This window comes from Ochotona princeps, chromosome 23 (assembly GCF_030435755.1).
Source record: "Ochotona princeps isolate mOchPri1 chromosome 23, mOchPri1.hap1, whole genome shotgun sequence".
NCBI lineage: Eukaryota > Metazoa > Chordata > Mammalia > Lagomorpha > Ochotonidae > Ochotona > Ochotona princeps.
Genome location: NC_080854.1, coordinates 18,958,664 through 19,102,842, shown reverse-complemented (window position 1 = coordinate 19,102,842; position 144,179 = coordinate 18,958,664). Strand labels below are relative to the sequence as shown.

The window sequence follows — 144,179 nt, the reverse complement described above, 5'->3', positions numbered from 1 at the left end:
AAAATCTAGAGTAATTAACTAGTTTCAAAGAGTCATATAGGTTTTCCACAGAAAAATAGTATTTACCCCCCCATATGACACATTTAAAAATACTCCAGGATGATTTAAAATTATCTTCTATGAAAAAGGAATATTTAACTGCATATCCACTATATTCACAAATTCTTTCTAAATACATAAAAGGATTGCAATATTAGCACACTATTAAGGGGAGAGGGGGAGTATCGCTCCAAAAGGAGCCTAGCACATCTCACAAAAGCAAGATCAATCCTATTTAAGACTGCAGATGGAAACAGTAGTTGCAAAACGCAAAGAGATGATCAACGAGAAGACACAGCAATTACATCAGCCAGCACAAGGAGAAGAGGAGAAATCACCCATCCCTTTCCCTTTCCCTTTTATAGAGTTTTCCTTCTCCAGATGAAATTTGTTGGCTTTCTAATGACCCCAACTCCTCAACAAGCTTCCTTGAAAATGTACTGAGGCATGCTGATACCTGAAAGCTTTCCCATAATTTTCAGAAGATGAGGAGATGAAAGCTGCCCCTTAAATCTAGCTTGCAAAGATAACAAATGCCAAATTACAAAGAAAAATATTTCAGCATACCCTGGGCTTAAAGGTCAGCAGGCTGGGCTTCATGGGGCTAATAAGATGCGCACGCGCACACACACACACACACACACACACACACACGAGAATCACATCCTGAAAATAACAGATGAGGCTGGAGTAACACCATCTCAGAACATGTGACATGTAACAGAACCCTTTCGCCTCTTGGAAGACAGGGAAGAGGAACTGCAGAAAGGCAGGGGTGGTAATCAGCCAAGTGTTTATCCTTGGACACACTTGGATCTTGTACAAGAATGTAAAGAGGACGATCTCTAGACAACAAGTGAAGCACACCCACACACTAAGCACTTTATAAGATAGTTGCTTCTCATTCCCAATCATGTTGAAACACTGTTTCCAACAAGTCTTGTCTTTGATTGGTGAGCAGAGTGATGAAGCAAGTGTTCTAAAGTTTCTTCCTTGGGTGAGATTATAAACCTGGTAAAGCACACCTTAACAGACCTTGCGGTTCTCCTTCAGTTCCAGATGACTAACATGCATGTGTCCCTCCCCAGGATATTACCAGACTGAGAAGAATCCAAATATTTCCAAACTCTGAATATTTTCCTATCTTTTCCCTTCCAGACAAAATGTATTTGTTGTCTTCTATTTCCCAAGATGCAGTCCTCATCCAAAGTCACAATCAATTAGTTATAAAAGCAAATTAGCTAGTTCTTATGCTATATCCCTTACTAAGAAAAATGTCACTTAGTTTAATTGATTGCACCAAATGACTTTCTGTCCCAACCTAATATTAAAAAAATTTTTATGAGTAACTCTGATTACAAAAATTGAAGCATTGGACAAAGCTGACTGATAAATTCATGTTGTGTGACCCTTGAAATTACATCATCTGTGTAATTGTTGCTGAATATAAACACATCGTATCTGTTACTTGGCCTTCAATCAAAAGGCATGGTGGTGGATAAGACAGATTGAGACACTTGCATTCCATGTCAGAGTGCCTAGGTTACAGTTCCAGTTCTGCTCCGGATGCTAGCTAGCTTCTTGCTGGAGCACAGTCTGGCAGGCAGGAGCTATTGACTCAGATAGTTGGGTTCCTGCCATAGAAGAGACTTGGTTAGAGTTCCCAATCCTTAGCTTCAGTTTGGCTAAGCCCTGCCTGCTGCAGACATCCATGGTATAAACCACCAGATGGAAACTCATTCTCTTTCTCTTTCTCCTCCCCCTCCTTTCTCTTTCTCTCTCTCTCTCTCTCTCTCTCTCTCTCTCTCTCTCTGCATATATATATATATATATACACACACACACATACATATTTCTATCTCTTTGTCTCTATTTCCCTCACATTTTTCTCTTTCAAATAAAAATAGATTTAAATGTTCTATCTCCCAAAAAAAAGAATTCTTTTTAAAGATTTATTTATTATTTTTGTTGGAAAGGCAGATCTACAGAGAGAAGGAGAAAAACAGAAAGATCTTCCCTCTGCTGATTCACTCCCCAACAGCTGAGTCAAGTCGAGCCAAAGTTACTAGCCAGGTTTTTCTTATGGGTCTCCCATGCAGGTGTAGGGTCCCAAGGTCTTGGGTCATCCTATACTGCTTTCCCAGGCCACAAGCAGGGAGCTAGTTGGGAAATGGAGCACTCAGGACACGAACCAGCAGCCATATGGAATCCCAGCCCATGAAAAGCAAGGATTTAACCACCAGACTACTGCAACGAGCCCTCCAACAAAGAAATCAATGGTGATTTTTGCCATTATTGAGTACTTACTGCCTACCTTACTGTATAGTCTATGGCCTTCATGAATGACACAAATCCTTTGTCATTTCCCCCACCAACGAGATTATTTTCTTTACAACTCAAAATCAGACTGCTCTGGTGAATTCCTTCAATCAGCAGAAAGTGAGGAAAGTGGCACTTTTCCAGTTCTGGCATATGCTTAAGAGCTGCTTCTGGTTTATCACCTTCAGAAAACTAAGCCACTCTCTAAAATAAATATGATCCCCCTTCTCTGTTGTAGAGACTTGTGTTATAGAGACTGCTATAGAGAGAGAGAGAATGCCTGGATATCCTCCAGCTGTTTTCAGGACATCTCAGTTGAGATTCTACACAGATGAGGAAAGCCAAGCTTTATTTCCAGGGATAGCACACCTCCAGATAACTGCAGCCATGTAAGTAACCCCAGGCAAGAACGGAAGAACCACCCAGGACAGCGCAGAGAGATCCCAGAGAGGGGTGTTATTAGTTCAAGCAGTTACTTTTCATAGTGGTTTGCTGCATGACAATTGATAACTAAAGGACATTTCTTAAGTCTGGTCTAATATGTTCTTTAAACAAAGCAATGAGGAAGAAAATCAAGAAACTTTTAAATTAAATTTCTAATTTAATGTCATGCTCATTGCATTCCCCAGTACGCTCTTGGTCGTTCCTGTACACAGAGCACTGTCCATAAACTCAAACAACACCTTCTCAGCTGTCCACATGACCCTAATATCTGCTGCTGCCATTTAGCATGTCATAAGAATTAAGCTCTTTCTTGTTGAACCAAAACTCCAATAGGTCTCTGATACAGGCTTTTTATCACAAATAAATTCAGCCAATGCTTTCAGCAATGATTAGGCTGCTGCCTCTAAGTTTTGATGGCTCTCTGAACTGAGAAGCCCAGAAGTGGAACCTATGGGAGAAATTTTTACCTTCCTCCCATCAGGGAGTGAGTCTTTACTCTCCCCAATATGGAATCCTCTGGTGTTGTTTCTACAGTTTGTAGAAGGTAATTAAAGTGATGCTTTACCAGTTTTGACCTGGACTTACGAGGCATGAAAGTCTTTGCTTTTATCCTATTTAGAATCTAAGCCACTAAAAATTTTGAAGCCTCAGTCATCCACTTGACTTAGAAGAGTACTGAAATGATCAGCCCTTCTCTGGATTCTTTTTGGAGTACAAAAGGGGTTAATTTATTTTTAGAGAACATCCAGTAATCAGTTTCAAGAAGGAGTTATTCACGTTTTTATTTACTTTTTACAAATAATGGAGCCAGGAGGAGAGCACAGTTTCCTAAAGAAACTGCTTTCTTAAGAGGTCAACATTGTGGCTCAAGAGGTAAAACCGATTGCCTGCAACACAGACATCCTTTAAGGATGCCAGTTCACATTCTGGCTGCTCTACTTCCAATCCAGCTCCTTGCTAATATGCCTAGAGAAGCAACAAAAGATGGCCAAAGCCCTTGGGCCCATGCATCACATGGAAAATCCAGTGATGCTTCTTAACCCTGGCTTCAGCTTGTCCTAGCCCTGATCATTGAAGTTATTTGGGGAGTGGACCAGCGGAAGGAAGATGGCTCTACCTCTCTCTCTAAGTTTGTCTTCCAAATAAATAAATAAATCTTGTAAAATAAGGAAACGAAAGAGCTTTCTTGAGAAGCAGTTTACTAGGACTTTTATAGTAAGGGTCAGGGGAGTGTCCAGAATTTGCCTCTTCCAAACCTGCCCTACAAATGATACTTCAACATGTTCTCTTGACAGAGAAGAGGAATAGCACCTACCAAAACCAAACGCAAATGGGAAGAACATCCCAGTAAAATGACAACAGAAGATTAAACCAATGAACAACCCATTCCTAAAATGACAGGACCAAAGTACCACCCATACATATTAAACTCTGAATGGCTTAAGCTCAATCAAACATCACAGATTAGTAGACTGGATTAAAAAACAAAATCCATCTGTTTATTGTCTGGAGGAGACACACTTCACCAATAAAGATCAGTGGAAACTATATTGCATGGGTTCTGTTGTTTTGTCTTAGTTTCATCTCTTCAAAACACTTTCTTCTGATTAAATCATTCAATGACTCTTAGATCATACAGTAGCATCACTTTCTGCAAGAAGGTTCTTAATTTTCATTCCTTCAGCTACGTGTTAGTCATTTAGTAGCATGTTATTTAACTTCATGGTGTTGTAAATTTCTTTTTTCTTCCTGATGTTGATTCTGTTTTGTGGTGTTTAACTTAAGGAGATGTATAGTAGCTGTGTAATGGAGACTGTCATACCTAGTAACATGTTCTTTAACTTCATGGCATTGTAAATCTCTACTTTCTATTTTTGATTTTGCATTCTGACTTTTCATTTGAGGGGATGTACAGTAGCTGTGAAATGGAGACTAACATATCTAGATGTGAGAATACAAGATAGTATGCATTTCTACTTCCAAAGATGGACTTACAATGAAACTGTTTACTCTATCTTGCCAATAGGATGCTGGACTCTGCCATTGTCCAGGCCCGCTATTAGGGACACATGACTGTGTATGAAGAACTATACTTTAGTAATTATATAAAGGAACCAGGTGGTGGTGGTGGTGGGGGGAAATTGGGGCTGGGATAAGGGAAATACCAGGAGCCTATGGAACTGTATCATAAAATGATAATAACAAAAAAATATATTTAAAAAAATTTTTAAATAAAAAGAATGAAATTTTACTACTTGCAACCAAATGGTCCCAACTAGAGACCATTACACTCAGTGAAATAAGTCAATCCCAAAAGGAAAAAATATCATATGTTCTCTCTGATATATGGCAACCTTCCTGCTAAATATAAGATATATATATATATGTATATTAGGTAAACATGCATGTCCCTACAGGCATTTAGAGGAACTGTATAATAGAGACTATCATATCAAGAAGAGAAGAAACAATACAGTATGCATCTCTACTTTCAAATTAAAGATGGATTCCTAGTGACACTGTTAAATATATCTTGACAATAGGATGCTGGACTTTCTGCCATTGTTTATACCTATAATGTCAAGCTACACTTAAATAGCAGAATGATGACTTCAGACTGTTGTTAAAGGACTATACTATTTTATTACAATATAGGGGAAATCATTAAAGGGAGAGGAAACGGAGTGGAGGGGAAATTCCCTATCATTATATATCATAAAATTTTTTAAATAGTTTAAAAATAAACCAAGAAAAAATTTCTCACAAAAGTAGCTAGTGACTTATCTGTAATTTGACAGTATTTGACAATCATAACTTAGTACCCTGAGTTGAAGCAAATAATCAAGGCTTTGCACAAAATCCTAATGTGTCAAAGATAGTGGTGGTCAAATTTCCCATGAGTTTACCCATATTTCACAGTTTGTGCCCTACATTACTAATATTCTAGCCAAAAGACCCTACTTGGAAATAACATGTCACCTTTGACTGGAGTAGGTGAAAGTCAGTGTAACTCTCATCTCTTACTTTCCATTCCAGAAAATTTCAGAGGCCATAACTTCCAGATTTCACAGCTGCAAGGTAGAACACGAAATAAGGGGAAAAAGAAATGTGTACTGCATTAAGCTTTAAGTCTGGCAAGTCACAACAGACCATAAAATAGTGACTAATCAGCAGTTGAACATGGAGGCAACAAACTGTCAGAGTAGTTTAAGCATCACTGTCGCCACATGAATCACCTGCAACCTCCGTGTATACACCTTAGCCTGGTATGCATGGTCTGAGAGGCAATAAGGAAAATGATACAGCTTAAGCTCTTACAATGCTCAGAATGTTGTCCCTAATAAGGTTCTAGACCCTTCTTCTACTAACCAGGGTGTTACTGATGCACTTGGCAAATGTTGCTTTAAAAAGTTACATAATTACATGGTTAAGATGATGATCATATGACTCAACATAAAAAGAAATGAGGTTTAACTCATGTCATGAATTTCAAATCCTATTACAGTAAGAATTTTCATAAATTTAGTTCCTAGTGACCCTCCTGACTACACCCTTGATAGGAAAATCAAGAAAGAAAAAGCTGATTAAATAAATTCTAATTAAAACCTTAGGCTGGAAATTAGATGATGGTTAGATTAATGGATATATTAGCCAATGGAACATCCTCAGAAACATTCTGAAGGAACAAAGAACTTTCTTTTCTCAATAATTTTTCCCATTTTTCAATAATGGGAAAACCTGAGGCTTTTGGGATCACTAAGTTTCTTCGAGGGCCTCAATCTTCATGTTCTTCGTCCTTGTAGATGTCACTTCCCAGTTCTTGCTAAAGCAAAATACGACTTGGGATTTTTCTTGGTTGTTTTGCATCCTTTGCTTTCATGATATCTACCTGTTACCTTTAAATTGTTGGGAAACCAAGAGCACCATTTAATTCTCTTGTGATTCCTCTGTGAACCTCCCACAGTATCAGTATTTGAAAGAAGAGAGAGGCAGAGAATTTATTCAAGAATTTTTCTTCTGTAATAGCCAATGAAATCACACTAACAAAATGTGACACAGGAACCTGTCAAGGATATGATGTGATAGGTTTGTATTAGAACAATTCCATCCTACTGGAATCTTTACTCAAAATAACTTTGTTTAAATTATCCATTGATTCATCCAGTTACCATTGCAAGCACTTCAGTTGCTTCCTTTCAGCATCTCAGGGCAGAAAATAAAAACTTGGTTAAATAGCATTATGTTCAGAAGAAGAAAAAACAAGACAAAAACAAGAATACTGAGAACAACTGACCTTAGGTCAGTTTTATTTGTATCATGAGTTTGTTAATTTAAAGGACAGTATCACATTGCAATGAGTTTCATCAAGTGGTCATGTTTTGACAAATGTCATATCTGGATATGTAAAGTCTGCCTCTGAAAAAGATTCAGTTCTTTCATCATTTTCATGAAGTACTATGGTACTAGGAGTCTCACACTGAATGCAAAGGCATTTCTCCATTTCCTTTACTCTATTCCAGGAATAAACATGCACTACAGTACACAGGTAGCTTATTTAGCTGGATGTTTTGGTCATATAATCAGAAAGTAATTTAATTCCGACCACGGAGCTGCAGTGAATTACATTTACATAGATGGCAAAGAAAATGAAATGAGCATTGTGGCACCACATTCTGAACTTCACTTAGTGCCTTAGTTAGCTGTCACCTGAGGCTGTCATTTAATCACTCTATAGTCTCCAATCTCATCTATAAAATGACAGTATTTTTCTCCATACTTTATTTGGATTGACAAAAGCTAGTTGTCAAGGTGCATGCTATTGATCACGATTTAGGGATGTTTTTCATCTCTAACATCCATCTTTCCATTATTCATCAAATAATCAATGATTATGGGAGCAGGGGTGGCACACAGTTAAGATACTGCTGATGATGCCCATATTGAGTCTGACTCCACTTTTGATTGCATTTCCCAGCTAATGCACATTGAGAGGCAGCAGCTGACAGAACAAGAACATAGCTACCTATACCCATGCTAACTTCTCAGCTCCTAACTTCAACCTTACCCAGCCCCAACTTATGGGTGCTTGGGAAGTTAACCAGTGACTAAATCCTCACCTTGCAAGCACTGGGATGACATATGGGTGCCAGTTCATATCCTGGCTGCTCTACTTCCCATCCAGCTCCCTGCTTGTGGCCTGGAAAAGCAGTAGAAGATGGTCCAAAGCCTAGCGACCTTGCATCCACATGGAGTGCCAGAAGAGGCCCCTGGCTCCCTGCTTTAGATTGGCTAAGCTCCAGCCATTGTGGCCATTTGGAGTGAACCAGCAGAAAGAAGATCTTTGTCTGTATATCTCTTTATCTTTGTAAATATACTTTTCCATCAAAAATTAATAAATTTTTATAAAAAAGAATTTATTTTTGCAAAAATTTTTAAAAGGAAGGAAAGAAGGAGGATTGAGAAAGGGAGAAGGGAGAGAAATATGGTTCTTACAACTGTACCTAAAAATTACATGAAATCTATTTTCTTTATATTAGTAAAATTTTTAAATTAAAAACATTAGTTTATAACTCACTTTATTTGAAAGGCAGAAAGAAAGAGATTGGTCTTTTATCTGCTTCTTCCCAAACTGCCCACAACTGTCAGGGTTGGATCAGGTTATATTCATGAGTCAGGAACTCCACCCAACTCTCCCACAATGGATGGCATGGACAATATAAGTGGACCATCTTCAGCTGCCTTCCCAGGCACATTAACATGGAACTGGATCAGATGTGGAACAGCTGGGACTTGAGCTAGTACTCTTGACATGGGATGCCAGCTTAATCCTGCTGTACCACAAAGCCAGTCTTATGTGCTACTTTCCTTTCTTATGAACAAGTAAAAGATAAATATGTGTTTAAAAACTCTTCTTTCAAAAGTCGGCATATGCCTGGGATGATAGCTTCATCTTGCTTAGATATCCAACTCTCATGTAAGGAATTCTACCCAAATAATTAAACTTTGATTTTTCCTTGAGGTCATTTTTCACTGTATGAAAACTGTGATGTGGTGGTTTAAATATCCACATCAGCACACCAAGCAGAGTGTGCATTATACAGTAATACAACCAGAGTTGAACCCTCCAGTAAGCCTCTACTGGCACTTAAGCCACGTCACATAACTTATCACATCAACAACTGTGGTAGGATCTTTGGTGAGTTATCAATTAGTATGGAAATAGAGTAAAGAGAATAGAGTAAAATTTTGAAGACATGCTCACTAGAATCCTTCAGGAGGATCAGATAAAATAGAAATTATTTCTTTTATATTAAAATAAATCTTAAAGGCTAACAGAGTTCGTTGGAGAAGCAATTCTGATGAAGGTCTGTAAGAGAATACAGTACCTCAGGAAGTAATTTATTTACATGTCTTAGGAACTTGAAAATATATAATGAAGAGCTCATAAAACACTTGAAAACAGAACGAATAAAAATTAAACAGTCGGATTTTTAGACACAACTATACTTTTTAAAAACCTACAGTAGAAAGCCTGGCAGTAAATATATCCCAAAATTCTCGGTAATGACCATCTATTGAAATAAGTTGACTAGCATTTTACATTAGTTTACTTCTTAATATTTTCCATATTTTCCTTAATAAGACTCAGGAGAAGAATTGTGTACTGTGCACAAGGATGTGTTTCCATGTGACATTACTCAGAGATCCACAAAAGCTAGAAACCAACATAAGCCACCACAAAACCCAAAAGGATGTTTACAAACTGGAGTTAAAAGAGATGCAGTGACATCAAACAGGAAAGTTAAGTTCTCAGAATTTCTGGATAATAAAATGATAGATGTGCAGAAAAAAGGAATTTAATCTGCATGATAGATGTTTGCAGAGTATCTGTGCTGAGGAACCTGAAATCTAAACAGAGGACCAATTAAATCAATCCAACACATCTCTATCGAGTACCTACTGTATGCCAGGTACCTATAATGTACCCATGATATAAAGATAAATAAAACATGGTCCAGGCTGTCAGGAAACTTATCGGACCTTTATAACATAAGATTTCCTCTTTAAACACTGCCTAAAAATAAAATATTTTTAAATACTTTTTTGTACAGTGGAAAAGAGGGAAGATGAAATTCCAATGAACTGACTGACGAAATAGATTGAAATGTGGAGTTAGAAAGTCAAGCTAAAAGTTCAGTAATTCATACTGATGTGCCACAGCTGTTAATGACAAATAGGTCAGAGGAAGAAAGTCAGTTTACCAGAAGTGAGCCTGATTTTGACCATAACCGTTTTTCAGTGCCCACTACAGCCACAAGTGGTATAACACTCACAGTGAAAGGGGTCAGGGAAAATGGAGTATTTAATCTTTTTCATAAGAAGCTTGCACATTGACTTTGAAAACAAATAAAACACATATAAGAGAAATCTTCTATAACTTGTACTCTCTAATAGATCCTCCTCCCAAATACAAGGACACTGAATGAAGCTGTTAAATACTCGACAATATAATACTAGATTTTCTACCATTGTCAATACCTACATTGCCATGATACACTTAAATAGCAGAATATTGGACCCATGACTGTTGTTGAAGAACTACACTATTTTACTAATACAGGGAGAATTTTAATAGTTGGGGAGGGAGGCAAGGGGAGGCAGGAAGGAGAAGTAGAGGGGGGAATCCCTATACCTATAAAACAGTACCACAGAAAATAATATTTAAAAGTCCACAGGAATGAAGTCCTATTTAGTTGGTGTGCACAGATCTCAGGCATTGCTATCTTTACAATTCTCCCAACTGACAGTGCTATTTAGCTAGTACTGTAGTACTGAGGCCTCCTAGCAAAAGAAACATATGACTGAAGGTGAGGTATTTGACACAGAAAAACCAACATTCAACAGCATCAGGAGTACCGCCATGGTATAGCACATTAAGTGGGCAACACCTGCTAAACTAGCAGAGAAAGCAGTAGAACATGGCACAAGTGCTTGGTCCTTGCACCCATGCAGGCAATCCATTCGGAGTTTCAGGCTGCTGGCTTTAGCTTAGCTCAGCCCAATCACTGATGCCATTTGAGGAGTGAACTAGCAGATAGAACATTTTTATGTCTTTTCCTCTCTCTCTCTCTTTCAAATTGATACTAACAAACGTAAAAGAAGCTTTAAATGCCTCAATCACCTGACTTTTTAAACTGAAATCCTAGGGAGTAGGGAAGCACCCTTTGATTCATCTCTTTATGGATATAAATTAACTTGTTTGGATGAATGAATGGTTAAATAAATGAATGAAATTGGTTAAGTTAGAAAAATCACCATAGGAGCTTCAGCCAATAGACAAGATAATGTCAATGTTTAAAAAAAAGTTATTTTTCTTTCTAACAGATGGGTGAGAAAAAACAGGCAATGGTGAACATCTATTGAGTGCTCCCTAACTGCAGCTTTGGTTCACAGCTACAACAAGCCTATCAAGCAGATATTACTATCTTATTTTTTTTAAAGATTTTATTATTACTGGAAAGCCGGATATACAGAGAGGAGGAGAGACAGAGAGGAAGATCTTCCGTCCGATGATTCACTCCCCACGTGAGCCGCAATGGGCCAGTGCGCGCCGATCCAAAGACAGGAACCAGGAACCTCTTCCAGGTCTCCCACGCGGGTGCAGGGCCCCAAAGCTTTGGGCCATCCTCGACTGCTTTCCCAGGCCACAAGCAGGGAGCTGGATGGGAAGTGGAGCTGCCAGGATTAGAACCAGCACCTATATGGGATCCCGGGGCGTTCAAGGCGAGTACTTTAGCCACTAGGCTACGATGCCGGGCCCTAATCTTGTCATATTAAATATCTTAATTAAATGACATGCTATTTCTGCATCATTAGAGTATGTCCAGAGCTGGAGGTCTGTGCTGAAATTTAAGCATATGTTGCTTCGCATGATGTTTAACTGTATACCTACAGGCATTTGCCACAAAGAACCATCGTATCATTTTTACACATCCGGGTTCCTGGCCTTCCTGTTTATCAACACGGACTGATCCTGTTGCACAATTCTCTTGTTCAAGATAGTAATATCAGGCCTGGCGGCGTGGCCTAGCGGCTAAAGTCCTCACCTTGAAAGCCCCGGGATCCCATATGGGCACCGGTTCTAATCCCAGCAGCTCCACTTCCCATCCAGCTCCCTGCTTGTGATCTGGGAAAGCAGTCGAGGACGGCCCAAAGCCTTGAGACCCTGCACCTGAGTGGCAGACCTGGAAGGGGTTCCTGGCTCCTGGCTTAGGATCAACGCAGCACCGGCCATTGTGGTCACTTGGGGAGTGAATCATCAGACAGAAGATCTTCCTCTCTGTCTCTCCTCCTCTCTGTATACCTGACTTTCCAATAAAAATAAGTAAATCTTTTTAAAAATAATAAACTATGACCAGATTTGAACGAGCACTTAATAGTCAATAGACAGGTGGGTCAATATCTTGAGTTTCTAGAAAATAATTTCTATTGCATTGTCTCTTCTCACATAGGATTTTATTACAAATGTAACAAAAAAACATGCTCCATTGCACTTTGTTTTGAAATAGGAAATATAAATGCTTTAACATTTAGGGGAAATTTTTCACTATCATTTTTCTGTTTACATTAAGGAATTTTTTTTCTTTCATCCTTCTACTAACTGAAAAGAAATGTCTTGGGTTTGGCATCATGGTGTCAAGCCTCCACCTGCAGTGACAACATCCTATCTGGGCATTGGTTTGAGTACTGGCTGCTCCACTTCTGATCCACTCCCTACTTGGGAAGGCAGTGGGAAAGCAGCCACATAAGGGACTCAGAAGAAGCTTTTGGCTCCTGGCTTAGGAACAGCCCAGATCCGGCCATTGTGGCCGTTCGGGCAGTGAAGCAGCAGATGAAGATCACTCTGTGTGTCTCTCCTCTCTCTGTAACCCTGTCCTTCAAATGAAAAATAAATAAATATTTTTTAAAAGAAATTCACCACTCTAAATGAGGCCAAGTATTATCTAGAATAGCAAGATTGCGCACTAGTGGAAGTCAGAAAAAGATATGTTGAAAAAGGTTTTTCATATGCCTGTTTCAAAGATTGTGACTGACTGTAAAAGATGCTCCAGATGACTTCATACTGAGAACTACAAAATAATTAGGAACACCAAGTGACCAATTATACAAAAAGTAAAGAGACTATTTTAGGTAACAGTAAGCTCCACTCAAGGATAAGCAGAAGTATTCTATTAAGAAAATCAGAGCCCCACCTCTCTACACAGAGACATACACACACCAAGAAGAAACATGAGAAACCACCCTACCAGCCTTGAGCCAAACTGGCACAAGCAAAAGGAGCACATGAGCTGCTTTGTGATTCTTCGGGAAGCCAGAAACTGGATCTTTTCAGAGGCTCTGTGCTTGTGTATAACCAAGGCAATTTACCCAAATAACAATTTACAATGCATTGCCAACTAGAAACACAGCTGGATCCTTCTATTCTTAAAACATTTCAACCACAGAAACACGCCACTTTTATACATTTTCAATATTGCCCCTTCTCTGTTGAAGATTTATGATTTGAAAACTTCACATTTCCTGTTAGAATTTTAGCAAGTACTGTCACTGAAATACTCATTCATTAGCTGAATGAGGTTTGTCTATATATTTTTCTAATATTTTTATTGCATTTTTGACTTAATTTATACATTAATTACATTGTATTACGTGACAGTTTCATAGGTACTGGGATTTTCCCCACCCCTCCCCAAACCCTCCCCCCATGGTGGATTCCTCCACCCCATTGCATAACCACAGCTCAAGTTCATTTGGGATTCCCTCATTGCCAGCATATACAAACATATAGTCCACCGTCCCACTGTCCAGTCAAGTTCAACACCTTCTCAGGGAGACCTCCTCTGGTCTGAAGGCAGAGCCAGCAGAGTATCATCCCGCTCCGTCAAAAGCTCCAACATACCATCAGCAGCAGTCCAGGTACAATGAGGCAGGTGCAGAGTCCACTGTTTGACATAGTTCATCATAGAGTCTCCCCTTGCCCAGTGTTTTGCTGTCAACATATAGCTGAGGTGGTTGGTTGATCTACTCCATCTTCCATCTTTTCTTGGTTAATGGTCTGTTTATATTTTTTAAACATCAAATATTTGGGCCCGGCGGCATGGCCTAGCGGCTAAAGTCCTCGCCTTGAACGCCCCGGGATCCCATATGGGCACCGGTTCTAATCCCGGCTGCTCCACTTCCCATCCAGCTCCCTGCTTGTGGCCTGGGAAAGCAGTCGAGGATGGCCCAAAGCTTTGGGGCCCTGCACCCGTGTGGAAGACCTGGAAGAGGTTCCTGGTTCCTGGTATCGGATCGGCGCGCACTGGCCCATTGCGGCTCACTTGGGGATTGAAACATCGGATGGAAGATCTTCCTCTCTGTCTCTCCTCCTCTCTGTAGATCCAGCTTTCCAATAATAATAAAATCTTTAAAAAAAAAACATCAAATATTTACTGTGCTCTTTCTGGTCTAGTTCTCATCCACCACATTCACCAGCGACACTGGGACAAATCATATCATTTATTTGGGACATCCAAGCTCCAACGTTCTAGACGAGGTCTTTGCATTTGACTTGGGTATGCTGGTGACATAGCTGCTGTCTATTGTGAAAGTGAGAAAGCAGCACTATCTGGAAATATCTTGAGCTGTCATTGGAACAGCTTACTTTCCCCTGGAAGGGAAACTCTTACCCTTTGAATCTTCTAGATTTCCTGGAAGGGTAATTTGAGGTTTAAATGATCTTTTCTAACGTACTGTTTGCAAGTTTGGGCTACGTCATAGATCAGTCTAGAAGAACTTCTCTGAAAAACAGAAAGGCTTTCCTTGAAAAAAAAATACACAAGTATCTTCCCCACTGAGGGGGAATAACTGCAAACTCCATTATTCCTCATTTTTGTTTCCTGTGTCTCTCTTTTCCATAAGCTCATGTCTTACTCTTCATCTCAAAATAGAAAGTGGACAGTGATAAAATAATAAAAGATTATATAATCAAAGGCAGAACTAAAGCCATAAAGCAAGTTGCTACAATGAACCAGTAAACCTCAAGTAAATAAAAATATTATCAAGACAGGCAAAGTACCCTTCGGAACTTTGGTTTGCCAAAAGGAAAATATTTTTGGAAGGGAGACCAGAAGACAATCTCCAACAAGTGTCTTAGTGGCATACCCTCTGAACATTCAGATACTGACACATGGCTAAAACTTCCATTAGCTTTACATGATACCCAAAGTCCTTGCCCAACATTCAGCTCTGATTTCCTTTCCTAATTGGTTCTGCATGCACTCAAAATACACTTTTTCTTTTTCTATCCTTTAACAGCTACTTTGCAAAGATACTCTGCTATTATTTTTCTGCCATGCAACACAATGCTTAACAATAAGTGCTAAGAATGCTTGTTGAATTAAAGGCTAATTGTAGACTGTGCTGTTAACACAGGTCCTTCAATTGCAAACAAACTCACCAATGGGACCAGGATTGTAGCATAACAGGTTAAGCTGCTGCCTGCAACACCCACACCCCTCCTGTATGGGCACACGTTTGCTCCACTTATACAGTAAAGGATGGCCCAGTGTTTGGGCCCCAGTTACTCATGTGGAAGACCCAGGTGAAACTCCTGCTCCTGACTTTGTCCTGGCCTATCACCAGTCAGGACAGCACATGGAAGATTTTTGTGTATATTATCCTCTTGCTTTATAACTTTGCCTTTCAAATATTTTTAATTTAAAAAAATGGGAAGATCTATACAAACACAACATATTTCTAGATTTTTAATTATTTGCTTATTTATCCTGTATGCTTATTTACTCGCCAAATGTCCCTGTTTGCTAGAAGGCTGAAGCCTAGAGGTAGAAACTCCATCTGGGTCTCCAGGTGTGAAGCAGGGACAGCAGCGAGCCCCCAGTGTCACCTCCATGCAGTATCAGGAAGCTAGAGTCAGGAGTAGTTTCTTAAATATATGTTTTGGTGAGTTCTCACCTCTTATGCATACATCTAATTAAAATAATTCTTTCAAGAAGGGAATTTGGCTTAGTGGCTAAAAACGCTACTTGAAATACATCACATACTAGAGTGCTGGGCTCCAGTCCTACCTCCAGTTCTAATTTCAGCTGCCTGCTAACGCACACCCTGAGAGGCAGAAGGTGATCACTCAAGTGCTTGTGTAACTGCCAGCCACATGGCTGAGCTCCAGGCTTCTGGCTTTGGCATGCTCCAGTCACAGCTGTTGCAGGCAATTGGAGAGTGAACCACAGAATGAACATTTCTCTCCCTCCCTCCCTCTCTCTTTATCTCTCTGCTTTCCAAATAAATAAGTGCATGCAGCTTTTTAAACAAGCTTTTAGAAGGGGGGTGTGTGTGTTTGAATCAAATTTGATATCCTTTCAGGGAGATGTTCTGACACAAACAATTCTTTCATCTCTCTTACATTTCCAGTAATGTTCAGCTTCCTGGCACACTGGCTTGTTCCGGAATGGCCCAACTATCCCTGCTCCCAATCCTCTAAACCTAGGTCTAGCTATAACAGACAAACATTGCCTGTAGCACAGAGATTGGAGTTTCAGTTCTAGGAGTGTCACACAACCTCAGACATACTACGTAGACCTACCAGGCTCCATCTTCCTCATCTAGAGATAGAAACAGCTCTCTGCTTTCTGGTTACTCATGCTCTTTCTAACTGCAGGAGCCTATGTCTTCAGTGACTAGTTTTCAGATCTGCCCTAAGTGATGGAGGTTATTAGAAATGAGATGAACTTGACCACACTCTCCTTCTAGCCATAAAAACGAAAAACTACTACGATTTGCTTTGTTTGTTAAGCTCATGGAAGGTTTCACTTCAATAAAGAATTCTCTAAATTAAAATAAATAAATAAAAATATTATAGGCAAGTGATTCACTTAAAATGTTTGTTGAGCAGCCTGTACATGCAAGAGGTTCATCCAGATATTGTAGTTTTCCTTGTGAACAACACAAAGAAAGCACCAGAAATGGAGGACATTAGAGTGACTATTTAGATCAGAGGAATTTGTAAACTTGAAAAAGCACTACACTGGGTAACATGTTTACTTGGATTAAGTGGATATAATTTAATAATAAATCATCTTTATTTCCATCAAAGTATTTATATCAGAGCCATTATTAGTATGATCAATGAGAAGAATACAATCAAAAACATCCATATAATAAACTGGAAAAGAAAAAAATACTCTGTAAGGAGAACTGAATTTTTGTGAAATATGCCTCAACAAATGAGGTTAACAAAGGTATTACAACATTTCCTTTCAAATAAGGAAGTGCTGATAATTTTGAGATGAAAATTCATGAGAATGGAGGCTGCATAAAACTAAGAAAATAAAAGTATTGATTGACCTAACACTTAATAGTCATCTCTTTTCACAACACTGGAAATCCTTCAGGGCAGGTATCAATAGCTGTTACATGTCTACTTCCCTTACAATGCCTACAATAAACTTTATTATACATTTATTTAATCAATGAAATGTGCCAAGCATTCAATTGTGGGAAATAATGCTCCACAGCCACCACCATGGTGGTGGTTAAGATTAGATGACATTTGTTTACCCACACTTATCCAAGTTAAGTTAGCAGTAGAGTAATTATTAATTATTAATAAGGCCCCTTTTCATTCTCCTAAGTGCCATGAGTTGCAAAAATAAATCACATGCTTGCCCTTAATCTAAGCCCCATTCATATTCATCTTGCATTTCCACCATTTTTGAATTAAGAAATTCCAGAACATTCTGGCCTGAATTTCTGATTTTATTTTACCCCATGAGTAGGAACCCAAGAAATACAATTCTTCTGCTCTCTCATCACAAGGTCTGTATAGAACTACAGTTGCTGAGGAGGAAAGAATGAGGGGCTAAGTCACAGGCACACCTTGCTGTATGAAGATAATCCCAGGAATCCTAACTAGGTGTCAGGTGGATAAAACCTGCGGGCTTCCACATCCAGGGATTGGGGGGATTAATTAGATCACATCTGTTAATTACCTTAAGTTCCATCAACCCAGATGCCAGAGAAATTCCTCTCATTGTTAGAGAAATGTTGCAAAGGCCAGCTGCTAGAACAGTTTTTCAACTGTTATAACTTCAGGAAAATTATACAAATCTAGACTCTGCTTCCATTGGACATATATAACAATACTATAGCTGTCACTTTGAATTTTACTCATCTACCCTCTCACAACAACCCTGGGAAGATGGATGGGGAGGTAAATCCTGGGAGAAATGGTGCACTTAGCACTTATATGAGGGAAATACCAGCATGAAATAGCAAAGTTTTTAACACAAAAAAAATGTCTCTTCAGAGAAATAACAGAAATCTACATCATTTTGTGTATATAAATAAAAGTGCAGACCAGGACACTGGAGCCATGGTCTTTTCTCTTCCAATCTTCCTTTTGGACCTGGCAATGGGGTAGGCAATCCCAACAATGTGCCAGATGCCCTAAAAAGAAGGTTCCAGAAAAGGAACCACTGCCTCCCTTTTTCCCAAGGTAAATTAAACCCTGCATAATTCTAGAAGACCAAAATTAGGTCAGAAGATTACTAGGGTATCAACCTGACCCTGGAGAAAGGTAGATGGCCACATAACACAGTCTCAGCAACAGGGTTATGCCACTTTGGAATTTAAAAGACAGGACATCTTACCCCAACCTAATTCTGGCAATGGATCCTCTTTCTTTCACATTTCTATGCTATCCTACTTTTTTACACAAAATGACATCATTTGTGCTCTCTTCATTTCAGTATTCTCACTGGCAAAATCAGTATGATAGCTAGGAGGACTTCAGGGATTCACTTAGCTAACAATAATTCTAGAGTATTAAGGAAACCTGTGTGTGCGTGGTAGTGAGACAGGCCGAGTGAAAGAGAAGGGGGTCAAAGGCGTTGGTACCATCCCAAACAACCTGAAAAAGTGGTGTGGGGAGAGGGGTATAGTGGAAGGAACCTGAGATCCCAACATCAAAGGCAAACTAACTGTTGCTACAACAAAGGATGATTATGGTGTAATCACAGCACACAAGTTTCCATAAAACACTTCATTTACTCCTAATAAAACATCTCATTTCCTTTCTGAGCCTTTCCTCCCTGTCTTAACCTTGAAATTATGGGGATCAAATCTGTCACATCTACAGAAAGAACACAGAGTTAAAGGTTGGGAGTCTGAGGTCTATTACCCACCCAAGTGTAACCATCGGTGTGATTCTGGCACAATCATTTAATCTTCGGACTGATTTCATACACCTAAATAATGAAAAGTTTACCACCCTCATATTTTGATGTCCTCATTGGCACTTCTCTCCTCTTAGTCCTCCCATTCATTCATTTCATATGTACTTCCTGTGCTCAAAATATACAGTCTAGCATTTCTGCTTTTGAGAGCTTCTTCCATCTTATATCTGTAATTATTTATGCGTGTATTTAAGACTTATTTGTTCAAAAGGCAGAGTGACAGAGAGAGAAAAAAACACACAGGAAGAGAAAGATGGAGAAAGGACTGAGCCAGGCTAAAGACAGAAGCTAGGATCTCCCTCCAGGTCTTTCTTCTGGATAGCAGAGGCCTGAGTACTTGGGCCATCATCTGTTGCCTTCTTAGGTACATAAGCCAGAAGCTGAATCAAAGCAGAGCAGCCAGAACTCAACTAGCACTCTATGAGGTTCCCATGTTGCAAGTGGTACTGTAACCCTCTGTGCCATAACACAGGCTCTCATGCCTGTGTTTCTGCTCCCCTGGCTCCCACTAAAGGCCTCATGACTGGGTAACTACAGTCGTCCCTTAACTGGCAGCCTTATCTCCATTCTCAATCAACTCTAAGAAGCCCTGCCCATAGACCAAACATCACAAAGTACTACCTTATTCAAGTTTATTACTACTCCAAAAAAACAAAACAAAGAATAGGACCTGACATCAACTTTTACATGAGCATAAGAGCAGTTTTCAGAGTCTTCCAAGACACACCCTGCCTACCCACCGCTGTTATGCATGAAGGAGGGAGAACCCTCTTTCCCTCCAAACTTATGTCCTCCAATCATATAAGACTCACTCCAGGCTCTAAGACAGGGTCCACTGTAATTAACTAAACTGTAAACACAATAGCCCTGCTGGGCCCATCCATAGAGATTTCTGGAGAGAACCACAACCATCAACATTTTTGTTTTGGTTTCAAGCTCACTAGGTGATTACATGTGCAATAAAGTTTAAGAATTACTGCTCTGTCTGTCTAGTGTTTCCCTGTGTAGCAGGCCCATTCTCCATTCCTACCCTGCTCTATCTCCTCTATCTTTGTAGATTCAGCAACTCCAACTGTCCCTGTCTATTCCTGAAGACCAAGGCTCCACCTTTCTCAAGAATCTTAGGGTATATGTGGTTTGGCAACAGAACAGCTTCACCAAGTCGACATTCTAGAATTCAAGACCTCTAGTATTTTATGGAATAACAAAACTAATGTACACCAGTCTTAGAAAGTAACAACCATTTATAAATTATATCAATGGAAAGAGAAACCTGTGCTTACTGAAGAACCTAATGGCCATTAGGAAAATGTATCCAGATTTCTTAGGTGTTCCATCAGGCACAGCACTCTGTTAGTACTTAGTGCCCTTGTCACATTATAGCAACAAGGAATTTCATTTCCCCCAACATCAGACATGCCAGCAAACATAGAACATGTTTTTCAAGGCTCTGTTGTTGATTCCCAGATCCTGATGGACCTACTGCCACTTTGCAATATACATAGCACATGTGTTGCCTAAATGTGCTAATCCCCATCCCACCCCCACAACATGGAATGCAGTACTTTGAACAAACTGATTTCCCTGATAACTTATGTCCATGTCTTAGAATACACAGTGTTTGTGTCTTAACCATTTTATTACACTTCACACATTATTACTAAATGTAATTAATGGACTGAAATTATTTCTTGACCACTTACTCCAGACCATGGCCATAAGCCAAAAGCGTTACTATATAACAAATCCTTGACTGGATTTTGAAACAATCTAAGCTTTTCCCCCATACCTTTCAACTTATCTCAATCATAAACACTGAGCATGAGTAAGTAAATCTTGCTATCCATATTCCATGTATTCAGGATGAAGGCTTCAGGCTGACTCCTCTTTTGACCTCCAACAGTACACTTAAATTCAGTGACACTTATTTTTCTGACTGCTTAGAGGAAATTTTTTCCACTTGGGTCAGTAATCCAAAGGTGACCAAAAGCCTGAAATAAAAGGAATATGCAGGAGGCATCTTTTTTGGATAGCAGCCTTCTTGCATTACTTACACAAACAATCCTAGCCTTTGGTAGAAAATCAGAAAAGGCCACGGACCAAAAGCTAACATTAAAGTTTGTGACCCCAATTCCTAACTGAAAAATTAAACATAAAACGCTAAGAATTCTTTGTATGGCACTGAACATCCATTAGGAATATAGAGGACCTCAGATTTCCCTAAGTACTTTCTTAAGTCCAAGTTAGTCTGGGTTCTTGAAGATATCCATCATCCAAAGATAAATAAGTTTCACAGTCCCCTGGTTATACAACTTTATACACAATCTTCTGGATCTTTGCCAAAATATCCATCACATTCCACACTAAGATGTGCTCAGACAAAGGTCAAAGCAAATACCCATTTCTAATAGTGAAACTGTGAGATTTATTTGCTGTAATTGATAATTTTCTGATCACTGAACTTCTGAAAAGTATTCTAATGTATATATTTTCTTCCTGTTTATAAGTATTGGTCCTTTTTTTTGGAAGAAAAGTAAAATCCCAATAGTGTAAATTTCTACATTTACATTACCAAAATGGTGTGTTTCTATCTGCAAGTGTATATTTGTACTTTCGGTTATGTGCCCCTCTTTCTCTTTCTTTCTCATTTGCCCCTACATTTCTGAGTTGTTGCAAACTTAAAATAAAAATGAATCAGCAACATGAACTGCTGCACGTAAGTCAATTTATGAGTTGGTTTATAATTTATATATTGGGTCCTGAAGGAGCTTAAGTACTTAACTTATATTTTATGGTAGAAGTATGCATAACTGCATCTCTCATTTGTGCCTGATTCAACTTGCTCATTTCATCTAAACCTAACATTCGTATAATAAGTAATTTAACCTCTAAATGCAGACCTTCAGTAAAATATTTGTGTTTATACAAAATATTTTATTTCTAGTTTGAAGATAAACCATAGGATAATATCTTTAATATTCTCGTAAAACAGTATTGTTCTACTTTATGGTAAAGAGCATTGGTCATAGAAATTATTCCTCAGTAAATGGTGAGGGAAGAGAAGAAAACGGAGAACAGAGTGTTACACAAAGATACAATTTTTAAATCTACCACTCCCATAAACATTAAATTTTCTAAAGGCCATTTTATTCACATCTTTCCTATCGTTACACCAAATCCCAATTTCCCTATTTGGTTTTTGAAATCTGTCACTATCTTGCCCAACTAACCATATTTTCCTCTTCTCATAGAATTAAGTATCTGCCCCCACTGGATCCCATGCAACACCTACCTACTTCTTTCTATGTAACTGTGAAACTTGATTAGCTAAGAGGTGTGTGTGTGATGGAGCCCAACCTAGGAAATCGGAATAACCTTATGTTATATTATGTTATGTTATGTTATGTTATGTTATGTTATGTTATGTTATTTACCACCTCCAACTTTCAGCTTCTTCATTTGTAACTAAAAGGGTTAGCCAGACACTATCATTTCTCAGCACATTCTGTACATCTATATTACTCAATATCCATTTAACTTCATAGCCTTTATTACCATTTTATATCATTGGTATTTTATTTATCTAATATTTCTTATCTCTATTATAATGCAAGCTCTGTGTGGACAAAGATTTTTCCCCACTGCTACATCACCAAAACCAAGAAAAGATCAATACACTGGAGTCAACAAATATCTACTAAATCAAATAATGTATAAAATAATTATATTTGTTATTCTTCCTTAAAGATTCTCTGCTGGTTGAATATCCCCCACCACACTCTGTGAACTAATCCAAACCCACATTTCTCCTTTTTGGGGGCTTTAAACAGTTATGGTTTAGTTTCACTCCATTGTGCTTTTAAGATTTCTCTGAACAGTTATGATAACCAGTACTAACACATCTTTTGCTAAAAGAATACATTTTTTTAAAGTTAAGGAATATGCCTTATGCCTAGCTTGCCATATATTTGCCATATATCTGGCTGAATTTCATAAAATTGCATACATGTATTAGGCAACTAACTCAGGTTCCAGTCATCCACACATCTTATCAGCTAATCCCAGAGTCTGTTCTCCGGCCAGGACTTAGAGGTGATGAAATCACCAATTGTAAGTCTTGTAGGAGAAGAATCAACATTTTCGTTGCTAGTCACTGCAAATGACAGCTCATTTGATAATGAAGAGACTGTAATGGGGCCAGAAGTTGTTTTATTTTTTTCATCATAGGGGAGGATGACAAAAAAAGGGATTTTTAAATAGATGAAAGAAAAAGTAGAGGACTTACCTTCAAACAAAATCATAGAAATTTTTCTTAATAAAGTATTTTATACATTGTCTTTCCTCTCTTATCCTATCTTTGAATGAGTTGAATGCTTAAAGATTAATGAAATAATTTTGCCTAAATGTATATACGTTGTTACTGCAAATATGATGAAACAGTGTTCTTTGATTTGTAGCTATGATGAAAAAAGCTTTCTAAAATATATTAGCACAGATATAAAATACAATGGGACATTTTACTTCAAAGTATGACTGAGTTAATTTAATCTGGCTTTGGTATTTTAGAGATATGCTGCTAGTCATCATTTATAACCATACAGAAGATGTGAAAGTTAGAAGCTAGAACTGAATTGGATGAGGTCCTGACAATAGATTAGGAAATAGTTTGCCAACAACTTTTCTTTAGATTTGCTTCATTCTCTTAAAAGTCAAATGCAAAAAAAAAATAGAATATTAAATTTCAAATCAAAAATAAGCTCATTTCCAGTTGTAATTTTGCAACCATATAAGAGAGGATTCTATATATAAATTGATTTATTGTTGCATAAACTCTGATTCTGCCCTCATAATAAGGTGTGACTGCTGCTTTTCCTGACTGTGCTTCCACCACCACGGCAGACTCATAGCATATTGTGGTAGAGCAGCGCTTAAAAGAATATTTTGCCCAATTCACTTCATGTTGGAACTTAGACCTAAAGAGATTAGATGATAAGCCTGAATGCACACAGCCAGGCAGTGCTGGGACCTCTAACAGTAGCCCTGCAATGAACTTGTCTCTGAAAGTGTCCTCTCTACTACAGGGGCACCCATCCCGATTCCCTGCAATCACACAGATCTGTCTGTGAGAAGCTAATCCTAACTGCTGGAGGTTGATCCTGGTTGATCCTAGAAAGGCTACCCAGCAATCTCTCCTGACCATCTGCCAAGTCCAAGCCCACTGCTTTCTGTTAAGCAACTTTCAGCATTGAGGCCACACCTATGGAATTCTGGAAAAAGCTTGTTCTGCCCTCATCAAATAACAGAGTGATTTCTTTTCAGGGAACTGCAATGAATACAGTCTGGACTTCATTTTGTGCAGCTCATTTTATGTAAGGTCTGAGTGAGTCATGTTTTCTTAAGGATGGCATTGTTGTCTAGGTGGTACACCCACTCAGATTTAGCTCAGGAAACACTTTTAAAAGTGAAACATTATCAATGAAATAGCTTTTGTTTGTTTAAGTCAGTAGCATCACAAAGTACAGAAGGCCTAAGGAGGTGGTTGGTATCCACAATTTGCTTCAATAAATGGATAAGAATATTTGAAAAATCACACATTTTACAGTATGTACAATATATCAATGTATCAAGGCACTTCTCTAACAGCTTTCCCTGAGTAACTCATTTCAATTTGAGAAAACTACCAGGAGGTAGATACTAATAGCCACCCATTTTGTGCATGAAAAACTGAAGCCTGGACAAATGAGGAAATATGCACTATGTTTACGGCTAAGTGTAAGGAGCTGTGAACTCAGAAGTTCATGTTTTTACCACTTACGCTTTACCTAATAATTAATTAAATACTAGGTAATTAAGAAAAAATTAAAGCAATATTTCACCTTTGATTATCTAAATATTTCAGGTTAAAATATTTGGGGGTCAAAGAAAAGTATCTGATTATTAATTAAATATGTAAAGATAAACCATGCAATCATCTGGTAATTTTCACAACTCAACAGACAGCTTTGGTTTTACAAAATTAGTCAAATGTATGAGAAAGTCTCTGTGCTGCCTAGCCTTGTTAACGTAGAATAATCCTGACTTTGGTATGGCTCATCTCAACTGTATTTTGCTGATGGAGACAGGACTTGAACATAGGAAAAATGCAACTCAGGCAGCGTGTAGCACATGTCATCTTAGACTGAGTAAATGTGAAAAACATTCTGGTGTAAACTACTGAGCATTCAGCATTTCAAATATTAAAGAATGGAAAGATCTCATGCAATATCTAAAAACTTTTTAATTGGGAAGGTTTCTATATTGTCTACTATAATTGTAATGATAAAAAATTATTATTATACTACTTTTCAAGTTTTAGTGTAATCAAATACACATTTTGCTAGATATTTACTCTGATTGAGGCACTTTCATTATGCTTTCTCAAAGATTGTGAATTGGATACCAAGCAAGTAATTCCTTTGTTACTAAATAATAACTTTCATTAAAGCTTCGGTATGTTTCGTGTCTATAGTTTTGTTCTATGTCTGTTTTTTTTTTCACAAATTAAGATAGAGGAAGTTTGTCTCTTTGGCTATAATTGCAGAAAGCTTTCAAAATAAATCACCCGAACAGCAGCAATGGCAAGCATTCTTAGGAAGCTCATTTCCCTCCACTACAAGCCTATAGTTCCATTGTTTATACTCTGGTCATCAACTACACCACATAAATTTGCTTACATCTCAAGTTGATCTTACGTTCTAATTTATTCTGTACAGTATGTTGGAAATCATGTTATTTTTCAATAAACGATCATTAGTTGTTTTTGTGTAAAGCTTACAGTCATTTTCATTGCAATTTGAAAGAATAATTTAAAGAATAATTTTTTAAATATCTGTAGGCATTTACTTCTTACAACTTCCAAGATCCCACATCTGAGTGGCTGTTTTGAAACCCAGCTACTCTAATTCTGATTTAGGGTCCTGCACCTGCACTCCCCAGGAGGCAGCAGACGGCCCCAGCACTTGAGTTCTGGGGTAACCCAGACGGAGCTCCAGCATCCTGGCTTCAGTTCAACCTGACCCATCTTCGGCTGCTATGGAAATTAGAGGAGTGATCTCAGCCAGAGGGAAGTGGGTGTGTGTGGCGGGGGGGGGAGGGGTGGTGGTGTATTTGTGCCTTTCTCTGTGTGATTTTCAAATAAACTGAAAATAAATGATTCCTAACAATAATGCACTCACTATTAAGGACTGAGTTGTGTCCTACCTTGTTTTTTTTTTTAAGATTTTTTTTTTTTTGGAAAGGCAGATATACAGAGAGGAGGAGAAACAGAGAGGAAGATCTTCCGTCCAATGGTTCACTCCCCAAGCAGCCGCAACAGCTGGACCTGAGCCAATCCGAAGCCAGGAGCCAGGAGCTCCTCCAGGTCTACCACACAGGTGCAGGATCCCAAGGCTTTGGGCCGTCCTCGACTGCCTTCCCAGGCCACAAGCAGGGAGCTGGATGGGAAGTGGGGCCGCTGCGATTAGAACCAGCTCCCATATGAGATCCTGGTGTGGTCAAGGCGAGGACTTTAGCCACCATGCTATTGCACCGGGCCCCCTACCGTCTCTTAAAGTTTCTGAAGGCCTATTGTCAGATTGCAACTGCACTGGAAGATAAGACCTTTACAGAAGTGATCCCATCTGTTCAGCAGATCTGGATGCAAAGAAAGATCCCAGGGGCGCAAAAGCGCAAAGGGAAGATCACTAGAAGTGGCAACAAGAGAGTGACCCTCTGTAAGGCAAAGAAAAAGATGTCAGGCTGATACCTTGATCACAGACATCCAATCTCCACAACTGTGAGAACATGAGCTTCTGTGAAGACACCCAGCTCGTGGATTTGGGTCTGGGCAGCCCCAGCACACTAACACGGCTCGTGGATTTGGGTCTGGGCAGCCCCAGCACACTAACACGGCTCGTGGATTTGGGTCTGGGCAGCCCCAGCACACTAACACGGCCCGTGGATTTGGGTCTGGGCAGCCCCAGCACACTAACACGGCCAGTGGATTTCGGTCTGGGCAGCCCCAGCACACTAACACGGCCCGTGGATTTCGGTCTGGGCAGCCCCAGCACACTAACACGGCCCGTGGATTTGGGTCTGGGCAGCCCCAGCACACTAACACGGCTCGTGGATTTGGGTCTGGGCAGCCCCAGCACACTAACACGGCTCGTGGATTTGGGTCTGGGCAGCCCCAGCACACTAACACAGCCACGGAGAGACTTGCTTTCCTCTCCCACCAAGCCCATTTCCTAGAAGCAGAGCTTCAAGCATTCTGGTGTCCCAGGTCTCTCATTTTCTGCCTTTCTTCTCTCTACTTAATCAGGTTGAACACAGGAATACATGCCACGGTCAGTGAGAACAGTTCTGAAATACACCGAGACACTTGAACAACTATTTTTATTTTTAGGACTGTTACCTCTCAGGATCAGTATACCTCTCCAAAATTATAAACATTTGAAAGCCAGTGCCTTTGTTTTGTCCATTTGATTACATACGTAATGGATACTACTTATTTTTAAATCAAATAATACATATATAAAATTATAAAATGAAAACTGTATCTACCCACTAAACATTCACAAAATCCTCCTCCATATTTGTAGTGTAAAATCTTTTCTTTTTTTTTTAAAGATTTATTCATTTTTTATTACAGCCAGAAATACACAGAGGAGGAGAGACAGAGAGGAAGATCTTCCATCCGATGATTCACTCCCCAAGTGAGCCACAATGGGCCGATGCGCGCCGATCCGAAGCCGGGAACCTGGAACCTCTTCCAGGTCTGCCACTCAGGTGCAGTGTCCCATTGCATTGGGCCGTCCTCAACTGCTTTCCCAGGCCACAAGCAGGGAGCTGGATGGGAAGTGGAGCTGCCGGGATTAGAACCGGCGCCCATATGGGATCCCGGGGCTTTCCAGGCGAGGACTTTAGCCGCTAGGCCACGCCGCCGGGCCCAAAATCTTTTCTTTAATTGAAGAATCTTAGAAACACAAAGTTATTAATTGTGGAATTATAGAGCAGAAGTTTTTGGTTAAGCAAGGTAAATAATCCTAGAGATATATAGTAAATGGCCCTGACAGCTATTAAGACTGTATACCTAAAACATGTGCTAACAGAGTAGATTTTATGTTGAATGTTTTTTTGCACAAATAATAATTGCAAATAAAGAGGGTGGGAAGAAACTTTTGCAGGTGAATCTATGACATAGATTGTAGTGATGCTTGTATGGTGTATATTTTTCTCCAAGTTTATCCAGTTGTATTCTTTAAACATGTGCAGGGTTTTGTATTGTCATTCATATTCTGAACCTGTGTTTAAAGAGACAAACCTGTTTGAAAACACAGTTATAACAATCTATGGGCTGCTTCAGTGTTCTCAGAGTGATGACCCAGCAGATGTATCCTACCCTGCTTCTGGAGTTGGAGATTCAGTCTGGTTTAGAATCTTGGTACCTGCCAGCCATGGCAGAGTGGCAGGCTTTAGCAGACAGCCTTCCATAAAGTCATAAAAAGAAAAAGAAGCCCAGAACTGCTTAAACACTAGATAAGTAACTGTTCAGATTTATTGTTCTTGACACAATATGCCTACCCTTGCAGTTGAAAATTAAACTGTAATACACTTCCCTTTCTGCTTCACAAAGCAATAGCCTGTTTTTCTAGAGGATAATCAGAGGCCAAGGGTGGGTAACTTATCACAAAAGAGAAAGGGCAGTACTGCCAAGAGCAACAAAGGGGCAGTGATATCACCACTCCTGCTGTATGGCACTGGTTTAGTTAAGGTAAAGCTAATAAACTTTACCCATGATTCCCAACAATGTGAGGTCAAGTTCAGTCTTCTTTAAGCCAAGGTGGCCAGATCACAGAAAACATGTAGGAAGTAATAGATATCAGACTAATCTCCTTTCCTATGGCCAAGAACTGTGTTCTTAGGAATCAAAAGACTATTGTGATATAATCTGGTTGGTTTCTTTAAGGATCTGTGATACTTTATGCCTACAGTCATGATAATTAATGTAGATCATTTACCAGCAACTAAAGGAAGGCATAGCAGGCCTTAAAAAAAAGATTAAAAAAAATCATTAAGGCAATAAAGTTCTAGCTTTTTCTAACAGGAAACAATAACTAATAGGTTTTATTTCATGAGAATTGTGCCTATGCACATATGTGTTATATGTGAAATCTATATCTAAATATATGAGAAAATATATCTATATATGGGAAATAATATCTAAGCTTATCTAATGATTTATTGGAAATGACACAGAGGAAATGAGAAGCAGTATTGAGAAATATAGGAGTAAACACTAATTTTGTCATTGCTAAATTTTGCAGGTTCTAATTTAGATCTCTCAAAATGGTGGCAGTGACTATACAGGTAAAATGAAAGAAGACTTCAAAGTCAGAAGGCATGTATTACATGCTTCATGTATGTCAGAAAAGACACATTTTACAGAATGTAGCAGTTTATTATTTAAACTAGTAACAGATAATATCCCATGCATGTTCAGTATGTCCCAGGCATTACTGAGTTCTTTACCCATATTAACTCATCCAGTGTCCTCACAGCCTTGAAGGGTGGGTTCTGGTACTGTCCATGTTTTACTGATGAGGAAACAAAGATGGTCAGGTTAAGGGGGACCCTTTGAAAAGCTTGAACGAATATACCAGGTAGGTTTCAAAGATGCTGATGTGAAACTGTGTGTTCTAAGCTAGACACTTCCTGTTCTTACACAAACTATATGCCCCAGGCCAAATGCTACAAGTATAAATTTACAGTAAGAAAATCTAGAAAGATAGAAAGCATCAAACACATACTACTTTGATTGCATTATTTGCAAAATAAAAGTCATGATATGCAGGAATTTTCTTGGGTAGTAACTATAATTACAAAAGTTTTCAAGAAGAAACACTTTTCTTGGGCCCGACGCAATAGCACGGTGGTTAAAGATCTCGCCTTGACTGCACCAGGATCTCATATGGGCGCTGGTTCTAATCCCAGCTAAAGTCCTCACTTCACATGTGCCAGGATCCCATATGGGTGCTGGTTCTAATCCCCGCAGCTACACTTCCCATCCAGCTCCCTGCTTGTGGCCTGGGAAAGCAGTAGAAAACAGCCCAAAGCTTTTGGACCCTGCACCCGTAGAGGAGACCCCAAAGATGCTCCTGGCTCCTGGCTTCAAATCAGCACAGTTCCAGCCATTGCGATCACTTAGGGAGTGAATCATTGGATGAAAGATTTTCTCTCTGTCTCTTCTCCTCTCTGTATATCTGACTTTCCAATAAAAATAAAATAAATCTTTAAAAAAATAAAAGAACTAACAACACAAGGAAGGAGATCTTCAGGTACTGAATTTTTCTCAACTCATATAGCTACAGTTGGCTAATGACTAACATCCCATTCATGGTGTTATTCCACCTCCATGCAATTGATTGGTTAGGAAATCAGTACCAGTCACCTTCCACTGTCATACTAAAGCTTCTCAAAGGTTTTGTTAACTTCTCTGTAAGATGGGAAAACAATGCTACCCTAAACCCCTCATAGACTTACATCATAGATTTGCCTCTAATTTATGTATTCAGGGCTCAGTGACTTCCTGGCATTTAACCTGCATTCATTAGATTTTTTCCGTATTATTTACATAACTCCATTTTATCATGTACATAGGCTCAACCTAAGCCGGAAAGTTGATTTTGGCTGTGTGTGAACAGAACAATCTAGAGCTTCACAAGGAAGTGAGTCAATCACTTCAACATCATAGAAGCTGTTATCTATGCCCCCTGACAGCTGCAGAAGTGGTAAAACACAATCACATAAAATGGAAAATTAAAATAAGTGGCTATAAAAGCAAATCAGCACTATTGTGAAGAATTTCTGCTGTCAGGGATACAGGGATGGGCAATGGGTGACCAGATTGAATACATTATTATGACATGATAACTTTCACCTTGTTGAAACACTTGTTCAACAGCACTTAAGAGTTCTGGGACTTGGGTTAAACTATTTCACTTCTTCCTCATTTGCAGAAGAGGGAAAATAACTCATTGAAAGAACTCTGCACATTGGTTGGTATTTGACAAGTGTTTAAGAAATGTGCGCTATTGAAGTTGCTGATAAAACAGTGAGAAATGAAGGCAAGAAGGGAGAGACAGAGACACAAGGAAGAAAGGCCAGGAGGGAGGCTCTGCTGGGACAAGTCCTGCAAATCGTTTTGAACGGGTATCTTTTTTTTTCCCAGAAGGAGTGGCTTAAATTTTACTGTTAATTTTGGAGGGTTGTTTCTATCTGCTAGTGCTTTTTTTTTTATGTTTTTCTTTTCTTTTTTTTTTTACATTTTTCCTTTTTTTTTCTTTTATTATTCCATGATAAAGTTCCATAAGCTCTGGAATTTACCTTCCCCCCTACCCAAATCCCTGTCCCCACCCCCACTGAATTCCCCCATATTATTACAATAGTTACAGTCTTTCACAATCAGTCATAAGTCCATCATTCTGCTATTTAAGTGTATGTTAACATTGTCGCACGGACAATGGCAGAGGTCCCAGAACCCTATTATCAAGATACGGTCAACAGTTTCATTGGGAGTCCATCTTTGATTTGTACGTAGAGATGCACAGTGCATTGTATCTTCACATCTGTCTGATAGTCTCTGCTACACAGTTACATCTCTTTAAATGAAAAGTCATAAAACAAAACCAGAAACAGAAAAACAGAAAATTAACAACAAATGAAGTTAAATAACATGCTATTGTATGACCAATGTGTCCATGAAGAAATGAAAAAGAAGGGCCCGGCATGGTAGCATAGCAGCTAAAGTCCTTGCCTTTAACTAGCCTGGAATCCATATGGGCACTGGTTCTAATCCTGGTGGCCCCACTTCCCATCTAGCTTCTTTCCTGTGGCCTGGGAAAGCAGTTCAGGATGGCCCAAAGCTTTGGGACCCTGCAGCCTCATGGGAGACCTCCAGGAAGCTCCTGGCTCCTGGCTTCAGATCAGCTCAGCACCAGCCATTGCGGTCATTAGGGGAGTGAACCATCAGATGGAAGATCTTCCTCTCTGTTTCTCCTCCTCCTCTCTGTATATCTGCCTTATAAATTCTATATAAACTCCCCTGAGATGCACCAAAAACAATATCAAAAGGACTACTGATTTTGTATTTTGGATGAAGGGCGCCATATATCAGAGAGAACATGTGATATTTGTCCTTTTAGGATTGACTTGTTTCACTGAGCATAACAGTCTCTAGTTGGGATCATTTAATTCCAAAGAGTAGAATTTCATTCATTTTAATGGCTGAGTAGTATTCCGTGCAGTAAATGTACCACAGTTTGTTTAAACACTGCTCTCTGGATGAGCATCTAGGTTGTTTCCATGTCTTTGCTATTGTAGATTGTGCTGCTATAAATATAGGTTTACAGTTCCCTTTCTCTTTTCAGATTTCATTTGCTTTGGATATATTTCTAGGAGTGGAATAGCTGAGTCATTTGGCAGGTTTATTTTCAGTTCTCTAAGCACTCTCCATATCTACTTCCATAGTGGTTACACTAGCCTGCACTCCCACCAGCAGTGAAGGAGGGGACCTTTCTTTTCACATTTACACCAGCAGGTGCTGTTGGTAGAGTTCTGAATGTAGGCTGATAAATGGCCATCAAAGCAGTCTGGCACTGGTACAGAAACAGAAGAAGAAGATCAATGCAACAGAATTGAAACCCCAGAACGGAGCCCAGGCATACATAGCCAACTAATCTTTGACAAGAAAACTGAAAACAATCCAGGGGAAAAGCCTGGTTTCACAACAAATGCCATTGGAATAAACGCCATTGGGACAACTGGATAGCAGCCTACAGAAGTAAGAAGCAAGAGCCCACCTGTCACCTGATACAAAAATCAACTCTAAATGGATTAAGGACCTAAATCTGCACCCAGATACCATCAGACTATTAGATGAAAACATAGGAAGCGCTCTCCAGACACAGGAATGGGGAAAGACTTCTAGGAAAAGACGCCAAAAGCACAAAATGAACAAATGGGTCTACATCAAACTAAAAAGTTTCAGTACAGCAAAGGAAATGATCAACAAAGTGAAGAAGCAACCAATGGAATGGGAGACAATCTCTGTACACCACACAAGTGATAGGGGACTAATATCCAGGATTTACAAAGAGTTTCAGAAACTCAATGACAGCAAAACAAACAACCCTGTGAAGAAATGGGCAAAGGAAATGAACCAATACTTTTCAAAAGAACAAATTCAAATGGCTAATGGACATATGAAAAAATGCTCAGGCTCCCTAGCCATCACGAAAACACAACAGAGCAGGTGTCTTTTTACACATGCCTAGCCCTCCAGATTCCCAGGACTGCTGAGTAGTGTTCAACACGCAGCTGCAGTTTCAAGCAGCACCATTGTTGCTCAGAGGCTTCTTAGAGGGGGAGGCTGTGTGCAAAGGAAGCTCCCCACCATAACAATTTAAAGAGAGAGGAGGAGAGGGGCGGGAGGGGTAGGGAGGGGAGGGGAGAGGAGAAGGAAGGATAAGGAGGATGGGGTGAGAAAAGCAGGCGGGAAGGTGGTGAGATACGAAGAATCACCATGACCCTAAATCTGTACCATGAAATACATGACACTTGTTCACCTTCGACAAACAGAATATTTTTTAACAAATTAAAAAAAAGGGAAACTTCCAAGAATGACCTTTAGGTTGAATTCCAGGAAAATGTTTTTATCGTTATGAAGAATAAAAGGGGGAAACGGGATATTAGTGTCCCCAGCTTAAAATTTTCCTACAGTTAACACAGTGGCTCAGGGATCATAGGGTAATATTGGCTCTACAAAGGGATATGATCCTCCCAGGTGCCTAAAATTAAAGTGTGCCTCCCTCCCCACTACCCTCCTGACAGTAATCCTGAGACTACCTGTACAAACATGAACACTCTATGGCAAGCAGAGGTTTTTTGGTCTGGTTGTAGAAGTCTTTGATGTTCTCTTTAGTGAAAGGGTTCTGGTAAATATGTACACGACAGATCCATCCTCTAGGCTGCTTGCACAATTATCTCAAAAAAACAACTGTGAGGGTAGCGGGTGGGAAACTTTCAAAATGCCAAGGAAAAACCTTTAAAGATGATATCACTGAATATTTGAAAGGTCATTGTTAAATTGTTCCTCTTTTTTAAAAAGACATCTACTTATTTTTTTTTTTTTGAAAGAGTTAAAGTGAGAGTGCGGGGAGAGAGAGAGCTTCCAGGATGCTGGTTCACTCCACAGATGGCTACAATGGCCTGCACTGGGCTAATCTGAAGCCAGGAGCTAGGAGATTCCTCGAGGTTTCCCACAGGGGCGCAGATGTCTAAGAACTTGGGTCATTTCCCGCTGTTCTCCCAAGCTATTAGCAGGGAGATGGGCCAGAAGTTGAGGAGACAGATCTCAAACCAGCACCCAGATGATGTCAGTTTTACTCCTTCTACCAGAACACCAGCCACTAAGTCTTTCATCTCTTAAGATCAGCCTTTCGCAAAGGTCGAATGACTTGACTTGCTGAATGGTCTATCCAGGCCAAAAGGAAACACTCCTGGACCTTGACAAACAAAGACTAATGAGCACTTCATGAAATGGGCATTTCTAGCACTGTGCCACAAAAGCAGGTGACTGTACAAGTGACAGTCACAAAGACACTGTGAATAGTTTACTGAAGTTAGTGAAGCCAGATAACATAGCATCTAGAGTAGATCCTCTTCAAGTGGAAAGTAAGACTTTATTTCTGTTCTTTTGGGGGTATTCATTTTAAATGTTTAATTTTGGAACAAAATTAAAATCTAAGGGCCTGTGGCGCTAGCATCCCATATGGACACCAGCCTAGGTCTGCCTTACTTCCAATTGAGCTTCCAGTTTACAGCCTGGGAAGGCAGCAAAGGCTGGCCAAGTCCTTGGGTCCCTGCACCCATGCAGGATACCTGGAAGAAGCTCCTGATTCGTGGTTTCAGAGAGGCCCAGCTCCAGTTACTGTGGCCATCTGAGGAGGATCTCTTTGTGTCTATCCTCTCTGTGTAACTGCCTTTCCAATAAAAATAAATAAATCTTTAAACAACTAGACCACAAGCCAGAAAAAGAAAAAACTAAGTGATATATTCTCACTTTATGATCTATTATGCTTTTTTAAAATTTTTTAATCCATAAGTGAAATAATTATATAATAACTAACTGTTGTCAAAGTTTGAACTGAAGAGAATTCAATTAGTTTCAGAGGAAATTACATTTTAGACAATGAACTGGCAGCACCTTTTCAAATCCCTGTCACACTGATGGATGCAATCAGAGATGAAGATGGAGCATTAAGACAGACGGTTTTGAGAAGTGTATGCCCTGTTTTGGGTACTGAACTTTCACAGTTGTTTATATTCTTAACAACTGACTCTTATACACTAAGAATTGGGAAGGGAAATAAACCATATTCAGCCCCCAAACTAGGTATCGCCAAAATACACTTGCTTTCATTGTGTTCAATTTAATGAATGAATCTTTATGCAGAACAGCTTCTCGCAGTCATTTGGCTAATATGTAACTGACACTTTTATAGAAAAACACACATTCAAAATAATCTGTCATCAGAAACTCTTTTTTTGGTTCAGGCTGCTCCACTTCTGACCCAGCTCCCTATTAACGTAAAAACACAGCAGCAGCTGGCCCAGTTCCCGGGGATTCTGCCATCCACTTGGGAGACCTGACAGGAATCCAGGAGTGAGCCAGCAGACAGAGTCAGATCTGCCTCTCCTTTTCTCTGAAACTCTGCCTTCCAAGAAAATAAATACATCTTTAAACAGAAAAAGCTTACATTAACAAAAATCAATACTTGAGTGAGATATCAATTGTCATTTCTTGTTAGATCAAGTACTGTGGTTACTTGTTTTTTAACAATAAGATTTCCTGTAAACAAACAGGCCGCCTCATCAGTCTATTCTGAAGGAGTTGACCTTCCTCACATCTTCATGCTTTCAACTCTTCTTAACCTACAGCAGTTATAGTGCTAGTTTCCTTTCTGATCAACACCCATTAAGGCAAGGAGCAGGCCCAGCTTAAGTTTCAAAAAGATGGAAAACCTGGCACTATCTTCAGTAAGCCATCATACTTCACTCCTTTCTCCCTTACCCAGATAAGAGCTTTGAACTTCAGTTGCATAGATGGGCTGAGAGCCACATTAAGTGACAGATTTTCGGGCCTGGCGGCATGGCCTAGCGACTTAAGTCCTCGCCTTGAACGCCCCGGGAACCCATATGGGCACCGGTTCTAATCCCGGCAGCTCCACTTCCCATCCAGCTCCCTGCTTGTGGCCTGGGAAAGCAGTCGAGGACGGCCCAATGCAATGGGACCCTGCACCCATGTGGGAGACCTGGAAGAGGTTCCTGGCTCCCAGCTTCGGATCGGCGCAGCACCGGCCGTTGCGGCTCACTTGGGGAGTGAATCGGATGGAAGATCTTCCTCTCTGTCTCTCCTCTCTGTATATCCGGCTTTCCAATAAAAATGAATAAATCTTTAAAAAAAAAAGTGACAGATTTTCTCAAGTCACAGTGTGCTCTTTTCAAACTGCTACCTTCTCGTTTTCCATTGCTCCTCATTCATGTGTATTCATTTCCTAGTTTCTACATTTCTCAGAAATCTTGGACTACAGAAGGGATGGGCTTACCGATGGGCTGGGGCCAGCACCTTGCACACTTGCCTATTGTATATAGCTGTTGGAAGGCAAGAGACTGCTGTGACACCAGAAGCCAGTTAGAACTGGAATGGATCACAGAGTTCAAGGACTTAACATCTTGAAAGCCCATGCTACTTCGGGTGTGTCAGGCATTGGTCTAGCACACTATTAGTTTTTGTAGGATAGAATCTCAGCTATGTGCCATAGGACTCCTGAGAGGGAACGGCATCAGTAGCTACAGGATCTGGGAAACTGAGTCCTCATGGCTCTCAGAGAACAGTTTCTTTCCTAAACATATCTTGTTGAATATTTGATCTTCCTCTTTCCATTTCTGACTAGGAAAGTACTCCAGGGCAGAAGACTGGCACGGTAGTTAAGTCACTGATTGCTTGCATCTCCTAATGGAGTTCCTGGTACCTTCATTACAGGTGAGAATTACATGGCAGATGCATATAGCCTGTTGCACTGTGCCTCACACAGACTAAGCACTGGACACATTTACTCATTCCTGTGACCTGGAGCTCCTCAGAAGGCTTCTCTGAGCTCACATTCTCAATCCTTGGAATGAGACGTTGCTGATCCCTCTATATCAATCAGCAAACTGCTGAAAGATGGAGTCCCTCAAACCTCAGAGGATTATTTCTTGCTCATTTCAGAGTCCAGTGAAGATTACTGGGGCTGGACGATGTCCCATCTCCCTGCAGTCGTTCAGGGTGCAATTCCTTTCTAGCTAGTGATTTGGCCATACTGAAGTATATATTGTTTTCAGAAGAGGAAAGAGAGCATGCAGCATCAGGGTATTAAAGGAATCACACATAAGGGTGGTACACATCACTTATTTCCGTTTCATGGGCTGGAATTCAGTCACGTGGACTGATCTTAGCCACCAAAAGGCACAATTTGGACTTGGTGAAGAGGCATGGCAATCTCCATCAAGACTAGGTAACATCCTCAGTAAGTTCTAACAAGACTGCATCAGAACGCAAGTGTGAAAATACAATGTGGTAGAACGTAATAAATTAACACAAGTACGGACAGAGCCAGGGTTGGTGATTAAACTAGTGAGTTTCTGTGTATCTTTGGAAGTGTTAAAAGTTACAGCAAGGGCTGTGAGAGCAATCTGAATTATAATCAGAAGGTACCTTCCCTCCTGTAAGAGATTCTAAAACTATTAAAGCTTCTCTACTCCTCCTGCATCTTGAAAAATGGGCAAGAGTAGCTAAATAATCTTGCTCTTTTCATTGGTACGATCCAAAATGGGCAATGAGACTATGTAGAGAAAAAAGTAAGGCAAAAAAAAAAAGTAAACATATTAAGGTTTCAGTTTCAGGAGTGTTAACTCTCAGATCAGAGGGCAGCCTGAAGTAACAAAGTTAAAAATTCACTTGGTGATGATGAGCCTCCACAGCAATAATTTATCAACATGAAAAGCCAAGCATGGTACTGACATGGGTAACAACTCCTGGCACTAGACTCCACATACAATACATGCTTAGGAAATGAGGACAATTAAGACTCTACACTTTGGAAACACACCCGACTGCAAAGGCAGTCCTGTCATTTACCTCTACCACCACAGCGCTGGGCCTCTTTTCAAGCCTAGGGTCAGGTCCATGTCATCTTTGTAGTCTATTGGGTAAACTGGATGGATGAGCAGAAGACAAGTGTGTCCAAAGGCACTGTGTTATTCGCACCAGATAGATGCCTTTTGCACTCTGTTTTGAGTGTCTGCATAGCTGGTCATGAAAGATAAGAGCAAACACAGTTTGCACAGGCTTTCCTCCATGAATGTTAGTGCTTCAGGAATCCAGGAAGATCCCGTCAGCTGAAGCTCAGTGAAAGCAACCAAGTCAAAACTTTGATTCATGCTGCTGCCTTCCTCCCAGGAATCATCACCCTTCTTTCTTAGCCCATTTCCACCAGGTGAACACAGTTTCTGGCTGGCTCATGCATCCTTTAATTCAAAAAAGAGTCAACCTAGACAACGTGATTGTGCCAAGGAGTCCCCCCTCCCTGCCTCCGCCCCAGCAGCCTGTGCTGTTTACCCACTCCAAGACGTTTATTAAAAAAAAAAAAAGCCAAATAATTAGCCAAAACAGTCAAACTGATTTCAGCCAGTTCTAAAACTTGAATTGGGCCCTCCAGTGCACAGAAGTAGGAATTAAGGAATAAATGATGAGGGAAACTAAAAATCAGTGATAAAAATGAAAATCTCTTCACACAACAGCAAGAACTGCCCATGTAATTATGACAGTTTTTCCTTTCCCTTTGTAATGTGGATTTCTGGTAGGGTGAGAGGAAAATTGAACTCTACTGTGCCAGTATTCAATCTAGAGAATTAAAATAATTGTTTCCCAAATTCTCTTTTTTTATTTGAAAGGCAGATTTATTACACAGAGAGAAGGAGAGACAGAGAGAGGTCTTCCATCCCCTGGTTCACTTCACAAATGGCCACAATGACCCAGAGCTGAGCTAATGAAGCTGGGAGCCAGGAGTCAAGAGAATCTTTCCAGGTGTCCAATGCAGGTACCGGGGCCTAAGCCCTCGAGCCATCCTCTGCTTCTGCAGGTACCTTAGCAGGGGCTGGATCAGAAGTGTAGCAGCTGGAACAGGAACCAGAGCCTACCGGGTATGCTGGCACCACAGGTCAGAAGATCAGTCTGACACACAACCACACCTGTCCCCGTTTCCCAAAATTTCAAAGTTAACTTCTATTTCTGAAGGCTGAAAATAAGCTTAAAGAATATCATGCACCAAGAGGAAGTATAGAGAAATCTCATTTACATTTTTTCTAGTATATTAAATTCTTATTTCCATTTTCCTGAACCCTATTGTGGAAAGAACTTAAAGGATGAGTAAGAAAAATAGCTTGGCTGATAAGCTGAGTTTATCAATGACAAGCTAAAACCTGTAATAGTGACTAACTGCCCGAGCAGGGTGCCTCCATTTCGTATTTAATGTATTCTTCATTGTGGGGGGAATAAAATGCCAATCCTACTTGTTCCATTTGAAGAGCTTCAAAAGGAAAGAAAACTTAAAAAAAAAAAAAAGTATGATTTTACGAGCAGAAAGTGAATTCTCAGATCACTTCCCACCCCTGTCATGTGTTTACCAAGAAGCAACTGTCATAGGTGATAGCACAGCCCTGTGGTTGGTGAGGGATGGAAACAGAACTGCAGCTTCCTTTTCTCTGCTGCTGCTTTGTCCTCTGTGCTAACACAGCCCTCCAGGCTGCCACACCAGAGAAGCACCATGGTCAGAGGGAGACTCTGCAAATGGCCAATCGCCACTGCTTCTTTCTCTATCAGCTAGAAAATGTGTTTGCTTTTCCTTCTGATAGTCATGAGTAAATACTTCATGCAACAGGAAAGACACTAGGTCAGGACACTCATATGGGGTCTTACACAAATAAATGTGATTTTTAGGCATTTTAGGAGCTATTACTTACTAGTTGAATTCTGGTATTTCCTTTTCTTTCTCTTACTCCTCATGTGTTGGTGAAACTAACTGGAGAACAAGATAAATTCCCAAAGATGTGTTCATGCAGCATCTTTTAAGACAGGAGTGTCTGCTTACCATACAAAATAATTCAGCTATTAACCTCTGGGGAGAATTACTATGTTAAAATGCATCTGTTTACAGCAGATGGAAAATATTTTTCTTGGAATTGAAATGGTGCAAAGATCCATACAATCTCACCTCATGGTTTAGAAAAAAAGTGAAATTTTGATTACAGCAGTAAGTTTTACATCTTTTTTGCGTGTGTTCAGTTTCGATGAATACGCACACAAGCACACACCTTGTTCCCCACCAGACAAGAAGCTACACAACGTACAAATCACAGTAAATGGCAAAGCGAGGAAACTTCTCCCAAGCATGGAGTTGACAACTGAAAACTGGGTTGATCTGCGCCTCGGTGCTCTCACTCCAGGAGCCTTTCAAAGGATTTGTGCTGGTAAATGTCCAACCCGATTGGGACATGGCCCAAGGCACGAAACCGGCACAAATTTCCCACACAACGAGAAAGATCTCGGTGGACGCATGGCCCTTCCTTCACACCCGTCGGGCTGAGCCACCTGCGCCGGGAGACGCTGCAATTCCCTTTGCTCTCGCTTTGCCTAAGGTACCCGATCGGGCACCATCCACAGCCCGGTCACAGCCAACCAACTCCTTTTATGGCGAGAGGATGGATCTTGGTTGTCTCCCCGCCCAAACGTGATATCTACACACCCGTCCAGCCACCACGTCCGCTGCGCGTACTCAAGTCTGGCCCCTGGCCCCGAGCCCGTGCGCGCACACACCGGCTCCTCCTCTCCCTATGTCGGCTTCAAGGTGAAGTCATAAAGCAGTGGTCCTCCCTGCCCAGAACTCAGTTATCGCGGCCACAGGGGTAGAAGGAGCGACAGACAGCTCACTGGGAGCCGCAGGCAGTCAGGGAGGAGGGACCTCTCTACTCCACTACAGGCTTCTTTCTAGGGTGCCCGGGAAAGCACCGGGGCTTCCCGGGGTCTCTGCCAGCGGCACCTTTGCATAGCTTCCAGGCCGGAAAAGCCCGGGGAGCCACCATCCCATCCCGTCCCCCCTCCCCCTACCCCACCCTCCAGTCACCCGACCGAACCGGCGCAACACCGAGCCCGCCCTGGCCGGGCCCTGGTTCCGCCCAGCAGCGCTTCCCGGTTGCGCGGAGGTGGAACGCGTTCCGCCCCCTTCCAGTCCCGCCAATAAGCACACGGGCCGCTAGCCATCCGTCTCCGCCTCTGTCAGGGAAACTTGAACAAGCAGAAAAGTTTGTACAGAGGCTGGAAGGGTGAGAGCGGAGCTCGAAACCCAGCAGCCCCAGAGGAAGATGAACAGCCCCAGATCAGAGGCGCAGACCCTGTGGACCCCGAGCCACCCCCAGGACTCCAGGAGTGGCCCCAGCGGCAGCCGCCCACTCCGGTAGCCGTCGGTGCTGCCCGCGGCTCCGGAGGGCAGCGGCCGGAGACAGGGTCCGAGCTCCGTGCCACCTGCGCCCCTGGCCGCTCACCTGAACGCTGCCCTCCCGCGGACTGGACCTGCATGGCTTTACAAAACTGGGACTGATCTCTACAGAAAGGAGAAATAAAACTGAACCAGAAATTGAAAACTCCTCGATACTGACCCACTAGTTGCCCGGCTGGCTCTCCACGCTTTTGAAAGCCGGCCACTCAGATCCCAGTTCCGGAAAAGTGGACGCTAGCCGCGACCGGATTCTGAGAAGTCGGACGGAGCGAGTCTAGGCTGAAGCAGGTTGCAGGCGGGTCTAGGACATCTGGGGACCTGGGGACTCCCGGCGCTGCCACCACTCAGGCCTTTCCAGGTAACGCTGGGAACAGAGGAATCGGGTTGCGAGCGCGGGGAGAGGGAGGCAACGAGGGTAGACTGTCCCCCGTGGCTCGTTTTCATTGGGAATTTTCTTGCCGTGGAGTCTGAGGGTTATAAAAATTAGCAAGTCACTTTCCCCTTGAGAAAGGTCTTGTTCATCTTGGCAATGGAAGGAGAGGAGGGGAAGAGGCAGGGAGGGCATGATTGGCTTATCAATACTTTTGTCAGTAGAGTGGTGCTGCTGGTGGGGCACACTGGGAGCCCGGGGACGTGGGCAGCTACAGATGGCTCTGGCTGCCCTCCAGCTAGTAAGACGGAGCTGCTCCCCGGGTCTCAGCACCTCCTCCTGGCAGGTGGTCCTTTCTGCTCACTGTGCCTTTGCCTATCTCCCTTATCCCTAGACCCAGTCTTACACTCCAAGGCTGCTCAGTGCAGGACATCATCATGTCCACTCCTGTGGCCAACGTGTCCGGCTCTTCGATGGCCGAGCGGCTGAACAGCCCTGTCACCATCCCGGCGGTGATGTTCATCTTCGGGGTGGTGGGCAACCTGGTGGCCATCGTGGTGCTGTGCAAGTCTCGAAAGGAGCAGAAGGAGACCACTTTCTACACGCTGGTGTGCGGTCTGGCTGTCACCGACTTGCTCGGCACGTTGCTGGTGAGCCCTGTGACCATCGCCACCTACATGAAGGGCCAGTGGCCCGGGGGCCAGGCGCTATGTGACTACAGCACCTTCATCCTGCTTTTCTTCGGACTGTCTGGCCTCAGCATCATCTGTGCCATGAGCATCGAGCGCTACCTGGCCATCAACCACGCCTACTTCTACAGCCACTACGTGGACAAGCGGCTGGCCGGCCTCACGCTTTTCGCGGTCTATGCGTCCAACGTGCTCTTTTGCGCTCTGCCCAACATGGGCATGGGCAGCTCGCGGCTGCAGTTCCCGGACACCTGGTGCTTCATCGACTGGCGCACCAACGTGACAGCCCACGCTGCCTTTTCCTACATGTACGCGGGCTTCAGCTCTTTTCTCATCCTCGCCACGGTGCTCTGCAACGTGTTGGTGTGCGGCGCGCTGCTCCGCATGCACCGCCAGTTCATGCGCCGCACCTCCTTGGGCACGGAGCAGCACAGCGCGGCGGCCGCCGCCGTGGCCTCGGCCGCCTGCCGGGGCCACCCCTCCGCCTCCCCAGCTGTGCCGCGCCTCAGCGACTTTCGCCGCCGCCGGAGCTTCCGCCGCATCGCGGGCGCTGAGATCCAAATGGTCATCTTGCTCATTGCCACCTCCCTGGTGGTGCTCATCTGCTCCATCCCGCTCGTGGTGAGTGGCTGGGGCTGCGGCTCCGCTCCTGGATTTTCCCCCGTCTCCCTTTGATTCCAGGGCAGCTTATATTATGTTCACCATTTCAGCGCTAGGATCCTCCTATATCGCTACCAGGAACAAGCCCCAGGACATTCTAAGTCTGTAACCAGGGTTAGCAGGTGTTTCTCAAATCCATTCCCAGGGCCACTTTCTCCTAAAACCTGTGTATGTTCCCTTGGGATAGCCCCCACCCTTGCTGCGTGACTTTGGCCTCCAGAGTCTTCCGGGAACACTCCCCTTCTTGCTCACATGTCGGGAGGAACCCTGTGATATGACTTAGCATGGTTGTCTACCCGTCGAAAGGCAGAGCCTTAAATGTTGTCAACCATTCCACACAGGCAGTGGTGGTATTTTAACAGGTTGTGCGGTCTCTCTCTCTATCTCTATCTCCTTTCCATCAGTGCTGAGGTTTTTGTCTGAATCATCTAAAGGTTTAGAGCTGGAAGAGATGTGGGCTGCTCTATAGTCTACAGTCTAAGCCCTTCACTCAATTCACAGTGTCGTGCCTAGAGGAGTCCTGCAGAGCCCATGCAGTCATGGCAGATTCCTGACCCATGCAGACCACACTCAGGGCATGTCCCAGACTTGGGTCCCTTCATGTGCTCTGAAGGGCACAGAAGCCATTTCCATGGCCAGGTATGGCCAGGCTGATGTGCATGCGGTGTTAAGTTAGAACTGTCAACAACCGTGAGAAACTGAGAGTCAGAGAAGCAGGTTTAGAGATAATTGTCTATTTTATTGCCAGGCTACAGCCCCACGGCTTCTAATAGACCATCTGATTCCAACCCTGCTCATATTACATCTTCTCCCTTCTAGAACATTGCTAATTTTGGTCTTTGTGCAGCATGCATTAGAGTTTTGATAACATCCATTTGTAGGACATCTCCTTTTAACATTTCAGAATACTATAAACAGAATGCTACCCAGTTCTCTGTTTTGCCTGTCATTAAAACGAAATGCATTAGAAGCAGATGGGCAGAGGAACTTAAATACTTGATCTGTAGTTGATCTCGAATGCAACTAATTCTGAGTTCTGCATCTCTCAAACCATTACATTGCTGGCAATTCCAAATGGCCAGCTCAGAAAGTAATGACTGCTGTTCCTCGTGCTTATTGGAGCAAAAGAAAATAAATGTAATGGGCTCTTATTTTTCCTTTCCCAGGGATCTTTGATGTAAAAACATTATATCTCTGATAAAAATGACTGTAAATGGAAGGAACTTAGAGGTGGCTGAGAGCCAGCATACAGTAGCTTCTTGCCAACTTGTATAAACAGAAGTAAATATAATTGACTAGAATAGCCTTTAAGCTATCCCAGGATCTAATATAATTAACGGAGTTAAGTCACACTTGAGTCACATAAATATGTCTGTAATGGCAACTCCTAGTGAAGCAAGATTTTAAAAGAAACTGCTCTGCTGCTTCTGGGCCTGCAGGGTCCTGGACTCTGCCTCCTGTTTCACAGAATTGTAAATGACAGTGTGATGGCTATTGTTTAGAGAACATCCACTTTTAGGAACTGAGAAGTTACAGTGGGAAGAGTAGCAATGTGTATGCACTTCTGGCAGGTAGATTTGTGGAGCTATCAATTCCTGCAGCCACAGGTGAAATGTTGTTGTTGTTGTTTTTCCTCCACAATCGACCGAGGCATCCAAACCTTAATTACGTCTCTTGGACTGAAGTGAGGGACCTGCCCTTAACATCCAAGACCATTTATCACAAAGCATTTGAAATTACTTGAGCATCTAGAGAGGCAGGAAATTAGAATAACAATAGACATGATTCACAAATTAACCATACTTGAAAATATATACTGTCCTGAATACTGTCAATAATGTATAGCATGTATTAAGTAAATTTACTTGAAAACTGAAACTGGCTCGTTAATAGGCAATCATTATTAGTCAAGAATTCATATGGCTTTGTGAGAAATAAGGATCTGTACAAATGCTAGTAGCTTCAGAGTTGAGCTTTTAGTTTTGGCTGCTAAAATTTAATTCCAAAATCCACGTAATTGTAAATTCGTGCTAAGTGCTGGAGTCATTCATTTAGAAGTATGAAAAGAATCAGCAGGGAACTTGTCCACAATTCCAGTCACCCTTGGCTTACTTTCATCATGGTCTTTCATCACATTCTTATGTTGAGATTATAATTTCACATGAAAGTTTCGGACATTAAAGTAGTAGGGCCAATCTTCTGTTCCAAGGAGAGTAAGGAAGCACCTATTTTTAGCTTTTAAAAATAAAATTGGTTGTTAAACCCTTTGAATCATGCAGAATGCTTGTGAAAAACTAGCAAAGCAAACGCAGTTCCATCTGGAGTTTTAGCAAGCTTGACATAGTACACAGAGATCGCAAGCAGCCACTGAAAAGCAGCCAAGTTGTTGTCTTGTGGACACTGGGGAGGGAAGCTACTATAACTCTTACAGCGTGGTTGACGGCTCAGAAGGAAAAGACAATTTTGTTTTCCGAGATAGAGGTATGTGTATGTGTCATAAATGGAGCTGGGCTTGGAATAAAAGCTTGGAAAAGGTTGGTAAATGAGTCACAGGGATATGTGCTGAACCTCCAAGGTGGGTTGCAGTCAGGGACCCAAGAGAGTTTAAATACAATCCACAGGGGTTTAGTAGGAAGGTGGCTCTGGTCCTCCTGTCCCTTCTTCTCTTTATCATCTGCTTCCTCTTTTTTTTTTGTTTTTTTTGACACAGAAGGAGCAGAACAAATGAAAGTCGCAGCTTAAGATTCCAAAAGTGAGGGGTATTGTATTCTTTAGAAATAAGCAAGCAAGACAATCTCCTAAAGTTCCCATGTTCTGTGTTATTGCTAGAACAATTTCTATCGCCCAGTTTTGTAGGTTCAGTGCTAACCTTTAGATTTAAAATTATAACTAAGTCATTTGCCTTAGTGCCAAACAGTTGTACGAGAGGGTTTAAAGATATTCTCCCATGCACAACCAAGCAGGTCAAGACTATACTTATTGTTTTTTTCTTTGCCTTCTTCCTGTTCTGAGGTAAGACGCATTCATCTCTGATAGTAGTACAGCTAGTCTGATTAATCTTCTGCTTCACTCAGGTAAAACTTCGGCTCCTTGTGAGGATTTATTTGGTTGCTCATTATATACAACTTGTTTCTAGAGGCTTCCCCAGCATCTCATCAGCAGAAGTTTATGAAAACAGAAGAAAACCATGTAAATAGATAGACTTTTATTTACAAGAGGAAAACTGGAAGTGGGGTCATGAAATAACTGCTGAGTCAAAGTGACATCAACAGGTACAAGACTACTGCCATATGCATGAGACAATTGTAGACTAATCTAAAGAATTTGTTATATTTCAAGTTAATTTGGCTAAATTGCAAAAATACATAAATAAGCAGCAATTCCTAGAAACAAGCTTTTGGAAATAACAGGAAATTGCTGATGCAGGGGCCATACCTTCAAGCCTGCAGAGGAACACATAAAAACAAGGTATTTCCACATCCAGCAGCTGTCTCACTTGAATCTTGAATAGCTCTTAGAAGAAAACAGGCCAGCCCAGAACATTCACCACCACCAGCAGCAGGGAGGAATAATTTACATGATTCTACAACTTGAGGGCTGGCTACAGCTGAGTTCTCATCTAATGATCTTTTCACCATGCTTTACTGACCTGTCAAACCTTGGTTTTATTAAACATCTACTAACAAAATTCTTTTCCTTCAGAGTTCAAGTGATTCTTGCATTCTCCTGTTAGGACATTAGAGTTTAAACTTTAATACGGAGACTGACCAATAGAGACATTAAGTAACTTGCCCACACTAAGTGGAGCTCTTTCATGCCCCCATACCGTCAACAACTCTACATCTAAAAAGAAAAAGAGTGGTAAGCATTTCTACTGACAGCCGTGTCTAGTCTGGACTTTTCACAAGGTGCTAACTGGACACACAGATAACATCCATCCGTGCACTTAGAACAGGAGCATGTGTTCACAGATGCAGTTATACATCGTATCACTTATGGAAAGGCTTACTGTTCGGACACTCGATTATTAAATCTGCTTCATCAAGATTTCAACATTCTTTCAAAACGTTCCCTGCAAACAGATTATTCTTTTAAGTTGGAAGTACATGTTGCTTAGACCACATCATTAACTAGAGTTACCCTACCTGAAGTGTTCAACTATAGTCCACTGTGGCCAAACTTTAACCTGTGGGTTATAAGAAAAATAACAAGCGCTGACTATGCTATGCTGTGCACCGCAGTGAGAGTTTTAATAATCTGTAGTTCAATAAATAAAAAAGCAGAGGCAGGATGGGAACAATTGGATTGCAAAGCTTTTCACCAACAGCTTCCCTCACAGTTGCCCTGCCATCCCATCCTCTTTTGCAATTATCACACCTTCTCCACATTAAGCTCCCACAGTCCTACACCCTAACCATGCGTCCTCCAGAAGTTGCAAATACCAGCTGTCGATATTAATGATCACATGCACATAGCTGCAGCTGCCAAGAAAAAAATGCCTAACTTGCAAAATTGGAAAAGTGGAAAGCAAATAGGATATTTATAGTCACTTAATTTTGTGCAAGGTTTCCCTGCCCTGACTCAAAGGTTCTGTTGATCAGCAGCAGAAGCCTCCAACATTGAGAGCCACCTGGACATGTTTATTTGTATAAAATATAGGGCCTATTGGACAAGATTTCCAGAAAATTCTCTCACCTTCCTATGACACTGAAGTCTTGCTGTGGATATTCCCATCTTAAACTGCATTTTTCTCCTTTTAGGAAGACAAAAACAGCAGCCTTTCAAGTGAAGCAGAGGTTGTTGCTATATTTATTCAATCATTAAACAACAGTATGGAGATTTATTCATTTTTGTCCTTTTCTTTTTTTTTTTCACTTGAAGCAGATCTCCATGGAGCAAGTGGCAGAAACTGAAAGTCATTCAAACTGATTTCTTTTCATATTATTTAACAAATTCTAAGCAATTTTTCTAACTTGACTTTGGAATTTTCCTCTTTTCACTCTGGCTACCTTGTGAAATCCCCTTTACAGAAAAGGTCTAATCAACTGACCAGGTTCGTGGCTTGTCCCAGCCTGGAAGCTTTCTCCCCCTGGAACTCTAAAACACAGCATGCCTTTCCTTACAGCTTCCTCTCATTCTCTTCTTTTAGCAGTCAAAATGAATCACTACCACAGAGGCAGTCAGACAGAGGTCTTCCCTTTCCTCTGGTCACCTTTGATTATGAAAACTCATTATTATTTTTTATAACTGACTTTGACAAAAGGTCACAGAAATTTAAAAATAAGATGCTAATCTCTAGTACATTCCTTAAATAGCTACTGACTCCATTCCATTTTAATTGTTCGAAAATTACCTTTCTTTCAGTAGTAACTATGGTTTCTTTGAGACTGCAATGGGGAAGTGATCAGCAAAAAAAGCATTTCAATATTTAAATTCTCAGAAATGTAAGGATCCGATTTAACTGAGATTCTGCTCTGGAAGGGTTTTGGAGATGCCTGGCAAAATGCTTAAGCAGACTGTGGTACCAAAACCCCGGAGGAGCAACACTGCCACCTAGAGGCTGGACGTTCCAAGTTCACAAAAACGCTATCAGGACACTTGGAACTTGACACTGATAGGCAAAAATTCATTATATCTGTTACCTTCAGAAACACGTCATGTGAGGGGAGCAAACTATAAACCTCATGCATCTCCTGAAGTTATAAGTCAACCCGAAAGCCAGCTTCATAACACAGGAAAAGCTCCCAGGAGGTCATCTGGCACCCAAGGCCTCAGACGGCCTCCAGCAGGACCAGGGACCTGTTACAGGCTTCAGAATGCCCAGGTCTAAGGAGCAAACTCATCAGCAAAGTCTCTAGTCTGAGACCAAGCATCACTGGGGACCTCAATAAACTCACAGAAGAAACTACGATTGCCTGTCTTATGTATTTTTGTGAAGATTTAGAAAAAATTAATCTTGCTTTGTCTTGATATTGGCATTTGTTCCAGTACAATTTCTAAAAGCTTTCTAAGGGAAGACACCCTAAACAAAAAGATACGAAGGAAGGGTAGTTTGAAGGGAGAGGGAGAGGGGTGAAGTATGATTATTTTCTTGGATTTGTACCTATAAAATCTGTTCTCCTTATATTAATAAAAAAAATCACATTCCTAGAAGATTGAAAAAAAAAAGATAAATTTAGGAGAAGGCAAATAACCCACGTGGCATGTCAGAGTGTCCGGCTGTGGGTCTCGCTCTGCCTGCTGCTCACATCCTGGGAGGCAGCATGAACAACCTGCTTCTACCCAGCACCCTGCTGCGGTCTGTCCGAGAGCAAACCAATGGACGGGAAATCTGTGTGCTTCTATTACTACCTCTCTGCCTCTCAAGTAATATTTTAAATAAGTGATTAAAAAATTTAAATATTAATTTTGTGCAGATAATTTTTGAAATGTACAATACGGCTTATCATATCATACATTTTTCATGAACTTTTTCAAGTTCACATAAACGTCAAGTATGCATGGATTTCAAAGATAGTTTGCACCAACATCAACTTCGGCTCTAGTTCCATATTCCATGATTTTTTGAAAGTCCCTAATACTGCTGTGCACCCTAGTTAATTCTTCAGTTGGCTGTCTCCTGGAGATCCAATTATTAATTTCATCTCAGAGCCATTTGATTATTTTAGTCACTGATATTTATAGGACCATAATCCCTCACCAAAACATTCAGGGTTGGATGTTTTTCAGGATTTCTTGGCTTTTAGAAAAAATAACCATATACTATGTAATATGTTTTTTTTCTATCAGAAACCATAACAGTAATCCCTGAGGGGAAACAAAGGAATATTTAAGTGAAACAAAATAAAACCATCATTTGTTCAGTTCAGGTATTGCGGCCAAAATAGATTTAGGTCAGATTTTTCAGTTAATTAAGTTCCTCATAAAGAGCAAACAAATAAAAATAAAAACTGCTCTGAAGCTAAGGCCTGGAATCCAGTGAAGGAAGACGCAGTGATACAATTGTAACATCTATCCAGCTTCACACAACAATGCTGAAGATGGATTCTGCAGCCATGCTTGAAACTCTGCTCTTATCCTAACTGCTGCATATCTTTCTAAGCCACCCCTTCCCTGTTGTGGTGATTCATACAGCATGAGCCATTCATCATTACACTCTGGCAATCGAGCAATGTTCTCAATGCTCCAGGTTAACTGATACAGGCGTTAGTTCAGTGAGTCATTTTCTTCCTTTTAAGGTTTTTAATGGAGCTTATCAGGGATTCTGAACTCTTTTCCTAAGCTAAAAGAATTACTACAAGTGGGACCAGCACAGTGGCCTAACAGGCTAATCCTCCACTTGAAGCACCAGCATCCCATATGGGGTTCCTGGCTGCTCCACTTCTCGTCCATCTTCCTGCTTACAACCAGGGAAGGCAGTGGAGGATGACCCAAGTCCTTGGGACCCTGCAGCCACATGGGAGACCCAAAGAAGCTCCTGCTCCTGCTTTGGATCAGTTTAGCTCTGGCTGTCACAGACATTTGGGGAGTAAACCAGTAGATGGAAGACCTCTGTCTATCGCCTTCTCTCTGTAAATCTGCCTTTCAAATAAAAATAAACATAACACAAAAATTTAAAAAGAATTCCTAAGAGATAATTACTAAATTACGAATTAACTTAAATATTTTATATAAGTTAGAAATTTTTATGCAAATGATGATGGTGTGATTAAAAGAGCCAGGTTCAAAAAAAAAAAGAAGAAGAGCTGGAGTCAGAATTTGAGACTGCACACTGAACGGGTGCCTTTTTCTCCAGGAACACAGAGAGGGCCCACCTCTCTCTACTTTTCTGGCTGCATATCTGGAGCTCCCAGAATACTTACCATTTCACTCTTCCATGACTTTGCACATGCAGCTACTTCTATCTGAAATGTATTTTCCTTACCCTAAATTTAGCAAACTCATACTTATCCATCAAAACCCAGCAAGTTTCAAATCCAGGCAGTGTCTCCTGAGGCCCTGGGTTAACAGCAACCCGCGCCTTGAGGTAGCTCCAAAAGTTCACAGGGAAATGCATCTTGTGAAGAACAACAATGCATGCATTTCAAGGAGTCTACAACAAAAAAAGCCCATTTTGAGTTTCATCTTCCATTAACCTGGATTGGCCCCACAGCTGAGCATGTCTCCCATTTCATTTCATTGCCCTGGAATGAGCTCAGTGCACTATTATCTCAGTCTTCAGGAAGTTTATGATCTAAAGCACCTTGTGGTCCACAGAACCTAGCATAATGCCTAAGATGTAGTAAGCTCTTATTGCTAAAAGGCAAAACAGAAAAGAATGATAACAGCTGTTTATAGTAACAGCAGGTTTTCTTGGCTGACAAAAAAAGACTTCGAAATATCGGCAAGATTGCCAAAGCTTCTTGCATTTAATTCGCTTATGCCACACCTGACATGTAACGTGCTGACAAAGGACCCTTCCCTCAGAGCTCAGTGTGTGCTACAGTTAAGCTGTCATCCCTGCTGGTTGGTGTCCACGTTGCTTTCAGTCCTCGACTAGATTTTATCTCAAAGCTGCACGGATTCTGACTGAAGTAAAGGATGGATCCTCTGAGTAGCAGTTAAGGCTGGCCTTGAAAAACTATAGTTTGTAAGCAGGCCATCTATAGCTAAGCAGCTGAGTCACATACACAGATACCTATTATAGAAATAATCTCCCTGGTGGCAGTCTGGAAGACGGGATGCGGAGCAGGGGAACTGCAGGTGTGAAGGCGAATTTGGTGACTGAGGGAAGCAAGAAATGCATAGAGGGGAAAGACTGGACGGCTTTCACCCCAGGAAGAGTCACAAATACTAGATGAATATAACTGGGGAACAGAGCTAGAGAAAAAAAAAACTGCTCTATGGTCCTGATAGGAAATCCTAACATTGGTTTAAAGTTTCTAGGATCTGGGATCTCAGCTTTCTGTGATGATCAGATGGTTAGCTGACTTAAAGATGAATTTTATTTGAAACAAAAAAATGTCAGAATGAGAGAAATCAGTGACTTTGGAAACAAAAAGATATTTCATAACAAGCTCACAGCGCTCCCAGAAATCAATGCTTCTTAAGCAGATCTGATGCATACGCAATACACACAGACACTCCCTTTTCATACTCTCTGATCTAAGGAAGACACCCATCAGATAGCTACAAAGATATTTCAAGTTATACTAACTCCAAACATAAATATCACATTTTTGTAACTGCTGGTTTCTGTGACTTTTTTCTTGATACTTATTACCAGAAAACAGGCCAACTTCCTACCATTACTGAGGCAGATAACAGTATTTATTTCCATGTTTTCCTAACTGAAGAACGATAAAATTTAAACACGGAATCTCATTTTTGCAGGTGCGAGTGTTCATCAACCAGCTGTATCAGCCAGAATTGGTGCGAGAAATCAGCCAGAACCCAGATCTGCAGGCCATCCGAATTGCCTCTGTGAACCCCATCCTGGATCCCTGGATATACATCCTCCTGCGGAAAACAGTGCTCAGCAAAGCCATAGAGAAGATCAAATGCCTTTTCTGCCGTATTGGTGGCTCCCGCAGGGACCGTTCAGGACAGCACTGCACAGAGAGCCGAAGGACATCTTCTGCCATGTCCAGTCACTCTCGCTCCTTCCTCTCCAGAGAGTTGAAGGAGATCAGCAGCACATCTCAGACCCTCCTCTACCTGCCAGAACTCAGCGAAAGCAGCCTTGGAGGCAGGAATTTGCTTCCAGGTGTGCCTGGGGTGGGCCTGGCCCAAGCAGACACCACCTCCCTGAGGACTTTGCGAATATCAGAGACCTCAGAGTCCTCACAAGGTCAGGACTCAGAGAGTGTCTTACTGGTGGATGAGGTTGGTGGGGGTAACAGGGCTGGGCCTGCCCCTAAGGGGAGCTCCCTACGAGTCACATTTCCCAGTGAAACACTGAACTTATCAGAAAAATGTATATAGCAGCACTATTTCTGGGACCTTAAGAAAAAAAAATCTGTGCAATAGACACATAAAGGAAGCATTTAACTGTGCTCGGCACAACTCTCATCCTGTGGCTGGAGAACATCCTGGCTCCTGAGCACTTTTCAACAACTTGATATCAGCGCACATGTCCCAACACCTACAGCACAGTGGATTGTGTTCACAAGTTGATGGCTAGGGGGATCAACTCTCCCATTTTCAAGCAGACCAGGAAGGTGGAAGGGTTGATGAAGAGTTTTTTATCTGGAGCACAGGAGAGGCCCAGATACTAAAAGGGCTCTGTCTCGGGTAACATGAAGACTACTTGATGGGTGACTGAAGTGTCTCACTAAGCATGAAATGTGAATTTTTATTGTTGTAAATATGACGTAAGGTATTTAAAGTATGTTCTTCTCTGTGAGAAGGTTTATTGTTAATACAAGGTATAATGAAATTACGGTAACCCCTCTCCTTCTGATTTGACCAGCTGAAGTTTCAAACGTCAGATTTTTTTTTTTTTTTCAAAAACAAACTCAGGCTGAGGTATTGTAAAATTCACAGTGAAACCAATATCTATAAAAATAGAAATGTTTTGAAAGAGAGTTTAATAATATCAAAGGAAAACGAATACTATTTAAGACGTCGAAGTGACAACCCAAAATAAAGTTCTCTTCAGGCTGGGTATAATAGAGCTAAAAAAAAAAAAAATGTAGTGGTGTTAAATGTATTTATTCAGAAAACTGTGACTTTAAGAGAACCCAGCACTTGGTAAATATCTTCAACTCCTTCCCCTAGTAATTTGTACTTTTAAAAATGTAACGCAAATTTCCAAAAATTTTAGTGACTCTTCATTGAAGTATATAATGTAAAAATTAAAGGTCACAGCAGCTTGATTTCCCCCAAAAGTGTGCATGGTTTTACTTTCCGAAGAAATGGCCCAGAACGTTCCTTAAGAAGGCAAGTTGCAACCTAAAGGCCTTTGAGATGGGGAAGGATATGAAATGTGGCTAAATTAGCCTTTCACTGATGTCGGAAATGCTTAGCAATGAGTGGGAATGCAGAACCTAGGCCCTTAAAGGTCGCCTTCAAACAGTTTTGTGGAACTCCCGTTGTGCTATGCATGTTGTTGAAGGACATTTCTCAAAGAAATACTAAGCATGTTTTATTGCTCAAGGTGTTTTTGTGAACTGCTTGGTTGTCATTAAATTCTGAGCCTGATACTGATATGGTTTTAAGCAGCAGTTGTGCCAACTGAAACTATTTTAGAGATTCTAATAAATACTTTCAATCTGAGTTCCATAACCTCATTTCTGTGTCTTTTATGTGTATCAGGCAACCTTCAATACCCTGATGTGTTAAAATATTTTGAAAATTTAGTTTTTTAAAATCACAAGAATAATGCAAAGGCTTGGAACCACTTACATGGAAAATGGTAATGATGAGTCCAAATCCAGAAATGAAGGGTACTCAAGGACATCACTTGTGTAAGGGGTGGGGGAGACAGTATTATGCCTCACGTGTTGCAGGTCAAGAATCCAGGTTATCACTGGAAGAACTTAGCATTAGCTCTTGGTCCTTCGTACTTGTGACCGCTCCAGATTGGTGCCTCTCACACATGTCAGTAATTAGAGAACTTATGAGAACACAGTTTCTGAATTAGGTCTAGGGTTTGTACATACATTTTAATTAATTAATTAATTGGAAAATGTAAGACAGAAGAGAGAAGGACAGGACAGAGAGGGAGACAGAGAGTGAGCTTCTACCCCCATTCATTCCTCAAATGCCCTCAAAAACACTGGCCCTCAGGCAAAGCAAGGAGGCAGGAACGGTTCAGCAAAGGAACCTCTAGGCTAAACTGCCTAACGGGTTCTACTCTGCCAGGCTAACCAGTGCCAAGAATCAATGTTTACAGAGAATGTCTTACTTAGGAAACAGAATTTCAGGTAGTTTTGCTGTTGTTGTTGTTGCTGCTGTTTCGTCTTTTGCCTTCACGCAATGAGACAAACTTTATATATAAATGGATACACATTTATTCATCAGCCATGTTCAAGGGGGGAAAGCAAGGTCTCATTCAGAACTTAGTATCAATATTACTCCAGACATAATCAGACTCATCTTTATTTTACCTTGGGTGAATCCTTAGTTAAAATATTATAAACCATAACATTTAAAACATTATATCCTTTAAAATATTTTAGTACATTCACAGGGTTAGGCAAATATTACTGCTATCTATTTCCAGAACATGTTCCTCATCCTCAAAATAAATCATATGCTTGTCACCTTTCCCACCCCCCAGGTTTCTGGACACCAACGTATCTACTGCTTTGCACATTCCAGATATTACATATAAGTGAGATCAGGTTTTACACAGCTTCTTTTCCTCTGCCTTCTTTCACCTAGTGCAATGCTTTTGACATTCACTGACGATACAGCTTGAATCAGTACTTCATTCCTTTTAAAAGCCAAATAACATCCCAATATATGTACATACTACATTTATGTGTGTGCCTCAGTTAATGGGCATTTTCTCCACTTTTAGTGTATTATTAACAATGCTGCTGTGGTGGGTGCTGTGGGCAATTAAATCATTGCTTGAGATGCCCACCTATCAGAGTGCTTGGTTCAAATCCCAGCCATACCACTCCCAATCCAACTTCTTGCTGATATACAAACTAAGAAGCAACAGGTAATGTCTCAAATACCTGGGTCCTGGATACCCTTTTGGGAAACAGAGATTAAGTTCCAGGCCCCTGGCTTCAGCCTAACATATCCCTGGCTCTTGGGGGCATTAGGGGAGTAAGTCAACAGATGGAAGGTCCTCACAGGAAAAGAAGTTTTCAGTTCTTTCAAGCATCTACTTGGGAATGAAATTGCTGGAACATAAGGCAACTTTAAATTTCGGAGGCAATGTCAAACTGTGTTCTAGTAATTATATTCTGTTCTCACCAGCATGTCTGTGTCTGTACACTCTTCTACATTTATTATAGTCATTCTAATTGGTATGAAATGGAATCACACTGTGGTTTTGAATTGCATTTTGCTAATGTAAAATGATATTAAGAATCTCTTCATATATTTATTGGATATTAGCATAACTTGGGGGAAAATGTCTATTGAAGCCTTTGCCCTTCATCAGCGGAGACTGCTGCAACAACAGACCAGACTGAGAGGCTGAACATTTTCTCAGTATTCTGGAGGCTGCAGACTCAACCTCAAAATATCAGCTGGTTATTCTAGAGGCCACTGACTTACACACAGCCCTTTTCCTAAGTGCATACATTCCTGGTGCCTCTCTCACTCCTTATAAGGGCACAAGCCATACTAGATTAGGACCTTGTCCTTAGGACATCATTCAACCTCAATAACCTCCTTATAGAGCCTATATGCAAATATAGTCACAATGGGATTATGGCTTCAACAAATTTTAAGGGCACATGATTCAATTCATAATAGTATTTTTTTTATTGTTGAATAGCCAAGTGAAAAAGAATTCCATCATTGTTGTCTCTTATTCCATTTATTGTGTAAAACTTAACAGATAATGCAAAGAATTGGCTTTTGTTTCTTGTTAAAGCACATTGGTTCTGGACTACTTCCACAACTTCAAATTTTCTACACATGAAAGTTTTGATGGTCTGACTTTAAATCTTACTTGGTTCTAACAGGATAGCGAAGATGGGAGAGTAATTGTAGCATCATCTCCTAAGCTTTGAGTTAATTTAATCATCCAGGTCAGCCAGTTAGGAACGATAATGGGATTGGTAACACTGTTTAAGTGGAACTCTGACCAAGACACCATGTAATATAAACTTTCCTAACAACAGCTAGGCCTCTCTCCACACTTTTTTTTTAAGACTTACTTTATTTTTATTGGAAAGGTAGATTTACAGAGAGAAGGAAATATAGAGAGAAAGATCTTCCCTCTGCTGGTTGATTCCCAAAGTTACTTCAATGGCCAGAGCTGAGCTAATTCAAAGCCAAGAGCCAGGAGCTTCTTCTCCCAGGTCTCCCATGCAGGTGCAGGGTCCTAAGGTTGTGGGCCATCTTCCACTGCTTTCCTGGGCCACAAGAAGAGAGTGGGATGGGGAGTGGAGCAGCTGGGACACAAACCGATACTTATACAGGGTCCTGGCACAGGCAAGGCAAGCACCAATCCCCACAAGTATTCTTTTGGTATCACAAACACAAAAAGCCATGGAAAAATAGGCACAATAATTTTGCTATTATCTTTGCCCTTTTTGGCCTCAAATGTCCATGCATAGAAATCCACATTGTACAAAATATTCATTTCTCCAATTCATACTTGTTTCAGAACAAGAAAAGCATGATATATACTCTTCTATCACTGTTTCCACCGTTTGTCTTTCACCACATCTGATCTTGAATCTAAGATACTGTTTGATTCATGTATAACTGAATAACTGTTCTCCATGCACAAAAGACATGGAATTAGAGAAAGAGACTTAGAGTAAGAGAGAACATGAGAACAGACTGCTTAGTGCAGAGCTTCCCTGGGTCCCTGCGAGGGCTTCTGCTGTAGCCTAGAAGCACTGAGGAAGCAAACAAATACAAAATAGAAAGACTGTATTTCCATGCCTGCCATCAAAATTGAAAATTAGAATTTTTAAAAACACTCTTATTAATGCAAAAAAGTGATATACTTTCTGAAAACAAAGAGGCATTCCCAAGAAAAATTAAAAAAAATAGCTATACCAAGTGAAAAATTCAAAAACATAAAATTGTCAAGTGGGAGTACTTTCTAAACTGATTACAGATGCAACATAATTCTGATTAAAATTTCAGTGGACTTTTATGGAGATAAGTTGATTCTAAAACGTAAATGGACATGCCAAGAAACCAGAACAGCTACACGATTTTAGAGGAAAGGTAAAATTGGAAGATTCATACTGATATTTAATACTTACTATAAAGCTACACCAAGACAATGAAAGAAAGCACATACAGACAGAGCAATGCAACAGAATACAGAGCCCTACCTGACCCTCAGATGCTGTGAACTGCTTTCAACAAAGATGCTAAGGTATTTCAACAGAAAAGGATAGTTTTTCAACAAATGGTACTGGAATAGCTAGACATTTTAAAATATACACATCAAACTTTACCATTCATCAGATACCAAATTTAACTTAACATGGATCACACACTTAATAATAAATGCTAAAACTATAAAACTTTTAATAGAAAAAAGTCTTTATAATTCAGGCATATGTACAGCTTTCCTAGCACATGAGCAGCACAATCATAAAATGTGTAAAAAGCTTGTAAGCTGGACTTTAAAATTTAAAACTACTACTCTTTTTTTTTTTTAAGATGTTTATTGTTATTGGAAAGCCGGATATACAGAGAGGAGGAGAGACAGAGAGGAAGATCTTCCGTCCGATGTTTCACTCCCCAGGTGAGCCACAACGGGCCGGTGCGCGCCGATCCAAAGACAGGAACCTGGAACCTCTTCCGGGTCTCCCACGCGGGTGCAGGGTCCCAAAGCTTTGGGCCATCCTCGACTGCTTTCCCAGGCCACAAGCAGGGAGCTGGATGGGACGTAGAGCTGCCGGGACTAGAACCGGCACCCATATGGGATCCCGGGGTGTTCAAGGCGAGGACTTTAGCCGCTAGGCCACGCCGCCGGGCCTAGCCAGGTTCCCGGCTTCAGATCGGCGCACACCGGCCCGTTGTGGCTCACTTGGGGAGTGAAACATCGGATGGAAGATCTTCTCTCTGTCTCTCCTCCTCTCTGTATATCTGGCTAAAATAAAATGAATAAATCTTTTAAATATATATATATATATATATATATATATATATATATATATAAAATAAATAACAGAAACAAGACATAGATGGGGACACGGGGAAACTTGTAGAACACATATCTCATATCCCAGAAAGAAGAAATTCTTACAACTCAAGAGAGTAAGATAATCCAAACAAAAATGAGCAAAATATTAGAACAGATAACTTAGAAGTATGCAAATATCAAAGATGAAATTATGAGCAACAAAATCAGTGAAATGAGTATTGAAACCACAATGAGATACTAAAGAGGCTAATTTTTAAAAACTGAGGGTACTAAGTCCTGACAAAGATATGGAGCAACTGAAACTTCTAAACACACTGCTGTTAACACGTGAACACAAAAGCAGATGCTTGGCAAAACCGTTTGACAGTTTTTCTATAATCATACCATACACTTATTTTAATTAATTCATCCACAGATATCTACAAAGATACGAATACATATGTCCACACAGAATTGTCATGTACACAGACAGCAGTTTTATTCACAACAGATCAACACTTGAAACAACCCAGATGCTCACCAACAGATGAACAAACACTATGGTTTAGCCACACAACAGAAAATTACTCAGCAATAAAACAAAACATATTACTAATTTACACAAGAGGATGGATTTCAAAGCATTATGCTAAGCAAAGAAAAAAATTGATGCAAGAAGAATACACACTGTATGATCTATTTGAAATTCTAAGAAAATTAGATCTAATTTTTAGTCACAGATAACAGCTAAGCAGAAGAACAGGGTTGTCTATTGAGGTAGAAGGGAACTGAGTGCCAAAGGGCTTTAGACATCTTACCAGGTGACAGACATACACAGCATCATGAGGGTAGTTAAGCAGTGTTCCACACTACAAACATAAAATGATGGCATTGTTACACAGCCACGCATTACTAAATGATGGAGATACATTCTGAGAAAGGCGGCATTAGGCAACTCAAACTACCTACACAGCTAAGATGACTATGATCCCATAGGTCTGTATCATTTCATGGAACCACTATTGTGTATGTGATCAGTCACTGAAATACAATGGAGCTGATGACTACATTTGAATTACTCCCATTTTAGAAAGTTGATGGGGGTAGGAGGCAAAGGAAATGATAATTTATTTCTTACTTTACTTCCAATTAAATCTAGAGTCAGTACGACAGTCTATCATTGACCTTTTAAAGGTCTTGAATAAATTTTCAAATATTCAATAGATTTTCATGACAAAAGAAACTAATATTAGGAAAAATTCCATTTAATGTTTTAAAGTATTCATACTTACTGTAAAATATACTCACACTAACTTTTGTGGCGCTTGAGGGAGTCATAAAATCGTATCTCTTGCCCCCTACACCCTAAACTCCAAACAATGTTAGAGTCAGTCAGGTAGATAGAGTAGACCAATCATATTGCTAAAATATATGCTTGATTAGAAGATATAATTTAGGCTTGTGCCAACTATGGCAATCTAAGATTGAGCCTAGAATTGGAGCTGTCCAAGTAAGCAGGGCAGAGCCTATACAGCAAGTCTGGGAGCAGCAACATAGCTGGGAGGAGAACAGAACACAGGCTCTCTGCAGAAAAAACAAACCCGAAGAAAGGGACGGCAAGGAGGTGGCACGCCAAAGGCTGCATCCTAAACTTCCCTGGAAGGTAGAAGCGGAAGATCAGGATTCCTTGAACACTTTAAGAAACATTATAAAAGGAATCCACCCCCAGTCTTTGCCTTTCCCATCAGAGTGGATAATCACTTGTTCAGCTTTCATCCACCATGGCACACAGGACAGGTGGAGTCCACATATAACACACCTAAGGCAAGATGTGTGCAGGTCATCTTACCTTCCATCAGTGTCGCCATATTTATTTGCAAATGACTAAGGAATATAACTTTAGGAGTTAACTCCTTTATATTATTTTGATTTACTTTGGGGTAAGGAAATAGCTTATGTATAAATGTCTGTATTTTATTACTGGTTAAAAAAACACTACCTTCATTTCTCAATCCTAAAATATCATCATTTATGAAGTACATTAGTTTAATAATAAGCCCTCAGAAAAAAACACATTTAACATACCTACTTTAGATAATACTATGGAACCATGTATCTTGGGTCAATTCATTTAGATACATTTATGTCATTAAATCACAATTCAAGCAATGTAGAAGAGCTTCTAACTTGAAATTAAAGAGATGAGTCATAATTCTGTTGACAGAATTAGCAAAATAAGTTTTAGAATCATATAAAATCATAGTGTTGGGGTGCTAGCACTGTGGCATAGTGGGCTAAACTGCTGCCTGCCATATTGGTGTGGTTCAAGGCCCAGCTGCTCCACATGTGGCGCACCTCCATAACGCACCTGGGAAAGCAGTGGATAATGGTGTACGTGCTTGGTCCTCTGCACCCCAGCGGAATGAAGCTTCAGGCTTTTGGCTTCAACCTGCTGTCGTGGCTATTGCAGCCATCTGGGACGGAACCAGAACATAGCAGACCTCTCTCTCTCTCACTTGATCCCTCTCTTACTCCATCACTACCTCTCTCCCTCTCTCCTTCACCTGCTCTCTAGTTCTGCCTTTCAAACAAATATAAATAAATATTTTTATAAATTATAATTCTCAAATTGAAAAGATTATGCTGCTCAGTTAAAACCAAACAAACGCTGGCTAAAACACAGCTTTTAAAATGAGAAAGTCTTTTTACGTTTTGATATGTAATGTCAATTTAAAAGGTATGTTTGCCTAAACCATTAAGCTTTTTATGTAGGCCTCAATTGTGGCAGACCTGAGTTTTGTAATCTATGCTGTACATGCTTCAGGTCCTGATAGCTTATACCTAATAATTACTCTATCACCTAAATACTCTACAACCTAACAATCTGTTTTCTAGAGAATGATTCTCAGGAGATCAGGCATGTGTAGTGCTCTAATAAGTGTCTAGTCCAACAACTTTCAAACAATAACAATACAAACTATACCCTACATAGTTTGAACATTAAACAGTATCATTTCAGAAAGTTAAACATTTATAATTAAATCATTATCCTTAACTTCAGTTATTTATCTTCAGACTAAAAAAGGCATGCTATTACAATTAACAATCTTATTAAACATTTGTATAGCAATACATCCTTGAAAAACAATAGATGTATCTTTTTCTTTGTGCATAGAAGAGTGTTAGCTAAAATAAGCATCTTTGGGGCTGGAGAAATGAGTGGGCTTCCTTCTCGATTACTCATTATTCCTTTTTCCTCCATCTTACATTGAAACTATTCAATTTTTATTTATGTAAGGCTGAAACTAAAGTGGTCCAGCAATGCCAATATGAGGAAACATCGGGCTCTTTAACAGAGTGGTTATAGGTAATCCACCCTGACTCCTGCCTTCTGTGAGGCTGAGACATAAACCTGATGCCAAGAAAAAACTCCACTGACAAACCACCTGTCCTATCAGAAACATGAATAGTAAAATCTCACTCCTACAAGGATTAAGAAGTTCTCTCTTCTTTAAATCAGAAAAAATTGAGATAATTTCTAAATTAACACTAGTGTCTTATTGAAATAACAAGCATGAACTGAGCACCTCATATGGGAAGAATCATGCAAAAGTTTTACACATACTACTTTCACTAAGAAAAAAGTACATTGATTTTTTAAAAAACTTACACCACAGAAAAATCTTCAAAAGGCAGAAAATAAAACTTTGCAATTTACGCAAAAAGCAAACACTGCTCAAAACAACACAGGGTACCTTCTTCCAGGTACTTATCTGTACCTATGAGAATATTCCTTTATTAAACAAAATGCATTATTTTTTATCATTCCAAAACTGATCTCTCCACTTAACAATAGTGCCAATTTCTCCAACTTTGGATAAAAAGGAAGAACAAAGAGAGAAGCAATTCACCAAAACAAATTTTTCAAAAATCTGCCTCATAGTAGACTATTACTTATATATTCATATACTCAAACAGCTACAAAAACTAGCTACTTTGCCTCTAACAAAAATTAACTTAATTCTATACTAGTATCTTCCTGAGTGTCAAAAATAATAGTATTCAATAGTTCTATGTAATTATACTACAACAGATATGATATGCAAAAAACTCACATCAGCAATCATTATGAATTTAATCATGAGTTTTCTTTCTTTTTTTTTTTAAATTTATTTATTTTTATTACAAAGTCAGATAGAGAGGAGGAGAGACAGAGAGGAAGATCCTCCGTCCGATGATTCACTCCCCAAGTGGCCGCAACGGCCAGTGCTGTGCCGATCCTTAGCCGGGAACCTGGAACCCCCTTCGAGTCTCCCACACGGGCGCAGGGTCCCAAAGCATTGGGCCATCCTCGACTGCTTTCCCAGGCCACAAGCAGGGAGCTGGATGGGAAGTGGAGCTGCCAGGACCAGAACCGGCGCCCATATGGGATCCCGGTGCATTCAAGGCGAGGGCTTTAGCCGCTAGGCCACGCCGCCGGGCCCTAATCATGAGTTTTCATAAATTCTTTCTTTAATGTATTCTCCTACTAGTGGGACAGTACTTAAAAATACATCCCAACTTCTATGATTTTGTAATAAAATTCTTCACTAACTGTCATTATAATACTAACTACATTTTTATGTCTAGAAAGATAGAAAGTAACTACTAGAATTCTAATAATTATTTTTCATTTCACTGAATAATTCCAAAAAAAATTACCAGAAAGAAGAATTCTAAATCATCAGTTGCGAATTTAGAAGCAAGAAATAATTGTGTTTAAGGTATTTTGAGTTTCAAAAATAAGAAAAAAATAATGCTTTTTGACTGGGATCACTAACTGGCATAATTTTAATACTACATCCATAACATCATTCTTTTAAAACTGGAGATTTCAAAAATTACTCACTGTGGTTAGGACTACTCTAATTACTATAAGAATTTTAAAAAAATCATTCTGACATTTAACAGTACTTTAAACCCCTAGCAAATACTGAAGGATAAAATCATCATTGTTATAAGTTTACAGAAGCACAAATCAAAAACTAGAAAAAGCTGAGAATGCACACATTTTCATGTATTTTCAGTCACACTTTCAAAGATTCCACATATAATGAAATGACAACTTTAAATCAAAATCAGTATCAAAAACACTCAAACTTTGTGATATACATACTCTAGAGAAACAATAAAAATAAAATAATAGTTTATTTCTAAGACAGAAAGAAGCCAAAACTATCCGTAAAACAAAAGTTGGTAAGTCCACATTTTAATAACATTTACCATCAAGTTATCAGCTGCACACAAACACACTTTTCAAGCTGCATCATTAAAACATGTCCATTTATGCATTTGGATTAAGTTTATTTATCAAAAAACATTTATCCAAATTCTAATCTTTAAATTATAAATCATAGCTTGTGAAAAAATTCTACCATTTAGCTTTTGTTTCATGCCTCATCTGAAGGACTTACGTTATAAGCAGGAGTTCTGCTCTTTTGCCAGAAAAAATATTCCTATGGCTACACTTTCTGTGCCAATCAAAAAGACTCAAATAATTCCTCTAAGCACACAGTTTCATCGGGCTTTGATAAAAACAGAGCCGTCTGGTGGCGTAGCCCCCTCTTCCTTCTCGGTTACGGTCTCAACCGTTCCAGAAGCAGACACAATCACCATGGTTTTATTTGCTGAAACTGTCTTCTGTTTCTCAGCAATAGCTGCACAAACAGCAATAATCTCATCACTCTCAAAGTCATAGTCGACTTCCGGAATCGACCTCTGCGAAAACTGTGTCACTGCATTTGGTGCTTCACTTCTCTTGATCCTCTGTGCAACTTTCTGTTGCTCCAATAGTGTTCTTGCCCAAGAAAGGTCTTCTTTCCAAATTTCAGGATTCATTGGATAGATGTGAAGGGCTACTTGAAAACTTCGAATTGCCTAGAGGAAAAAAAGTCAGAGTTTTTTCTTTCTTTCGCAACAAACAGGCTTAATACAATTGGGAGTGTGTGTGTGTGTGTATATACATTACATTACACACATTCTAATGCATTTTATTTATGCATTAGAACATACAGGATAGAAATACGTACTTTCCCTAACCAGTAGATAATGAGTATAGTGTCAGAATGTTAGAAGTGTGAAGTAAAATTACTGGCAAAATATTCACAGATTAAGTCACCATACGGAGGTAGTGATGTTAGAATTCAAAGAAACGCAGATAAACTATTTAGCTTGTGCATACTACAAAATATATTGATCTTGGGATTCCCTAGGAAAAACCACACACAATCAGGAAAATTTGAGGAATGTATGAATTTGATACTAAGAGTTTGCATCTTAATAATGCTAATATTTGGAGCCAGTGCTGAGTGGCAGAGCTAGTTAAAACACCATCTTTGAGGCCAACTAACCCATACTGGCGTCAGATTAAATCCCCTGCTCAGCTTCCAACTCTACTCCTTGCCAAGGTACTGGGAAAGCAGCAGAGGACAGCCCAAGTGTTGGGGCCCTGTACTAACAAGGGAGACTCATTCACAAGAAGCTCTGGGCCCCTGGCTTCAGAGCTTCCCAGTTCTGGCCAAAGTGGTCATTTGGAGAGTGAGCCAGCAGATGAAAGCGCCCTCGTCTTCTAACTACCCCTCTCTCTGTAAACTCTGTCTTTTGAACGAATAAATCTTGGGCCTGGCGCAGTAGCCTAGCAGCTAAGGTCCTTGCCTTGAACGCACCAGGATCCCGTAAGAGCACAGGCTCTAATCCCAGCAGCCCCGCTTCCCACCCAGCTCCCTGCTTGTTGCCTGGAAAGTAGTCAAACATGGTCCAAAACCTTGGGACCCTGCACCCATGTGGGAGACTCAGAAAAGGCTCCAGGTTCCAGGCTCCTGGCCTTGGTTGGGCTCAGCTCCAGCCATTGTGGTCACAAAAGGAGTGAATCAGCGGATGGAAGATCTTCCTTTCTGTCTCTCCTCCTCTATATATCTGGCTTTGCAATAAAAATAAATAAATATTTAATAAATATCAAATAAATAAATATTTTTAAAATGCTAACATTCAATGTGGTTTACCATGCTCTAGACACTAGAGATCAACACATTTTAACTCAATCAACCTCATATTTGGCTCATATTAACTCAATCAGCCTGGTGACAATGCAATGAGGTAGATATGGAGACATGGTTATTGCTTTCAGAGCTTCTTTACAGACACACGGAGATCAGTTACCAAAGGTGTCAGCTAGGAAGTGGCAGAACTGAGATATAAACCCAGCATGAATTTACAGTGCTCTTATTCACTGTTACAGCGCTCTCACCTAAGGAGCCCGTTTCATCGGATTCAAAGTCAACCTAAGCACTACTGATTATCTAGGGTAAGGGGGGGTTGGTCCCAGGTTCTGTAGGCACTTTAGCCACATCCCTGACCTATATCCACTAAATGCCAACACAGCACCTGTCCTATATCCTAAAAACTAAAAATGTCTCCAGATGTTGACAACTGCACCCTGGAGGGAAAACTGCTTCAAGTTGAGAACTGCTAGTCTGCATCTACTGTGTGCTATTCTGAGAATGCTCACTCAATGGAGAGAGGATCTTTATGCAAATGTAGCTTTGTTTTAGGATCCCACAAATTCATCAAAAAAAAACAAACCAGAAATAGGTATGTAAAGCAATGAATAAAAAGTTACAATCTTTATAATTTATTGATTGATTTAAAAAGCAGAGAAATGAAGACAAAGAATGAGAGAGAGAGAGCGAGAGCGAGCACCCATCCACTGAGTCACTCTCCAAACTGTCCAGAGAAGACAGGGCTGGATCACGCTGAACCAAAGAGCAAATCATGAAAATATAATGAAATTCTGATGACTCAACTTTATTCAAAGGTTAAAGTCAGTCAATTCGTCAGCAAATATGCCAGAGTCCTAAAAAGTTATCATGAGTGTTGAGGCTTGAATGTTCTTAATATTCTAGGACAAACAACCCTATGAATATGCAAGAATGTACAAAGTGGATGCCTAACAAAACATTAAAGTGGTGACTGTATTTGTATTCACTAAATTTTTCAAAATTATTTTTTTACTTCAAAAACAGAGAGAGAAAAAAATTTTTTTAAAAAGCCCTTCCTTCCGCTGCGTCCATTTCCACATGCCTACAATAGCAGAAGTTTGGCCAGACTAAATCAAGGAGCCAGGAATTCATCTGAGTGTTCCCTGTGGACAGCAGGCATCTGAGTACCTCATCCACCACCTGCCACCTACGAGGGTGGACATTAGCAAGAAGCTAAAGTTACAAGTACAGTTAGTGACTCAGACCCAGTACTTCAATGTAGGGTGTGTGTCCCCAAGTTGTACCTTAACTGATGCCAGAGCTCTCTCATACCCACTCAACACTTCTACATCATTCAACGGTGCTACGGAGCCACCACCAAAACAAAATTCAAAACATTTTGTCACCCCCAAAAGAAACCCCGCATCTATAAGCATTTCCCAAGACCCCAGCCTTAGGCAATGATTAAAAAATCTTAGTGTCTCTAGATCTGCCTACTTTATACATATAATATAAATGAAACCACACAACATGTGGAGTTTTGCATCAAGTTTATTTCACTTAGCATATTATTGTCAAGCCTTGCCTATGCTGTAATCACTACTTCATTTCTTTTCACTGTTGAATAAAAAATTGTAGAGTTGTATCAAATTTTGCTTCATCAGTTGGTAGCATTTCAATTATATTAATTTCCTGGACATTATAATGTTACATGAACATTTATGTACAAGTTTTTGTGTGTACACGTATCTTCATTTCTCCTGGATATAAACTGGACAGAACTGCTATGTCTTATGCCAACTGTATAATATCATTTTCTGAAGAACTTCCAGATTGTCTCCTCAAGTGTCTGTTACAATTCATATTCTCAATAATACCCTCAGTAACATTTGATGTTGTTCACCTTTCTTCTGACAGCTACCCTAATGGTTGTGAAGTAGCACCTCAACACAGTCTTGTATTGTAATTCCTGATGTTCAGGTTGCTTAGCATCTTCTAAGATGCTTATTAGCTGTTTGCATGCATATTTTCTTCGAAAAAAAACATGATCTTTCGCCCACTTAAAGACTTACTGTTTTGTCTTCCTGTTGTTGAGTTGTTAAACTTCTTGATATATCCTTGGGAAAAGAGCCTTTTCAAATACATAATTTGCAGTAGTTTTCTTACATTCTTTGGGTATTGCTTTTTTTTTTTCTTTTTTTTTTTTTTTTTTTTTTTTTTTGCTTTCTAGTATCCTATGAGGCAAAAATGCTTCTTTTTGATGTCCGATTTTTCTCTGGTCCCTCGTTACTTAAGCTTTAGATGTCATATTTAAAAAAATGGCTCATGCTCACCACTTCTACTCAAAATTGTACCACACAGAGAAATTTGGTAAGAAATAAAAAAGACCTGGGCCCGGCGGCGTGGCCTAGCAGCTAAAGTCCTTGCCTTGAACGCCCCGGGATCCCATATGGGTGCCGGTTCTAATCCCGGCTGCTCCACTTCCCATCCAGCTCCCTGCTTGTGGCCTGGGAAAGCAGTTGAGGACGGCCCAATGCATTGGGACCCTGCACCCGCGTGGGAGACCCGGAAGAGGTTCCAGGTTCCCGGCTTCGGATCGGCGCAGCACCGGCCCATTGCGGCTCACTTGGGGAGTGAAATATCGGACGGAAGATCTTTCTCTGTGTCTCTCCTCCTCTCTGTATATCTGACTTTGTAATAAAATAAATAAATCTTTAAAAGAAAAAAAAAAAGAAATAAAAAAGACCCAAATCAGAAAGCAGTAAAAATGGCCCTTTTGCAGACAACTTAGTATTATATACAAAAAGTCCTAGTAAGTCCATTTAAAAATTGTTAGAACAAATGAACAGGTTGCAGAACATGATCCAACTGTGTTTTTATACAACAATCATCTGGAAAGGAGATTACAGTAACAATTCGTTTTACGAAAGCACCATAAATAATGAAAAAACATTCAGGGATAACTGTAACTATGCAACACTGCTGGAATTCAAGAAGACACAAACACCTTTCCATGAACCAGATAACTCAATACCAGTAAAACATTCACACTGTCAGCAATCAACAGATCCAGCAAAATCTCAACTCATCTTTCGATAGAAATGACAAACTGTGCCTACAAAACACAAGCACCTGAAAGAGAGCCTGAGCAGACAAATGTGCCTTTAGAAGAGTAACAAACATAGAAGCACACATTTCCCAATTTCAAGTACATTACAAAGCTACAATAAACAGAAGATGTAACTGGTGAAACATATTATGTGAACCAATGAAAAGAACAGAAGCCCTAGAAAGTAATCCATGTATACCAAAGTACTTCAAAAAATGCATGGAAAATGGAATTAAAAATAAGTTTATTCCGGTGCAAAAAAATTGAAATCCATGCATAATTTTTCATAAAATCCTTTCTCCATGAAGTTTTGAAGACTTCCCTCATATATGGGCAACTGATCTTCAAGAAGGAAGTCAAGTACACAACAGGCAACGCAAAATCTCTTCAATAAATGATGCGGGAAAAACTGGACATCAACACACAAAAGAATGAAACTGCATCCTCCTCTTATACAGTATGACTCAGAATAGATTATAGACTTAAAACATAAGAATCAAAGCTATGAAACTGCTAGGGGAAACAGAAAAGCTTCGTGAAATTTGTCTTAACAGTGGTTTCGTGAACATTAACAACAAAGGTACATGCAATAAAAGAAAAAAACAGGCAAATATGATTACATCATAAAAAGTGTCCACTAAGCAAAGGAAACACTCAAGAGTGAAAACAACCTAAAGACTAAGAAAATATTTGCAAATTATGTAATTTTAACATATAAGATATGTAAGAGTTTCTATAATATACTTGCAATAAATACAAACAGGAAACGGGAATATGAAATGATACTCAGTGTCACTAAATCAGTGGGGAAATGCAGATGAAAGCCACAATGAAATACCACTTCACATGTTTTTCTTTTACTTGTGATAACTAAAACAAAGAGTACTAAACAATGTATACATCTGAGTGATTATTTTTTATAGCCCTAGTCTATAACTTTTCAGGAACAGTGATTTCTCTACTTACTACTTGTTGAATTCTCTATTTAGTGGAGAATTAAGCTTGTGATCATAAAGGAAACTGAAAGTATGTCGTGATAAAAATTAAAAAGAAAAATACAGAATCAGTAAGAAGGGTGGGAGTAAGAAGACGAGAGATAAAGTATCACACATTCTGCATATACAAAATACATGAAATCAATCTGTTCCATAAGTGACTGTGAAAAACTGGAATTCTTGTACCTTGTTGACAGAAATACAAATGTGACAGCTGCTACGTAAACAGTATGCAGATTTCTTTAAAAACTAAAAACATAACTACTATGATCCAGGAACCTCACTTCAGACATTTAGCTAAAGAATCGGGATGTCAAAAGAGATACTAGTACTTCCGTAATCACTGGAGCACTATTATTAACAGAAAATATGTGGAAATGATCTAAATGTCAACTGACAAATGAACAGTTTTAAAAAAAAGTGAAATAAACAAAAGATGGGATATTACCTAACCTTAAAATCCAATCTGCAATGCACTGTAAATGGGTATAGTAAATGAAATGAGTCAGTTACAGAAGAACAAAAATTCTATAATTCCATTTATACGAGGTAACTAAAATAGTCAAATTCATGGAATCAAAAAGGAGAACTGGGATTCTCAGCAGAGGGTAGAGGGGCAGAGGAACATGGGAAGTTGTTAAACAACAGATATGCAGACGCCATCAAGCGAAGCACACAGGCCTAGGCAGCTGCTGTACTACTGCACTGCATTCAGTGATCAATAATTGCACATATAAAAATTAAATGGGCAAACCTGATATTAAGTGTTCCAAAGAAAATTTATTTTTATATGATAGGACAATAATATAAAGCTCTTAAAACCATTTATTTTTGTTTTTTAATTCTTACCTTAAGTTTCAACATGCAGAATTTTTCATTAATAAGTTGTGCTCTTCAAGATTACCAAAGATAAAGCAGCTTGACTCAGACAAAATCTATAGTAGTCATGAAACTAAACATTTATGGGGGTAGGTATTTTGGCTAATGGTTAAGTCACTATAATGGTTAAGTGCAGTCCCATACCAGAATGCCTGACGCAGGCCCTGCTACACTGCTGATTCCAACATCCTGCTAGCGCATGAGATGCAAGGCAATTGAGTCCCTGTCACCCACATGGAACACTTGGACTCAATTTCTAGTTCCCAGCTCCAATTCCAACTCCTAGATGTTATGAGCATTTGGGAGACACTCACAGCAAATAGCTGTATTTTCTTCTTCTTTATCTGTCTCTCTCAGAAAAACAATTTTTTTTTGGTTCAAAATGCAAATCTTTTTTTTTAGATTTATTTTTTATTGAAAGGCGGATATACAGAGAGCAGGAGAGACAGAGAGGAAGATCTTCCATCCGATGGTTCACTCCCCAAGTGACCGCAAAGGCTGGAGCTGAGCCATGCCGGAGCCAGGAGCCAGGAGCTCTTCTGGGTCCCCCACGCGGGTACAGGGTCCCAAGCCTCTGGCCTGTCCTCAAGCACCCTCCCAGGCCACAAGCAGGGAGCTGGATGGGAATTGGGACTGCCAGGATTAGAGCCAGCGCCCATTTGGGATCCCAGGCACGTGCAAGGCGAGGACTTTACCCACTACGCCATCGCGCTAGGCCCGAGTTTACAAATGTAAATCTTAAACCTTTCATCATCTTTTCCAGAGAAATAATCACTTATCTATCCCACTGGTGTAAAACAGTTATCATTAATTTACTTAATGAAAAAGACTGACATTCCTATGTTAGGCTTACCAATACTTAATTAGAAGTTAAGGTTTGTTAGTCCTATATCAAAACAAAAACATGACAATTCTCACAACTAATTCCTTATACTTAGCCTTTGTTATCAACAAGTAATGGTCAAATTGACAGACACATTTATAACAGCACTTGGTAGATTTCACACCTTCTATCCTCCCCCATTTTTCCCTCAAGAAGCCTAGCAACTTTGCATTCTAAAAACTCGCCACCATTACTTTACCATATTCTCCTTTCTCCCTTTCACTACAAAATCTGTTTCCACAATCATACTAACACACTTTCATATTGTGGCAAGTTCAATGATCCAAAGAACTAAGGTAAAGTCGCTTATTACCTATTTAATAAAGCTTATCAACACCAGGTAATGTTTTACTTTAAGTGTTGTAAATTATGTCACATAACTAAAAAATACTTTGGTTAGGATACAGTTGGCATTTGTAACCAAAAAAGATGTTCAGCAAAAATCTGATTAGTGTTTATAAGTTAATATCTTCAAGAAGCAATTGTTTTTTTGCATCGATTTGCTAAGTGGGTATTCACTGACTTGCTGATTCAGTAGATATAAACTTCAATTTTAGCATTCATAATAATCCAAATTCCTTACCAGAAGTATCTCTCCTAACCCAAGCTGAGCACGTCCCAAAGTTTGCCAAGACTCCCATGAATGTGGATTGCACTGGACAGCCATTTCTGCTGCATGTACCGCTGGGAATATTTCATGAAGAGACATTAGGACCTATAAACCAGAAAGAAGAGAAAAAACCCTTACATTAATATTCATAAGCTGGCAAAGCACTTATCAACAAACACAACCAACTGCTTTTATTTTTTACAAATAAGTTTGAAATCTGATAAACAGCACTTCATTGGGTCTTCCCCCTCTGCGGCTGAGGGTCAGGAATTTAGTCCTCTTCATATAAACTATTCCCTCTCCAGTGACTGAACCCTACATTCACAGGTTTAAACCCAAGCAATCACACTGTAGTTTTGGCGGCCCAGAGCTATTTCAACCACCAATTTCATTTCTATTTAAATTCTATGTATACCAGGTCTTGCTAGTAAACTAGGTAAACTAACTTGTTCAATCAGACATTCTGTCCCCAGGGAATATATATGCCATAAAAATAATCAAAAATTCCAAAGACCATCTCACAGATATACTTTTCGAATCATTCAAATCAGAAAAAAAAAAGTCAGAGTTCTGAAACTTTCTGTTTTAGGTTATCACAAGGGGCTGAATTTTGTCTATAATCTGAGATCATTAACATTTTAGAGGATTTATGCCAAAAACATCATCAGATTCCAAACTAAACAGCTTTTTATAAAGTTTCCCACAAATCTCTCTCCTTTATCTTTCAATTGGAAAGGCAGAGTTACACAGATAGGACAGAGAGATCATCCATCTACAGGTTTACTCCTTAAATGGTCACTACAGCCAGGGCTGAACTGATCCAAAGCCAAGAACCAGAAGCTTCTTCCTGGTCTCTTCTGAACCCCCAGGTGGGTGCAGGAGCTCAAAGAATCGAGCCAGCCTCCACTGCTTTCCCAGGCCATCAGCAGGGAGTTGGATCAGAAGTGAGCAGTTGGAACTCACACTGGCTCCCATACAGGACACCAGTACTGCAGGTGGAAGCTTAGCTTGCTATGCCACAAATCCTTCTATTACCACAAACAATCAGGCTGGCACTATGGCTCAACAGCTTAATCTTCTACCTAGTAACACTGGCATCCTATATGTGCACCGCTTCCTGTTCTGGCTGCTGCACTTCCAATCCAATTCCGATAGTGGGCTGGAAAAGCAGCCGAGGATGGTTCAAGTCCTTGGAATCCCGAACCTACACGGGATATCAGAAGAGGCTCCTGGCTTTGGACAGTTCAGCTGTGGACATTTGGAAGGCTTTTCTCTGTTAAATCTGCTTTTCCAATAATGAACACATCTTTAAAACTGTATAATAATTATTTAAGATTAAAAATGTAAAAGCATCCAATTGATGAGCCCCAGAGCACTTGACTCAGTGGATATTAGCTAAGTAAAAACCAAATTGGTCGCAGGCTCGGCAGCATGGCCTAGTGGCTAAGGTCCTCGCCTTGATCCCATATGGCTGCTGGTTCTGGTCCCGGCAGCTCCACTTCCTCTCTATCTCTCCTCCTCTCAGTATATCTGACTTTGTAATAAAAATAAAATAAAATAATTTAAAAAATTTAAAAAAAAAACCAAATTGGTCGGGCCCGGCAGCATGGTCTAGAGGCTAACGTCCTCGCCTTGAACGCCCTGGGATCCCATATGTGCGCCGGTTCTGGTCCCAGCGGCTCAACTTTCCATCCAGTTCCCTACTTGTGGCCTGGAAAGGCAGCTGAGGACAGCCCAATGCTTTGGGATCCTGCACCCATGTGGGAGACCTGGAAGAGGTTCCTGGTTCCTGGCTTCGGATCGGCACAGCACCGGCCACTGCAGCTCACTTGGGTAGTGAACCATTGGAAGATCTTCCTCTCTGTCTCTCCTCCTCTCTGTGTATCTGACTTTGTAATAAAGGTAAATAAATCTTAAAAAAAAAAAAAGAATCAGACAGGAAACAGCATGGATTCACTTATACCTTACTAGGTGGGACACAAAGATTAGTTACTCCTCACTAGGGTATTGAAGATTTCTCTGCACATCCCTCCTAAAACTGTTCTGCACCTAAAATGTTGACATATGTGTTGTTAGAGTTATAAGCCAGTCTAGACTACCCGAAAAACAGCCAGGTTCAGCAAAACTATGTTTCAACACTATAAAATGCTAAATAGTAAAATGAAAATAGATACGAGACAGTTGAATAGTAATCTATAACCATTTTAAGGTGTATAGAACCCCGTTGCATATAAACTAAAATTGAAATGTCAATGAAGAAGTCACAGGATGTGGTTAAGAACTTGCATTTTTTTTAACATACTGGTTACTCAATACTATGTCAATTAATTCCATAACATTATAAATTGTTGCTGATGTTATGTTGGGGCTTTTAATTGATCGGGATGATACTCTGCCTGCTCTACCTTCAGACCAGAGATGGTCTCCCGAAGAAGCCGCTGAACTTACCTGGACAATAACATGCTGGACTCCATGCTTGGTTGATGCTTGCAATGAAAGAATCTCAACTGAACTTGAACTGCGATAATGCAACAAGGTGGAGGAATCCACCATGGTGGGAGGGTTTGGGGAGGGGTGGGGGGAATCCCAGTGCCTATAAAACTGTCACATAATGCAATGTAATAAAAAAAAAAAAATCAATCTGCTCATATTTTATAATTAGCTAGAATAGCTAACCTCATTGTGAAAACAAATAAATTTCTAATTTGATGCAAAAAACAGAACCACAAATAAAACGGTGAATATTTTTCTCAATATACTGTATTTGAAAAAGAAAATGGGAGGACATACTCCTTCAGCTCATCACTGTTTACACAATAATGTAGCAAATTTCACGAAGACACATGAAGTTGCTCACAGTGATTACCTGTGCTTTCATCTCATGGAGGGCAGCCTCATTGGGGGTTAAGTGCAGCGCTTCATCCCACCTCTGAATTGCCTCCCGGTACCTGTGGTTGGTAAAGTCACATTAATGTTATCTTTTCCAATGATTCCTTAAGAATACATGACAAGATTTCAAAATCAGCTACTAGTTAACAACTGTTTTATCAGTGAGTATTCAGGAAATGATGAAAGTGATTTTTTTTAAAGATTTATTTTAATTTTTGAAAGGCAGAGATACAGAGAGAGGGGGAGAATCAGGAAAGGAAAGAAATCTCCAACCACTGGTTCATTCCACAAATGGTCGCACAGCTGGGGCTGCACCAGGTGAAGGCAGGAGCTTCTCCTGGGTCTCCCATGTTGGTATAGGGGCCCAGCACATGGGCCATCTTCCACTGCTTTGCCAGGCACATTAGCAGGCAACCGGATTAGAACTGAAGCAGTCAGAACTGGATGCCCACATGGAACACTAGCACTGTAGGAGGTGGATTAACTCATTATGCCACAATGCCAGCCCCACTAGTGAAGTTTAAAGGCAGGAAAAATTACAGTGATGAAAGAAAAGGATAGCAAAAGAGGAAAAGGCAAAATACAAATAAAAATATCTTAAAAAACTGTCCTACAAAATTTTATTTTAACTTCTGGGCTTAGAAATCATTACCAGAATTTTGGGCCCGGCGGCGTGGCCTAGTGGCTAAAGTCCTCGCCTTCAACGCCCCGGGATCCCATATGGGTGCCGTGCACCCGCGTGGGAGACCCGGAAGAGGTTCCTGGTTCCCGGCTTTGGATTGGAGCGCACTGGCCCGTTGCGGCTCACTTGGGGAGTGAAACATCGGATGGAAGATCTTCCTCTCTGTCTCTCCTCCTCTCTGTATATCCGGCTTTCCAAAAATAATAAAAAAATCTTAAAAAAAAAAAGAAATCATTACCAGAATTTCTCTTTTCTTATAATCCATTAAACATGTCTATATATGTTCTCATCCATTTCAGATACTTCATGAACGACCTGAGAATGTATTACCCAGTTCTAACCTGGGTGCTGTTACAGCTATCTATCTGACACAGATACTGGTGTGAACAGATGCCAATTTTGTCAAGACCCTTAAGTTTTTGCTCAGCACTATTAGTAGCCATACAGGAAAAGCTGATAAAAAAATGAATGAAACAAGCAAAATATGCTTTTGAATCTGGTGGTTTCCAGTAGCACTTTTTCACTGTTGCTCTCCCACATTTTTTAAATATAAAGGTAATGAATTCTATGTGTTTCATACACACAATTTTAAGAAGACAACCATTCTTGCCTTGCTCCTCTGCCCCACTTGAGTTTCAGAGACAATAACAGATATAAACTGAGCTTAGCATATATTACAAGTCAAATATGCAGAAACATTTTCCTTTCTATATACAATTAGAGAAAAATGAAGTCCAACATGTTATCCAAGGATGCATGCATGCCTTTTATCCCTTAAAAGTGCAGATCATGCACTTCTAAATAGCTCTCAAAGTTTCAATTACCAGAACACCCCTCATAACAATAAACTGAAACTTTCTATCCTGTCCCTTTCCCCCAGTGCTATTGATACTCTTTAGAAGTAAACAGAAAATATTAAAACAAGCAGTTTTCATTCCTTTCTGTGTATGGAATGATCTGGGAGAAATTATGGAGGGAGAAAACGTAAAGCAGCAAATCCTGCGGAAGGATTCAAACATCTGTGTTGTTTGAAACACTTGTAAACAATGTTGGTAAGAAATCGAGGATGTAAAGCCCTGAGAATATCTGTCCTACAATCCGTCTCCTGCCACGGTAAGCCTTGCTATGGGCTATCTTGCTTTGAATCACTCCTCATCTGCCAGATCCTTCATTTCCTCTCTATGTTCTTGTGCATACGTTCCTTCTTAATATAGAAAGAGCCAATGAAAATGTTAGATAAATTTGGGTTGGTTGCATAGATTACTTAAGCAGGGAAGAGAAAAATTAGGAATTAAAACTAGAATTTAGTGAGAAAACCAAAGTATATTATAAAACACAATCTCTAACTTTGTTTTACATTTACTTTAAGCCACAGTTACAGAGAGACAAAGAGATCTTCCATCTGCTGGTTTCATTCCCCAAATGACTCCAATACTGCAGCTGAGCCAGGCTGAAGTCAGGAGCCCGGAGCTGCATCCCGATCTCCCACACACATGGCAAGAGTCCCAAACTGGCATTGAAATGGGATGCTTGTGTCGCTGTTGGTAGCTAACTCACTGAGACACAATGATGACAATGATGGGCCCATTCCCTTGATTACACCTTGCTCTTATTGCTTTTCTATTATTTATACTAAATAATATAGTCTTTATTAGTGTTACTAGTAAATAACATAAATGCACAAGTCCACTTCTGAGGTCTCAGTCCACCTTGACGAAGAATAAGCCACAGTTACCCTAACGTTTACCATAGTGACAACTCAAAGACTAGTAGCGCGGCTGAGGGGGACACTGTGACAGTATGCTTTACAAAACCTGTCTACCCATGCTACAAAGCAGTTATTATCAAAATAGTTTGGTATTGGTACAGAAACAGAGAACACTGATGGAACAGAATAGAAACTCCAGAACGGAGTCCACACATGTGTAGCCAACTAAACTTTGACCAAAAAAATTAAAACAATCCAGGGAAAAAGTCTGGTCTCTTCAATAAACACAGTTGGGATAACTGGACAGCAGCCAGCAGAGGTAAGAAGCAAAAGCACAACTGTCACCTGATACAAAAATCAGCCCTAAATGCATCCAGGACCTAACTCTTCACTCTGAAACCATCAAACTATTAGAAGAAAACATGGGAAACACTGTCCAGATAAAGCAATGGAGAAAATCTTCTTGAAAAATACCAAAATCACTTGCAGTCAAAGCCAAAATGAAAAGATGGGACTACATCAAATTAAAATGCTTCTTTACAGCAATGGAAATGATCCAAAAAGTGAAGAAGCAAACAACAGAATGAGAGAAAATCTTTGCATATTACACAACTGGTAGGGCACTAATACCCAGGATATATAAACAGCTTCAGAAACCCAGTGAGAAAAAAACAAACAACCCCGTGAAGAAACGGGCAAAGGAAACGAACAGACATTTTTCAAAAGAACAAATTCAATTAGCTAATTGAAAAGATGCTCAGGCTCCCTAGCTGTGAGAGATACAAATGAAAACCACATTGAGGTTCCATCTAACTCCAGTTGAGGTTGGCCTACATTGAGGCCTCTACTAACAATACCTGTTGGTGTAATGTGGAGAGAAAGGTATCCTCCTCCACAGAATCTATTCAGTAGCATGTTATTTAACTCCATGATTTTATAAATTTTTTTAAACTTATTCCTGTTGTTGATTTTGTTTTATGGCTCTTCATTTAAGGCAATGCATAGTAACTACATAGTAGATACTATCATGTCCGGATGTGAAGATGTGGCACAGTAGGCATCTCTGCTTCCAAATCAAAGATGGACTCCCAATGAAACTGTTGGATGTATCTTGACAATAGGGTGCTGGGCTGTCTGCCATTGTCTGTACCAGCAATGTCAAGACACACTTTAATAGCAGAATGATGGACTTAACGACCGCTTATGAAGGACTATACTACTGTAATAATATGGGGGAAATCAGCTGGCATGGGAAATTTGGAAGGGGAGAAGAGAAACCTCAATCAGAGTCTATGGAACTGTATCATAAAATTAAGAATAAATAAGAAAGGGCCTGGTGGCGTGGCCTAGCGGCTAAAGCCCTCACCTTGAACGCCCCAGGATCCCATATGGGCGCCGGTTCTAATCCCGGCAGCTCCACTTACCATCCAGTTCCCTGCTTGTGGCCTGGGAAAGCAGCCGAGGACGGCCCAATGCTTTGGGACTCTGCACCCGCATGGGAGACCTGGAGGAAGTTCCTGGTTCCCGGCTTCGGAATGGCGCGTACCGGCCCGTTGCAGCTCACTTGGGGAGTGAATCATCGGACGGAAGATCTTCCTCTCTGTCTCTCCTCCTCTCTGTATATCTGACTTTGTAATAAAAATGAATAAATCTTTAAAAAAAAAAAGAATAGGAAAAAAAAAGAAGTAAATATGCAAATAACATGCAATTAACATATAAAAAACCCAATGCTTTTCAAAACTATGTTAGCAGCAACATTCTAGTTCTCATTTTATTACATACTGTGTTTACTGATAATATTTATAATTGTGCCCCAAATTGTTTTATAGAAATAATTTTTAAAGCTGACTCTGCTTATATTTTATGATTGACAATAACATTAAAAAATAAAACACTTGAAAATAAAGTTTAGTTCACTTCCTTGCTTTTGTGGAAAATTTCATGTGGACATTATAATGACATTAAAAGTAGTTTTAGATCCAATTATACTTAAAATCAACCTATTCCCAGTGAAGTTAGATCAATTTCAACTTTTAAACAATGATCAATTTCCTGAACTAAACCAAAGGAAAAAACAAATTATTTTAAATTTCTCTCTCTAGATTTTGGAGTAGCACTCTAAAGAAAGTAAGAACAAAACACTGTGGTTACAATAAGCATTCATCACTAAGAACCTAATTTTCTGTAACTTAATATATTCAGAAGAAGAAAAAAACAAAAACAGAAGCAGAAACAATGAAAGAGAAAAAAAGTGCTGCCTAATTGAATATTTTCTCCAAACAGTGATATTGAGGGAATGGAAAACTGTATCAGGCACAAGTATTGAGACGATGCTCAGACGACAGGTTCCAATCTGTTGCACTAGCTGAGGCGAATACAACACTTGCAGTTTCAGAATCTACTATGTACTGAAATTATACAGACATAGGATTAGCTTAAGTCATAAAGTCAGCAATAAATTTAACAGTTTACTTATAGAAAAGAACACATCTTTCAAATCTTCTAACTTATTTCAGACAAGGGAAAATCTTTGGAAAGAGCGGGAAGGAAATCTAACATTGCATAAAGGTGTTCACATTAAGAAAAAGCCACTTTGCAAGGTAATTCAGAGATGATGTGATTAGTACAGGAAGTTCTTTAGGTCTTATTATACAGAAACCTCTATTCCTTGCTATATGTGCCACAAGGAGTTCTCTGAAGTAAGTAGAAGCGACATTTTAAGATTTCTTATTATTTTGAAAGGCACAGTGAGCATGAGAGAAAGAAAAATTGATCTACCCTCTATGGTACATTCCCCAAAGACCTGCAACAGCCAGGACTGGGCAAGGCTGGAACTCCACTGGGGTCTCCCACCTAAGTGGGCAGGAATCTAAGTGCTTGAGTCATCTGCTGCCTCCCATGCAGGCCCCGGTCTCCCAAGGATTAACTCCACAGCTTAGCTTGTTTCTCAGAGCATAACAGGATTGGCAATTTTGGCCTGATACATCTAGCCACTGGCTTAACTGCAAGTTCCTGCTTCCTATTTGTCAAGTTATCTGCCAAGGGATTGGATAAAACTCAAGGGATTTAGGGTGGCCACCAGAGGACTGGATAAACACTGGGAGGAGCTAGGGAAAGTATAAAAGAAAGTCTGGAGTTGCAATAAAGATGAATCTATCATCGATCGGCATTCGGTGTACTGCGTCTTGCCTTGTGTTGGCTCTCTGCGTATTGTCTTTTGTGTAACCCTAGTCCCTCCGCTCGGCTCGGATTACGTGGCGACGAGGGCGTTGCCAACACTCCCACAGTGCACATTAGCATCAAGCTGCAGAGTAACTGCGAGTAGGAAGGAGGCCAGGCATTCTGAAATGCCTTCTGGGTACCCAAGGCAGAGACTTCACTTGTTGAACCACAAAGTTCAGTACAAAAATCAGCATTTTAATCTACTAATTTGACTTCAGATATAGGAATAATAATGTGTATCATAACTGACTTGGCAAGTGAATCAACAGATAGAAGCTCTGTTCCTCTCTTCCTACCTTTCTCTTCATCACTCTTTCAATACAGTTAAAAAAAAAGATAACAGGGATAATTTAAGATGCTTTATCACCTATATTATCTATTTATTCAGCTTCCACATAAATGTCAGCAAATTGAATTCACCAGTCACTAATTTCGATTATCATGAGATAATGTGGACCAAATAATATCAAAAAGTAACCAGCATGATTACATTTTTAAAAAATGTTTCAACATTATTTATTGAGTGTAGTGAGAGACAAACATCTCCCACCTACTCTTTGTTCCCCAAATGGCCTACAACAGCTCAGGCTAGGGCTAGGCTGGACTGAAGCCAGGAGGCAGGAGCCCAGATCGCATTTCGGGTCTCACTTGAGTAGTGGTACCCATGTACTTGCACATCATCTGCTGCCTTTCAGAGCTTGAATAGCAGGAAGCTGGAATCAGGAGATGAGCTGGGACTAGAACCCATGACTCCAATACAGGATGCAGTGTTTCAAGCAGTGTCATAATCATTAGGCCATGGCGGCGTGGCTCAGCGGCTAAAGTCCTCCCCTTGAACGCGCCAGGATCCCATATGGGCGCCGGTTCTAGTCCCGGCAGCTCCACTTCCCATCCAGCTCCCTGCTTGTGGCCTGGGAAAGCAGTCGAAGACAGCCCAATGCATTGGGACTCTGCTCCCGCGTGGGAGACCTGGAGGAAGTTCCTGGCTCCTGGCTTCGGATCGGCATAGCATCGACCCGTTGCAGCTCACTTGGGGAGTGAATCATCGGATGGAAGATCTTCCTCTCTGTCTCTCCTCGTCTCTGTATATCTGACTTTCCAATAAAAATAAATAAATCTTTTAAAAAAATAATAATAATCACTAGTCCAAATGCCCACCCCAGGATACACACTATAAAAAACCACAAAGTAAGCAAAAGACAAAAGAATAAACTGCACTCCCCCCCTTAGCTGGATGAACTCATTACCTGTTTCCCAGAAAGCCTTCTGTGATCCTTTATTTAAATTAATCAGATGAAAATTTAAAATAAATCTTTTACAAATGCAGTACGACTATCTTGCTCACTAAAGTATATATATGTAGATACATATGGCTCTCATACATAACACAATATTGTATAACAGTCATTGATTTCAGAAAGTCTAGAGCGGAACACAGGACTAGTCCAGTCTTTATGTGATGAAACTGGACAATGTAGACCAAGCCCTAATCAGAAAACAGCTGTCACCGCTTAAGCCACAGTTTTAAACTCCACAGTTAATGTGACTGTTATGTGATTAACTGAAATATAATCTGAGTCCTAAGAAATTTCAGCATACTTACAGAATTCAGCATCATAAATAAAGCATATTTCTGTCCTAAAAGGGAGTCGGTATCAGTGATCACTAAAAATTTTCTGGTCCATAAAACATTAACATCCTAACTAAAGTACTAACAGCAATTATGCACAATAACTATTAAAATACAAATCCGTCTGATCACTTAAGCCACATCTCAGGAAATCATTAGAATTGGACTCATATATAACAGATAACAGAAAAGGTACTTATCAAACTGTACTTACTATAGCTGAACCTCCATTCTGGTTATCTGTATACATGAAAGGAAACTGAGTCCCTGTGCTGTCTCCTGAGTTCGTGATACTACCTTTAAAAGCAGTATCTACATAACCTGAGAGTGTTTGCGCTCCTTAGGCAGGGTGTTGATGATTTCAAGCCTTGTTAAGCAGTATTTCCAAATGTTGTTAGAGATTCAACCTGAAAAATTCTGGACATTATGTTCTATCTTTAGAAAACTAACTTACGCATTCATAATAATGCTTCTAGTTACAATTTCCCAACAAGCACAGTAGTAAATTCCTTTAGACTTACTAGCAGTAAAGTGTTTTCTCCAGTATTAGCTTCTTGAGTTTTTTCTGACCACTCCCCACCCACACCACATTTCATTCAGCTGGGTCTCCACCTGTCCCTGTGACATCACGTCATCCTAAAGGACCCCCACATGCATGTACCCACGCACCACTGGGATTACCTTCTTCCTTCTTCCCACTTATTCAAAGCCTTCTTCTTCTCTACCCCAATTAAAATGTTCTCTCTCTTTTTTAAAGATTTATTTATTGATTGATTTTTTTGATGATTTTTACATAGTTAATTAGGGTGATAAGTGTCGAGGGCTACAGGAAGTTGGGTGAGACCATTATTTCCACGTTCTCTTTTCTCCTCCTTATATCTAGGGAATTTCAATACAATTATTCAACATACAATTATTTTCACAAACTGAAGTCACTTAGTATTCAAATTCATATTATACTGGCATTACTCTTCTCATTTTACTGATGAGGAAACGAAAGTTGAGAGCAGTTACAGTACTAAGTCCAATAGTACACAGTAATAACCTCGCAAAAGCAACTACAACACAAATATCTTCTCCAAACATCCCAACAATGTCCCCACCTTTTTTTTCTGATTCTTCTATATATTTTTGTCTTCTCTTGACTAAAGAGCTTAGGGCCATGGGCAGAACAGTTTGTATTCTGTACAGCATGCAGAACACTTTTTGGTACCTAGAAAATTCTGCCTACCTCACACATCCTGCTTTCTCCATGAGAAGTAAAGAAAAGCATGAGAGACATGAGAAGGGATGGAAAGTAGCAGCCAACAAGACATCAGAAAAAGGATAGGAGAAAAAGAAATCCCACCCCAGAAAAAAAGGCAAATACCTTGTTTCTACTTTGTTCTAACTCATGTTTCAGGTATGGAAACTGTAAGAAATCCTAAGACTATGGGAATGTGAATACAGATTGAAAAAGCACAAGATTACAGTTCTAAGTACAGCAGAGGGATTCTGAGATATCTTAGATATTTCGGGCATCTGCAGCATGTAAGAAGGGCACTGAACATCTCCAGAGCAAAGGTTGGCACAGTAAAGGTCCAGTCAGTATTTTTAGCTTTGTAAGAGACATGCCATCTGTCCCAACTCAGTTCTACCAATATCAGCTTTATACCAGTCATAAACGAGCACAGCTGTTTCCCAATAAAACACCATTTATAAAAAACAAAATGTGGTTTATCAACCAAAGCTTTATTTTCCCAACAACTGTAAGGTCTGTCATATTTGCTTTACGTCCTTTTTAGTTTCCATTCTTTTTTTTCTGCCTGACAAAGTCAAAGGCAGTTATCCCCCATAAGAAAACATTTACAGAAATATGCGAAGGCTGTTTTGGTTATCACTACAACTTGAAAGCACTAGTGTCAGGTCTGGGATGTTAATGACCTACAAGGCAAGGGAAATCTAGTACAATAAAATGTCCACTAAGGTTGCACTACTGTTGCACTACTGTTGACCAACACAAAGGCTTACCCCATCCCTATCCAACAAAGCTACCTGCACACCTTAGTTCCTAAAGTTCAAAATAAACTAAGGTCAAGATGACATTGACCACAAAACTATTTTTGTTTTCTCTTTTCACTAGGCAGGTAAACACACGAAAACAAATGGAGCACATGCTGCAAATACCAGCACACAATTTTAATGAAACAAACAAAAAAAAGTCCTCTCTTCTCCACTATGCTTTTTCTTTGAAAACATAACCATTACAGAAACAAAAGCATCACTAAATGCACCTTGTCATCCACCAGGCACAGAAAAGTTCAAAGAAACAGAAGAACTATTTTCTACTGTCTAAACTGGAATAAGAACTACTGGGCATTTACTGACTTCACTATCATCACCTCACTGAATTTCGCCCCTCATTTTCCATTTCTCTCTGTGTTTACTTCTCTCAGCCTACAGATAAAGGGTGATACCACTTAGATTCTCCATTTCTGAGCCATGGAAAACTTGGCACCTAATAAATCAATGGTGTAACTTCTGCAGAATGAGTATCTCTTAATTCTACTTAGGTCTGCGACAAACTGGACAGATTCAGCCCTTCTGTAGCTTGTTGGATAGGAAGTATTAAAAGATAAAAACTTGGTTCTAAGTCACTGTGGTTAATATATGACCAAGGTCTGATTCAGCCAGTTTAAAGACAACCTTAACAACATGCAACTGAAAATAGCACGCGGAAGGAAACAAAATGAATACTTTCAGAGATTACTCAAGGACAGAATGAGATAATACTTTACACTAAGGTAAAGAACAGCTGGTGACCAAGCCAAATACGTTAGATTGCACACTCAGTACCAGACAGAAGCATTAGGGCGTTTAGCTACTCTGCTCCCAATTAGATCTCTAATTTACGACAGACTCAAATTTAATGAGTTATATAGTTAACAACTTAGTCATTTAATAAATATTTATTGGGCTCCTCCTCTGGGTCAAACAGCATTGCCAAGTCCTAAAGATACAGCACTCAGCTAAACAGAAACGATCACAACTATACCTTCCGAGCTTATTGTCCACAGCAGATGCACGTGTGCAGGAGACAGGGAGCAAAGGACAGAAAAGGTCAAACGTAAGTGTTATGATTAAAACAAAATGGAGGGATGAGATGGAAACCAGTCAAGCAGTTTCCTGGGCCATGGTTATGGTTGTGGATTTAAACACGTGTGTGACAGGAAATCTGAACCTTTAAGAAATAAGGACACGCTCTAATTGACATTTCTTAAAGGCCAATTAGGCACAGGGAAGGAAATATGCCATACGAGTATAGAATTTGCACAAGGAGATGTTACGAAACTATCAGAGTAATTAGCATAAAAGATAACTTTAAACTAGGATTAACAGCAGTGGAAACAAAAAAGGAAGAAGAAATCTTCTAAAATACATTAGAACAGTAATGTCATGTAAACACTGATTGGATGCGGGGAGCAAAATAAATGGAAATTTAAGATGGTTCTCATCATGGGTTACCTAGCTGGTGTCCAAATATACTAGCTAATTCTTCACTGAAAAAAAAGCATCTCAGGGAAGCTAGACTCAGAGGAAAGATAAATCAAAAAGGAACAAACAGTATAGATGAAGCCTATGCTAAATGAGAAACACCTCCACAAACAAACAGAAATGATTGTTGGTCTTCTGGAACTTCTTCAGCGACTCTACAAAACAAAACTACTGAGCGTTGGAAACAGTGCGACAGAGACAAAGAGGGAAAGGGATCTATTTTCAAGCTCCCTAACATTCCCTCTCTCCCACCGATAAAACCGTCCCATAAAGCTTTAACCTATTCACATTCTGGGAGGGAAGCCAGTCTTTCCAGAACCTCTACACATCTAATCAGATGTACGTTAAGGTATGGTTTCAGCATCACCCATGCGTCTCTCTGGACTGTGCCTGGAATAGCCAGGCCTTTGCGGTCACGCAGTGTGAGCTATCCCAAAGGCGCAGAGCACAAACCTTGTACAGTTGATTAGCTCTAGAATGGCACATGAACCAGCACTTGTAGTTTTGGGGCTTATGTAACTGGGTAAATAGTGCTAACTTTTACTGACAGTGTTTGAGAGAAAAATCGGGCATTTTTCCCTGTGGATATTAAATGTGAAATACTGATTTTATGTCCAAATAAGTAGAGAGCAAGAATTGTAGATTTAAGGGAAGACAGCACTGCAGGCATACATTTTGCAGTCATCAGTACAGACAGTACTGACTGCAGAAACTACGTTAGTCCAAGATGGAAAATACTGGGCCCGGCGGCGTGGCCTAGCGGCTAAAGTCCTCGCCTTGAAAGCCCCAGGATCCCATATGGGCACCAGTTCTAATCCCGGCAGCTCCACTTCCCATCCAGCTCCCTGCTTGTGGCCTGGGAAAGCAGTAGAGGACGGCCCAAGGCTTTGGGACCCTGCACCCGTCTGGGAGACCTGGAAGAGGTTCCTGGTTCCCAGCATCGGATTGGCGCGCACCAGCCCGTTGCGGCACACTTGGGGAGTGAATCATCGGACGGAAGATCTTCCTCTCTGTCTCTCCTCCTCTGTGTATATCTGGCTGTAATAAAATGAATAAATCTTTAAAAAAAAAAAAGATGGAAAAGACTGTAGAAAGAGGGCCTTCAAAAGGTTCATGGAGGGGCTAGTGTTGTAGCACAGTGGGTAAAGCCTCTATCTGTGCTGCCAGCATCCCATATATGGATGACAGTACATGTCCCAGCTGCTCCACTTCCTATTTAGTTCCCTAATAATGGAGTGGGAAAGCAGAAGACAGCCTAAGTCCTTGGTCTCCTGCACCCATGTGGAAGACACAGAAATCCCAACTCTCGCATAAGCCTGGCCTGGGAAGAAACCAGAAGATGAAAAGATCTCTCTCTCTACCTCTCTCTCTCTTTCTAGCACTCTCACTCTTCCTGCCACTCTGCCTTTCAAATAATTAAATCTTTAAAAAGAAATGGAGTATATTAGCAATTGGCCATCAGTCAGCAGTCCACACATATGACTATTGGCTCAATGCCCCAAGTTTGCCCATAAACAGGGACTTGAAAGCAAACAGAAAGTGCAACCAATGGAGAACCCCACAGAAAGAGGTGAAAAAAATAAACCTGCACCCCTTCCTCTTGGACCACCACCTGCTCCACCTCTAAGACCTCCTGGTCCACCTGTAGGGGCTTCTCCATTCCTGAGACCACCCGGGATGCCAGGACCCTGAGGGCCTTGACCCCAATGTTTACCACCAGGTGCACCTCCAAGGTCTTCCTCCTGTCCCTCTGCCCCATGGACCCCCCCTAAAGGCTAGACCTCTCCCCACACCTCCAGGCTTCCCTACCCCTCGTTCTAACATGACAGGCCCACCTTTTTTGCCTCCCCTCAGACCTGCCCCACCTGGGCTTTTCCCACCAGCTCCCTTGCAGAACCAAGAGATTTTGAGTGTCCCACCAATTTGACTCAATGATCCAAGGCATATGACACAAGGACTGCCACCATGAAGAAAACCACAGAAACCATCAATGCCATTACTAATCACAAGGCAGAAACTCCTCGATTTGTTGCCACTGCACTGAGAGTACCTCGGTAGAAAAAAAGGGGTTTCTGCTTCCCAAAGAACGTGAGAGGATTCTGCTGTGCCTCTTGCCCAAGTCTGGTCCTGCTGCTCCAGTGACCATACAAACTAAGGATGATGTATGTGAGGCTTTCTCAAAGAGATGGAAGGTCTACTGTGACAGGGGAATCTTAGTTATTTTTTCTGACTTTCGTGTGCTGTGGGCACTGGAACAGAACACCAGAAAATCAGTGCATCTCATCTTCCCTTTTGTGTGAGTTATTTTTAGTAATTTCTTGAAAATATTTTGTCACACGTTACCTGTAGTAAAATGGATCACAATGTCATTTCCTAATAGAAAGTAAGATTATGAGAAGAAAACATACAATTCTTTGATTAAAATTATTTCCCACTGACCTAAAAAAAAATAGAGCGTGTAGTTTAGGGGGAAGAGAAAGATGGTGCAGCTGTTGGACAACAGAAGCAGCTTCTTAAAGAAATAATCTCGGGGTAGATTTGTACACCAGTGACAAGGAATCAAACCCTGAGAGAAACAAGTGATCCAACTATGAGAGGATCATCTTATGAACAGTGTTTCTTGGGAGGCCTGGAGCACAGGCCTCCATCACAGCAGAATGAAGAAAAGTAGTATGGCACAAATACCACCAGATGAGGAGAGACTGAGACAAAATCCCTGTCCTGAAACATTGCTACACTCAGCAGAACGCACATCACACAGCCACACCGCTCTCCAGGGAACCTTGGCTGGTACACTGTTTCTAGGGAAGAGATAAAACTCACGGTAATTTCCTTTCTCCTACTTCAGCCATAGATTCTGATCCCAACAAAAATTGGCCATTTAGCTACATAATCAAATATCACCACCTAGTGGCAGAAATTGTAACAAGCCAATTTATCAGCTGAAAGCTACTTTGTGACTCTTGAGGTTTACATGGGTAAGCAGTAATTCTAGAGACAGACATATGAATAAAAGAACAAAAAGAAAAAATTTAATACAGAATGGCATGTACCAATAACATACAATCCTAAAACACAATACCTAAAGTACATTTACTTGGTGCTTACTATTTGCCAGGTGAACTTATGACTTGAACTTGCTCTTTAATCATTTAATATTCCCTAAAATCTGTATTACACATGATACGGAACCAGAAATTAGCAGAGGAATTAAAAAAAACTACCCAAAGTTCATAAAGATAGAAACAGTAAAATTAGGGTTTTAAAGTACCATGGCTTCCTAATCTACATTCTTAATAACTATACTAACTATTCTCTTCAACCAAAATTATTTGGGAGTTGCACAGGAGTATAAACCAGTTTTTCTGTTATGAAGCACTCTGAATACTCTAAAGTAGAACTTCAGAATTTAAAAACAACTGAATTGCTAATTACATTTTCCTAGAAGTTGTGATCATTCCTTACTGACAAAGTGGCCTAAAGGAGAGACTCCATGATGATAAGATGATAAGAGACTCCATTATAGGGCCCAGCGCAGTGGCCTAGTGGCTAAAGTCCGTGCCTTGATTGCGCCAGGATCCCATATGGACACCAGATCTAATACTGGCAGCCCTGCTCCCCATCCAGCTCCCTGCCTGTGGCCTGGGAAAGCAGTCGAGTACAGCTCAAGGCCTTGGGACCCTGCACCCGCATGGGAGACTCAGAAGAAGCTCCTGGCTTCAAATTGGCTTATTAGCTTCAGACAATGCGTCCACTTCAGGAGTGAACCAGCAGATGGAAAATCTTTCTGTCTGTCTCTCCTTCTCTCTGTAAAACTGACTTTCCAATAAAATTTTTAAAAATAATATTTAAAAACTGAATTACGAAATAGAGTTTAAAAGAAAAAGGATAATCAGAAAAAAAAAAAGGCAAAAGAACACATCCTTGGAAGCAGAGGTTCTTCCAGCTGACCCGTCTCTCGCTCCCTCTCCTAAGCATTTCCTCTGGGGCACCCTTCCTGTCTGCCACGATTAGCACTACTGCCCATTCCAAATGCAAAGCTCATCCATGTTTTCTCGCACTTGCTACAGCACAAAAGGATCAGTGTAAAAACATCAAGTGCTATATAGCACCTACGTGTCAAGCTGAAGAGACAGGATTCAAACTCAAGATTTGTGAACACCTGCAACAGTAGAAAGCCCCATCGCCTTCTAGACTAAGCCTGGGACGCCTGCCATTGCCTCACATGTGGTATACACGAGGTACTGAAGACCAGAAGTGATAAAACACTCACGACCCCATAATTTTCAATATCTAAATTCAAGAGTTTATTGAAATGTAAACTGTAACTTCTACCAATTAACTTTCAAAACAGCACATTCAGAAGGAAAATACACTGAACATGCATGGAAATATAGGAAACAAACAGAATTATTTCACATTTGATCAGTACTCAGCACTTTTTACAATCAATTTATTGGAGCAGCACCTAATGTCACTTAAAGCATGCTATCAGATGAGTTCTGACAAATGTCAGACTTCATAAATGCTGCCACAGAGAAAGAACGTTTTCAGCATCCTGATCGGTCCCCATCACAACCACCCTGCCTGTCACTATAGACTACAATCGTCTCTGGTGAGATTTTTATTAACGGAACTAGACAATATAGTCTGTCTTCTTTCCCTCGGTATTATTATGTGTCTGATGTCACTCACTTTTCCTCCTTGCTCAACAGCATACCATTGCAGGAATACAGCACACTGCATTAATACATACTCTGGCTGCTGGACATTAACGCTGCTTCCAGTTCATGACTAAACTAAATAAAGGTGCTAAGAACTAAGTACATTTTTAGATCAATCTTAGTATTTCTCCTAAGCATCTACTTTTCAAAAGAAAGGAAAAAGATTTATTTATTTCCATTGGAACAGTAGATTTTATACACAGGAGGAGACAGAGAAGATCTTCTATCCACTGATTCACTTCCCAAATGGCCACAATGGCCAGAAATGAGTAGATCTGAAGTCAAGAGCCAGGAGCACCTGCTGGGTCTCCCACATGGGTGCAGGGTCCCAAGGCTTTGGGCCACCCTTTGCTGCTTTCCAAGGCTACAAGCGGGGAGCTGGATGGCAAGTGGTGAGGCCAGGACATGAACCAGCACCCATATGGGATCCTGGCACTTAAAGTGGGAGGATTAGGCAACTGAGTGATCGCACCAAGCAGCCTAACTCTGTAGAAGAAGCATTTTGGAACTGTATTATAAGGCACATACTACTAACTTCATAAAGGCCAGGCTATTTTTGAAATATAATACTATTTAATTTCATAAGCGATGTATGAAAGCTTCAGTGCTCCATATCCTTCTCAACAGTTGATACTGCATTCTTCTCCATTTAGTCAACTCTCACAGTGGTTTTAATCTGAAATTTCCTGATGACTACTGTTGCTGAATAACTTTTCATGTGTTTACTGGCCATTTATGTACCTTCCTTTGTGAGGTTGTGTCTTTTTCTGTTTAAAATTTGTATCTACTCTTTAAGTGGACAGTTGGTAATCTTAATAAATTGGTTTTTTTTTTAAAGATTTATTTTTGTTACAGTCAGATATACAGAGAGGAGGAGAGACAGAGAGGAAGATCTTCCGTCCGATGATTCACTCCCCAAGTGAGCTGCAACGGGCTGGTGCTGCACCGATCTGAAGCCGGGAACCAGGAACCTCTTCCAGGTCTCCCACACGGGTGCAGTGTCCCAATGCATTGGGCCGTCCTCGACTGCCTACCCAAGCCACAAGCAGGGAGCTGGATGGGAAGTGGAGCTGCCGGGACTAGAACTGGCGCCCATATGGGATCCCATGGCGTTCAAGGCGAGGACTTTTAGCCGCTAGGCCACGCCGCCGGGCCCAATCTTGATAAATTGTTAAGACTTCTTCCTATATTATGGAAACATCCCATGTCAGATGTCTGCAATGATTTGCTTCCAATCTGTGTCTGACTTTTCATTTTCTCAGTTATGCCTTTTGATAATCCTAAATCTTACTCTTTTTTTTTTTTTTCAAAAAGGCTCTGCTCCTTACCATTTTCTTTTTTTTTAAAGATGTGGTTTTTTAATCTTTAATTTTATGATGAAATTCCATAATCTTTAATCACTGATTACATATTCTAACATGTGAATCATTTACATATCTTATATTTTTTACATTACTGTACGTATGTCTATCTTTGCCCTAATACAATAAGGTGCAACATTAGAAACTATAACATCTTGACTGAAGTAACATAAGTTCTCTAAGCCTTTGTTACATAAAACTGTTTTGACTATTCTAGCTTCTTCGTGCTTTCATGTAAATTACAGAATACATTTTTCAATTACTACAAACACAACTTTACCTAGACTCTGGTTAAAGCTGCTTTAGTTGGGCCCGGCGCAGTGGCCTGGTGGTTAAAGTCCTCACCTTGAATGCCCCAGGATCCCATATGGGCATCGGTTCTAATCCCAGCACATCCACTTACTATCCAACTCCCTGCTTGTGGCCTGGGGAAGCAGTTGAAGACGGTCCAAAGCCTTGGAACCCTGCACCTGTGTGGGAGACCTGGAGGAAGTTCCTGGCTTCTGGCTTCGGATTGGCGCAGCACTGCCACTACAGTCACTTGGGGAGTGAATCATCGGATGGAAGATCTTTCTCTCTGTATATCTCTGACTTTGCAATAAAAATAAATAAATCTTTGAAAAAAATGCTGGCTTTGTACATTATTTTAAAATATTTATTTTATGCCCTCTGTCCAAATTTTAGTGTTTGGGGTTTCCAGGTCGATATATGTTCTAAATGCTCTTTGTGCTAAAAAGTAGGAGTCCACATTTCATTTTTAAGGTATTTTTGTAGGGCCTGGCACATGGCATAGTAAGCGAAGCTTCAGGCAATGGCACTAGCATTCCACATGGACGCCAGTTAGCATTCCAGCTGCTCCATTTCCATTCCAGATCCCTCGCTATGAGAGTGGCTTAAGAAAACTGAAGTTAGGGCCAGCATTGTGGCACCGCAAGCTAATTCTCCCTCTTACGGCACTAGCATCCCTTACGGGTCCTGGTTCATGTCCTGACTACTCCACTTCCTATCCAGCTCTCTACTTAGCGCTTGGAAATGCAGTAGAAGATGGCCCAAAGCCTTGGAAACCTGCACCCCCATGGGAGACCTGAAGCTCCTGGCCAGCTATGGATCAGCTCAGCTCTAACCGTTACAGACAACTGGAGAGTGAACCAATGGAAGATCCCTTCTCTCTTTTTCTCTCTCAAATCTGCCTTTCAAATAAAAATAAATAAATCTTGAAAGGCAGGAAAGAAGGAAATAAGAAAAATAGGTAAAGTTGATCTGGTGGGCACGGAAGGGTCTTTATTATTATTATTATTTAACTTCATTTTTTCTCATTACACTACCTTCATTCAAGTTCAATAGCTTCAGATATTTTTTAAATATTAGCCTTAGAGTGGTCCAACTACTCAGTTCTGCAGGATGCTTTTGGTAGAATCTGTTTGTAGAGCTTTGTATACATTATCCAAAAACAAATGCTGAAGAACAAAATATCTAACCCTCTCACAGAGTGTTCCACTCAAATCAAACATCCAATCCAGTTGATCCGAGTGTTATGACTCAATGCTCTGGCCTGTAGGCAGAAACAAGAGTTATTCTGTTTATCTGTAATGTTGATCTCTCTCTTCTGCGGCAGGAAATTCAGAGAGAATCCCAAGGCAATAACTGAATAGCTTTTCCCTTCTACACACTCATGTGGTCTGGAGAAAGGGCAAAAACAACAGTTAATGAACTTTTAACAGGCATTTACAGGAATTTCTAAAGATATTTTATGGATGTTCTGAAAGTGATTTCATAAATCTGGAAAGTTTACAGTTGGCTTTCTTCTAACACAGAATGGCCAATCTTGTAATCTTTCTGCAAGAAGAAAGTCTTTATGCCAAAAATATCATAAATTCATGCTCCAACATTGTCAAAATGTTCACTGATCTTCATTGTTCTTCACTTCCCTACCCTTCATTCCCGATCTGAGATCCTAATACACTGTAGTCTAATCACCATTTTATTTATATTTTAAAAAACAATCAAAAAATAAAAGATTTAAAAGTATTGCTCAGCTCTTCAATTTTGACTCATATATGACAAAAAGGAAGGACGAAGGGTGGAAGCGAGGAGGAAAAAGGAGGAAATGTGATTCTTGATTACTACTGCTTCATTTTCTTTTAATTTCTCAAAGTATGCAATACCACATGCAAGATACCACTCCAAGACACATAGGTCTCATCTTAGATATCTGGCATCTAAAGAATATTCTGTCCCAATCAGACTGTTGGTAACAGATATATCCTCCATTAATTCTCATTTTATGAAAGAAATTTTGCTAATACATTTTCTTCACCAATAAGTACTTTAAAATTTTTAGGAGGAGGCCACAATTCTGACAGGATTAGGCTGCCACCTGTAAGATTTGCATTATATACGAGAGTGCTGGGAGTCCCAGCTGCTCTGTTTCTGACCCAGCTCCCTGAAGATGGACCGAGGAAGGAAGAAGATGAGCCAAGTCTTTGGGCCCCTGACACCCAAGTGAGAGACCAGATGGAGACCAAAGCTTCTGGAATCAACCTGGGTCGGGGGGCTAGAAGGCCATTTCGGGAATGGACCAGCAAGTGGAAGATACCTGTTTCTCATCCTTCCCTCCCCTTTCTGTTTCTCCCTTTCTCTGTTACTCCACTTCTTAAATAAATATAATTTTAGAAAATAATGAAATACTAACACTTGTATGAAAACATGACGGTCAGTAGACAGTGCAAAGAAGGACTTGGGTATCATTGCAATGGCTACACTAACAGACAACAATTAATGTCATTCATGTCCCAAAATGATGCAACAGAAAGTCCAAATATTGCTTAGAACATACTCTTGCCAACAATGATGAGACTCTAAATCAAATCTGTACAGGTAACGCAGTTTCTAAAAAATATTTGCGAAACAAACAAGCTGAATAGGGTACACAAGGAAGCAGATAAATAAAACACTGGTCTGGACTCCTAAAAACAGTGTCACTGTATTAGGAAATTAAAGTTGCAGTTGGACATGAACAGATTAAAAGTCAATTATCAAATATAATATGGTTTAGATCCTGGTTTTAAAACATACACACACACACACACTCTCTCATGGGAAAACTAAAAATACCTAATTATGAACTGAAATTATATAACTGTTAATTTCGATAAATTCGATAATGGCATGTTAAGAAAGAAAAATCCTGGGCCGGGCATGATAGCCTAGTGGCTTAAGTCCTGGCTTTGCATGTGTCTAGGATCCCATATGAGCGCTAGTTCTAATCCCGGCAGCCCCACTTCCCATTCAGCTCCCTGCTTGTGGTCTGGGAAAGCAGTAGAGGACGGCCCAAAGCCTTGAGTCCTGCACTCCCATGGCAGACCCAGATTAGGCTCCTGGCTTCAGATCAGCTCAGCTCCGGCTGTTGTGGCCACTTGGGGAGTGAATCATTGGACAGATGATCTTCCTCTCTGTCCTCCTCTCTGTATATCTGCCTTTCCAATAACAATAAATACATCTTAGAAAAATCCTTATTCTTAGAAGCAGGTTAAATTAGGAGTAGTTGTCACAAGATGTACAACTTACTCTCATATAAGTCAGCTGAACAAAGCAAAACCAAAACTAATTAAACAATTTTACAAGTGTATCTATTAAGCGTTTTTAAGGGGTCAGTACTGTGGTACAGCATGTTACGCCGGGACCTGTGATGCTGGCATCCCACATGAACACCAGGCTAGAGTTCTGGCTGCTCCACTTCCATTCCAGCTCCTTGCTAATGTACCTGGGAGTGCTCCACAAGATGAGCCAGTTACTAGGGTCCAGGCCACCTGCGTGTGAGAACTAGAGGGAGTTCAAGGCTTGGGCTATGACCTTCCTCAGCCCAGCTGCAGCAGCTATTTGGCAAGTGTACCAGTAGATAGAGCTCTGTGTGTGAGGGGTGTGTGTGTGTGTCACTTTGCCTAGATGATAAACATATCCTCTAATTCTTGTTCTTTTAACGGACTGCTTTAATTTTCATATTTATATTTAATCCTCTAAAATTCATCTTTATATGTGCTACTAGAACTATATTTAGCTTTCCTTTGTTCCATATAATAATCTAGTTTTCTGAATACAACTTCATGAGCAATTTGTCTTTTTCTTCTTGACTGAAGTATAAATTCAGTCCCACTGAAAGGGACAGAGGACGGAGAGAGGAACAAAGAGCCAAGAACTAGAGAAGAGAACAACCGGGAGGGGCCGGCTCTGTGACACAGCAAGTAACGCTGCCACCTGTGACTCTGGCAGCCCACACTGTGCCACTTCATGTCCCAGCTGTTCCAATTCTGATCCAACTCCCTGTTAGCACACCTGAGGACGCAGCAGAAAATGGCCCAAGGTCTTGGGCCCCTGACACCCACATGGAAGACCTTGAAGAAACTACTGGCTTTCAACCAGCCCAGGCTCCGGCCTTTGTGAGCATGTAGATGAGCCAGCAGATGGGAGATCTTTCTCTTTGTCTCTCCTTCTCTGTAAACACTGCCTTTCAAATAAATAATCATTTTAAAAAAGAAAAGCAACAAGAAGAAACAAGCATATAAAGAGAAGCCATGCAAATGTAGTTAAGGAAGAGCACTGAATAAAGGATGTATGTATAAAATCACATTCACGGGCCCGGCGGCGTGGCCTAGCGGCTAAAGTCCTCGCCTTGAACGCCACGGGATCCCATATGGGCGCCGGTTCTAATCCCGGCAGCTCCACTTCCCATCCAGCTCCCTGCTTGTGGCCTGGGAAAGCAGTAGAGGATGGCCCAATGCATTGGGACCCTGCACCCATGTGGGAGACCCGGAAGAGGTTCCTGGTTCCCGGCTTCGGATCGGCGCTCACCGGCCCGTTGCGGCTCACTTGGGGAGTGAATCATCGGACGGAAGATCTTCCTCTCTGTCTCTCCTCCTCTCTGTATATCTGACTTTGTAATAAAATAAATAAATCTTTAAAAAAAAAAAAAAAGAAAAATCACATTCACCTAAGGAGATGATAAAGGAGATAAAGGACTGTCAAAAAAAAAAATGTTTTTAATGTATATGCCCCTAAACACATTCAGGAAATGCCCAACCTACCGACTAATGATCGCCTAAGGAGAAGGTTCCTGGGAATTCTGGCACATCCCACTAACAGTGTACTGGGTTAGGTTTCTGGGTCAGAAAATGTAAACTGTTATCCACACAACATTCCTAGAAACACACCTTTTGTTTTCAGCCAGACTGGCTCCTTCATCCTTCAGCTGTTTACTCCTCTCAGCACAGCCTTCAAGCAGCACTTCCTTCCTGCGCTTCGCAGCGGGAAGCCACCCCCCGTCCTCACTCTCCGTGGCCTCCTTCTCATCCGCAGCCTCTGCTTCAAACTGCTGCGAAGTGACCTTGGAGACCTTCTCACCAATTTTCCTCTTCCACCCAAAGGACGCCATCCTGGAAAATCACAAAAAAGTAAAAGCTTTAAAATTCAAGCTTGGACTCTTCCAGAACTATGACAACTGAGAGGCGAATAAGGCATGACGGGAAAAGAACATCACCCTTTTAAACCCCTAGTCAGTGGATCGGGGAGATCATCATTACTGGTTACTAACATCACAAGGAAGCAGAACTGAATATCCTGCTCTTCCCCATGAAATGGCGTATCAGCACAGGAAGTACTCTTGGAAAAGCAATCTTCAATTAGATCAGGTCTATAACAGATGACAAAAAATAAGAAATACAAATAAACATGCTCAGTGATGAATCTGAGATGTAGATGTCATGAAATTAAAACTAAAAAAAAAATGGGCTCTTCAATAAACTGTCAGGACAAAAAGGAAAATAATTTACTACTCAATCAATAGAGACTTCAGAGACTAACCGAACATGTGTAACTCCTGTTTTGCTCATGACTCAAAAAAAACAGTGAGGAGGGCCCGGCGGCGTGGCCTAGCGGCTAAAGTCCTCACCTTGAAAGCGCCGGGATCCCATATGGGCGCCGGTTCTAATCCCGGCAGCTCCACTTCCCATCCAGCTCCCTGCTTGTGGCCTGGGAAAGCAGTCGAGGACGGCCCAAGGCTTTGGGACACTGCACCCGTCTGGGAGACCCGAAAGAGGTTCCAGGTTCCTGGTTTCGGATCGGCACGCACCAGCCGCTGCGGCTCACTTGGGGAGTGAAACATCGAATGGAAGATCTTCCTGTCTCTCCTCCTCTCTGTATATCTGACTTTGTAATAAAAAAAAATAAATCTTTAAAAAAAAAAACAGTGAGGAGGAATCAACTAAGAAAATAGGAAAACTGGGAACACTAATATTATATCTGAAATATTACTTTTCTGTGTGTCACAATAGCACTGAGACTTTGATTATTAAAACAAAAAACTTAACTTTTAGGAATACAAATTAAAAAGAACATTTGAAATGATATACTATATATGAATTAGTCCAAAGTAATCAGCAGAAGTGGGGAGTACAATAAAGATACAGATGAAATAACATTGATTTGGGGCCAGGGCGGTGGCCTAACCTGCTAATCCTCCACCTGTGGCACCAGGATCCCATAAAGGTGCCTACTCAAGTCCTGGCAGCTCCGCTTCGCATCCAGCTCCCTGCTCATGACCCAGGAAAGCAGCGGAGGATGGCTCAAGTCCTTGCGCCCCTGAACCTGCACGGAGACCCAGAAAGAAGCTCCTGGGCTCCTGACTTCAGATTGGCTCAGCTTTGTGTTTATTTGGGGAATGAACCACCGGAGGAAAAAAACTTTTTCTCTCTCCTCCTTCTCTCTGTAAACCTGCCTTTCAACAACAAGATGATTTTAGGGAGGTGGTGTTATGGTGTAGCAAGTTAAGCCACCACATGTGGCCCCAACATTCCACTAGGTACTGCTGGAGTGTCAACTGTTCTCCTTCCATTCCAAACCCCTGCCAGTGTGCTTGGGAAAGCAGTGGAAAATGTCCCTGACACCCTTGGAAGAGATCCAGATGGAGCTACAGGTTTCTGGCTTTGGCCCAGCAAAGGCAAGACCATTGCAGCCATTTGAGAGTGGGCCAGTGGACAGAAGACCTCCGTTTCTCCATCTCTCTATATAATAGTCTTTCAAATAAATAATCTTTAAGAAAAATAATTCTCTAAATTGAAAAATCGGAAAGTTGGGTGATTAGTACATATGGCCTAATGTTCTTTCATATATGTTATAATTTTCCACGATAAAGCTTTAGGGCCTGGTGTGATGGCTCAGTAGCTAAATGCACCAGGATCCCATATGAGTGCTGGTTCTAATCCCGGCTGCCCCACTTTCCTTCCAGCTCCCTGCTTGTGGCCTGGGAAAGTAGTAGAGGATGGCCCAACGCGCTGGGACCCTGCACTGTGTGGAAGACCTGGCTTCGGATGGACTCAGTTCCAGCTGTTACCACAGAACCAACCCGAGGAGCAGGTGTTTTCAGAACACTAGCAGAGTAACAGAGTATAAGCTATACTAGGGAATTAGACAACACATACCCTCCCTCCAGACTCACTATAAAATGGACGAACACATTTTTTTACGTTTGACTATTACAAGTATCCAAGGAGTAAAAACGAGAAATGGTAGAAAACTGAGACTGAGGCCCAGGAGGGTGGACTGTCAGAAAGACCTCAAAAGATGCCCAAGTGTTATTTACTCTAACACTAAGATAACAGGAATGACACAGGTTCAGACACAGGAGACGCCTGCTGCTCAGGACCAGGATGCTCGGGTTCAAGCCCCAGCTGAGCTTCCCCCTCCCGCTTCAGCTAACGTGGACCTGGGAAGTGGCAGGTGATCGCCCAGATACCCGGGGCACCACCAACCATGAGGAAGACCCAGATCAAGTTCTGGGCTTAATTTACATATTATCATTATACTAAATTATCAATTACATAGAAGCAGAGGTATGATGCAAAACAAAAGAAAAATGTGAACATTCAAACCACCATTACCTTCTCCGTCTTCCAACTCTAAGCTTACCATGAACAGAACTGCTGAGGCCAGGCACAGGTTACGCCCTATGTCGTGACCCAAGCAGAGAAGGTCTCTCACACACACTGTCTCAGCTCTCCGCAAATCTCCCAAGATCTGCTGGAGATGAGAGGCTCGCAGAGCAGGACGGGGTTACCAAGGTACAGGAGGCCTGACCACAGGAAAAATGGACACATTTCACCCCGGAGTGAGGGATGAGAGCCTCCACCAGAAAAGGTGCTAGCACCGAGTGAGAAGCCCAAGGCAGCAGGGGTGAGAAAGTGCAGGATTTCTCAAGCAAGTTGGAGGCCAGACATCTCCCTAAGCTGAATGGCACATAAATGGGTGAGCCCTTGAGAAAAAAAGACAGCTGAAATATTCACCCCAGAAACCAGAAAAACATTGATAAGAAATGAGTGAATAAATCAAACAGTACTGAGAGCCAACTGAGTCCAAAGAGCATAAAGCGCTTATCAAACTATTAGCACTGTTTTCGAATTTTTCTCAAAAGTGTGTGGAGGGGCCCACACGGTGACACAAAAGGTTGGGTTCTGCCTGTAACACAGGCATCACACAGCAGCACGCTGGTTCCAGCCCCAACAGCTCCACTTCTGAACCTGTCTCCTGCTAATGCCTTTGGGAAGGCTAAGGAACATGGTCCAGGTGCCTGGGCCATGCCACCCCTGTGGAAGACCCAAACAAAGCTCCAGGTTCCTGGCTTCAAAGGTTTTGGCCATCTGGGGGATGAATCAGTGGATGCAAGATCTCTTTCTCTGTCTCTCCCTTTACAGCATTTTACATTTCAAATAAGTAAATATTTAAAGCAAGAAGCAGGCCAAGTGTTTGGAGAGCACAGGAGTACAGTCAAGTCCAGCACAGAGAGTAACAAGGATGCTGTGAGCAGTCACAGAAGTCACCTGCCGCCCTGAGTCTGGAAGACTAAAAGTCAGCCAGCCCTGAAATCAGGGGAAAGTACGGCAACACATGCAAACACCTTCCTTTTTGGGAAACTTGAACACTCCAGGTGGTCTCAGATATATATTTTTAAGATTTATTTTTTTTATTGGAAAGTCAGATTTTCAGAGAGGAGGAGAGACAGAGAGAAAGGTCTTCTATCTGCTGGTTCACTCCCCAAGTGGCTGCAATGGCCAGAGCTGAGCTGATCCAAAGCCAGGAGCCAGGGGTTTTTCTGGGTCTCGCACATGAGTGCAGGACCCCAAGGCTTTGGCCCATTCTCTCCTGCTTTCCCAGGCCACAAGCAGGGAGCCAGAAGGGAAGCAGAACTGCTGGGACACGAACGGGCACCCATATGGGATCCCAGTGCATGCAAGCCAAAGACTTTAGCCACTAGGCTACCACACCAGGCTCTGTAGGCTGATAGTTTAAATGCAGGGAGTGGTTAGAAACAAGCAAAGACTATTATGAACTCCAAGGAGTTTCTTATGCATCTAGATGTTCTAGAATTGATTGCAATGGTGGTTGTGCAACTCCGAGCAAACCAAGCATCACATATTTCAAACGGATGCCGGGTACGAAGTGTGAATGACATCTCAATCAAGCTATTTTCATAATGCATGGATATGTTCAGTCACAGGCGCTGACTGGTCCTCCAAGGCTATTTGAAGATGGAATTAAAACATTAAGGAGGTTTTCCTGAACCTGCATTCCATTGCACGGAAGACGGGCGTCGTGTACTGAAGCGTTCTCCACCCCAGTAAACCTCATACAGGCTTCACGCTCAACTTGAGCGTCCCAGTTCCACATTCCCCTCAGAACAACATTCCACGAAAGCCACAAAAACGCTCAAGGTCGTTGTCAAGTCTGGTAGCACGGTCACTGTGCAGGCTGGACATTTCCCCCTGAGGGAGGGAGACGTCCAAGGCGAAAAGCCACGGGCGGAATAGGTTCAGGAAAGCCGACCCCGAAGGGCACACGGGGTGGACGCAGAGGGATTCGGGAAACGACCCACGGGACGTCGCCAGCAAAGGACCAGTGTTGGCGACCCTGCTCCCACCCCCTCGACGACCCGAGGGTCACACAGCGGCCCCGCCTCAGCTCCGAACCCCCCGCTCCCGGGTGGGGTGCAGGCTCTAGTCACTCTGCCCACCGCTAAAAACAAACAAGCAAACAAACAAATAAATAAATATTTATATACTTTTTTAAAGTATTTTCTTCTTTAGGGCCAAGCCCGTCGTGCGCCCGCGCTGCGTGCGAGGCCCGACCCCGAGGCTCGCCCGCCCTCCAGGCACCTGCCTGACGGCCCCGGCTCCGCCGGCCCTCCTCGGTCAACTGTCCCTGGTGAAGCTCCCTCCTTCCCTCACCACACCACCTACTCGTCTCGCTTTCCTCCTCTTCCTCCGGGTCCCTCAGCGAACCGGGCAGCCTCACACACCCGCGGCCCACTGTTTACATTCCGCTTACCCTTTGACTCGAGGAAGCGGAAACCGCCACTCATTTCTCCCGCCCACCCCCCCCCACCCCTCCCGTCACCGTGCACCTACCCGCCGGCCTTTCTTCTCTAGCTTCCCACGACGAAGGCTGAGCGCGCCTCCAGAGGACCTCCAAACCCCCGACAGAAAGCGGCCTGAGGGAGACCGCTGTTCGTGTATCTCCGGCGCCAAAGCCTTTCCTCGGAGCAGCCATCCCGGAAGCCACTGCGGCCCGTCCGCCGCATTACCTTTCGGGATTTGTAGTCCAGAGACGCCCGACCCGGTGCGCCCTCTCGCGGCCGCCCAAGGCTCCCGGCGCACTGGAGACGGCGGTGCGCGAGCGCGGGAAAACGCGGCCGCCCAGTCTGAGGCGCGCGGAAGGCAGGGCCGGGGGAAAGAGATGGCGAGGAGGAAAGGACTAAGGTATGGTCCTGCGCTGTTAGGGCTTACAGTGGGACCAAGGAAACCCGCGAGACACAGAAGACAGAGAAGCCAGACTCGAGGGGGCGGGGGAGTGGTGACTGAACCGTAGGCTTCCGTGGCAGCGACGAATGAGTGGGTCCCCAGAAGAGGGAATTACTTGTGAATGATTTAATATCTTAAAGTATTTGTGAGGTCCTGTCTTGAAAATAAGTAGGCAACTGTAACGCAGGGTATCTTTTTTTTTTTTGAAGATTTATTCATCTTTTTTTAATTACACCCAGATATACACAGAGGAGGAGAGACCCAGAAGAAGACTCACTCCCCAAGTGAGCCGCAATGGTCAGTGTGCGCCGATCTGAAGCCGGGAACCTGGAACCTCTTCCAGGTCTCCCACGCGGGTGCAGGGTCCCAATGCATTGGGCCGTCCTCAACTGCTTTCCCAGGCCACAAGCAGGGAGCTGGATGGGAAGTGGAGCTGCCGGGATTAGAACCGGTACCCATATGGGATCCCGGCGCGTTCAAGGCGAGGACTTTTAGCCGCTAGGCCACGCCGCCGGGCCCAACGCAGGGTATCTTTTAAGAGACTGAAAAACGTGTTCGTTTCCAGACCCCGCTTTTTTTTCTTTTTTTTTTTTTTTTTTAAGTAAAGATCCATTTTTGGACATCAGGTTTTCTCCACCTCAGCTGAGGGAAAGAGCTGCCCGGGTGTGGCAGGGTGACTGGCACCGCCGCTGCCGTCTGCCCCTTGGATGGCACTGGCTTTCCCGTGGCCAGTGCTAGTTGACAGCCTGATGGTTTCCCTGCAAAGTTAACAACAAATACCCGCCTGCAGCAAAAGCTGTGCCCCCACTGCAGCGGCCAGAGTCACGGGTGCAAACCTGATCCGAAGTGATGTGCAAACATGGAGACCTTTGAGACCCCTTTCACCACGTGGACACATTGTCCTGGCGGCGAGAATACAAGGTTGGGGGAATCAAACCGCTGGCACCAGGAAATGTGCTGCTGGCCTTGTGTTCTTGGCCACCACTTGCTCACAGTAAGAAAAAAAATGTTGCCACACCCACATCTCATCCAGTTCTTGTCCAGCTTCCTGCTAAGGCACTCCGAGAGGCCGCAGGTGATGGCTTCCTGCGTGGGCTCCTGTTACAGCAGGACAGCTGCCTGGAGATCCTGTCTCCCGGCTTTGGCCTCTCACATCCTTGGCTGATTGGGGGCTTTTAGGAAGTGGACCAATGAATGGATGGAAGATATCTTTTTCTGCCGCTTTAAAAATCAATGGGGAGGGCCCGGCATGGTGGCCTAGCGGCTAAAGTCCTCGCCTTGAAAGCCCCGGGATCCCATATGGGCGCCGGTTCTAGTCCCGGCAGCTCCACTTCCCATCCAGCTCCCTGCTTGTGGCCTGGGAAAGCAGTCGAGGACGGCCCAAGGCCTTGGGACACTGCACCCACGTGGGAGACCCGGAAGAGGTTCCTGGTTTCCGGCATCGGATCGGCGCACACTGACCATTGCGGCTCACTTGGGGAGTGAATCATCGGACGGAAGATCTTCCTCTCTGTCTCTCCTCCTCTCTGTATATCTGACTTTGTAATAAAAATAAATCTTTAAAAAAAAATCAATGGGGAAAAAAAAACTCAAAACTTTAAAAATTATCAAGATGTTTCCATTTGAAGCAGTAGACATTTTTTTGTTGAAACTTCTGATGAGAACTCCAAGTGGTTTTGCCCATCAAAATGTGCTGTCTCAAGGAAAAACAGTTGTGACATTGCTTTGTAAAATGACATAGATAATTTCTTCATGGAACACAACTTTTATTTTTATACTTGATCTTAGCCAAAAGGCCAAAAAGCAAGTCACAACTTTCATTTTTAAAGACCATGGTTTCTCAGACTTGTATATTAAAGAGAACTTGAAAATCACCAAAAACTTAAAAAAAAAAAAAGTACTAATGTGGCATAGCAACTCAAGCTTCTGCCTGCGATGCAGCATCCCATGTGGGTACCAACTGCAGCCGGGGTTGCTCCACTTCCAATCCAGCTCCCAGCTGATGTGTCAGAGAACACACCGGGAAAGGGCCCAGTCCTTGGGCCCCTGCACCTACATGTGAGACCCAGAAGAAGCTCCTGACTCCCAGCTTCAGATCAGCTCACTCTGGTCATTAAGGCTATGTGAACTAGTGGATGGAAGGCCTATTTCTTTTTTTTTTTTTTTTTTTAAAGATTTATTTTATTCTTATTACAAAGTCAGATATACTGAGAGGAGGAGAGATAGAGAGGAAGTGGAGCTGCCGGGACCAGAACCAGCGGCCATATGGGATCAAGGCGAGGACCTTAGCCACTAGGCCACGCCGCCAAGCCCAAGAAGGCCTATTTCTTTCTCTCCTCTTCTCCCCCTCTTTCTCTCCTCCCTGTAAAATCTGCCTTCCAAGTAAAAATAAATCTTTTTTAAAAAATCAAATTCCCTAAGATTTCTATCATACAGTGCTTTGTTCATACTGCAGTGAGGAGATGTAGTTTGAGGTGTAAATTATTAAATGGTGCCTGATATTATACCTGTTCCTTGTAGTTTTTTCCCAAAATCTGCAACATGACTCAACTTATATTCACATCACTCTGTTAAAGAAGGCTCTCCCCACTAACGAAGTTTTTACAGTTTACCCACTGCTTCTCCATGGCCTGGATTCACCTATTGATTCATTCACTATGCCATCTTTTTCTAAACATAATTATCTTTGAAGTTGCCAAAAATACTGTTAAATTTTATTAGCATTTGCAGTAAATAAAAGCTTATTTACAGTAAATATTATCTTTTCAAATGAGATTTCTTGTACAGTTTTTTAGCCAGGATAGTTGTCTAGACCAATTGACCTTAAGTTCCCTAAAACAATCAGTTTCTTTACTAATCATAACACTTGTTTTTTAGACTTAAAAATGCCAGCAATCTAGCACAACAATGCCCTCGAGATACCAGATTTAAACTTTATTTTTAATATTGTTTATAGAGTTGAGAGGGATGCACACCCAGGTGGACGTCCGATTAGGGTGGGGAGGATCAAGGTGTGGAGGAAGGTTTAGTTCCTTTATTTCTTCTGCAGCTGCCAGAGGGAAGGGCAGAGGGCTGCTCCTTGCTGTCTCACATGAGTACCTGGGGATGGGGATGTTCATTTGATAGCAGCCGAGACCCCGATGTGGGGAAGGATGTTTTCAGGGTGTTCCCTGAGTGGTTCTGATACTTCTGAGAAGTTGTTGGTTTTGTTGCTCCAGGGTTGAGAAAATCTTCCCAAGGTCTACTGGCTTAGTGGGGATGCCAGATCTAATCCTAAACGAATTTTGACTATAGTATAATCCTAACCAAATCCGGTATTAGCAACTGATAAACGGTGGCTGCTTTTGCTTTTACGTGATGGATTGAATATACTCTTGAGGCATTTTTTTAGGTGAAATCAAGACTAGTTGTGACAGGGATGACAATGTTTAGATCCTAAGATTTGACAAGTGCTGTGTTTGTATGCGAGTTCACTGTTAAGGAGGATACATGCAGATGTGCAGTCATTGAGCAAGCTCCCCTTCCCCATGTAAGTTTCTCAGAAGGTAAATAAGACATTGTAACACATGAAAAATGAAGTTTGTCTTTATTATACCATCTTTCTAAATCAAAGTACTTAGAATTATATACTTCAATCAAAACATACACCACAGGAAGTTGATTTCTAGCCTTCTAACAATGTAGTTATGATGTATGTGGAACTTCATCCTGTCAGGAGAACTCACAAAGAAAATATTTTTGTTGTGGTTGGAAGATAAGGAGGTAAAGAAATAAAGATCTAGACAACACACTTTGTTTTTTCATTCCTAAGGGCCCAGTGCTGCAGGGGGCTCAGCCACCACAGGTTCACCTGCATTCACTCAGTATTACTGCAGGATCAAAAAGTGCAGTGGAAGAGCGGGAAGGAAAAATTTCGTATAAAATTATCTAAAACTCTGATAAAGTATAAAAGCATCATATGAAAACAATCAAAATTAACATAATGGTTATTTGTTTCAGTGACATTATTTTAAATTAGATGTGATATATTAAGCTCCCATATGCCCCAACCTGGTAGAAAAGCTCCTCTCAACGAGAAATCAATTTTAATGGCAAAATCTTTACAGATCCGTAAAATCTGTTATATTTAAAACTATGTATACAGTACATTTCTGTCAAGGACCTTATACATCTTTCAGTTGTCAAGACAAAGTAAAAATATGGTTGCAAAAAATATAAATTGCCTGAAAAAATAAAAAAGATTAAAAATCATTTGCATTGACTCCCTTTGTATCATCAAAATTAGTAAGAATTCGCAAGCTACAATAAATTTGTGAAAATTCTATTTCAATCTTCATACACTTAACCAAAAGTAGTCATTTCAAATATCCTAGCTTAAAAAAGAATTTACTGTAATAGTCTGTGCATTTTGTACTATTTATACAAGTGCAATATTTAAATATCTTCAAAATAAAACTTGGTAACTAAAAGGAATCACAATAACTTATAAAGGATGCAAAGTTTACAAAATTAATAAATTTTAGAAGTTCCTATTTAACTCATTCCTCTTTTTGTCCCCCCTTCACACACACATACACACATAACAGCTTAAAGAGACATTACTTAGTTCTATATACAATTCTGTAACTTTTTTAAAAATACAGTCTTCTGCTGTTAACATCAGGAACATAATGCTGCATTTTGACAGCCTAAGTGTTATCGATAACCTCAAAAGAGACAGCTACATACAAGTCATAAATACACTTTTGAACTCACATTTAACATGAACTTCCATTAAATAGCTTTCAAATTCAAAATCCATTATAACAACCCCTGAAGGAAAAAAAAGCAAGATTATTCCTTGAATTCAGTGCATGATTTTAGAGATGCTAGAGTCAGAAATACAACTACAGTAATCACTTATACAGGTTAGCATGACATTTGAGTAAATTATCTGGTAATGGAGGTGCTCAGTATATTTGCCCAAAAGAAATCTTAAATGCAGTGCTACTTGAAATAAAATAACTCTGTTGCAATGTGAAAATGGTTAATATCAAAAGAAAAAAAAACTTTAAATAATGTAAGGCAAATAGGGATGATATCCATCTTTTATCAGCATACATGATACCAGTCTTACCTGAGGCAACTTTAAGTTCTTATGTATACCTGTTATATGATGCTATAAATAAGCGAGGAAAAAGAAAACGTAAATCTTAGATCTTAGGAAGGTTAAGCGTTTTTAGGCCTGTCAAGACACCCACGTGCCAAATCTGTGAGCCGCAGTTCCCAGTCTCGCTCTGCTCCGGTTTCCAGCTTTCTGCTAACAAAGAACCTGCAGAGGCAAAAGGTGATCGTGTGATAGCTGGCTCCCTGGCACCCATGGGGGAGAGCTAGGTTGAGTCCCTGGTTCTGCCTTCCCCGGCCCCACCATCATAGGCATCTCAGGAGTGAACGGTAATTGTGTGCCCTCTTGTCTGTCTGCCTCTCAAAGAAATTTTTTAAAAAACTGAAACCTAAAAAATGTGAACATTTAAAACTGATCTGTTCTACTTCCTATCAAATAATGTTACATATGATTAAAAATGTAACCAAATGTCATGGTTAAAATAACTGGACCCTGTTTTGAAATACCCAGCTATAAAACCAATGGGCCAAACCACAGGGGAAGCAAAAATATGAGTTAAGATTTAGATGACACTAAAGAATTACTAATTATTACTATGGAGTCATAGTAGAATGTACTTGTTTTTAGGAGATGCTTGAAGTATTTAGGAGTGATAAATGTGTAGCATCCTATAGGCTCAAGGGTAAGAAAAGTATGTAAATACACACATTTATACATACATGAGGAGGCTTCAAAAATATGCAAAGTTCATGTTATCTAATTCCCTTTTCCCATGAACTGTTTAAAGCCTTCCATATACCTATACAGAAAACAGATATGGCAAAAAAGTGTCAGTTGTTGGATCTGAGCGGCAGGTACAGAGGTGATCACTCTGCAGTCTTCCGGCTTCTGCTTAGGAAAATGTTCATATTAAAATTGAGGGACAAAAGCCAGATCAAAGCATTTAAAGTCTGTGAGAGATCATTTTTTTCTATGCACACAATTTAAAAGATACATAACCAAATCATTTAGAAATGTTTGCATACATTCAATACTGGCTGACATGATGAGCCAGAAGAATTTATGAAATTAGCAAAACAGCATCATTTATTTACAGTTATATGCAGCTCGGCTCTTAAAGCAAAAAGAGCAGTTTATATACAATATAGCAGGGTAAATTGCAAGATTAAATTCAGCGCCTAAAGTACCTGAATATAAAAATTATTTGTAACTTTGGACTTCCTAGGCTAAAGGAAAAAAATTTTTGAGTCTAATTTCCAATATGACTTATGATATAGTATAGAATTTTAAGAAGAAGATGTGGAAGAAGTTATCCAGACTGTTACTACTACTGGAAAATACCAGCCATTTAAAAAATTAAGAAGCTCATTAAATAAAATCACCTAAAATGGTCACTGGGGATTCTAAGCAACTATTTATTGAATAAAAAAATGAAGCAACATACAACATATCAACATGTAATAATACATGAAAGCCCTATGGCAAATTAATATTTTGCGAAGCCCTGTGTACACTAAAATTAAAACAGAAAAAAGTCAAGTGAGCCTGAGAAACCTATAATTCTTGTACATATATTATATGATGATAGATGCCTGCTGAACAATAAACAACAAAATGTTCTCATTTCATTTCTGCACCTTAGGCTTTTACCTATCACTCATGTTCCAATCTCTGTGCAAACTGTGTTCTAAAAGGCTAATCCCCAATTATAATTATGTATAACTTGATTGCAAATGGAAGTATTCAGCTGTTATTTATTATACATGCTTATTGCTATCAAAGAAATAAGCATAATTTTAGATTTACTGTGCAAGTATTTTGATTAGATTTGCACACATCTCAAAAAACTCTATTGTGTGACTTCCAGGTCTTGGAGCTAAGTCAACAGGAGAGTCGAGTGAGGTCACAGATGAGGTAAGAGAAACTTCTGAGGATTTTCCTTGAGCGTCAGCATCTGAATCGTTCCTTTGGCAGGCTCGATAGTTGCTAACGGATCCCGACCTCTGTGGAGTAGCTGTCCCTGATTTGGCTTCTGTGATTTCATCTAGGTAAAAAGAATTGCAATTTATTAGAACCAGTGATTTTCCCTTGAAGTTTCTTGGATTTGCTTATTTAAGTAAAACTATTCACCAGGTATTAAGAACATGTTTACTGAAATATCTCCTAAAACTGGGGCAGCGAGCCTACGTTAAGCCTTTCACCTTCTTCACAAATAACCTGAGTATTCTTTTGAGGAATATGGCATACAGCTGCTTATCAGTCTTACAAAGATCAAAACTCTACAGTAAACTAATGTGATAAGCTGCGATTTAATAAACAACATTATCTAACAACAAAAGCTAATATTTCCATATAAAAATAATATAACCAATGCACTTATTACTAGGAAGCTATCTTAGAAAGCATCTCATTCAGTCACTCATCTTGTTGATAAGAAAACAGAAACCCAGGAAAAGTTAAAAGTAAAAAAATGAACAAAAAAGTCCAGTCTGGAACCCACATCTCATAACCAGCTCAGCACCTTTCACTTTCTGCTTTTTCACAATGAATGATCTCATCAAAGAGCAATTCTAATGAACAAAATGAAAGAAAAACTATACTTAGGAAAACAACACAGAGTTAATAAATAGACATTCAATTGGTTAAGTCCATGTAGGTGCTAGTAAGTCTAACATTGAAATTATCTCAAGTTGTGTTAATGTTAGCAAAGAGGTAAGTGTCCAGACAAAAAGACCAAGCAGATGGAGTCAGCCAGCACATCAGACCTCAAATTTGTCTCTCTGATATATTTGTACTACTTTTGCATTTATAAAGAGAGCAATTCAAAGGTAAGCCCCATATATTAATTAGTTCCACAGGGCTTCCTCAAAGATGACATCTTTATCTTCATTGATTTGGCCATTGAAGATTTCCTAATAACTTTGTACTTAGTTTTGAAAATAATAATAAAAACTTCCAGCCAAGTTAACTTTTATTTCAAATTAAACATTTTATCTTACCAAATGAACCACACCAAAAACTTTGAAATGTGGGATAAAACTATCACTTTAGGATTAGACTGCAAATCATCATAACAATTTTTACCTGACGATACAGTTTAAGAATAAAAGAGTAACAGAATCCACAATAACACAGTCACATTTTGTATTTTCTTGTGATTGACCAAGAACAAGAAGTGTCAAAAAAACTAAAAAGCCAAGTAATAAAGTCTCGTATAGCTCCTACATGGCTTGGGCAGATGTACATACCATCAATACTCCGGAAATCCAGTAAGTAAGTTCTACTGTCCACTTGGTACAGCTGTAGACTCATTTTGGAATACGTGCTTGTCACAGGATTCTTTCTTCGTACCCGCAAATAATAGGGGTTTACAACCTAGCATACAGTATGGATAAAAACAAAGTCAAATCAATACTACAAACTGTTCTGCAGACTCCAGGGTTTGCCGCGTGTGTTAATCATCAGGATGCTTTCTTACCTTCCATTCATAATCCAACTGCTTAATTGCTCTGCATACTTCTGCCATGATATCGTTTGGCCGACTTTGACTTCTAATTCCCAGATGCCATTTTGCTTTCCTTACACCCTGGTGTTTGGATTTCTGTGGATTTAATTCATCAAGGGTGTGGCGTGTCCTTGGCGTTTCAGCGACTAAAAACGGTACTCTTTCCGGATGGGGCCGAGTTAAATGGTGATCGTCAAGGAAAGAATCGGGTGGGCTGGTTGCCAGGTAGAAATCTTTGGCTTCGTTCATGATCCTCCTGTTATCTATGATAAGGTGGTAGGCCACTGCCAGCGGGTCCTGGTGATTTCTGTTGTAAAGGCAGCTGAGCACCTCTTCTTCCGAGCACTCAAACTTCTCACACACTTCTTTTAACGCTTCGTCATCAATCATGGTTGAACTGTATGATGGATCCTCAGGAAAGAGATATTTTGGAAGGTCTTGTTTAAACCATTCGTGTTCCCTGAGGCAAAATGGCAGGATTGAGGAAAATGAGTTTGAGTAGAGCTGAGACTGAAAGTGATAGTTTGAGGAATTTGAGGCATGAATTATATTTATAGCCATAATGTATTAGCACTTTGTTCTAAGAGTTTCCCCTTCCAGCTTACTCTTGGTATATATTGAGGAAAATGCTGAAGGCTGCCTGTGCTTTTAGGAGGAAAAAAGTGGCAATGAGAAAATAAATTTCAACACTTATGTTTAATTTTGGAACAAATGACAATGATAAAGAACAGCCTATTTCCAGCTCAGATAATATATACTATACAGCTTCATTGTATAATTTATCACATTTGATGAGATGATAACTTAAAAAAATTAGTAACATGTAAAAAAGGGTTACACTATATATTCTGTTGTGCAACTTTTCACTTCATATAAGTTACATCATGTATACTATCAGATCTGAACATTTCCATATTGCTTTATTACCTGATGTCTTTGATGGTGGCTCTCTTCATGGGATCCACCTGCAGCATATGTTTTAGAAGGCTAATCACCGAAGTATTTAAGTACTGAGGGGTATAAAAGATCCCATCACAGATCTTCTTAAACAGAGTTGGCACATGATCATCATCAAATGGGAGAGTTCCACAGAGTAAAGCGTAAAGAATAACACCACTGCTCCATATATCTACCTCTGGGCCTGCGTACAACCTGAAACAGGAAATACCAGCTGAGTTAAATGGCCATGAAAGAGTCAAGAGTGAGTGCATCATCACTCAGCTAGGGATGTTTCTCAGAGAACAGTCAGAATATGGCTTCTGTTGCCACTGCCTCATATTACACCAACAGGTCTTACCTCTAACAGTGTTACTTTTGAAAACCAGAAGTTTTGTCAGCAGCAGACAATGGCTTGGGCTGCTTGCACTCCCGGCATCACCTAGCTGAAGGCCGCTCAGGTCCCAGCTGCTCCTGCTCCCTGACGATGTGCCCGTAAGGCAGCACAGGGTGGCCCAAACACCTGGGCCCCTGCCACCCTGCTGGAAGATCCAGAGGAAGCGCCTGGCTCCTGCCTTTAGCGGGGTCCTATCCTGGCTATTTCACTCTGTCTTCCAAATTCATAAATCTTTTTTACAAAATTATAGATATGACTAATATTCTATTCTTGCTATCTTACTTTGGCTCTTAAAGGCTACTACCAATGGGCCAACCACTGAAAAAACAGCATTACCAAATGCAAAGCCATTGTTTTTTATCACAGATCAAATTCTTCAGTGATAGACTTAGGAATTCACTCTCATTAACCTGAGACACCCTACGGAGGAAAAAAGAAGCCTGAGGCTGTGGGAGGAAGCCAAGTTAATGGTTCAAGGCAGATTTGCATCTCCTATTTGCAACACTCCACAGGCAACTGCATTAAGCTGCAGACTAGTTAGATCACCCCTGTGAAGTCAGGCTGCAAGGAAAGGGTATCTTTGAATTAGCCAGATTGTTGAATTGATCAAGAGATACTTGTTTGAAAGTACAAGATTCCATTTACCCAAACCTCAAAGAAAGACCTTATCTAAACTGGGAAAATGAGATCAGATATACTTCAATGCATGTACACACAATTATAATGCATTTCTTATTTAATCACATTGTCTCCATTATCCAGGCCCTAAAATGTTTTCTTTCTGAAAGAATTAGGATGGACAAAACAGATAAAATAATATAAAAAGAAATTTAGATACCAAGTAGATATTATGAAACTTGATAAATCTAAAATTAAGTATTCTTGCCTTTACGCAAATACAAGTTCTTTTGAGAACCCCATTTCTTTTTTTTGTTTTTATGGATTTATTTATTTTTATGGAAAGGCAGATATACAGAGAGCAGGAGAGACAGAGAAGATCTTCCTTCCGATGGTTCACTCCCCAAACGGCAGCAATGGCTGGAGCTGAGCCAATCTGAAGCCAGGAGCCAGGAGCCTCTTCCAGGTCTCCCACGCAGGTGCAGGGTTCCAAGGCTTTGGGCCGTCCTCAACTGCTTTCCCAGGCCACAAGCAGGGAGCTGGATGGGAAGTGGAGCTGCCGGGATTAGAACCAGCGCCCATATGGGATCCCAGGTGTGCAAGGTGAGAACTTTAACCACTAGGCTATCACACCAGGCCCGAGAACTCCATTTCTGCAAGCTCATGAAAATAGGAAATACTGTTTCTTTCTGCATTCTGAATTAATCAAGATTTGAGACATTTTAGCATTATATGATTTGGATGAAAGGTTTTTAAAACTTAAATACAAATAGTAAACAACTATCTCAGTGACCCACTGAAGAACAAAGGTTACTCTTGAAAAATGAAATTCTCTTCTTTTCTAAACCAAAAGGCCATGCTCAAATCTTCATGTTCTCACAGTTAGTAGTAACTACACTGGTAACATAAAATACTGGTTTCTTAAAGATTTAAAGAATGAAAAGTAAACATAAATGAAGTTCGAGGATCTTAAAAATATTTCAGTCTAATTCTTCAAGATATTTTCTCATAAGACCTAAAGCTATTACATAATGTCAACTCGTAGAAAAACGAAAACTACACACTTCACTTTCACTCTAACTAAATAACCATTTCTAACTACTAGGTGTTTCAGTATTATGTAAGTTTCCAATGTTTTACCTACCTCTAAAACTCACTAGTTTTAAATTCTTAATTTCTTCCACTAGGGAAAATGTTAAAATACTGTAGTGTACTTACTTAAAAAAATTATCTATTTACTTGAGAGAGAGAGAGAGAGAGAGACCCAAATGGCCTCAAAAACCAAGCCAAGTCAGGAGCTCAAAGCTTCTTCCTGGTCTTGCATAGGGGTGTAGGTGCCCAAGCACTGGAGCCATCTCGTACTGCTTTCCTAGGTGCAGTAAGAACATTAGACGGTAGCTGGATTGGAAGTAAAAAGCCAGGACTTGAACAGGCACCCGTACAGGATGCCAGCACCACAGGTGGCGGCTTTACTCACAACACCACAGCACCAGCCCCACAGTCTACCTACTTTAATAAAACGCTAACCTGCAAACCAACATTTTCCCCTTTAAATGGAATCATTAATTCTTATCCACTTACAATGTTCTAATTTTAAAAGAATATTCCCATATAATAATGAAGTTTATATTTTCTTACTTTCATTAGAATTAAGTATGACACTACAGACTATCAAAATCTAGGAGAATACGAGTAAATATAAACATATTGAGGGTAGGAGGGTGGTCAGATACTACCTTCCTGAAATTACTTCTGGTGCCGCATAGTTGGGGGAGCCACAACTTGTTCTTAAAAATTCACCATCTGACATCATGTTTGAAAGACCTGAAAGTGCACAAAATTAGCTATTCAGGAATCTCCAAGGACAAAAACAAAGCCCCATTAAACAATAAAGTGAATTTGCATTAAAGTGATTTTGTTCTCTGCTTCGACAAAATCTAACACTTTGCTACTCTCGAATATTATATGCCCTAAGATGCATAAAATGCCTCAACATTAACATTAGTGCATTGTTGAAGCCTAATTAGTATTAAGTTCTTGGTTACTGAGGTTTTACTAATACAGCAATTAGGAAAACAATGTAATAGATCAATAAATGCATCAGTGTACTGGAAACAGAGGGGAAAGTTCGCAAGAGTTTCCTCTAGCCACAAGGACAATGTTACAGAGGTTCATTTTCCTGGCAGGTTTAATACTGATGGTGGCAAGTTACATAGAAAAAAAATACATATATATGTATATATACACGCATATGTATATATATTAAGAATCAAATAATATTTTTGAAGCTGAAATAATCATTCCTACTCTTTAAAACATTTTACTTTTTATAATATATAATTTTATCCATGTAAGTTCACTATCTAACTTTCAAGGTTCAAATAATTCCATCACAGTCACCTCTGTTGTTCCCCATACTTGACTAAAAGCCATACTGGAACTGATGTTGCCACGTTCCCTTTGTGAGTAACAGCCCCGCTTTCTAAGTGAGTTCTCTAAGGCTGCCAACTTAGACTGTTTATCTGCTATCCTGAAATTCAGTATTAAAACTAAGAAAAGAGGATGCTCATTTTGGTACGTTCATAAACCAAATAGAACGCTTCTAGATAATCAGTCTATTATAGAACATCAAAATTATTAGAAGGATGCTACTTATGTATGATGAATGTATGAAGCTGTAAAAATATCCTTACCAAAATCAGCTATCTTTGCATTCATGTGCGCATCCAACAGAACATTTTCAGGCTTCAAATCCCTGTGCACCACCATATGCCTGTGGCAGTAATCCACACCAGAGAGGATTTGCTGGAACAGACGTCGGCTTTCTTTTTCATCCAGCTAAGAAAAGTAGAGAGGTATCTTAAAGATGTGTTTTCAAAATAAATTCTTCTACGTAGAAAAGGGTCAGAATGCTTGAAATCTCCCCCAATAAACTTCACTCGTGAGACATTTTGAAATACAAAGTAGATACACGCAGCACAAAGCAGAAACACCAAGATGATCTCAGCACCTAAATCAGCATCTCAGCTCTGACACCCTTGGCACATGGCGACACCGCAACATGAGACACACGGGAAAGCTAATGTCAAACTTTTAACTCTTGATTGAAACTAGACACGTTTTGACCTAGATAGGAATGTTTAACCCTTCATTCCTTTAAGAAACACAAATTGTTTTTGTATACTTTCATTTTGCTACACATTGTTATAGACATTATGATAGAGCAATAAATAAAACCAAAGGCACTATCTAGTTGACAAAAATATACAATAAATAAATATAGCATCAAGGAGTAACACTGCTTTGAAGAAAAAGAAAGCCAACTAAGTACAGAGAATGACACTGAGGTGAGAGATACTATTTCAGACTATGAGAGGGGAACACTTAAATACTGTAAACCGATTAGCAAGCAATGATAGCAAATATCCTCAACTGAAAGATGTTTAAACTTTAACGGAAGAGAACCTTTCATTTTTCTTAACAAAAAAATCTACCTTTGTTTTATTTAATTTTTTTTAAATTTATATAACAGTACAACTACCCTTTTAAAAGCACTTTGTAAAAATTTCTCTGTTTTCTTAATAGGTCATAACTATTAATTAGATATGCCTATACCCAAGAAGTCATTTTAGTAAGTAAGCTATTAATTCTCTAGGCAAAGACCAGCATTGTGTTTAGTGGGTAAAGCTGCCTGAAATGCCAACATGTCAATGTATTTATCTGCCAATTCGTGTCCCAACTGCTCTACTTTCAATCCAGCTCCGTGATAAAGTGCCTGGGAAAGCAGCAGCAGAAAATGGCCCAAGTGCTTTGGCCCCTGCACCCAGGTGCGAGACCTGGAAGAAGCTCTGGGCTCCTGGCTCTGGTCTGGCCCAACCCTGGCCATTGCAGCCACCTGGGGAGTGAACTTTTATATATATATTTAAAATATATATATTACTTAAATATATATATATATTTTAAATTCTCTAGGCAAAGAATTCTAGTATGCAACCATATAGTGCAAGTCATAAATTAGCATTCTAAAGCCAGAATTCCACACCTTAAAGGGAATGGATGGTATAGGATAAAAAACAAATTGCTAACTTCCTTTGAAAACAAAACTAAAACTATTATTGAAGTACTATGGTTTATCCTGCCTCTAGGAAAAACAAATTAATATTTTAGCAATCAACTTTTTACTGCTAGAAGAAATGTAGGGTTTTTTTAAGATATATATTTTTTTAATTTTTTTTTAAAGATTTATTTTATTTTTATTACAAAGTCAGATACACTGAGAGGAGGAGAGACAGAGAGGAAGTGGAGCTGCCGGGATTAGAACCAGCGGCCATATGGGATCAAGGCGAGGACCTTAGCCACTAGGCTACGCTGCCGAGCCCAAGATATATTTACTTTTATTGCAAAGTCAGATATATACAGACAGCAGGAGAGACAGAAAGGAGACATCTTCCATCCAATGATTCACTCCTCAAGTGACCCCAAGCGACCGGCGCTGCGCCGATCTGAAGCCAAGAGCCAGGAGCTCTTCCGGGTCTCCCACACAGGTGCAGAGTCCCAAAGCTTTGGCCCATCCTCAACTGTTTTCCCAGGCCACAAGCAGAGAGCTGAATGGGGAGCGGGCTGCCGGGATTAGAACCGGTGCCCATATGGGATCCCAGCACGTTCAAGACAAGGACTTTCACCACGAGGCCACTGTGCCATGCCCAGAAATGTAGGTTTATGGATAAAAAATATTTATTTAAATACACAGTAGTGGAAAATGTAATCAATTGAATAAAATAGAGGTGGAATATCTAGGTAGGCTACAAAAAATGAAAAATTCTACATTCATTACAAATAGAGTACAACAGATAAATGAGATGCCTATAAACAAAGATTAGAAAAACCAACACATATTTCCAGGTAAACATGCCAGAATGAATCTATTATTTTCATTCTTTGAAACATCAATAAAATGATATTAGCAATAAAAAAGCATATAGACAAAAAGACCCTAACTGTAGGTAACTGCCTAGGTTGTGTTGAACCCAGGCAAGTATTACACTGCTGGAAGAAAAGTAGCCAAGGCTGATGGGCATCCTGGGCATGGTTAATGCCAAATTTGTATTAACTATATCAACACAGTTGTGTGCCAGCATAGCTGCCTATTCTATTCTGCTTTTCTTTTTTTAAAGATATGTGGGGAAGGTGGGGGACTCGGGGCAGGGACACATCCCCCTGGCTCCCAGGCAAGAGGCTGCAGACTGCCCAGCAAGGAGATCTGGAGATATTCTGGAATGGGAGTGGCTGAGGTCATGTTTGACAGGGGAGGAATTACTTTTGGGGGCTTCCAGGGACCCAGCCACTAGGTGAGGGAACTGAGATGGAGTGGTTTTCAGGGAGAAAATCAAAGGGCGTATATGGGTCAGGTCAATGCACTCACCTATGTGGGAGACCTAGGCTGTGCTAAATATCATATTCCACAGACCACTGGTGTACCCAAAAGCTGGGGCTAGGAAACGTGCCTGGCTGGGCTAGCCCACAGGACCCACCTGGGAGTGTTGGAGCACTTGGGCTTGGACCACATCGGGCTGGGCCACAGCTCTCACCAGAATGCTGCAGAACTGGATCTGGAGGCAGATTCTGTAGGGGACTTGTGGGCTCGCCTCTGTAACTCCCCTGCTAGGCTGCAGCTCCCACCGGGGAGCACAACAGTCAGGGCTGGGGGCAGGCCAGGGAAGGCACGGCAAGACCACAGCACTCCTCACCATTTGTGTGGGCTGGATGGGCCTGGGGCAAGCTAGGCAGGGCCAGGCCACAGTACCCACTGGCATGCACAACAGCCAGGAGAGAGTGTGGGTCACACTCAACTGAGCTAAGCTGCAACATCTGCCAGCAAGAGCTGAGACTATGGGTGGGTCATGCTAGGCTGGGCTGAAGTACCCACCAGCATGCACATCATCTGAGGCTGTGAACTGGTCTGGTAGAATTTTGAGGACGCCCCTGTTTGCCTGCAACTCCCACTGGGGAATGTGAGAGCCAGAGTTGGGGGTTGGGCAGGCTGCACAAGGCTGCAGCACCTGTCTACATGCATGTGGCCTTGGTTTCATAGCGGGCCAGACTGGGCTAGGCTCCGGTATCTGCTGGCACTCATAAGAGCCTGACTGGGTGTGGGACAGGACAGGCTAGGCCTTGGCACCTGCCAGTTCACATGAGAACTGAGTCAGGGACTGGGCCACACTGGGCTAGACTGTAGCACCCAATGGTGAGAAATGGAATGGGTGCAGGCCAGTCAGGCTATGCTGCAGTACCTGCCAGTGAGTACAGAACTAAGGACAGTCCATATCAGCTGAGGCACAGCATCTGCTAGCACACGCAGGGCTGGCATTGGGCCTTCCCTTGCTGAGCCAGTGCTTCCACTGGTTAAAATGAGAGCTGGGACTTGGGACAAGGCAGGCTAAGCTAGGCTGCTGCACCCACTGGTGCACATGGGAGCCAGAATGGATGTAGGCCAGCTGGGCTAGGCCACAGCACCCGTGGGCCAGTGCCAGAACTAGGTGCAAGTTGTATCAGGCTGGACCACAGTAACCCCTGGCAAGCACAAGATCCAGGACTGGGAACAGGCCTGGTAAGGAAACTGTGGTCACTACTCTGCTAGACTGCAGCTCCCACCAGTGAGCGTAAGAACCAAGGTTAATAGCAAACTGGGCTGGGCAGGGCAACAGCAGCACCTGTCAGCATATGTGTGGGCTGGGTTTGGGGGCAAGTCAGGCTGAGCTAAACTGCAGCCATGGGTGTGTATGAGAGCTATATGGGATGCAGAATGGACCAGGATAGGCCATAGCACATGCCAAAATACACAAAAACCAAGGCTAGAGACAGACCTGATGGGAGTTATTGGGGGTCACCTAGACAAGATCACGGCAACTGATGATATGCGTGAAGACCAGGCCTGTGGCAGGCTGGGCTGGGTTAGGCTGAAGCACTCATCAGTTCATGTGAGAGATGGGACTGGAGGAAGAACTGACAGGCAGCTGCATCCACCAGTGTGTGTACTGCCTGGTGCAGGTGACAGACAAAACCCGACCCCGCGATGCCTGGCACATATAATAGTCACATCTAAGGTCACCACAGATGAATTTCTTGGGGGACTCCCCAACTAGATGGCTGGACTCTCACCCTGGCCACAAGGGAAAATCACAGGATGTATGGTCCTACATTGGAGTGTATGTATCGGGCAGGACTGGGCCTCCTGAGTTGCTGATGCCTGTGTAATGGTCAGCATGCCCAGATACACACAGAGCACAGGACGGCCAGTTCATCTCAGTCAGCAGAGGATGTTGAGCACCTCGTCAGAAGAAAGAAAACACAACAGGCTTGAGCACTCTCCAGGCCAACCTCTGCAACATGTTCCTGGGCCTACAGATGCACACTGAGGTGGACCTGGTCAGCCAATATACCTCGGAAAGATTTTTCTCAACCCTGCTGCAACAAAGCCCACAAATCTCAGAACTATGAAAACCAAACGTTAAAACCCTTAGCACATTCTTCCCCACACTGGAGTCTCTAAGGCATCATCAAAGAACCGTCCTCCATCCCCGGGTGATGATGTAGTGTGATATCAAGGAGTGTTCCCTTCTCCTTCCTCCTTAGCGGACCAAGAGAATAAAAAGAACTGAAACATTTGTCCCAGACACCTTCCTTCCTATCTCAACTATCCCCACCCTAACCAGAGACCCACATGGGTGTACAGCCCTCTCAACTATGTAAACAATATTTTAAAAAGAAGAACAAAAGATACAGTACTAATCAGGAAAATGGCCAACTTGGACACCTAATGAATAGTGATAAACACAGCCAATAAGAGAAAGCAGAAACCTAAGTCCACAGAGATATAAATAAGTAAGAAATTCTTCTGTACAAACAACCTTGGAAAGGCTTTGACATTGGAAACATGAAGTTCTGAATGCAGAAGGGAGAACTGGCTGAAAATAGGACAACTCGTTGAAGTAAGAAACTTATTCATCAGCAATGGAGGATAGGAATTATGGTATACTCCAGAAGGTTGGACAGCTCTATTCTTAAACAGAGAGAAGACAAATAGGAATCAACATGAGGAAAACACAGGGATTAAGTCAAAGTCAACATATTAGCAAGACTTGTACACTCCAAGAGCCCACTCAGCTCTTGGAACAGTAGCACTAACCAAATAATAGTGTCAAGATTGAAAGGTTTCTTCTGGAACAAATATCAGATGTAAGATAGACTACCTACCAATTCAACCTATGGAAAAGCCTCATCATCAGTAAGCTCGACCCATGGGAGCTCAGCATTTAGTACATCACTCTTAAATATAGGTAGACAACCAAAATCACCAAATATCTGAAGAAGGGCCATGTGCAGAAGTCACAAGACACACAGAAAATAAGAAACATGTTCGAAATAGAAAATATGACAGCAGAAATCTTAATATTAATCAACAGGTAAAACTGAAGAAAATCTCATAATGTCAAACAAAATGACACAGAGCATAAATGCAAAACAAATGAAAACAAATGCTAATGTAACTTGGGCCTGGCTTCTTGATTTGCTTGGGATTTTTTGTTTTGTTTTCTTTGTTTTTTGCAGAGCTGCTTTGTAGGGAGGAGAAGGTTGGGGACATAAAGGAAAAACAAACCATGCTAAAAAAAAAAAGCAAGAACAAGGTGGCACTACAGGTTGAACTAGCACTTAGGATGGCTGCATGCCATATCAAAGTGCTGGTGAGTCTAGCTGTTCTGGCTCTGGTCCACCTTCCTGTTAATGCACCAAGGAAGGCAGCAGAGGATGGCTCAAGTACCTGGGCCCCTGTCGTTCCTGTGGGAGGCCCAGACAGAATTCCAAGCTTCTGGCTTCAGTCAGGACCAGCCTTGGCTGTACAGGAACCTGGGGAGTGAGCTGGCAAATGGACAAGACCTCTGTCTCTTCCTCTCGCTGTCACTCTGCCTTTTTAATAAATTAACATATCAATCTTTTTTTTTTTAAAGAAATACTAAAATCATGGGGTAGTATTGTGAAAGTTAAGCACATTAACTCACTGCTTGGCATGCCTGCATTCCACATCAGAGTGACATCCTTCTGCCACTCATGGGAGATGAGGATGCAGTTCTAACTCGCACTGACCTGGCCCAAGCTTGTTGTTACAGACATTGTGAAATGAACCACCAGGTACAAGATCTCTCCATCCATCTCTCTACCTTTCAAACAATCTTGAAAAAAAGAAATGGTAATATGAATGATGACTTGGTTAATGGCTTTGATTTTGGTGAAAGTAAAAGTATTCTTTATACAGCAGAAGAGGATGAAAAGGCCCAGTGCAATGTCTTCATTGGCTAATCTTTCAACTCCAAGTGCTAAGATCCCATTCGCCGGTTAATGTCCCAGCTGCTCCACTTGCCATCCAGCTCCCTGCTGGTGGCTTAGGAAAGCAGTCGAGGATGCCCCAAAGCCTTGGGACCCTGAACCCGTGTGGGAGACTCAGAAGAAGCCCTGGCTCCTGGCTTCAGATCAACTGTTTGGCTGTCATAGCCATCTGGGGAGTGGAGTGGACCAGCAGATAGAAAACCTTACTCTGCCTCTCCTTCTCTCTGTAAATCTGTCTTTCCAATAAAAATGAATGAATCTTAAAAAAAAAACAAAAAAGATGACCCAAGTGATTGGACCCCTGCACCCACATGGGAAACCCAGATGAAACTTCAGGCTCCTGGCTTCAGCCTGGCCCAGCACTATCCACTGTGGCCATCTGGGGAATGAACCGGCAGATGGCACATATTCTCTCTCTCTTCCTCTCCTTCTCTCTCTAACTCTCAAAAATAGATAAACCTTTTCTTAAAATGCTATGTGGAATGAAGGAAGGAGTAATATAAATGAGTTTAGAGTAAAACAAGTTGTCTTCTCAGAGCTGATATGGGTTTCCAGAAAGGGGCTTGTGCGCACCGCACGTCTAGCAATGACAAAAAGTATGGGCAGGGGTGGAGCTCAGTTTTTTCAAACATCTGCTCAACTTAAGGTACTGTTCAAATGCCTTCTGAGGTGCCTTCCACCTCTAAATTCTTAAACTCTAGTTCCTACCTCCTTCATGAAGCCTGTTCTTACTACTCCAGGTACATCAGATTTCTGAAACCAAAAAATGAATGCAATTTAAATGTAACTAAGGTTGACTAGCAACATTTAGAAGTTTAAGTATTCATTAAAATATCTCCTAGAAGAAATTATATACTTTACTATGCATACTTTTTTAAGTTTGCATATCCCAAAAGCATTAAGTACAAGGATTATGAATTCTGGGGTCTGAATCTAACTCTTTCAATAACAAACAAGGTAAGTTCGACCAAATATTTAATTGTAAGGCTGGCTCAATATCCACGTCTATATAAGTATGCTAAGAAGGTAATCTTCAAGGTGCTTTCTAACTCTAAATAGTCTGTGATTCTAAACAAAGACATGCCCAAACGAATAAGTTATTAAATATACCTATTAAAATTACTTTCTGACATCATGATTCTAGCAAAGAATACAGGAAGTTACAAGATACAAGATTAAATCAGAACTGCTTACCCTTCCATTTTTACAGATATAATCAAATAGTTCTCCTCCTGAGACATATTCCATCACCATGAAAATATCAGATGGTGTACTGATGACCTGGTACCTGGTGAGAGAAAACATTATCTACTAATAGTAAAACATGTATATCCATTCAATAAATATTTATTAAGCACCTGCTATATACCAGGTTCTGTAGTAGAAGCTGGAAAAACTGCAAATAACAAAACAAATTCTCTTGTCTCATGGAGTTCATACTCAAGGAGCCAGAAAACAGACAATAAATAAGCAATATCTCAGGTAGTGGAATATGCTATTAAGAGAAATAAAACTGCGCCCGGCGGCGTGGCCTAGTGGCTAAAGTCCTTGACTTAAACGCGCCGGGATCCCATATGGGCGCCGGTTCTAATCCCGGCAGCTCCACTTCCCATCCAGCTCCCTGCTTGTGGCCTGGGAAAGCAGTTGAGGATGGCCCAAAGCTTTGGGACCTGCACCCGTGTGGGAGACCCGGAAGAAGTTCCTGGTTCCCAGCTTTGGATCGGCGCAGCACCGGCTGTTGTGCTCACTTGGGGAGTGAAACATCGGATGGATGATCTTCCTCTCTGTCTCTCCTCCTCTCTGTATGACTTTGTAATGAAATAAATAAATCTTTAAAAAAAAAAAAAGAGAGAGAGAGAGAAATAAAACTCTTTCATATGCAGGAGTCAAAGAAGATCTCCACAAATGTGACTTCTGGGCAGAGCCTCAGGAAGTAAGGGAACCAATCATTCTCACATCTAGGAAGGTGACGTGGCAGAGGGGACAACAAGCGCGACGGTTCCCCGGTGCAGGCTGCCTGGCATGCTTGAGGAAAGGGAAGCAGGCTAGAACAGAGAAGGCTGGGAAGCAGAAATGCAATGTGGAGTCAGAAGTATAACTGGAGGCCAGAGGCCACAGAGCTGTACGACCATGATGATAAAGCTCCTGAAGGTTTTTAATACAGTCATATGGCTTGGCATGTTTCAAGAAAAATGTGTCATCAGTGGAAGAATGAGTAAATGACAAATAGAAGCAGAAGGCTACTGCTGTACTCATGAAAGAGGTGAAGGGGACTTAGACCAGTCTGATAACAATAAAGAAACTGAGAAAAAACCAAACCCTAGATACACTTTTTAAAGAAAAAAACGGGATAGTAGAAGTAGGAGACAATAGGGAAGTTAAAGATGGTTCTTAAGTTTTTCCTCTTAACTGAGATGGTGGAAACCACAGGATGAGCACATTTGAGAGGGTAACAGAGCTCGGGTTTGGCCACACAGGGCTTGCTTTATGGACACCACATGGAGCTGTAAAATCAGCAGTGAGTACAGTAGACTGGAGTTCAAAGAAGAGGTTTCAAAACATGAGTGTACATTTAAGGAACAATAGCATATTGTTTCTTGAGCCCATCTGGGGCTCGGATTATGGCATAACAAGTTAAGACTCCACCTGCAACATTATGTATGGGAGCTAGTTCAAGTTCTAGCTGCGCCACTTCCTATCCAGCGCCCTACTAATACATATGAAAAAGCAGCAGATGACCCAAATACCTCCTGCACCTATGTGGAAAACCTGGAAGAAGGTAGAAAATCTGGAAGAAGTTCCAGGCTCGTGGCTTGGGCCTGAGGCAACCCTGGAGGTTGTAGGCATTTCAGCAGTAAGCCAGCAGACAGATTCTTTCTCTTTCCCCTCTTTTTCTGTTTCTCCCTGTTTCTATTGCTCTGCATCTCAAATAAATAAATCTGAAAAGAACACACACATCCACAATAAGAAGCGATAAGAGTGAAACAAATCTTGAATCAGGCAGTTCAGTGGAAACAGTTTATACAGTTTGAAATGATAGCCTGCATTATGAAGCACAAAGTGGGCAGTAAACAGTTTAACTGTAGATCAACCACTAGCAATCATTAAACAACAGGATTATGGGGACCCAGCTAGTAGCATATCAACTAAAGTCCCCACCTTGCACACATCAGGATCCCATATGGGTGACGGTTCTAATCCTAGCAGCCCCACTTCCCATCCAGCTCCCTGCTTGTGGCCTTGGAAAGCACTAGAGGACGACCCAAGGCCTCGGGACCCTGTACCCACATGGAAAACTCAGAGGAGGCTCCTGGCTCCTAGCTTCAGATTGGCTCAGCTCTGGCCGTTGTGGTCACTTGGGGAGTGAATCATCGAGTGGAAGTTCTTCCTCCCTGTCTCTCCTCTCTGTACGTCTGACTTTCCAATAAAAACAAATAAGCCTTAAAAAAAATAGGACTACTGGATTACTATTCTTTTCAAATAATAAATTCCTATAGTTTTGTTATGCATACATATATAGCAGATATAAATAAAAAGAGGGAAAACGCTTTTCACTGCATTGTCATTAATGAGGCCGAAAATGAAAATGAAAATTTGGGATTTGTCTTAAGGATTTATTTATTTTTATTGGAAGGACAGATTTTTTTTTCTAAGATTTTATTTCATTTTTAATGGAAAGGCAGGTCAGAAGGAGGCAGAGAGAATAACCTTCCATCTGCTGGTTCACTCCCCAAATGGCCACAATGGCCAGAGCTAAGCCAATCTGAAGTCAGGAGCCAGGAGTTTCCTCTGGGTCTCGCCTGTGAATGCAGAATCCCAAGGCTTTGGGCCATCCTCCGCTGCTTTTCCAGGCCACAAGCAGGGAGCTGAACGGGAAGTGGAGGAGCAAGATCATGAACTGGCACCCATATGGCCTCCCAATGCTTAAACGTAAGGAGTTAGCCATCAAGCCACTGTGCTGAGCCTGGAAAGGCAGATTTTTTCCTGAAAGGAGAAACAGAAAGAGAAAGATCTTCCATCTGCTGGTTCACTCCCCAAATGGCTACAATGACTGGAGCTGAGCTAATCTGAAGTCAGGAGTCAGGAGCTTCTTCCAAATGTCCTGTGTGAGTACAGGGGCTCAAGCACTGGGGCTGTCCTCTGCTGCTTTTCCAGTCCTCCATCAGCAGGGAGCGGGATGGGAAATGGAACAGCCAGGACTGAAACCGGCACCCATATGGGGATGCAAGTGCTACAGGTGGAGGCTTAGCACACTATGCCACTGCAAAAGCCCCTGCAGATCATTGTTCCTAGCAAGTCGTTGTTGGTCCAATAACAGCAGGTGTGTGGGACATTATCTGTCACAAGGACACCTGTCCAGAAAAGGAAAGAATAGGGATAATAACTGACAAACACAAGGTCAAAATACAGACAGGCTAAACTGACTAAACAGGGTGAGAAAACATGTGAACAGGAAGATTCTTTCCAAACCTTCAGGAAACAGAAATACTAATAACGTTACTCAAGAGAAAGAGGAAGCGGGTTAATAAAAGTGATAAAACAAAAAAGTTAAACATATTTAGTATAAAAAGCTTACAATTTAATTATATGAGGATGCCGGAAAAGCTTGAGGTTCTGAATTTCCCTGCGGATTTTTCCTACCACATCCAGACTGCGAATCTTCTGTCGATTGAGTATCTTCACGGCAACTTTATGCCCAGTCAATTCATGTTTGCCAACTGTCGAAGAAATAATGATAATCAATTAGCAGATGGCCTGACTAATAATATATTTATATATATATATGTATATATTTAAGATTTATTTATTTTTATTGCAAAGTCAGATGTACAGAGAGGAGGAGAGACAGAGAGGAAGATCTTCCGTCCAGTGGTTCACTCCCCAAGTGAGTGCAATGGCTGGAGCTGCGCCAATCCAAAGCCAGCAGCAGGAGCTTCTTCCAGGTCTCCCATACAGGTTCAGGGTCCCAAGGCTTTGGGCCGTCCTCCACTGCTTTCCCAGGCCACAAGCAGGGAGCTGGATGGGAAGTGGAGCTGCGGGGACTAGAACCAGCACCCATATGGGATCCCGGTGCATTCAAGGCGAGGACTTTAGCCACTAGGCCACCATGCCAGGCTCTAGATATATATATTTTTTAACGTTTATTTATTATTATTGCAAAGTCAGATATACAGAGAGGAGGATCTTCCACCCAATGATTCACTCCCCAAGTGACCACAACGGCCAGAACTGAACTGATCCGAAGCCAGGAGCCTCTTCTGAGTCTCCCACATGGTACCAAGGGCTCCTACAGGGTCCCAAGGCTTTGGGCTGTTCTCCAATGCTTTCCCAGGCCACAAGCAGGGAACTGGATGGGAAGCAGGGTTACCAGGGTTAGAACTGGCACTCATATGGGATCCCAGCGTATTCAAGGCAAGAATGTTAGCCACTAGGCTACAGTGCAGAGCCACTTAGATATATTCTAAGAATAGTAATCTTAGCAATCTCAGGAAACAAACAGATTTAAGTTCCTTTCTGCCCATTACTTGTTGTGAACATTACGATCGTTTAGAATGATTCAGGAAAAAAACATTAGGAAAATAGTAAAAGGGAGTTCTTCCAGATAGGAAAGCTGGAAGGCTAAGATGAGAGAGAAAACAGATTCCTTTTTGCTGTACACATTTGTAGTACTCTTGTATAATTTTTTAAAGATTTATTTATTTTTACTGCAAAGTCAGAGATACAGAGAGGAGGAGAGACAAAGAGGAAGATCTTCTGTCCAATGATTCACTCGCCAAGTGACTGCAACGGCCGGAGCTGAGCTGATCAGAAACCAGGAGCCAGGAGCTTCCTCCAGGTCTTCCACGTGGGTACAGGATCCAGCTCCCTGCTTCTGGCCTGGGAATGCAGTAGAGCATGGCCCAAGGCCTTGGGACCCTGCGCCCATGTGGGAGATCTGGAAGAGGGTCTTGGCTCCTGGCTTTGGATTGGTTCAGCTCCTGCCATTGCGGTCACTTGTGGAGTGGACCAGTGGATGGAAGATCTTTGTCTCTTCCTCTCCTTCTCTCTGTTAATTGACTTTCCAATAAAAATAAATATATCCTTTAAAAATATATATAGTAAATTGTCAGCATGAAAGCAGATCATTCTGCCATTTTTCTAGAGCTTTAAAGTGGTCCAGCAAAATCTAAAACCAGTCACTCTATCCCTGGTTAACCTGTGAGGGTCACACCATGTTCTCCATGATCGTCTGTGAATTCAAATCAGCCAATCCAACCATGCTTCATCATCATTTTGTTAGGAACCTGAGAGGACTTACTAGCCTGCCCTGATAACCTGCACTCACCTGTCCTTTTTGCATTGTTGATGCTCTCAACAGCATCAGCAACAACATTAATATACATCATTATGATAGCATTGGAAGAGCCAATTTTAAGTTGTCACAAGTTTTTCCCTCCAAGGTTTCGAAATGATATTCCAGGACTGGTGACTCTAAAATATCTTTTCTTCCAAAGTTAACAATAATTCCTCCAATCTACCCATTCTCCTCTTTCCTTCATCCCAAAAAGATCTGAATAATTTAACACCATCATATTAGAATCTGTTATTTATAGGAACAATTATAGTTGAACTCAATTACAAGCATACTTCAATATTAAAATTTCAAGAGACACCACTGTGGCATAGCACATGAAGCCAATGCCTGAGACACCAACATCGCATACAGGCAACAGGTCATATCCTGACTATTCCACTTCCACCTCCCTGCCAATGCTCTTAGGACAGCAGCAGAGGATGGTGTGGCACTTGGGACCCTGCACCCTTGTGCTAGACTCAGAAGAAGCTCCTGGGTTTGACTTGTTTCATCCCTGGTTATTGTGGCCATTTGGGGAGTGAACCAGCAAATGGAAGGGTGTGTGTGTGTGTGTGTGTGTTGTATATATCTCTACCCCTCTGTAATCTGTCTTTCAAATAAATACATCTTTTTTTAAATATTAAAATGTCATAGCATAATACTTTTTTAAATACAGTATCTTTCACCTTAGGGAATGTATATCACATTCTGGTCTCACAATAAACTTCCTGCAAATATCATTTATTTAAAAAAAAAAAAAAAAGACTGTGGCCCTGAGAGACCTACTTGTCAAAGTAAAGCCATTTGGACCAACCTTGGCAGATCTTATGATTCAATGTTTGTTGTTTGATTTTTAATTTACTTGAATGGCAGAGGTAGAGACAGAATCTTTCATCCGCTGGTTTACTACCCAAATAGCTACAACTGCTGGAGCTGAACTGGCTCACAGCCAGAAGCCAGGAGCTTCTTTTGGGTCTCCCATGTGAATTCAGGGGCCTCAGATCTTGGGCCATCTTTCTGCTGCTTTCCTAAGCACATCAGCAATGAATCAGATTGGAAGTGCAGCAGCCAGCACTTGAACCAGCAACCCATGTTGGATGTTGGTGTCTCCGATGGTGGCTTATCATGCTAGGCCACAAAGGCAGCCCAGACTGCAAGTCTTTTGACCTGTCTATCCTATCATCTCTCTGCAGCGGGAGGGGAAAAAAAAGTTTGGGCACAATACCAGGATTTGAACAGTTTTCTCAAAACTGTTGAGTAAACTCAGGTGCAGACAAATTTATTGCTAGTCCATAGTTAATCAATAGAAGTTCTAAAATAAATACAGATTTTTACAGGATTTCAACCCTTTTTTATTTTCTTTATTTTTTTAAGTTTTTTTTTTAATAGGAAAGGCAGATTTACAGAAAGATCTTACACCCACTGGTTCACTCCCCAAGTGACCACAACAGCTAGAGCTGAGCCAATCCGAAGCCAGAACCTTCTTCTGAGTCTCCCCATGCAGGTGCAGGGTCCCAATGCTTTTGGCCATGCTCTACTGCTTTCCCAGACCATAAAGCAGGGAGCTGGATGGGGAAGTAAAGCAGCTGGGACATGAACTACATGGGACTCTGGCGGATGCAAGGCAAGGATTTAGCCGCTAGGATCCCATCTGGCGCTGGGCCCTCAACCCTTTTTTAAAACTCGAAACTTTATTTGACACACTGTTACTATTTCACCAAAGTGTTGAAATGTTTTTGCTTTTCAGTATGGTTGAGAAAGACATTTTGGCGAAGGAAGACTTGCAGGTCACCCACAGCGTTCCTGTCTGCCCCACAAGCACAGCAGATTAGTCAACTAAGTATTAGCTAATAACAATGTTACTATAATCTAAAGGAAACTTTTTCTAACTGTAATAGTGTAACAAATGCTCTTCTAATCATGGATAATCCTGAAGTGAAACAAGATGATTTTTTGAAAGAGAAGATTTTAATAGGATAGAGACACTGCAAAGACAGAAATATCCACTGGCAATATTCTAACTACCTAGCAAATTAAAAGAATAAAAACTTCACTGCTAAAAATGTCAGGGAAATAGCTTAATCCTGGGGAAGAGTAAACTTTGTAAGCTATAGATGGACATTTAAACTACCTTTCTAACATGTCAAGCATACCAAAACATTCACCAAATAATTACTTCCACCGGCTTAAGAAATGAAATAGATACATGTGAAGCCTTTTTCCTTCTTCCCCCCTTCCCCAGAGGTAACCATGACCCTGAATCTGGTGTTTGCTTTCCACTCTAAAGATGTTACTACACAAGTAAGAATTTTCAGAAATACAGTAATGTTTTTCATGTGTTTTCTTTACAAACTTAATTTTATGTACTTTGTATACACAACACATGTACTACATAAACAATTCAAAAGTACGAAAGAAAATACAGAGTGGGTGTTTAACGAGTGGGTGAGGTGCCTCCATTCCACACGGAATCGCACATAAACGCAGCTCGTTTCTGGGTCTAGCTTCCTAGCACTGCAGTTGCTGGGATGCAGCAGCGATGGCTCACGTAATTTCAGCCCTGCTGCATTTGGGAAAGTTGTTGACGCTGACGGTCTTTGTGCCCTTCACGAGAGGGACGTGTGAGGGGAAGAGTGAAGTTTAAAGAACAGAAGTCAGTGAAGAGATTCACACCACAGTCACATCACAAAGCTCCAATCCAGAAAATGTCTTCTTCCTTCCCCAGCTACTATGCCAAAAGCCAATTAGCGAGTAAGGAAATAGACTCTGCTCCCATCTATTTTAAGGGAACGATGAACACCCCCATCTAAGCAGAATTCTGAGAAGGAGTTGAGGACATCAGTGCGGTCTTTCTCACTATATCAGAGACATTAATGAGCATTTCTTCAACTATTGGGAAACTAAAAGGCTGTTTATAATCACTAGCAAGAAACAGCAGAGCTGGGCCCGACGGCGTGGCCTAGCGGCTAAATTCCTCGCCTTGAACGTGCTGGGATCCCATATGGACGCCGGTTCTAATCCTGGCAGCTCCACTTCCCACCCAGCTCCGTGCTTGTGGCCTGGGAAAGCAGTCGAGGACGTCCCAATGCTTTGGGACCCTGCGCCCACATGGGAGACCTGGAGGAGGTTCCAGGTTCCTGGCTTTGGATCGGCACAGCACCGGCTGTTGAGCTCACTTGGGGAGTGAATCATCGGATGGAAGATCTTCCTCTCTGTCTCTCCTCCTTTCTATATATCTGACTTTGCAATAAAAATAAATAAATATTTTTAAAAAAAAGAGAGAGAAACAGCAGCCAAAGTCACGCAGCACAGACCCCCACCCTAGTGGCTGTCATTACAAATAAGGAATTTGACCCTTACTTCCTTACATTGTTGACCCTGTTGTTTTTCATAAGGAGTTAAAGCACATCACTGTTATACAGCAATACTGTACATGTAGGGCTCAAAAAACGTAATAAGGCACAGTGCTTGGCCAATCAGTGAACATATCCTTGGGATGCCCCCATCCACATCAAGTGCCTGGGTTTGAGTCCCAGTTCCCCTTCCAATTCCAGCTCCTGCAAAGGCACACCCTGGAAAACAGCAGGCTATAGATCAATGGAGTCTTTGCCACTCATACAAAAATCCAGATTGAGTTATGACTCATCATTTTGCTGTGGCTCAGTTGTGACTGTTGGAGGTATTTGGGCAGTGACCCAGTCAGTGGTTGGAAGATCTCTGTAATAAAATAGAAGAGGAAGATGTTTGTTTGATTCTGGAGACTTTGATAAACCTTTTGTTCCAGGTCAAATATTTACCAGAACCTTAGTGTATGCCAGCCACAGTCTTATTTATCCAGAGCCAATGAAATATCTTATCAGTTTCAAGCATCTTTTTGCCACATTCCTAATTGAAAAAATCATTTTTAAAAGGAAAAAAAAAGTCCTGAGCCTCACAAAGTTGTAATTTAAACTTTTTATCCCAGGAATGGACTTGAGAGGAAGCTATTCCAAAATACTCAAGTTGTTAAAGAAGCTCCACACTTAATTAAAAAAAAAAAAAAGGATGAACTGTAGTCTGACGATACCCAGATGCACCTGGGGGACATGCCAGCTCATTGAGGCCTGTAGAAGATGTCTAACCCCATGGCAGAGGATGGAAGACAGAACAAATTCGATCACTCTCTCGGCCAAGCTTTGCCAGCAAGTATCTGCGTGGGTGAGTGGAGACTCTAAGCTGGGCTATGTCAGCCAAAGGACCTTGGAAGGATTTCCTCAACCTTGGAGCAACAAAATCAACAGCATCTCAAAACCATCCAAATCACTTAAGTAATATCCTAGGAACATCTACATCGGGGGTCCTAGGAAGACATCAAGTGGCTGTCCCCCCATCCCTGAATGCACACGCGGTCAGACTACTGGAAGCGGCCCCCTTCCTTTCTTCTCCCTCTACCCCCAGATACAAGAAGAAGAAAAAATGGAAGCAATTGTCTCACTTTCCCCCACACGTCGACCCTTCCCACCCTAATCAGTGGTTCACATGGGCACACATCCTTCCCAACTGCGTAAACACCATCAAGGATAAATTTATATTTAAAAACATAAATCAAGTGATGTGCACTAGTTTGCTTATTAAATATAAACACCCTGTGGACAGCGTTTTTCTTGGGAACCAGTTAGGACACCTGCACCGCCCAGGACGGCCTGGAGTTCCAGGCGTTACTCCGCTGGGCACTCCAGCTGCCTGGGAATGGGCAGTCCAGCAGGCAGCAGGACAGCCCAGGTACTTGGGTCCTTGCCTCTCAGCCAGACTCAGTTCCAGGTCCTGTCTCCTGCCTGGCCCAACCCCAGCTGTTGTGGGCATTCAGGGGGTGAATCAGGAGACAGAAGCGCGCTGTGACTTTCTATCTCTACCTTCCAAGTAAATAAAAAACTAAATATTTTAAAAGTAAAACTGAGTATCTTTTGAAAGGAAATGAAGACTACGAATTAATAAATTCTGGAGGCAACATCTATACTAATTACCAGGCTTAGCATGCACTCAGTGCAAAACTGGTTAATTCAGAAACACTGAAGGCAGGAAGGCTACAAGGTAGGTAAACCATGCGTCATCGCACCAGAATGAAGTCAGTAATCCTTTCCGACAAAATGGACTTTTTAAAAAAATTCTGTAGGTTTTTCGCAAAGCAACCTAACTTGGGAAAACATCTCCAGTGCTCAGGAAATAGCAGGGGCCGTTAAATATTTTCCCTATTCTGAAAAGGACGGAAATACAACACGTAGGACCGTCAGGACAGCGATGGACTGGCCTGGAGCCAAAAGCACACGCCGGGGGACCAGGAGGCCGCGTTCCGCGCCCCCCTGCTCTCGGCCGAGACCCCCAGAGCCCTTCTCTGCAGCCTGAGCGCGAGGGGGCAGCTCCCAACTTCACCACCAGGGAAAGTTCGCATCTCTGCATCCACGCTCTCGCGCTGACCCACCCCTCCTGCCGCGGCGCCGTCGCCATGGGAACCAGCCCCCAGCCCCACCCCCTTCACACCCTCCCCAGCAAAGCGAAGATGGCGTCCGCAGTTCCCGCCGCAGCTTCGGGTTCGGTTCCCCGCAGAGCCCGCACAGGGGCTGCCCAGAGGGACCTGGGCGACCGGGAGAGGGAAGAGGTGCGAGAAGCGGAAATCAGCCGGCTCCCGGATAAGGGCCAAAGTTTGCCCCAGGGGGGTCCTCACCCTTCACTTTGCCGAAGGTGCCGACCCCCAAGGTGTCCCCCAGGATGTAGTGTCCGATCTTCACCCGCCCGTCGTGTTTCTGCTTCTCGGCGGTCGCCATCTTCCTCCAGGAACTGAGTCTGCGCAGAGGCGCCGCGGGAGGGGGCGGAGGGGGCGGATAGGGCCGCGCCGGGGGCGGGTAGAGGGTGGGGACGCGGGAGGCCGCCGGCCGGGCCGGGCTGGGCCGCCGCCCCGCGCGCCCGGGGCGCCCCTTGCGCCCCGCGCGCAGTCCACTCCGGCCGCCCGGCGCAGCCGCTCCCCCTGGCGGGGCTCAGCATCCTCGGGGTCTCCACTAGTGACCCCTCGTGTGCTGTGCGCCCGGGCGAGGGCCTCTCCTGGTGGGGATGGGAGCCGTGTGAATTGGAACATGTCAGGGGACACCTCCCTGCCCCTGTTTTCTAGCCATCACTTCCCTCTTTCCCTTCCCGGGCGTGATCCAGATGCCACGGGGAGTGTTCGCTCGTCTCCTGGATGGACTTTTCCCCGGGCGCACCTCTCGCCCTTGGCTGTGAGCCAGTAAGTTACGCTTGTGCACCGGGACGGTTCAAGTGGCCTTGTTGGTCCTTTCTTGGAGGAGGAAGGCAGAGACGGGATGTGTGTAGGGATGTGGGATGATTTAGTGGAAGGTGCTGTTACCCAGCCCTTTGTGTTTAGATGATCAGTAAAACGCACACTATCAGGGGACAGCAGCTACAACAGAGTAACTGACGTTTGTGGTGCTAGCGAGAAGTAAAACTGCAGTCTGTTGTCTGGGTAAATGGAACCATACTCTGATCACAGCGAAGGTAAAGTATGCTTATTTGTGATAGAATTTTAAAGTGAGTTCTTTACGCAAATCCACAGGGAGGTTTCACTTGCCTCAAAACAGTAGACAAAGTCAAGTGTGTCAACCAAAAAGTTTATGCACTGTCGGTTTTGCAGTGTCATAGCATCTGGGCCAGTGTCAACAGGGAAACAATATAGAAAGTAAAATAAATAAGTGCTATCATCTTTCTTTCCAATAGAAAGCAGTTGCCCCTGGAAGTCCATTCGCTCCCACTTGCTTCTCAGGGCCAGTCTGTCCCACTCCTGGCAGACCTCTAAGTTATCATTTTGTCTGTGTGTCCAGCTTCTTCAGGAAAGCGAAGGAAAGCCCCTGCTGTTCCTTGAGCTTCTGAGTTGTTCTCTAAGTTAGGTTGCTTTGAGACTAACCTACAGAATGTTAAGTTCATGACTTCCAAACATGCCAGGTCCTAATGACTCCAGACTCTGTCCAGCAAGAAGGCCGTCACTCCTTTCAGCCTCTTGACCTGGACCAGAGCTGTCGCCTGCCGCTTGTTTCTGCAGTTTCCTCACATTTGAAACTGGGGAAGAATATCTGCAAGCAGAACTATTGTCACACTGTTGGGAGAGATGAGCCCTACTGACAGTTTAATCGACTCCTTGAGAAATCAAATAGTAGTGTTATTAGTTGAATGTTGCTGCCTGTACTGAATATCTCCTGTTGTGAAATCAGAGTAACATGTGTTAAGGACTGTTTGGTTCCAAAGAAGCTATTGCAAGGGAAGCGCAAATCCCTGCCTTTAGGCATAGTAAAGGAGAAAAGATTTTTCTGTGCACTGATTCACTTCCCAAACTACCAGGCTAAATAAAGCCAGGATCCTGGAACTCTAGGTCTACTATAGGGTAGTAGGGGGCCAAGCACTTTGATCATCTTTTGCCACTTTCCCAGGCACATTAGTTAGGAGATAGATTGGTAGTGGAGCAGCCAGGACACAAACAGGCACTTGGATGCTGGCATCACAAACTGTAACTTAACCTGCTTCACCACAATGCCAGCCTTGGTAATAGAATCTTAAATTAAGTTTGCATCACGTCTAGAATTCAGCCTAAGAGAGTTCCGTTATTTTTTCAGTAATAAATTTATTTTCTTTTTGATGATGTTTACATAGTTGAAAGGGATACAAGCCTACATGAACCATCGATTTAGATGGGGAGGGTCAAGAGATGGGAGAAAATGGATGGGACAATTGCCTCCAAACTCCTTTGTTCTTCCTGTATCTGGGGAAAGTGGAGAGAGAGGGGAGAGGCCATTTGCAGCAACCCAACTGCCTCAGTATCCAGGGGTAGGGAAAGGCCACCTAATGTTATCCCTGGGTCCCTGATGTGGAGCATGTTCCAAGGCTACTACAGTGGTTTTGATAGTACTGATATGCTGTTGATTTTCTTGGCTCCAAAGTTGAGGAAATCCTTCTAAGGTCCATTGGCTGACACAGCCCACCTTAGAGCCTCTGTTCGTCCAGGTATTCGCTATCAAAGCTTGGCTGGGGGAGCTGTCCAGTTTGTTCTGCCCTCCATGGTGCTAGACATCCTCAGCAGGCTTCAATGAACTAGTTGTCATGTCGTCCATGAGCTTCTGGGCATGCCATCAGCTGCACAGGTCTCAACAACTGATGAGATCCATTCTTTTTGTTGTTGTTGTTAAGATTTTTTTTTTTTATTGGAAACATTTACAGAGAGAAGGAAAGAGAGAGGAAGATCTACCACCTGCTGGCTCACTCCTTAAGTGGCTGTAACTGCTAGAGACAAGCCAATCCAAAGCCAGGAGCCTCCTCCGGGTCTCCCACACAAGTGCAGGGTTCAAGGCTTTGGGCCACCCTCTACTGCTTTCCCAGGCCACAAGCAGGGAGCTAAAAGGGAAGTGGAGCAGTGGGAGATGAACTGGTGTTCATAGGGGATCGCACTGAATGCAAGGCAAAGATCTAGCCATCACATTGGGTCTGAGGAGGTGCATTTTGACACATGTACTCCACAGTAAGACTGCAGATCCTCTGATTTTCACCGTAGTTGGAGTTCTGAGTCCAGCGATCCACTTGAGGTGGGTCCCCAAAGAAACCTTGCCAGAGGGGACCCTAACCTGACTCCTCTTTGTGCCACTCAGGAATGGGTCTGATGGCTACCACGGTAACCAGAGAAGGGTGGAGTTTGCCTCCAACCAAACCAGGAACAGATGGCAGAATTCTGGTGGGCCCCTCAGGCAGTGAGACCACCGTTGCACCAGTGAGGGACACAAACCCATATCTCCCCACCAATAAGAGCCGAGGCGACCCCCAATTTGGCGCTTGTGTCAAGGAGAGTTTTAAAAGCCCCTTCCCCATCTCTTCCATGCTCTTCTTCCTCTGCAGCCCACTCCTTCATATGTCTGTGTGCTGCATGGGGAAGGGAAGCCCATGACTGTGGTTCCCTGAAATAAAGGCCGTCTAAATTCTTTTTATACATTCGGCTGAGTTATTCTTTCCCTGGTGGTCGGTGAATCTAACATTTTGGCGAGCAGCGAATCTAACAGGGTCCAGCTCAGTCCATCACCCACACCAGCCTACACATAGATCAGCAGTTCTAGTCACCTGCTCAGTTCTATTCACAGCCCCATCTCATATGCAAACCAATGGATGCTACAGCCCAGACTAACCCTTTAGATGGTGGCCATGGAAGTCGGAATCCGTTAAGGAGTGTGTAACAACTCACCTGCCAAATCAACAGCCCAGACTAACCCTTCCCATCACACACTCGGCCATCACTCACACTAGTGGGAACTGCAGTCTAGTTGGGAGCAACCCCTAATAACCACCACCAGGCTGGTCACCAGCCCTGGTTTCTGCACATGCCAAAATATGCAAAAAACTGGTTCAGTCTGTCCCATATCCAATTCAGCTCTCATACACATAAGTGGAAGCCTAGCTCAGCCCAAGCAGCCCACTATCCAGCCCACACTCATGCCAGCAGGTGCCACTGCCTGTCTAGACAGCCTTCCCCTAAGCCCTGGTTCAAATGCTCACCAGTGGGAGCTGCAGCCCATTAGAGAGGTGCTCAGAATTTCCCTACTAGGCTCACTCCCAGGCCTGGATTTTGCACTTTCCAGGTGGTTCTGTGCTCTAGCCTGACAGGATTTGCCCCCAGTCCCAGCACCTGCTAGCCAGTGCTACAGCAAAGTCCAACCAGCTTGCACTTACTCTGGCTCATGCATATACCAGTGGATATGGTACTTAGCCCAGCCTGGTTCTCCCATTAACCTATTCACATGCAGGCCAATGGGTGTTGTAGCCCTGCCCATCCTGGTCAGCCCATGGTCCCAGCACTCATGCTCACCAGTGGGAGGAGTGGCCCAACAAGGGAGCCCCTGAGCCTCCCTTACTAGGTTCGCCCTCTCCCTATTCTGGGTCTCACATATGCTGGAGGGAACTGCAGCCCAAAGTGGCATGGCCCACCTCACTTGGATTCACCAGCAGGTGCTGTAACCTGGCTTGGCCTAGTCTGCCTCCAGTTCCAGCTCATGCTGATGGGTGTTGCAGCCTAGCCCAGCCTGAACAACCTGTAGTCCTGGCCCTAATGTGAACGGTCTGGTGTTCTGACCATCCAGACCTATCCCATACCCCGTCCTGGATATCACATTTGCCATTGGGTGCTATGAATTGGTCCAGCCTGGCCTGCCCCCAGACCTGACCCACATATATGCCAGTCGGTACTATAACCTGGCCTGGTCTGGGCAGCTCCCAGCTTTGGTTCTTGTGCTCACTTACAGGACTGTGTCCTGACAGAGAAATTCCCCCAAGCTCCTCTATCAGGTCACCTCCCAGTGGCAGGCCTCACACACACTAGTGGGTTATTGGCTCAGCCTGACCTGGCCCACTTCGTGTCTTGCCAGGTACAGTGGCCTTGCCCAACTAACCCACACCCATTCTGGTTCTTACTGTTGGGTGCTACAATCCAGCCCTGCCTGGTCCAACCCCAGACCCAGCTCTCACATAATTCAGTGGGTGTCAAGACCTAGCCTAGCCCATTCTGCACCCACTTTGGCTCTTATGAGCATCAGTGAGTACTGGAGCCTAGTCCAGTGTGGCACACTGCAGATCCAGTCCATACCTATGTTGAGGGGTATTGCAGCCATGTCCAGGCAGGTCTGTCCCCTCCATGCTCACCAGTGGGAACCGTAGCCCCAGAGGGGTGTCTCCTTAACTTCCTGACCAGGCTTGCTCCCAGCAATAGATCTTGCACATGCCAGTGGTTGCTCCAACCCAGCTTGCCACAACCCATCACCGAACTTGACCTTTGGCATCAGGTGCTGCAGCCTGACTTGTCCCCAATCCCAACTCTCACTGGTAGATTCTGCAGCTTAGCCCTGCCCAGCCTGCATTTACCCCTGGCATTCATGCAAACCAGTAGGTGTGATAGTTTAGCCAAGCCCAGCATTGCCTGCTCCGTATCCTGCTTCCCACACATGCCACACATGCCAGTGCGCTATGGTTTAGTCTGTCCCTACCTGGTCTGCCCCACCCCCCCCCAACCCCAGCCAACTCACACACCTGCCAACAGGTAACCCTGTGCAGCCTGACCAATGCCCAGCCCTGACTCACGTGCTTACCAGCAGAAGTAACAGCCCCCACCAGGGGAGTTCCTCAAGTTCTCTGACCAGGCCCACACCTAAACCCAGATCTCGTGTATGTTAGCAAGTGTTAGGCCCTTACCCAGCACAATTTCTGCACCCACGCCTACCCCCAGTGTTAGCCTTTGTGTGTGCTGGTGTCTGCAGCCTGGCCTGCCCCACACCCAATTCATGGGTGTGCCTATGAATGCTGCAGCCTGGACCAGCCAGGCTGGTTCCCAACCCTAATACCAAGAATGTTGTGAGTTCCATGGTCATGCCTAGTTCAGCCTGTTACCAGCCCCATCCTTCAAGCAAACCAGCTGTTATAGCAGTCCCACAGGGGTGAGCCCACAATCTGCTACAGAATCTGCTCCCAGACCAAGTTCTCTTGTGAGTTAGGTAGTGTCATGGCCCAACCTAACATGGTCCACATCCTGCTTCAGCAACACTCACTGGTAGGTACTGTGCCCAAGCTCTGCTAGTCAAACCCCCCAATCATGGCTCTTGTGTGTAGGTAGTGGTCGATACTGGCAAGCCCAGCTCAGGTCTTCCACGTGGGTGGGTGCTTTGCTTTGCCCCCAAAGATCCCCCATCTTCCTCCTCTAAACCACCAGATTTCAGCCCCCTCATGTACCTGCAAGTGCTGTGGCCAGCTTGGAAGATGTCCCTTAGAAGTTGCACCTCACCTTTCATATTCTCCCTTAGTAGTCCTCCCTCCCACACATCCCCAGTCTCCTTCCACTGAGACATCTACAGCACTGCCCCCCGTTCCTTTTAGAGCACAGATTCCCCAAGCCTGGTTCTCTTAGCATTGTGCTGTGCCAGGCTGGTGCCCTGCTCATATTTGAACTCAGGTCACGAGACCCTGTTTGCTGGCATGCTGGTGTCTGCCTCCCCACATATCTTTTTTTTTTTAAGATTTTTTTTTAATTGCAAAGTCAGATATATACAGAGAAGACGACAGAGAGGAAGATCGTCTGTCCAATAGTTCACTCCCCAAACAGCTGCAACGGCTGGAGATGAGCCAATCTGAAGCCACGAGTTTCTTCCAGGTTTCCCATGTGGCTGCAGGGTCCCAAGACTTTGAGCCATTCTTGACTGCTTTCCCAGGCCACAAGCAGAGAGCTGGATGGGAAGCGGGCTGCCAGGATTCGAACCGGCACCTATATGGGATCCTGGTGGGTGCAAGGAGAGAACTTTAGCTACTAAGCCACCGCGCCGGGCCCCATGTATATCTTTAAAAAAAATAGACTAGGCAATTATGCTGGCACACAACTATGTTGATACAGTTAACACAAATTTGTCCCTAACCAGACTGAGGATGCCCACCAGCTATAAGCTGCTTTTGTTGCAACCATGTAACACTTGCCTAGGTACAATGCAACCTAGGCAGTTGCCTACAGCTGAGGGAGAGTTCCATTATTACCACTTAACATAAAAGAAAAAAGATCACAAGATATCTCAGCTCTATGTCAGTTAAGCCACTAAGCCTCTTGGGAAGGAGAACACTGAAACTGGCTTTGGCAAATCCACTTGCCAATCTCATTAGGAAATTGTGAAGGCTTTGGACCCGCACGACGGCATAACAGACTAATCCTTAGGCTAGTCCTCATATGAAACTATGAAGACTCAAAAAAGTAAACATTTTTGAAGCAGGAACATCAGTTTGTCTCTATTTTATGTTGCTGTAGATTATAATTCCATATTGTAAGCTGTCATTAGATGCCATTGTCACTAAAGAGCATTGTTGGGGAGGTCAAAGCCTAGAGCCATAGGCCCGAATACTAGGTAGCAACTTAGAGGTCATCTTGTCCAGTTGCTAAGAGTCTCCGTTTAAGTAACATTAAGTAACATTAACTGGATGATATTTTGGGCTTATCTTATGTTCTTTATGTTCTGTTGTGTTTTTTTAAATTTATGCTGAATCGGGCCCGACGGTGTGGCCTAGCGGCTGAAGTCCTCGCCTTGAACACCCCGGGATCCCATATGGGCGCCGGTTCTAATCCTGGCAGCTCCACTTCCCATCCAGCTCCCTGCTTGTGGCCTGGGAAAGCAGCTGAGGACGGCCCAAAGCCTTGGGACCCTGCACCCGCATGGGAGACCCGGAAGAGGTTCCTGGTTCCTGGCTTCGGATCGGTGCGCACCGGCTGTTGGGGCTCACTTGGGGAGTGAATCATCGGACGGAAGATCTTTCTCTCTGTCTCTTCTCCTCTGTGTATATCTGACTTTGTAATAAAATAAATAAGCCTTTAAAAAAAATTTAGGCTGAATCCAATTACAGTCTCTAAAATAATAAATAATAAACTTCTTGTGTCCTTTGCTGTTTTCCTTCATTCCTCTTTCAAAATGTTTGTCCCTTTCATTCCATCTTTTGGAATCATCCCCAAGTCTTCACTATGCTCTTTTAAGCTTTTGTTAACAGGCAGATACTATGGCAAGTTTCCTTTCTCAAAAAAAAAGAAGTGAAGTAACGGTCCTTGTCCTGGAGGAAGTCATGGTGTGTAGTGGCTGTTCTTTAAATACACACCCTCTCAAACAACCAGATGAAAGTGAAGATAAGGTGGACTCTGCTTACAGTTTCCTAACCTATCAGTTGTAGTTCTGTATCTATCTGAGCCAAGTACATTCGAATATAAGTGAGTGGGAGCAACATAGAAGTAACCTGAATCCACCCTCGTTTATGAGGGAAAAGTAAATCACCAACTTTAGGACTTCAGGGCTTTTCTTTTCTTTTTTAAGTTCAGGTAAGTGATGGGACATCTTAGCCCTGAGGAAGACATGCCCTGTGACTTAGCACTAACTGGAGAACATCTGGTCTGGTGGAGAAGTAGGTGGTTCATTGTCAGTGCCTCCTTTTCTAGCTGTTTAGAGATCAAGTGTTTTTGTTGGTTTTCTTCTTAGGGCCATTACAGTGTTGTTGGACTCCATGCTATCAGGTGGACAGTACATTGTGTCCACGTCAGTCTCTAAATATGATGGCCAAACGAAAGATTCTGTGTGTTATATTGCTGTGAATGTAACCTAACACTTCCTCAGCCTGGTTGTAGTTATCTCGTAATTAGTAGTCTATCTTTATTAAATAAAGTTGTTCTTGCAGTTTGCTATACCCTGGAGACTTAAACAAAGGAGCCCAGTATCTACCTGCTAGTGGCAAACAAAGCAATGTGATAGGTGTCATAATAAACACTTGTATACGGTCCTAAAAGGCATCATGAGAGGAGGATATAACATTTCTCTGTGAAGGTCTTCCAAGGCTTTGATCTGAATATGTAAACTGAACACTGTTAAGATGATGTTTTTTGCCTAAAGAAAAAGTGGCATGGGAGATGGACAGAACCCAAGGAAAGGCATTCCGGGCAGAGGGATGTAATGTGAAAAACCACAAAGTCAGTCTTAGTTGGGCTTGGGAAGAACTAATGGGAACAGGA

The 144,179-nt window shown here is 41.8% G+C and overlaps 3 protein-coding genes across 5 annotated transcripts; 1 reads left to right on the top strand and 2 right to left on the bottom strand.

Moving 5' to 3' along the window:
* Positions 1-41,573: 41,573 nt before the first annotated feature.
* Positions 41,574-54,742, top strand: PTGER4 (prostaglandin E receptor 4). The gene is made up of 3 exons (XM_004583669.2): positions 41,574-42,125; positions 42,532-43,447; positions 52,859-54,742. Exons 2-3 carry the CDS (start codon positions 42,575-42,577, stop codon positions 53,447-53,449), a joined length of 1,464 nt encoding a protein of 487 aa, XP_004583726.2. The 5' UTR covers positions 41,574-42,125; positions 42,532-42,574; the 3' UTR covers positions 53,450-54,742.
* A 9,679-nt stretch (positions 54,743-64,421) lies between these two features.
* On the bottom strand, positions 64,422-103,092 carry TTC33 (tetratricopeptide repeat domain 33). Of its 2 annotated transcripts, none has more exons than XM_058680075.1 (5): positions 102,943-103,092; positions 97,699-97,920; positions 75,608-75,689; positions 72,715-72,846; positions 64,422-65,165 (listed from the first exon to the last, which is right to left on the bottom strand). In XM_058680075.1, exons 2-5 carry the CDS (start codon positions 97,917-97,919, stop codon positions 64,806-64,808), a joined length of 795 nt encoding a protein of 264 aa, XP_058536058.1. In that variant the 5' UTR covers position 97,920; positions 102,943-103,092; the 3' UTR covers positions 64,422-64,805. The 2 variants fall into 2 exon arrangements, with proteins under 2 accessions (XP_058536058.1, XP_058536059.1); XM_058680076.1 differs by lacking the exon at positions 102,943-103,092 and adding an exon at positions 102,775-102,876.
* A 6,742-nt stretch (positions 103,093-109,834) lies between these two features.
* On the bottom strand, positions 109,835-135,621 carry PRKAA1 (protein kinase AMP-activated catalytic subunit alpha 1). 2 transcript variants are annotated; one of them, XM_004583670.4, is made up of 10 exons: positions 135,312-135,621; positions 127,853-127,994; positions 124,471-124,564; positions 123,985-124,029; positions 116,589-116,733; positions 115,632-115,719; positions 112,872-113,096; positions 111,918-112,404; positions 111,688-111,814; positions 109,835-110,483 (listed from the first exon to the last, which is right to left on the bottom strand). In XM_004583670.4, the coding sequence occupies exons 1-10, from the start codon at positions 135,409-135,411 to the stop codon at positions 110,242-110,244; spliced, it is 1,695 nt and encodes a 564-aa protein (XP_004583727.1). In that variant the 5' UTR covers positions 135,412-135,621; the 3' UTR covers positions 109,835-110,241. The 2 variants fall into 2 exon arrangements, with proteins under 2 accessions (XP_004583727.1, XP_004583728.1); XM_004583671.4 differs by lacking the exon at positions 123,985-124,029.
* Between the last annotated feature and the right edge of the window lie 8,558 nt (positions 135,622-144,179).

What these genes read in the sequence shown, in the direction of transcription:
- PTGER4 (XM_004583669.2), top strand. Translation starts at nt 42,575, where the DNA reads ATGTCCACTCCTGTGGCCAACGTGTCCGGCTCTTCGATGGCCGAGCGG. An exon ending in TCTGCTCCATCCCGCTCGTG is followed by an intron (nt 43,448 to 52,858) that starts GTGAGTGGCTGG and finishes TCATTTTTGCAG; the next exon opens with GTGCGAGTGTTCATCAACCA.
- TTC33 (XM_058680075.1), bottom strand. Translation starts at nt 97,919, where the DNA reads ATGGCGTCCTTTGGGTGGAAGAGGAAAATTGGTGAGAAGGTCTCCAAG. An exon ending in TCCATGAGATGAAAGCACAG is followed by an intron (nt 72,847 to 75,607) that starts GTAATCACTGTG and finishes TCTGGTTTATAG; the next exon opens with GTCCTAATGTCTCTTCATGA. An exon ending in GGTTAGGAGAGATACTTCTG is followed by an intron (nt 65,166 to 72,714) that starts GTAAGGAATTTG and finishes TTTTTCCTCTAG; the next exon opens with GCAATTCGAAGTTTTCAAGT.
- PRKAA1 (XM_004583670.4), bottom strand. Translation starts at nt 135,411, where the DNA reads ATGGCGACCGCCGAGAAGCAGAAACACGACGGGCGGGTGAAGATCGGA. An exon ending in TGCAAAGATAGCTGATTTTG is followed by an intron (nt 115,720 to 116,588) that starts GTAAGGATATTT and finishes GTGCACTTTCAG; the next exon opens with GTCTTTCAAACATGATGTCA. An exon ending in GCCACCATCAAAGACATCAG is followed by an intron (nt 112,405 to 112,871) that starts GTAATAAAGCAA and finishes ATTTTGCCTCAG; the next exon opens with GGAACACGAATGGTTTAAAC.